Here is a 144,179-nt window from a genome sequence, read left to right as displayed (position 1 = left end):
ACCTTCGCAAGCACCATCAGCGACCACATCCACTTCTCTGTCCCAGCGCAGAGTCCAAATGTCATTACCCCAGGCATTTGAACCCAAGCGCAAATACCCACCCACCCACAGGCCATAGCACTAAATGCACACCTTTCCAAATTACTGGCCCTGGAAATGTTGCTATTAGGCTTGTGGAGACTGAGGCCTTCCGCAGTCTGATGTCGGCGGCCGTTCCTCGTTACGCAGTCCCCAGCAGCCACTATTTTTAAAGGTGTGCCGTACCAGCCTTACACTAACATGTGTCCCTTAACATCACACGTGCCCTGACCAACGCAGTTACTGGGAAGTTACACTTAACCTCGGACACATGGACAAGTGCTTTCGGCCAGGGACGCTACATTTCCCTGATGGCACACTGGGTGAATGATGTGGAGGCCGGGAGCGACTCGTACCCTGGGATGGCACAGGCGCTATCGATGCCAAGGATTGCGGGCCCCAATTCCATCAGGGTTTCCGCCAGCACCTGCGTTAGTGGCTCCAACCCCCACTTCTCCTCCTCCGCCTTCTCCTCCACTTCCACCTCCGAATTATCTGCATGCAGCACCAGTCAGTCATCAGTCGGTAGCTGGAAGCAGTGTAGCACTGCAGTGGAGAAGCGGCAACAGGCCGTGCTGAAGCTGATCTGCCTAGGTGACATTCAGCACACCGCCGCAGAGCTGTGGCAGGGGATAAGAGACCAGACTGAGTTGTGGCTCTCGCCATTCAACCTAGAACCAGGCATGGTTGTGTCTGATAATGGCCGTAACTTGGTGGTGGCTTTGGAGCTCGGCAAGCTCACACATCCCATGCCTAGCCCTTGTCTTCAACTTAGTGGTTCAGCGGTTTCTCAAAACCTACCCCAATTTGCCTGAACTACTGGTGAAGGTGCGCCGCATGTGTGCCCATTTCCACAAGTCATTGACAGCTTCTGCCGGTCTGTCAACGCTGCAGCAGCGCTTACAATTTCCAGTTCACCGACTGTTTTGCGATGTGAGCACGTGCTGGAATTCGACGTTCCACATGTTGGCCAGGCTTTGTGAGCAGCAGAGGGCAGTAGTGGAATACCTGCTTCAATATGGTCGTCTTCTTTCCAGTCAGCTTCTGCTCTTCACAAACGAAAAGTGGACATGGATGTCTGACCTCTGTGAGGTTTTAAGAAACTTTGAGGAATCAACACAGATGGTGAGCGGCGATAACTCTATTATCAGCGTCACCCTCCCACTTCTGTGTCTTCTCAAACGCTCGCTGGTCACAATTAAGGACGACGCTTTGCATGTGGAAGAGGTGGAAATGGGGGAAGACATTACACAGGTTGATGATAGCCAGACCACCGTCAGTTCATCTTCTCAGCGCGAATTGGAGACTGAAGAGAAGGAAGAGCAGGAGACGGTTGCCTCAGCTACAGAGGGTAGTACCCATGGAAGTTTAATTTCATTTCTGCGTGGGTGGGCAGAAGAAGAGGATGAGGAGATTGGGAGTGATCCTCCTGATGACGACAGCGAAGTCTCGCCTGTTGGGACTCTTGCACACATGGCTGACTTCATGTTAGGCTGCCTTTCCCGCGACCCGCGCGTTATACGCATTTTTAACAACATGGATTACTGGTTGTTCACCCTTTTCGACCCCCGCTACAAAGAGAACTTCCGATCTCTCATTCCTCTGGTGAAGAGGACAAGCAAAATGCAAAACGTGCCATCGGCCCCAGGTTAACTAGAGTCACCAAAGCGGCAGCAGCCACCGCCCATAATGTTTTAGATGGTCAGATCCGTAGGCCCTTGCTCCTAATGTTTTTGAGGGTCACCAGCAGGCCATCAATCATAATTTTTAAAGGGTGTGTATGATGCCCTCCTTTTTGTGTAACTAAGGGTGTATCGTAGTGCCTCTTCCTTGTAATTTTTGGCAGCACTTGCACTTTATATACAAGTAAATATTAAAAAAAGAATGTTTTCTATCAATTTTTCCTCTAAAATCGTTTTTTTTCCCTTGGTTTTGTGCGTATTATTGTCATTATGTAAAAGTAGCGTACTTTTCGGACAACATAGTTCCCAGCAGCGACCAGCGAGTCCAAAATGCATCCATACATCCTCCCCATGCTGTTATAGAACCATTTCAGTGGTGTTACCAACAATTTCTGTCATTTTCTTATGAACCAGGCACCCTCCCCTCTTCAGAGCAGGTGGTGCCTGGTTTAATGCTCGGGTTCTCCCATTGACTTCCATTATACTCGGGTGCTCGGTTGAGCACCCGAATATCACGATGTGTTCGGCCCGAGCACCCTAACACTTGAACACCCGAGCACTACGGTGCTCGATCAACACTAGCTACAGTGTGAGGGATTTTGGATTCTTACTAAGTTTTTTCCATGATCCTAGCTAGGAAATCCAGCTAGGTATTCTGCAATACTAGGAATTTAACAAGTCATAAATAGACTGATCGGGCATTTTGCAGTCTGGGAAAGCTGGGTAACCACCTCTGAGCGGTGCTGATGGAGGGATATTGGTTATATGAAATGCACACAAAGCCGCCCTGACATGCTGTATCCAGGCCAACACAATCTGTGAGCACCAATGGAGCTGCCCAGTGTTATCACCCAGCTTTTCCAGGACCCAGAAATGCAAGCTGGTCTAACTACAGGTGAAACTCAAAAAATTAGAATATTGTGCAAAGTTCATTTATTTCAGTAATGCAACTTAATAGGTAATAGGCAAACTAACATGAGACTCATTACATGTAAAGCGAGATATTTCAAGCCTTTATCTGTTATAATTTGGATGATTATGGCTTACAGCTTATGAAACCCCAAAGTCACAATCTCAGGTCCCCTTTGCTCAGGGGGTATGGATTAATTAGCTGACTAGAGTCTGACACTTTGAGCCTAGAATATTCAACCTTTTCACAAAATTCTAATTTTAAGCTGCATTAATGCAATTCCTTTTAATTTGCATTACTGAAATAAATGGACTTTTGCACAATGTTCTAATTTTTTGAGTTTCACCTGTATCTGAAGGCATTTATCACTATATAACTAGGCAACTTTGGAATTCAGCAGTCTGGGAAAGCTGGGTAAAAGACTCTGCAGAGTTGTAATGAGGCTACAAGTGAAAAATTAGATTTGGCTGCTTTGCTGAATTTAACAAAGAAATTTAATTCATCACGAACTGGTAAATATCTTGATATCCCCTGCACCACTGGAGGATGCATCTAATTTATGACGAGGAGCACTAAACAGAAATCGACGACAGCTCAGAGCTGCCGTAAATTTTTGACTTTATTTGCACCAGAAAACTGGCATAAATGAAAAACCGGAGTAAATGAATTTTTCGAGAAGCCGGTCACTCCACTTTCCTGCTCTCGCCATGCCCCCTTTAGGGAAAGACAGCAAAACAAAATCCGAGAGATGCAACAATTTTTCAAAAAGCCACAGTTAAAAAGTGCCAAACACATTGTTTGTGACTTTTTGAAGCCACTTTTCAGGCACAAGGAAGATGATAAATCTCCTTTCAGTCATTTATTAGCATACAGATTGCAATCAAATAAAAGATCTATGGGGGAGATTTATCATACTGGTGTAAAGGAAAAATTGTCTTAGTTGCCAATAGCAACAAATCAGATTCCACCTTTCATTTTCCAGAGCTCCTCTAATTGAATTTGAGTTGTTCAATGGGCAACTAAGACAATTTAAATTTACACCAGTTTGATAAATCTCCCACTGTTTGCTTGGAGTATGATTACAAACATGTTGGAACTTTTTTCCATTAGCAGTAGTAGCAGCAGTAGTAGGAGTGGTGATCAATGCTAGCATTCTACAAAGGTTACTATAATTCTGGGTTGTGGATCCGGGGAGAAATTTTAATTTCCTAATTAGACTGGAATTTTCCCCTAATATGTGGAATATTGGCTTTTTCTGGATCAACTTTGTAGGATTACAAGGTGAACTGGATGGACGGATGTCTTTTTCAACCTTACAAGCTATATATGATACACACTGGTCTTATCATTTATTCATTTATTATTTTACTCACTTGTATAGCGCTGATATATTCCATAGTACTTTACAGACAGCATTATTACTTAGTATTACAGATCCACTACAGATCAAGGTAGGCCAGTAGTATATAATGGTAAAAGTCCAGCTCACCTGCATCTGCAGTTTAGGAGGTGCACGGAAGGGATGAGACCCCAATTAGACAAACTTGAAGTAAAGGAAAATCCAGCACCTCGTATCTTTGCTTGACGGTGTTTATTCCACAATCCAAAATGTAAGCGGTAACAGAACCTTCAAAGTACAAGCCCCAATGCGGTCTACATGTTTCGAACCGGATGGTTCTTAATCATGACCTCCACAATAAATTTCCAACACAGTGTATATATAGAAGTGAACTTCACAAATCCCTCCCCTATTAAACTAGCAGGGCGGTGCTGGTCATCCCAGGTGTTCTAATTAAAAGTGTTCACAGAAATTTAACCCCTTAAGGACCGGGCTCATTTTCACCTTAAGGACCAGGCCATTTTTTGGAAATCTGACCAGTGTCACTTTAAGTGCTAATAACTTTAAAACGCTTTGACTTATCAAGGCCATTCTGAGATTATTTTTTCGTCACATATTGTACTTCATGACACTGGTAAAATGAAGTCAAAAAAATTATTTTTTTTGCACAAAAAAATACCTAATTTACCAAAAATTTGGAAAAATTTGCAAATTTCAAAGTTTCAGTTTCTCTACTTCTGTAATACATAGTAATACCCCAAAAAATTGTGATGACTTTACATTCCCCATATGTCTACTTCATGCTTGAATTGTTTTGGGAATGATATTTTATTTTTTGGGGATGTTATAAGGCTTAGAAGTTTAGAAGCAAATCTTGAAATTTTTCCGAAATTTACAAAAACTCAATTTTTAGGGACCAGTTCAGGTTTGAAGTCACTTTGCGAGGCTTACATAATAGAAACCACCCAAAAATGACCCCATCTAAGAAACTACACCCCTCAAGGTATTCAAAACTGATTTTGAATACATTGTTAACCCTTTAGGTGTTGCACAAGAGTTATTGGCAAATGGGGAGGAAATTTGAGAATTTGATTTTTTTGTCTAATTTTTCATTTTAACCCATTTTTTCCACTAACAAAGCAAGGGTTAACAGCCAAACAAGACTGTATCTTTATTGCCCTGACTCTGCTGTTTACAGAAATACCCAATATGTGGCCGTAAACTACTGTACGGCCTCACAGCGGGGCGTAGAGTGAAAGGTGCGCCGTTTGGTTTTTGGAAGGCTGATTTTTATGGACTGGTTTATTTACACCATGTCCCATTTGAAGCCCCCCTGATGCACCCCTAGAGGAGAAACTCCCTAAAAGTGACCCCATCTAAGAAACTACACCCCTCAAGGTATTCAAAACTGATTTTACATACGTCGTTAACCCTTTAGGTGTTGCACAAGAGTTATTGGCAAATGGAGATTAAATTTGAGAATTTCATTTTTTTGCCTAATTTTCAATTTTAACCCATTTTTTTCACTAACAAAGCAAGGGTTAACAGCCAAACAAAACTGTATCTTTATTGCCCTGACTCTGCTGTTCACAGAAACACCCCATATGTGGCTGTAAACTACTGTACGGCCACACAGCGGGGCGTAGAGTGAAAGGTGCGCCGACTGTTTTTTTGACACCATGTCCCATTTGAAGCCCCCCTGATGCACCCCTAGAGTAGAAACTCCATAAAAGTGACCCCATCTAAGAAACTACACCCCTCAAGGTATTCAAAACTGATTTTACAAACTTTGTTAACCCTTTAGGTGTTGCACAAGATTTAATGGAAAATAGAGACACAATTTCAAAATTTCACATTTTTGGCAGATTTTCCATTTTAATATTTTTTTTCCAGTTACAAAGCAAGGGTTAACAGCCAAACAAAACTCATTATTTATGGCCCTGATTCTGTAGTTTACAGAAACACCCCATATGTGGTCGTAAACCGCTGTACGGGCACACGGCAGGGCGCAGAAGGAAAGGAATGCCATACGGTTTTTGGAAGGCAGGTTTTGCTGGACTGTTTTTTTGACACCATGTCCCATTTGAAGCCCCCCTGATGCACCCCTAGAGTAGAAACTCCAGAAAAGTGACCCCATTTTAGAAACTACGGGATAGGGTGGCAGTATTGTTGGTACTAGTTTAGGGTACATATGATTTTTGGTTGCTCTATATTACACTTTTTGTGCGGCAAGGTAACAAGAATTAGCTTTTTTGGCACCGTTTTTTTTTTTTGTTATTTACAACATTCATCTGACAGGTTAGATCATGTGGTAATTTCATAGAGCAGGTTGTCACGGACGCGGCGATACCTAATATGTATTACATTTTTTTAATTTATGTAAGTTTTACCCAATGATTTCATTTTTAAAACAAAAAAAAGTTTTAGTGTCTCCATAGTCTAAGAGTCATAGTTTTTTCAGTTTTTGGGCGATTATCTTAAGTAGGGTCTCATTTTTTGCGGGAGGAGATGACGGTTTGATTGGCACTATTTTGGGGTGCATATGACTTTTTGATCGCTTGCTATTACACTTTTTGTGACGTAAGATGACAAAAAATTGCTTTTTTTACACAGTTTTTTTTTTTTTTTTTTTACGGTGGTCACCTGAGGGGTTAGGTCATGTGATACTTTTATAGAGTCGGTCGATACGGACGCGGCAATACCTAATATGTATACTTTTTTTTTATTTATGTAAGTTTTACACAATGATTTCATTTTTGAAACAAAAAAAATTATGTTTTAGTGTCTCCATAGTCTAAGAGCCATAGTTTTTTCAGTTTTTGGGTGATTATCTTAAGTAGGGTCTCATTTTTTGCGGGATGAGATGACGATTTGATTGTTACAATTTTGGCGTACATGCGACTTTTTTGATCACTTTTATTACCTTTTTTTGGGAAGTAAGGTGAGCAAAATTTCAATTTCATCATAGTTTTTTATTTTTTATTTTTATGGCGTTCACCGTTCGGGTAAAGTAACATGACCGTTTTATAGATCAGGTCGTTACGGACGCGGCGATACCAAACATGTGTAGGGAATGTTATTTTTTTAATTTTTAATCAGTGATAAATGTGTTTTTTGATTTTTACATTTTTTTCACTTTTTTTCACTTTTTTTTTTACCCAGACCCACTTGGTTCTTGAAGATCCAGTGGGTCTGATGTCTGTATAATACAGTACAGTACAATATATATTGTTCTGTACTGTATTTTACTTACACTGAACAGATCTATGCTTTCAGCACAGATCTGTTCAGCACTATGGACAGCAGGACACCTGAGAGGCGTCCTGTTGCCATGGGAACCTTCCCCGTCTGCTCAGAACTGCGCAGACGGGGAAGGGTAAGGATGGGATCTGGCGGGGGGCTGTCTGGGAGCTCTCTCCCTCTCCATCGGGGGGCTGCAAAGGCACAGCAGCCCCCCGATCGGAGAGGGAGGGAGCTCCCTCTTACTGTTAACTTTTTCCATACAGCGGTCCGTACGGACCGCTGTATGGAAAGGGTTAAACGGCTGACATCGCATCACCGATGTCAGCCGTTTATACCAGGGTGCCAGCAATGTGCTGGCACCCTGGTATACCCACTCTACACCAACGATTATTCAATGGGAGGCGGGCGGGGGATCGCGATCCCGCCTGCCGCACCGCCCGCCTCCCGCACCGCCCCCACCGCCCGCAACACCCCCCCTGCACCTCCCACCGGGCTAAAATCATTCAGAGGTGCAGGGGGGGTGATAAAAATATATTTTCGGCACACTAAAGTTTCTGATCGCCGCGGTCAGGGACCGCAGCGATCAGAAACTGCAGAAAGCGCAACAAACCGCAGGTCTGAATTGACCTGCGGTTTGTTGCGATCGCGGACATGGGGGGGTCACGGGACCCCCCCGCGCATTTAGCCGAGGTGCCTGCTCAATGATTTGAGCAGGCACCTTGTTCCGATCACAGCTGGCCAGGCGGCAGTGATCGGAACAACACATGACGTACCGGTACGTCATGTGTCCTTAAGGACTCGGGAAACATGCCGTACCGATACGTCATGTGTCCTTAAGGGGTTAAGTGCACAAAAACACATTTAAAGTTAAAATCCGGAGTAAGCCATTATAAACAGACATTCCATAGTATATGGTCCAGCAAATAGGGAGGAAAAATACAGACAAAGACAGGTCAGGGATATGAGAAAATAATACTGATAAATAAGTGAATATAACTCAGTATAAATGCACTGAGGGATCCCAGCATAGAAAAACCGCTTTGTCTGAATACTCCTCTATATCTGCTGGCTAAAATAGATCACAGTTCAAGTAGGCTAAATTTTCTTCAAAGTTGCAACATGGTATGATTTAATGCTATTAGTAAATATACATAAGTTCTTTTCTCTGATTTAATCCTGCAGGGGATCTGGAATTCAGTTTGAGAATCCAGAAAGCTTCTCTCTGATATACAAGCCTTTTGAAGTCTCCACCTCTTGTGGGCAAAAACACTCTCTCAATGGCATAAGCTGTAAATGAAGATAAACTTCTATTATGGGCCATGATAAAGTGTTTTGCCGCACTTGAGATGTTGACATATGCAGGATTTAATATATAGTTGATATGTTCAAGCAACCTTACTTTGAATTTCCTGGTTGAACAAACAACATATATTAACCGGCATTCCTCACATTCAATAATATAAATAATTCCTGATGTGTTGCAATTAATGTAAGTTTTAATATGATATTTATTAGTTCCATCTGAATCTTGGAATTGTTTTTTTGGAGTAACATAATTGCATGCTCTACATGGTGAGCTACCACATCGTGAGAAGCCTGTATACCGCAACCAGCATGTCCGTGATTTTCTCGCTGGGTTTGAACTAAAAAATGATGGAGACAAAACGGTAGCCAAAGACGCAGGTCTCTTGGATACCACCCTGTGTCCTCCTCCTAATATTTTATATAATTGTGGGTCTTCATACAGAATTGGGATACATTTAGATACCACTTTTTCTATTTTGGAAAATTGATTGCTGTAGGTTAGTACAAGTGTTGGGATATTAATAGGTTTATACTCATGGTCTAATTTAATTCTTTTTCCCCTAACCTGTCTATTCACAGTATTTTTTTCAATATTTTCATTTCTAATGGATTTTTTATAGTTTGAGGGGTTACCAAACAAAAGATCTAGCCTCACTTTATTTTTGGCTATATGAATTGCCCTTTCAGTCATCCACAGTGGATATCCTCTGTCGTGCAGTCTGTTTGCAATTGTTTGTGTTTCTTCATGGAAATCAGTGTCCCTGCTACAGTTGCGCCTGGCTCTAATCATCTCACCCACTGGGATGGCTTTTATCGTGTGGAGCGGATGGTGGCTGTCAGCTCGAAGTACCGTATTTCCTGCTATGGGTTTACGGTAGGTTCGGGTACATATTGTCTGGCCTGGAATACCAGTCAATCTTAAATCCAGGAAATTAATTGTGCAGCCATCCTGTGCTCCAACGAACCGCAAGCCATAGAGATTATTGTTTAGATATTGCAAGAAAGAGGGTATGGCAGATATATCAGCAGACCAAATGAACAGCATATCATCAATATATCTGCCATACCACTCTATATGCTGCCCAAAGGGATTGTCAGTGTCATATATATAGCGTTCCTAGTAATGTGGAACCACTGTGCCAAGTAACTGGTTTGATGTTGGGCCAAACCCTAAGGCCCCCTGCACACGAACATGTGCGCCCCGTGGTCGTGCTGCGGCTCACAAAATGCGGGCCGCAATGCACGAACACAGTCCGTGGGACAGCCACAGCAGATCGCTGACCCATTCACTTTAATGAGTCCGCGATGCGGCCTTTCCGCAAAAAGATAGGACATGTTCTATCTTTTTGTGGAACGGAAGTACGGGACGAAACCCCACGGAAGCACTCCGTAGTGCTTCCGTAGGGTTCCGATCCGTACTTCCGTTCCGTACCATTCCGCATCTCCGGATTTGCGGACCCATTAAAGTGAATGGGTCCGCATCTGTGATGCGGAATGCCCACGGAACAGCACCTGTGTATTGCGGATCCGCAATACTGCAACGGGAAGCACACGTTTGTGTGCAGGGGGCCTCAGGGTGTTATTTTGGTGCCTCCCCGGTGTTCACCCTTTAACCCCTATACAGGGATGTGGACTTCGTTGTGGGTTAGTGACCAGAGCGCTACCTCCTGGGATGGTCCCGGTGTACTTGGCAGCCAACCCTAGGACTCAGGAACAGAGGCAGGGTCAGGAAATACACAAAACCAAAGACATTGCCTGAACAGGAGCTAAGGCTAAAACATGGGTCTCTGAAACACCATAACATGAATACTGGAGCAAGAGTAGAAACAACAGACTAGATAAAAAAAACATGAACAGAACTAAACTGAGACCCAACAAGCAGGGTAATACAGACAGATCACGGCAGGAACTCAGGAAGAGTAAGGTCAGACATGAGAACGGACACAGATCAGACATAAGGACTGGACAGGCAAACAGAACAACAGACTGAGATACAGCAGCTGTTGCTAACCCAACATAAAACATATAGCTGAACTCATTAGCCCAAAACACCCACAGGTGCATACAAACAGGAGGAAGCATTAACTTCTGCCCCACAGAACAGAGAGGAGAGACATAAAGTACACAATGGTCATGTTCACACCACAAAGTATCCGTAGCCATTACACACAACCAGACAACCAGCCTACATGGCATACAATGGGACACATGAACAGATATTGTAACAATTAGTGTCCTTAGTGGAGCTCACAATCTAAGTTCCCTCTCAGTATGTCTTTGGATTGTCAGCGGAAATCCATGCAAACACGAGGAGAACATAAAAACTTCATGTAGATAGTGTCTTTGGTTTGAGTTGGACCTAGGACCCCAGCTCTGCAAGGCACCAGTGCTAACTACTGAGCCACCATGAACATAAAAAGAATTGCATTATACAATTTTATACAATTTGATAGTCAGCTTGATAGTCAATATTTATTCTATCTTAAACGTTCCATTTAGGCCTCATGCACACGACCGTATTTTTTTGCGGTCCGCAAAACGGGGTTCCGTTTTCCCGTGATCCGTGACCGTTTTTTCGTCCGTGGGTCTTCCTTGATTTTTGGAGGATCCACGGACATGAAAAAAAAGTCGTTTTGGTGTCCGCCTGGCCGTGCGGAGCCAAACGGATCCGTCCTGAATTACAATGCAAGTCAATGGGGACGGATCCGTTTGACGTTGACACAATATGGTGCAATTTCAAACGGATCCGTCCCCATTGACTTTCAATGTAAAGTCTGGAGTCCCTTTTATACCATCAGATCGGAGTTTTCTCCAATCCGATGGTATATTTTAACTTGAAGCGTCCCCATCACCATGGGAACGCCTCTATGTTAGAATATACTGTCGGATATGAGTTAGATCGTGAAACCTCATTTCCGACAGTATATTCTAACACAGAGGCGTTCCCATGGTGATGGGGACGCTTCTAGTTAGAATATACTACAAACTGTGTACATGACTGCCCCCTGCTGCCTAGCAGCATCCGATCTCTTACAGGGGGCCGTGATCAGCACAATTAACCCCTCAGGTGCCGCACCTGAAGGGGTTAATTGTACTATCATATCCCCCTGTAAGAGATCAGGGCTGCCAGGCAGCAGGGGGCAGACCCCCCCCCCCTCCCCAGTTTGAATATCATTGGTGGCCAGTGCGGCCCCCCCCTCCCTTCCTCCCTCTATTGTAATAATTCGTTGGTGGCACAGTGTGCGCCCCCCCCCCTTCCTCCCTCTATTGTAATAATTCGTTGGTGGCACAGTGTGCGCCCCCCCCCTTCCTCCCTCTATTGTAATAAATCGTTGGTGGCACAGTGTGCGCCCCCCATTGTCCCCCCCTCCCTCTATAGCATTAACAACATTGGTGGCCAGTGTGCGGCCTCCCATCTCCCCCCCCCTTCCCCCCCGATCATTGGTGGCAGCGGGTTACTAGCAATAGTACAATAGTAAAAGATTCATACTTACCTGGGAGCTGCGATGTTCGTGTCCGGCCGGGAGCTCCTCCTACTAGTAAGTGACAGTTCATTTAGCAATGCGCCGCACAGACCCTGTCACTTACCAGTAGGTGGAGCTCCCGGCCGGACACGAACATCGCAGCAGCAGCCAGCAGCAGGTAAGTATGAATCTTCTACTATTGTACTATTGCTAAGTAACCATGGCAACCAGGACTGTAGTAGCGTCCCGGTTGCCATGGTTACCGATCGGAGCCCCAGCGATTAAACTGGGACTCCGATCGGAACTCCGCTGCCACCAATGATGGTGGGGGGGGAGATGGGAGGCCGCACACTGGCCACCAATGTTGTTAATGCTATAGAGGGAGGGGGGGCCGATGGGGGGCGCACACTGTGCCACCAACGAATTATTACAATAGAGGGAGGGAGGGGGGGGGGCGCACACTGTGCCACCAACAAATTATTACAATAGAGGGAGGGGGGGGGCCGCACTGGCCACCAATGATATTCAAACTGGGGAGGGGGGGAGGGTCTGCCCCCTGCTGCCTGGCAGCCCTGATCTCTTACAGGGGGCCGTGATCAACACAATTAACCCCTTCAGGTGCCGCACCTGAAGGGGTTAATTGTGCTGATCACGGCCCCCTGTAAGAGATCGGGTGCTGCCAGGCAGCAGGGGGCAGTCTTGTACACAGTTTGTAGTGTATTCTAACTTAGAAGCGTCCCCATCACCATGGGAACGCTTCTGTGTTAGAATATACTGTCGGTTCTGAGTTTTCACGAAGTGAAAACTCAGCTTTGAAAAAGCTTTTATGCAGACGGATCTTCGGAACCGTCTGTATAAAAACTAACCTACGGCCACGGATCACGGACACGGATGCCAATCTTGTGTGCATCCGTGTTCTTTCACGGACCCATTGACTTGAATGGGTCCGTGAACCGTTGGCCGTGAAAAAAAATAGGACAGGTCGTATTTTTTTCACGGCCAGGAAACACGGCTCACGGATGCGGCTGCCAAACGGTGCATTCTCCGTTTTTTCCACGGACCCATTGAAAGTCAATGGGTCCGCGAAAAAAAAACGGAAAACGGCACAACGGCCACGGATGCACACAACGGTCGTGTGCATGAGGCCTTACTCCTCTTTCCACCTAGTTTTCCTTCAGAGCAATATACAGTGGTATAAAAATAATAGATCATTTCAAACAGATTGAATCTACTGTGTGGAAAACAACATCTAAACCAATTATGTCAAAACCTAAGAGACATTATTTGTGACTATTAATAATTTTTTCCCTGGGGTAATTCTATTTCGATAATCACGTTAAGCCGTGATTGTAGCGGTAGAATATAAATTTGCAGCATAAGTGCTAGTACAATTCATTGAAGACTTTTTCATGAAGAGCCACAAGCCTTCTATTATTATAATGGTAAGTCATTGAAACATTAAAAGTAAAACGTGAATATTACAAATTAGATTTAAGAAACTATTATATTACATTATATTATATTTTCTGATAAGGAAATGTGATTCACAAACTATTGCTTTTCTGAATTGGATTTTTCTGTTGTTTTAGCTATTTACTTGAAAGTAAAATTATGCATATAAGGTTCACTTTTGCTTTATTATATGTTTAATTCAATATTGTTACAATATTTGTTTGTCATAAGAAATTCACGGACAGCCCATACGCAAATTCTAAATTTTCTATTCACATACAGTGCATTGCTAAATCAATTTTGATAAAAGTCCCCTCTTTATGTTAAACACTTTTGGGCCATGATTTGGTATAGAGCTAGGCAATCCCAAATGAGATCATTTTATTAGATGAAATTCATATAAAATGAATATGAGGTCATTTTTTGCAATTCATTTTTTTAGATCATTCAATTTGTAGCTAAAAAAAATCCATGTTAACATTGTTGGTTCTTGGCTGGATTCTAACTAAATTTGTCTTATCACCCAGAAAAACAGAGGGGGAGAGTTATCAAAACTAGTGTAAAGGGAAACTGGTTTAGCTGCCCATAGCAACCATCCAGATTCCACCATGAGCTCTAAAAAATGTAAGGTGGAATCTAATTGGTTGCTATGGGCGTCTCAGACAGTTTTTTCTTTATACCAGTTTGATAAATGTCCCCCAAAATTTTTAAAATGTAGCTGTCATTTCATCTTCACCCTGTTGGCCTACACTGTAGAACACAATATTGTACCCTTTAACTCTTACCAGACCGCGACCATACACATATGGCGAAAGTCCGGTCTTTAAATATGGCACCCACCCCTCACGAGCTCTGCGAGCACCCTAATTGTCGGGTTTCTGTTGTTTTACATAGCAGAGGCCCATTGGTAATGTCTGTGATCAGCGTTAATCGTGACATTTAACCCTTTAAATGCCATGGTCAAATGTGACTACGGCATCTGGAAGTGCTAAATCTGAGAGCCGCACACTTCCCAGCCAAGTCCGCCTTCCCCAATATCAACCTGTATTAGTAATAGTCCAAAATCTGTACAAGGATTATTGGTCGATTACTAGTATATTCCAATGTAGACCTTTAGGTGAAAGCACTGCATTGGAATATACTGAATTCAGTATTCTGTAGAGCATAGATATGCATTACAGAATACGAGATGCAATCCAGTGATTGCATGTTATAGCCACCTAGGGTGACTTAAAAGAAGAAAACAAAAATTAAAAATTTTTAAATATAAAAATTCCATCCACCCCCTTTCCCTAGAATAAAAAAACAATAATACATAACAATTAACAAAAAACTTTAAACATCATGGGAATCTCTATGTCTAAAAATGGCAGTACTATTAAAAAATAAAAATATTTATCCCGTACAGAGAACAGCATAATGGAAAAAAAAAAAATCTAAATGGCATTTTTTTGTCACTTCACCTCCCAAAAAATGGTAGTAAAAAGTTGTAAACACTCAAAAATGGTATTAATAAAAACTACAGATCCAACTACAAAATTGAGCCCTCACAAAGCTCTATAAACATAACTGTTAAAAAGTTATGGGGGTCAGAATATGGTGATGAAAAGGAAAAAATAATTTAATATGTTTTCAGTATAAAACCCCCTCCCCCAAAATAAAAAAATTGAATAAAAATATATGACTGCGTTATTGCTATAATTATGCTGACCTGGAGAATGAAGGTAACAAAACCAATACAAGAATTGCATTTTTTTCCAGCTTTCTACTCAAGTATACAAGTATGCCTTAGTAAATGGTGACATTAAAAAGCACAACTTGCCCCACAAAAAACAAGCCTTTATTGCTATGTGTATGGGAAAATAAAAAAGTTAGCAATCCAGGAAGCCAGAGAGTGAAAAATGAAAAATCACAGGGTCCTGAAGGGGTTAATAAAAAATTGGGAAAGTGTTGTGTTTTTTAAAATGGTGTGTGTATGTTTTATGTGTGTATAGGGACTTAGGTGTGACATCTAAAATAGAGATGAGCGAATTTTTCAAAAATGCGATTCGGCCTGTTCGCCAAAATTAAAAAAAAAATAGTTTCGATCCGAATTTATTTTCGGCGAATCGTGTTAAAAAATTGCTATTTCCTGGCTGCAGAGAGCCTGTATAGTGGTGTAGAACACTGTGCCCTGCAGTAACACGCATAGGGAGTCTGCTGTGGTAGTAAAACAATACTGTGAGTCCGTATGACATGCAGATGACCGGCGTCGCTCTTAGAATCACTGCACACTTCACTTATTTGGGCAGTCACGGGGCAAACACTGACCAAATAACTCAAGTATGAACTCAGCCTTACAGGTCGATGTTAGCGCCAAGAAGAAGCGCACTCCTTTCACACCCTTGTCAGCTGATTCCACATAGCTTTTAATGAAATTTATTGCCAAAGTGAACTGCGTATATTTTTTGCACAGAAATAGGCCAGTCACCGATTTTAGCGCAAATAACACCAAATGTGAACAGCCTCTATTTTTCTCGGATTGTAGCGAAATATGGCAATAAACGCTTTTAGCGCACATTACAGCAAATATGAACTTTGTCTATTTTTCTCTTTTTTTCTAGAAATATGTCAACAAATGCTTTTAGCGCAAATAACACTAAATGTGAACGGCGTCTATCTTGTACTTAAATATGACAATAAATGTTTTTAGTGCAAATAACACCGAATGTGAACAGCGTCTATTTTTCTCGTATTGTACTTTAATAGGGCACTAAACGCTTTCAACATATACACAGTGCCTTGCAAAAGTATTCACCCTCCTTGACTTTTTTCGTATTTTGTTGCATTGCAGCCTTAAGTTCAATGTTTTGTTAATATAATTTTATGTGATGGATCAGAATACAATAGTCTAAGTTGGTGAAGTGAAATGAGAAAAATATATAAATAAGACTATTGTTTAGAAATAGAAAGCAGAAAATTGGCATGTGCGTATGTATTTACCCCCTTTGTAAGGGCACCCATAAAAAGCTCTGGTGCAACCAATTACCTTCAGAAGTCACATAATTAGTGACATGATGTCCACCTGTGTGCAATCTAAGTGTCACATGATCTGTCATTACATATACAACACCTTTTTTGAAAGGTCTCAGGCTGCAACACCTAAGCAAGAGGCATCACTAACCAAACACTGCCATGAAGACCAAGGAACTCTCCAAACAAGTAAGAGACAATGTTGTTGAGAAGTATAAGTCAGGGTTAGGTTATAAAAAAATATCCAAATCTTTGATGATCCCCAGAAGCACCATCAAATCTAACATAACCAAATGGAAAGAACATGGCACAACAGCAAACCTGCCAAGAGACGGCCGCCCACAATAACTCACGGACCGGGCAAGGAGGGCATTAATCAGAGAGGCAGCACAGAGACCTAAGGTAACCCTGGAGGAGCTGCAGAGTTCCACAGCAGAGACTGGAGTATCTGTACATAGGACGACAATAAGCCGTACGCTCTATAGAGTTGGGCTTTATGGCAGAGTGGCCAGAAGAAAGCCATTACTTTCAGCTAAAAACAAATAGGCACGTTGTGAGTTTGCAAACAGGAGACTCCCAAAATGTATGGAGGAAGGTGCTCTCGTCTGATGAGACTAAAATGTAACTTTTCGGCCATCAACGAAAAAACGCTATGTGTGGCGCAAACCCAACACATCACATCACCCAAAGAACACCATCCCGACAGGTGGTGGCAGCATCATGCTGGGGGACTGGGAAACTGGTCAGAGTTAAGGGAAAGATGGATGGGGCTAAATACAGGGATATTCTTAAGCTGTACCACTCTGTGCGTGATCTGAGGCTAGGACGGAGGCTCACCTTCCAGCAGGACAATGACCCCAAACACACGGCTAAAGCAACACTTGACTGGTTTAAGGTGAAACATGTAAATGTGTTGGAATGGCCGAGTCACAGCCCAGGTCTCAATCCAATAGAAAATCTGTGGTCAGACTTAGATTGCTGTTCACAAGCGCAAACCATCCAACTCCCTAGCATCTGCAGACGTCTCTCCCTGCCTGTGAAATGATTCCTCACTATCCTTTCCCTGCAATAGTAAATCTGCTTTTCCCATTTTCTTTTCTTCAACATAGCAGTAGCATAAACGTCTGTCCCTGAACAAAGTATGATTGTGAATGGCAGAATCTAAGATGGCTGCCGTATTTATAGGCTGTGACATCACCGGGCTGGCTGGCTGCTGATTGGCTGCATGCATGGCATTATGGTTCATCCCGCTTTCCCAGAGTTCCTTGCCCCATATCCTCACACGTGTAGCCGCCATTTTAGCCACCATTGTAGACAGCCGCCATGTTAGAGAAAAATTTCCATTCGTTACCACGAAGAGCGAGGAAATTCGCATTTGTTCAGAATCAAATGTTTCAGTTAAATTCAAAACAAATTAGACTTTGCCAGGTTTGATTCGCTCATCTCTAGTCATAATAAAGCTTCAATTCCTGTGTGAGTGACATTGAAGGGAAAAGTTAGAATTACAAAGAAGATTGTGTAGACTAGGGACAGGCAGGGAAAGCTGTCTGCCAGGCAGTGAGATGTGAAGAGCTGAGGCTGGGTGTGCGTCCTAACTCAACTGAAGCTGTTGCAAACCTAAAAAGCAGCCACCTGCATGGACATTTCTTTCAAACCCTTTTTTTTTTGGGGGGGGGGGGGGGAGAGTGGAATAAATGCAAAACTGTACAACACGTATTTTACCATCCTGACGATAGATGTAACATTTGAAATCTCAGTGAAAACACCTGAAATACTAGTCAGATCTCCATGTTAGGGCATCTCCACATAGTGAATATTTTTTTTTAGGGTTTAAGCTTTGAAAACCAGCATATACGCGCGTTACCAAAGTAGAGGACAAAAATATATGTTAGCGATAACCACAATTTGGCCACCTGGTTCTATCTCCGCAGGCCAAAATTTGTGTTGTTTCATCTCCACGCATTTCAATTTTTTTTTTTTTTTCGTTGAAGCTTTGAAAGCCAGCATATATGCGTCTTACAATGTGCAGGGTATTAAAGAATAACACTATTAACCACTAAGGAAGGGGCAGGAATTCGCCCCGAAACACGTTTGGTACAAAGAAACAGTGAGGAACTAATTACATTACGCGAAAGTAATAACAACCGCACTTCTTTCTAACATGGGAGCTACAAGAAAACCTATCAGGAATCCCGGATTGAGTGACGCACCGCCCCACCATAGTCACGTGGGATGCCACGTGATAAAGCGAGTGACCACGTGGCACGCCGCGTAGGTCCTTCAGGGCAAAGTAAAGCATAAATCGTCGTGGAGCGCTAAGGTATCCAATTTCTCTCTATCTGTTTTATGCAGACGACAATCAATATGAAGTGTTTTAAAACAGCTACAGCCCTGCATATATGCAACTAAATATTGAATTGCCTACTAGCAATTAAACCCTATAACATAGGCATAAGAAAGTTGTATACAACAGAACCAGCAGAGCATGAGTAACTGTTTCCTCCTTATAAAGTGAGAAGTATTATGACTGGAACTTTTATCTATTGATATACAATGATTATCTTGGTATCGACATAGCTGGCAAACGTTCAGCCTATGTGATACTCACCTATATCTTTACATTCCTTATTACTTTTATTTATCCTCTGGACTCCATTTTAGTGCACCTGCACTTAATCAATGTTTATGTGTACCGCAACCAACGGTTCTCATATATTTAATTTGTTTTTACAACACCTTTTATGTATTTAGCTTGCACGCAGCACTTTGATGTACTCAGTTTGCATTTTATAATCCTTCTATTCAGCTTATACCAAGTATCTTTGTGTACTCAGCTTGCACTCAGCACTTCCATATACCCAGCTTGCACGCAACACTTTCATGTACACAGCCTGCGTATAGCACTTTGAACCAAGTAATCAACTTGCACGCAGCACTTCCATGTACTCAGCTTGCATATAGCACTTTGAACCAAGCTTACATTCAGCCTGCATCTAATCATATACACTCACCTAAAGAATTATTAGGAATACCATACTAATACGGTGTTGGACTCCCTTTTGCCTTCAGAACTGCATTAATTCTACGTGGCATTGATTCAACAAGGTGCTGATAGCATTCTTTTGAAATGTTGGCCCATATTGATAGGATAGCATCTTGCAGTTGATGGAGATTTGAGGGATGCACATCCAGGGCACGAAGCTCCCGTTCCACCACATCCCAAAGATGCTCTATTGGGTTGAGATCTGGTGACTGTGGGGGCCATTTTAGTACAGTGAACTCATTGTCATGTTCAAGAAACCAATTTGAAATTATTCGAGCTTTGTGACATGGTGCATTATCCTGCTGGAAGTAGCCATCAGAGGATGGATCCATGTTCTCATTCTGTTTACGCCAAATTCGGACTCTACCATTTGAATTTCTCAACAGAAATCGAGACTCATCAGACCAGGCAACATTTTTCCAGTCTTCAACAGTCCAATTTTGGTGAGCTCGTGCAAATTGTAGCCTCTTTTTCCTATTTGTAGTGGAGATGAGTGGTACCCGGTGGGGTCTTCTGCTGTTGTAGCCCATCCGCCTCAAGGTTGTGCGTGTTGTGGCTTCGCAAATGCTTTGCTGCATACCTCGGTTGTAACGAGTGGTTATTTCAGTCAACGTTGCTCTTCTATCAGCTTGAATCAGTTGGCCCATTCTCCTCTGACCTCTAGCATCCACAAGGCATTTTTGCCCACAGGACTGCCGCATACTGGATGTTTTTCCCTTTTCACACCATTCTTTGTAAACCCTAGAAATGGTTGTGCGTGAAAATCCTAGTAACTGAGCAGATTGTGAAATACTGAGACCGGCCTGTCTGGCACCAACAACCATGCCACGCTCAAAATTGCTTAAATCACCTTTCTTTCCCATTCTGACATTCAGTTTGGAGTTCAGTAGATTGTCTTGACCAGGACTACCCCCCTAAATGCATTGAAGCAACTGCCATGTGATTGGTTGACTAGATAATTGCATTAATGAGAAATAGAACAGGTGTTCCTAATAATTCTTTAGGTGAGTGTATATACTCACTCCACACTATATAGGATTTATACCTACTCAGTCCACAAACCATCTACATAAACACTTGATCTATTGCCTTAGCAATACTGATCGATAACTGACCAAATGCTAACCTTGTGAAGGCGGAGGCTAAAAGGACAGGATCCGTTTTTTGGGGGTTGTTCTTGTGACAGAAAAAGGGAACAATAAACAGTGACATCAACACAAACTTACTGCTGACACCCTCTCCACTCTGTCATGGGGCCACTACTTGTATCAGCATGTACAGAACAGGTTCTGAAGAAATTTATATGGATTCAGCTGACGGTGTAAAAGGAGTGTGCTCCTTCACTCTTTAGTAGAATCTTGGGCCACTGCGTGGTTCTTTATGCCTGACGCTAATATTGACCTGTAAGGCTAAGTTCACATTTGAGTTATTTGGTCAGTTTTGGCCTCTATAACGGACCAAATAAGTGAAGTGTGAACTGATTCTAAGAGTCACACCAGTCAACTGCCTATCATACTGACGCACAGTAACTGTTTCACTACCACAGCAGACTACCTATGCATGTTTCTGCAATGCACAGTGTTGTACACTGATATACAGACTCTCTGCAGCTGGGAAATAGCTTACCTTCAACGTGTTTCGTCACAAATACATTCGCATCAAATCAAACTTTTGGGGAAAATTAGGTGAAGTGTCCGAATCGAATTTTTGAAAACCCCACTGATCTCTAATACATGACTACAACTCAGTATACTGATGAGAACTAATTACCAGCATTTATTGTGAGCTGTAAAATGATGAAAATTAACACCAAAGTAATCTAGCCTAGAACCACCAGCCTCAAAAAAATCACAGACAAATCAATTTTTTTTCACAGACACAGGAAAAAAGTAACCTATTTTTATGGACTGTCCAACAATTTCTGGACGATTGGCAACCATGGCCCAGTCACAGAGTGGCATAAATAGCAACAGCATGAGGAGTCAACATAGTAGCCCAGTCACAGAGTGGGGACGGTGGCAACATCATGAGAAGTCAACATAATGGCCCAGTCATAGGTCCGTATACGGAACCATTCATTTCAATGGTTCCGCAAAAAAAATGGAATGTACTCCGTATGCATTCCGTTTCCGTATTTCCGTTTTTCCGTTCCGTTTTAACATAGAACATGTCCTATTATTGCCCGCAAATCACGGTCCGTGGCTCCATTCAAGTCAATGGGTCCGCAAAAAAAACGGAACACATACGGAAATACATCCGTATGTCTTCCATTTCCGTTCCGTTTTTTGCTGAACCATCTATTGAAAATGTTATGCCCAGCCCAATTTTATCTATGTAATTACTGTATACTGTATATGCCATACGAAAAAACGGAACAGAAAAACGGAACAGAAACGGAAACACAACGGAAACAAAAACGGAACAACGGATCTGTGAAAAACAGACCGCAAAACACTGAAAAAGCCATACGGTCGTGTGCAATAGGCCTTAATGTAAGATTACTTACAGTCACCAGGAGTTCTTCCTCTTCGTCGCTGAACTTCGTTCCAACCATCGCATCCTTCTAATTGCTAGTCAGTGCAAACCAGTTGCTGTAGGCCACGCCTTCCTAGCGCATGTGCTTTTGCGATTAATACTTTGCCGAAATTTCACCGATAAAAAAAAGAATGCTTGTCGATTGAAAATTCTCTTAATACTTCTGGTATGTCAGTGTCCATGTTGTGGGACTATGTGTGCGCATCTACTAAGTATTTTGTGGCTGCAAATATGACCTGGAGGTTTTTCATGTTCGCCTGCCATTAAAATGAATGGGACCCGCCGCGAACCTGCGGTTCGCGAACATTTGAGCGAATTCTAGCGATCGCGTTTGCGAACCGTCCCATCAGATGTTCGTCCATCACTACTCGTTACCACTACTTTTGTTAGCTGGAGGATGCAAATTTAAATCCTATCAAAGGTGAATGTGTATTACAGTAGCTCCTACCGATCCAGAACAAACGGCATCATACATAATGGCACAAAAACAAATCACACAACAGATATAAAAACAAACATAGATAATAAAAGTTATGAGAAAGGTTGTCCATTTCTCACAATCATAATTTCTTTTGTTGCACTCAAGCTCCGCTCCTTCTGTGGCCAGCTCTTTCCAAGCTGCTTTGCCACTGCCTGGCCCTGTTAATCAAAGCATCCAGGAGGGGTTGGTCACAGAAAGGAGGGAAGCTTAGGTACAACAAGAACAATGGAAATACCCTTTCTCATTGTGCCAAAGGCCTAAGAAAAAGTATCATAACTTGGGAACTGAGACTTGGATCAACAAAAGGAGTATTTTAATCAGGTGAACCACAACTATGTGTCTAATTAAACAGTTGAATAGAGACTAGTGTTGATCAAGCATGCTTGGCTGAACACCTGTTCAGCTCGAGCATCTCGATGCTCGGCACATGGCGATGCTCGAGCGCCATGCTCGAGTCTCCTCCCCGCACGTTTCTTGGCTGCTAAGCAGCCAATAAACATGCAGGTAAGTACTACCCTCACTGTAATGCCAGTAGCCATGTTGGCTACTGGCATTACAGTGATTGGCTGGCCGGAACGCATCATCGGGTGCTATATAGCACCTGATAACTAACGCATGTTCGGCTCATACGTAGTCAGGACGAGCTGTGCTGAGGCGGTCAATCCTTTCCGTGTCCGGGCCGGATGAGGTTTCTCGTGTTGAGTCAAATTAAGCCGCAGGCTCCACTCCTGGTGGTGCCCGTTCATCAATTCCTTTAAGTTTCAGCTTTGCAACCATACTCCCCCCGGAACCAAAAGACTTTAGTTTCCCGGAAGCTGCTCAGCAGGTCATGGGAATAACGCCGCCGGATCGCCGGCATTGTTTATAGTCGGAACTACGACGGTGTCTGATCGTCTTCGAACCTCCGACTTTCGTTCTTGATTAATGAAAACATTCTTGGCAAATGCTTTCGATGTGGTTCGTCTTGCACCGGTCCAAGAATTTCACCTCTAAGGCACAATACAGATGCACCCGGCTGTCCCTCTTAATCATGTCCCCAGTTGCGAAAACCAACAAAATTTTTGGCAGCACTTACACTTTATATACATGTAAATATACAGGAAAGGATGTTTCCTAACAATTTTTCCTCTAAAATCGATTTTATCTTTGGTTTTGTGCGTATTATTGTCAGTCTGTAAAAGTGGCGTACTACTCGGACAATATCATTCCCAGCAGCGACCTGAGAGTCCAAGATGCCTGCAGACATCCTCCCCATGCTGTTCCCGAACCATTTCGGTGGCGTTTCCATCAATTTCTGAACTTTTCCTATGAACCAGGCACCCTCCCCTCTTCAAAGCAGGGGGTGCCTGGTTTAATGCTCGGGTTCTCCCATTGACTTCCATTATGCTCGGGTGCTCGGTAGAGCACCCAAGCATCCCGATGTGTTCGGCCCGAGCACCCGAGCACTTTGGTGCTCGATCAACACTTACAGAGACGTCACTGTTGACAGTCCTTTTAAGGCTGAGGCTACACATATACTTTTTGTAGCACCTTTAGGGTCAGGCTACACAGAGATATTTTAAAAAAATGATATTTAATTATTGAGCTTCAACTATGGTCCAAAGCTGAAAATTTAGTGGCATACAATCTTTTGCACTGCAGCTTTCACTCAATAGCTAATATCAATAACTAGGGCTACAAAAAGTCTAGGTGCAGCCTCAGCCTTAAGCACATTGACTACTAAATGTTCAGTTTTAAAGTACCTCCATATTGTTAATGACTCCTTCATTAACCATGCTCTGCTTAATCCAAGGTTATCATTACGGATGAGCAAAACCATGGGTTCGGCCAAACTTCAGTTCAAAGTTCGGTTTGGGTACCCAAACTTGACCCCAAACCCCATTAAACTTGACCTGAACTTTATGGCTGTTAAATGGCTGTAAAATAGTCGTCGAAAGGGCAAGAGGGCTGCAAAAGGAAGCAAAATGGGGGTAAGAGCAGTACAATTGCCCTGCAAACAAATTTTGATAGGGAAATGACTTAAAATAACATAGAACTCATAAAAATAAAAAATAATGATCTCGAACCAGGAGGCGGAGGTCCAAGTGGAGTAGGAGGTTAAGGTGGTGGTGTTGGTGGAAGAGGTGGAGGACAAAGCAAACACAGTTTTTTTTTTTTGTTTTGTTTGATTTGTCTGTTAATGTGTGTTACCTATAGCCATTTTTGGGGGTGTGGTCGGTATATTTCTCTACTCTGCCAATATAACAAACAATAATCTTGAACCAGGAGGTGGAGGTCCGAGTGGAGGAGGAGGTGGACATGGTGGTGAAGATAGAAGAGGTGGAGGAGGCAGAGCACGTAGCCAACAGGTTTTTTTATTATAATTTTTTATTTTAAAAAAAATTCATATTTTTTTTTATTGGTTTGCATAGGCCTCAAAACATTGGGAAATGGCAAACCGAATGCACGAAGTGCTCTGGAGTATAACAATGGGTAGGTGTTGCCAGTGTACTTGCATACTCTGTATCACGGTCGGCGTGACTATCACATACGTGACACAGAGGGAGGGAACAAGGAAGGCCCTGCCCAAGTGAGAGGGAAGGTGGTGACCCCTGACTCACCTTGCGGCTGGCACCTAGCTGCCCTGACGTCCCTAGACGGGTTCCTCACCCGTACGCCGATCACGTGCCTAAAGCCCTGGCTTTCCCTAAGCTGAGCCCTAGATAGTGAACAGGGCGGTGGGAACACTAGTCCGCACCACTAGCTCTAAAGGAAAACACCAAGGGGAGGACAGACAATACAAACTCAACATATAATCCCAGGTGGGCGACAACAGGAGACAACAAGAAGCCCAACAGGGATCCGGAGGGTAGCACTCTGGAACGACAACCAGGATTCACAACTCCAGTGGGTCAGTATAGATGTCCAGGCAGGAAGCTCTATAACTGGCAACTAGAGAAGTGTGAGTGGAGAATATAAGGAGGTTGGGAGTGGCAGACAAGAAACAGCTGAGGAGGAGAAGCTACGGATCCCTGAGTGAGACAAAAAGGATAGCAAGGCAAACACAGAAAACATTCACTAAGAAACAACGTGATCTTTAGATATAGAGCGCGCAGCCACCCGCTGCGACTTCCTGACCCCGGGTATAACGGAGTCAGACGTGGCTCTTGATACCCTCGTGACAGTATCCCCCCTTTCACGAGGGGCCTCCGGACACTCAGGACCAGGTCTCTCCGGATGAGAGGCATGGAAAGCCTAAATTAACCTGTTGGCGTTTACCTCTGACGCTGGAACCCACATTCTTTCCTCGGGACCGTAACCCCTCCAATGCACCAGATACTGAAGAGAGCGGCGGACCCGACGAGAATCCACAATTCTGGCTATTTGAAACTCCAGATTACCATCCACAATAACAGGAGGAGGTGGCAGCGGTGATGGTTCTAGAGGTGGAACATACTTCTTGAGTAACGATTTATGGAAGACGTTATGGATCTTAAAAGTCTGAGGTAGCTCCAGGCGAAAAGCCACAGGGTTAATGACGGCTACTATTTTATAAGGACCAATGAACCTAGGGCCCAGTTTCCAAGAGGGAACCTTCAACTTAATATTCCTAGTAGACAACCACACATAGTCATTCACTCCTAGGTCCGGACCTGGCGACCGTTTCTTATCGGCCATGCATTTATATTTACCACTCATCTTTTTCAAGTTAACTTGCACCTTCTGCCATACCGATGAAAGAGATGAAGAAAACCTTTCCTCTTCGGGAACCCCAGAAGACCCCCCCTCTTTGAAAGTACAAAATTGGGGATGAAAACCGTATGCACCAAGGAATGGTGACTTGCCAGTGGACTCCTGCTAATGATTATTTATGGCAAACTCAGCTAACGGTAAATATGATGACCACAACTCTTGGTTTTCAGACACAAAACACCTTAAATATGTTTCTAGGTTTTGGTTGGTACGCTCAGTCTGTCCATTCGACTGAGGATGGAAAGCTGAGGAAAAGGACAAGTGTACCCCCAAACGGGAACAAAAAGCTTTCCAAAACTTAGAAATAAACTGGGTTCCCCGATCCGAAACCACATCGGAAGGGACCCCGTGAAGCTTCACGATTTCACTGATAAACACCTGAGCAAGAGTTTTAGCATTAGGAAGTGCGGGTAGCGCAATAAAGTGTACCATTTTGCTAAACCTGTCTACTACTACCAAGATAACTGTTTTACCCGCAGACAACGGTAAGTCAGTGATGAAATCCATTGACAGATGTGTCCATGGCCTATTGGGGATAAAAAGTGGCAATAAAGACCCTGCTGGACGTGTATGAGAGACTTTCGCGCGTGCACAAGTAGAGCAAGTAGACACGAAATCCATTACATCCTGACGCAACCTTGGCCACCAAAAACGACGAGATAATAGCTCCAAGGTTGCTTTACTACCCGGGTGCCCAGCAAGTGCCGAATTATGATGTTCTTTTAATAATTCAAGACGCAGGTTTAACGGTACAAACAATTTCTCTGAGGGGCAAGAGGCCGGGGCGTCCCCTTGGGCCTCTAACACCTTTCCCTCTAGAACAGAGTGTACAGCAGAGACAACCACTCCTCTTTGTAAAATAGGTACCGGATCACTAACATTACCCCCTCCAGGGAAACTACGAGATAACGCGTCTGCCTTGGTATTTTTTGCCCCAGGACGATAGGTGATTACAAAGTTAAATCTGGTAAAGAATAGCGACCACCTAGCTTGTCTAGGGGTGAGACGCTTAGCCGATTCTAGGTACAGAAGATTTTTGTGATCCGTAATCACCGTGACGGGGTGGATTGCTCCCTCTAAGAAGTGACGCCACTCTTCAAGCGCCAGTTTAATCGTCAACAGTTCCCTATTTCCAATATCATAGTTCTTCTCTGCAGAAGATAATTTTTTGGAAAAAAAAGCGCAAGGGCGCCATTTGCCAGGAGACGGACCCTGAGACAATACAGCCCCCACTCCCACCTCTGACGCATCTACCTCAACAATAAAAGGCTGGGAGACATCAGGTTGAATTAGAACAGGTGCCGAGGTAAACCTCTCTTTTAGAGAGGAAAATGCATTTTTAGCGGCGTCAGACCATTTGGAAAAATCAGTCCCCTTCCTAGTCATGTCGGTAAGGGGTTTAACGATCACTGAATAATTTTTAATGAACTTTCTATAGAAATTTGCGAAACCCAAAAACCGTTGTAGGGCTTTAAGGTTCTCGGGAAGATCCCAATCTAAAATTGCCTGGACCTTCCCAGGATCCATACGGAAACCTGAAGCAGATAATAGATATCCCAGGAACTGTATTTCCTGAACGGCGAAGACACATTTTTCAATTTTCGCATATAATTTATTCATCCGTAGGACCTGCAGTACTTGCCTGACATGCACCTCATGTGTTTTCAGATCAGCCGAAAAAATTAAGATATCATCTAGGTATATGACTACAAACCTGCCGATGAGATGACTAAAAATATCATTAACGAAATGTTGGAAGACAGCGGGGGCATTGGTCAGACCGAAAGGCATAACTAGATTTTCATAATGCCCCTCAGGGGTGTTAAAAGCTGTCTTCCACTCATCCCCTTCCCTGATACGAATCAGATTGTAGGCCCCCCTAAGATCAAGTTTGGAGAACCACCTAGCACCCGCAATCTGATTAAAAAGGTCAGGAATGAGAGGAAGAGGGTATGGGTCTCGGATGGTTATCTGGTTTAGCTCACGGAAATCTAGGCAAGGACGCAGGCCCCCATCTTTCTTTTTAACAAAGAAAAACCCTGCAGCCACGGGTGAAGAAGAGGGTCTGATGTGTCCCTTAGCCAGACTCTCGGAGATATAATCTTTCATGGCTTGTCTCTCGGGACCCGAAAGATTATACAACCTGGACTTGGGTAATTTTGCACCGGGAATCAGGTTAACCGGGCAATCATAAGGACGATGAGGGGGTAGCTTCTGACAACCCTTTTCAGAAAAAACGTCCTCAAAGTCCGAAATAAATGTAGGTAGGGAAGCTATGGAGGCGATTAAGCAATTGTTATTTAAGCAATTCTCTCTGCAATGCTCACTCCACTCCAATATCTCCCTGGCCTGCCAATCCACCACTGGATTGTGCGCTACCAACCAGGGAAGACCCAATACCACAGGAGAGGGAAGGCCCTCCAGAACGTAACATGAAAGACACTCATTATGGTGGTCCCCTACCCGAAGGTGTAAATTATGAACAATGTGGGTGAGGTTTCTCTGAGACAGAGGAGCAGAATCTATAGCGAATACGGGAATAGGTCTCTGCAGCGTACAGAGAGACAAACCCATAGTGCGGGCAAAATGGGCATCTATCAAATTTACCCCTGCTCCACTGTCTAGAAAAAAAGAAATAGACTCCGTCTTAACACCAAAAACAATAACCGCTGGTAACACAAATTGAGATGTTCGTATGGAGGAAACGTATACCCCCCGGCTGACATCCTCCGCACAGCCTGGGGTTAGTAGTTTTCCGACGGTCTTTTGTTTTTGAGAAAGGAGGGACAGACATTAATGAAATGACCCTTCCCCCCACAGAAAAAACAAGCCCCCCCCCTACGGCGAACCTCAGGAGGACGGACCTGACGAGAAGTTCCGCCTAGCTGCATAGGCTCATCTAAGTCAGTACAGACTAACTGTTGCTTGGGAGAGGTAACCAATTGCTCAGGAATTTTCGATCTCTCCCTAAGACGTCTATCTATTCTGATAGAGAGGGACATAACAGCATCAAGGGAAAGGGGGGTCTCATACAGCGCCAGTGCATCCTTAACCCTTTCAGATAACCCAGAGCAGAACTGACTCCTGAGAGCCGGGTCGTTCCACTGAGTATCCGTAGCCCACCTACGGAACTCTGAGCAATATTCCTCTGCTGACCGATCTCCCTGTAGGAGTCTCCGTAACTTCGACTCAGCCAGGGCGACTCGGTCAGGGTCATCATATATGAGACCCAAAGCCCCAAAAAATCCCTCCACTGACCGGAGAGCCTGGGAACCAGGGGGTAACGAGAACGCCCAGGATTGCGGGTCCCCCTGAAGCAGGGAAATGACAATCCCTACCCGCTGTTCTTCATTACCTGAGGAGTAAGGGCGCAACTTAAAGTATAATTTGCAGGCCTCACGGAACGTCGCAAATTTGTCCCTTCCCCCAGAAAATCTGTCAGGAAGAACAACCTTGGGTTCTGTAACAACCTGGTTACCCATAGCAACCGCTGGGGGTGCGGTCTGCTGCATTTGCTGCTGTTGTTGGAGGACAGACGCCTTCAATCCTGCCACCTCCAAAGACAGGCCTTGAAGCTGTTTTGCCAAGGCAGCAATAGGATCCATATTGGATTCTAAGTAGAGAAAAAAAAAAAAAATATATATATTATTATTATTTTTTTTCTTTCTCAAAAAGTAAGGGCCAGTTATAATATCACAGTCGGCGTGACTATCACATACGTGACACAGAGGGAGGGAACAAGGAAGGCCCTGCCCAAGTGAGAGGGAAGGTGGTGACCCCTGACTCACCTTGCGGCTGGCACCTAGCTGCCCTGACGTCCCTAGATGGGTTCCTCACCCGTACGCCGATCACATGCCTAAAGCCCTGGCTTTCCCTAAGCTGAGCCCTAGATAGTGAACAGGGCGGTGGGAACACTAGTCCGCACCACTAGCTCTAAAGGAAAACACCAAGGGGAGGACAGACAATACAAACTCAACATATAATCCCAGGTGGGCGACAACAGGAGACAACAAGAAGCCCAACAGGGATCCGGAGGGTAGCACTCTGGAACGACAACCAGGATTCACAACTCCAGTGGGTCAGTATAGATGTCCAGGCAGGAAGCTCTATAACTGGCAACTAGAGAAGTGTGAGGGGAGAATATAAGGAGGTTGGGAGTGGCAGACAAGAAACAGCTGAGGAGGAGAAGCTACGGATCCCTGAGTGAGACAAAAAGGATAGCAAGGCAAACACAGAAAACAATCACTAAGAAACAACGTGATCTTTAGATATAGAGCGCGCAGCCACCCGCTGCGACTTTCTGACCCCGGGTATAACGGAGTCAGACGTGGCTCTTGATACCCTCGTGACACTCTGTGAATATAAGAAATAGTAATCTTGAGCCAGGAGTTGGAGGTCCGAGTGAAGAAGGAAGTGGACTTGGTGGTGTAGGTAGAAGAGGAGGTAGTCAACACATTTTAGTTTTTTTTATTTTGTTCTTAATTTTTTAGTTTATTTCTTTCATTTTTATTTTTTGGTTTACGGAGGTCACAAAACATTGGGAAATGGCAAACAGAATGCACAAACTGCACTGGAGTATATCAATGCCTGGGTGCGGCCGGAATACCTCTTTACTCTGCCAATATAAGACATAATAATCTTGAACGAGGAGGAAGAGGTCCGAGTGGAGGAGGAGGAGGTGAATGTGGCACTATAGGGGAAGGACGCGGAGGAGGTAGCCAACAGTTTTTTTTTTTGTTTTTTTTTTTAATATTTTTTTTTTTCTTGGTTTGCAAAGGACCCAAAACATTGGGAAAGCACAAACTGTGCTGGAGTATAACAATTGCCTGGTGCAGCTGGTTTACTTCTCTACTCTGCCCAAGTTACAGACAAGTCCTGTGGGATCCATGCCTGGTTCATTTTAATGAGTGTGAGCTTATCCATGTTGGCAGTGGACAGGTGGATGCGCCGGTCCGTGATCACACCCCCTGTCATGCTAAAAAACCGTTTGGACAATACACCTCCAAGGCTTAAAGGGTGAGCTCAGGCCATGTGTCCAAGAGACCCAGAAGTTAAATGGGGAAGACTCATCAGTCAGTACGTGCAGAAGTGTGCACACATACTTTTCCACCATGTTGCTGAAATGCTGCCTCCTGCTAAGATGGTCCATATCAATGGTAGTGCTAGATGTTGTAGCTTGCTGACGAAGTTTTTTCACATTTCGGTCATGCCAACCCTCCCTTCTGAGGTGGTGGCGGTGCCTCAGTTGCATTGGCGACTTTCTCCTTCTCCCCCTCCGCCTCGTGCTTGCCTCTGTCCTCGTACCTAAACCTGATATGCCCCTAGAAACCCTATCAAAACACAGAAAAAACACATAACCAATACCCTAGATTCCAACGCATTTGCCCCATTAATTCACAGGTTCATCAGGGGATATACACTTAGGGCAGTAAAAATACACAAGACAAAAATGATAATAAACTGATACTGGAGACTGCAAAAATGTCAATAAATACCATCAGGGGAGACATATTGTGGCCAAATATACATAGATAACTCAGGCACCATGATACCTACATATGCAAAAGTCATGTATCCTTAACTGATAGACAGATATAACATGATTAGGTCCAATAGGAGCACTCGCGTGCACCACAGGCCATGGATATAGGGGTCTCCATAAAGCAAGATAGCAGCCAACACACAGAGTGGACGTGTGAGCTTAAATACCTGTTTGGAGAGGGGCATAAGGCGGCGTTTCACCAGGGGGCGGGGAACGAACCACCCAATCCCTCTGGAGATAACAGACCATGTGATAAAGGGCCATTATTATGAAAGGTCTATTATATATATTAATAATATATATATAAGAGAAAAATCGCCACCCTAAAAAAGGGAATAAAGCACCAATTACGGGAATGCCAAACAGGCCACGGTCTCGCGATCCAGAGATATTCCGATCATGTGACCGGAACAGCCAGAAACGAATGTTGTCCTTCTAGCAGGGATCCAGCAGGGTGGCCACTGAGTAATCAGCACTGGTAACAATGAGGGCAACTCGGCGGTCGTTGTGCAGGCACTGCAGCATATACTTGCTCATGTGTTAGGCTGCCCAGAGGCAATGACAATTTTTCCTCAGTGGGAGGTGTATTGTCTGTGTCCTCTGTATGTAGCCACGCTCCATTGATGCCCCTTAGCTTATTTGGGTGCCACTCCTCCTCCTCATCATCATCTTCCTCCAAAACTGTGCCCTGGCTGGACAGTTGTGTACCTGGCCGCTGTTGGCATATGAACCCACCCTTCGAGCCTTGTGTGGATGACTGTCCTGATAACCTGGGAATGATCCCTTTTCCTCCTCCTCTTCCTCCTGTGCCACATCCTCATCTATCATTGTCTGAAGCGTTTTCAAGGAGGCATGGAAGTGGGATAGTAACGCTGAGGATGGCATCATCGCCGCTGGCCATGTTAGTGGAGAGCTCAAAACAGCCGCATGGAGGCCCACTTTCTGGTGGTGAACTGGTGCTGTTTCACAGAGTGACTCACCCCTGCGCGCTGTAGCTGAAAGTCCACTATCGCCTGCTGCTGCTCGCACAGTCTCTCCAGCATGAGCAAGGTGGAGTTTCACCTTGTGGGTACGTCACATATGAGGCGGTGATCGGGAAAGCAAAAGTTACACTGCAGTGCAGTGAGCAGCAGCAGGGTGAGAACGCCGAAAGAGCACTGATGGCCCTCACTTTCTGCAGCAGCTCTGACATCTCGGGGTAATTCTGCAAATCTGCTACAAAATTTTGCCGGTTATCGCACACCACAGGTCGGGCTTGAGGCTCAGCAGCAGCAATTACTTATCAGTCTGTTCTTCCATGCCTGTCCACAGCTCCCCCAAACAGATGAGTTTCACAACAGCCTTCTGTCAGGAGGCAGTAGAGGAGGAACAGGAGGAGGAAGTGGAGTAGGAGGAGGAGGCAACAGGAGACACCAACAAACAACGCACAATCCTCATTGGCGGTAGGACATGTGCCAAACAGCTTTCCACCTGAGGCCCAGCCGCCACTACATTTACCCAGTGGGAAGTTAGGGAGATATAATGTCCCTGCCTATGCTTACTGGTCCACCTATTGGTGGTTATGTGGACCTCGCCACTGATGGCGTTGTGCAGCGCACACCTAATTTTGTCCACTATTTGTTCGTGCAGGGCAGGGAAGGCCCGCCTGGAAAAGTAGTGGCAGCTCCTCTTTCTCTCCAGTGTTTGGGGGATGGACAGCTGAACGCTTCCATGGGACATTGTTGAGATGCTCGTTGACACTGGTGGTGGTGGTGTTGCTGTCACATCCTATCTTTGTGGGGTGCCAGGAGGCCCTGTCACTCCAGAGGGGGAGGAGGAGGCCGAAATTGCAGCAGAAGAAATAGCAGGAGGAACTTTAGATATTTCATGTTTTTTCAAATGTCTATTCCACTGCAGCTCGTGCTTTGCAGTTAGATGCCTGGTCATGCAGGTAGTGCTCAGGTTTTGAACATTCATACCTCACTTTAGGCTCTGACTGCACAGCGTTCAAACAACCCGTGTCTTGTCGTCAGCAAATTGCCTAAAGAACTGCCACGCCAGGGAATTCCTTTGATGTGTCTTTGGTGTGCTCTGTCCCTCAGAATGGTGGGCAGTAGCAGGCATAATGGCTAGGGCCCGGCCGCTCTGCTTTTGCACCCTGTTCTCTCTGTTTTCCGCTGTGTGACTAGCGCTGCATGACCACCACCTCTTCCTCCGAACTGCACACGTCATTTGGATGACCTGGATTCTATATGAGGTCTAGGACCTCATCATCCTCCACATCATCTTCCACCCACTCCTCACATCTTCCCTGCTTGCCAGTCTGCTCAGTGCAGAAACCCGCAGTGCAGAGACATGCTGCGGTGGTTCTCCCATGGCCTGAGGCTAAAACTGAAATTGCCCCCTCCTCTAATGCCAAGTTCTTAACCTAACCCCTTCCCCTCAGCCCATGGCCCTTCGTCTGCCCCTCTTTTGTCCGTACCTGGCCTCATTGGTGGTGCACCCGTGCACATCCTCAAACATAAGTGGTTGGGCATCAGTGAACTCAAACTTATACACTTCTGGGGCAGGGCTTGGTGGATGGGAGCCAGCAGAAACCATGCCAGCAGAGTCATCAAAAAGCATAAGCAACTGCTGCATGACTTGGGGCTCAGACTCCTTGGCTGATGTGCAAGGGGTTGAGCTGGAAGTCCATGGGCCGCCGGTAACAACTCTGCGCTTTCAGCAGGGGACTGGGTGGGAGACAATGTGAAGAAACTGGAGGCACTGTCAGCTATTCAATCTACTACCCCCTCTACTTGTTCTGGCCTCACCATTCCTAGAGCGGTATTTGGGGCTACAAAATGACACAGAATGTCCTGTTGACGGCATGCATCAGAGGAAGGTGTTTCATTTGGGTGCGTAGCTGGCACAGAGCTCCACCAACACCAGCAACACCAAGATTGATAGACAGAAGAGCAATTGTGTTTCTGTGTCACGGATGCAAATGAGTTGTATCTTAACCAAAAAAATGGTTATAGGTCACCGACTGAATTTTACAGCCCGATTAAGTATTGTATTTCTAAGTCACTGGTGCAAAGAAGGTGAAGTGCACCGATCAAAAATGCCTACAGGTCACCCACAGACTGAACAGCCACATTAAAACCCTAACACTGTCCCTCACTGCAGCAGCTTCCTTCCCTTACACTAGTTAGAGCAGAATGGCAGAGCAACACGTGATCTGGCATTTATACATGCAGGGTCACGTGCCGCGCCGGCCAATCACAGCCATGCCAATACTAGACATGACTGTGATGGCTTCCAAGTTCCCACAGCTTAAAAGCTTTTTGATTGGCTGTGCTGCAGCCTTTCAACAAGCTTTATTTAAAATCCGAACACAGACTTGCGCGCTAATGTCCGTACACCGTAATGTTCAGTATGAACCCGAAGATTCCAGTCCGGGTTCGCTCATCCCTAGTCAGCAGTAAATTTTCAAACTATATTTGACTACATTAAATGTTAAATTTGACTATTTTGCCTGCTAGTTTTTCTACAGAGCAAGGTCAATAGGTCTGTTTAGTTGGCATTTCCTTTTATCTACAGTGGTATAAAATCTATAATTAAATTTTACACTTTTTGTTTATGGAATGTAAAAGAAAAACTTTCACACCTGCGCTTTCCTTTTCCGCTATTGATATCCATCATAGGAGCTCATTACCAGAGAAAACGCTTCAGTTTTGTCCCCATTCATTGTCAATGGGGACACAACTGAACTGAACAGAACGGAGTCACCAGAATGCATTCTGCTCCATTTCATTGCATTTCTATGACGCACATAAAAGCGCAGCAAGTAGCGATTTTGAGTGCGTCCTGGGATGCGGAGCAAGACGAATCCGTCATGACTCACAATGTAAGTCAATGGTGACAGATCTGTTTTCTCGGACACAAAAGTAAACTGATCCGTCACCCATTGATTTGAAATGGTTTTAGAGATGGCTATTTTAGAGTTAATACAACGGAATCCGTTTGGAACGGATGCAGCCGGCTTTATTATCATGACAGAAGTGTCTTTTGCTGATCCATGACAGATCCAGCAAAAACGCAGATGTGAAAGTTGCCTGAGTAAATCATTATATCAAAACCTAAGAAACATTAATTACGAACATTAGAGTTTTCCTCTGGGGTAGATTTTCATGGATAATGATCAGGCTGCGGTGTTTAGTATGATATAAATTTGCTGCACAGCTCTTACACAATCCAATGAAGATTTCTACATTAGAAGCCACCGCCTTGCGTTACTCCAAAGGTAATTCAGCAAAAATATTACAATAAGAAAAGGGGATATTATAAATTAAATGTAAAGACTAAGGTCACCTTCAGGGCAATTTTGTTATGATTGCATTTTACTAATTTTGGGCTAAAAAACATATATAGTTTTTCAACTGATTTGCCATTTCTGAGATACAAGGGTTAAAAATCTGTCTGTTTGCCAGCTATGACTTTCTGTTTTCTTTGAATTAGCTGACGGCTCATGTGTAGCTCTTATCTCTGATCTGCTGACCTCATAAACACTTATTTTACCCGTAGAATACCAGCGTCGTACATGTACGGCGCTGATATCCATGTTTGAAATCCCAGCGCCGTAAGACAGTCGCCCAAAAATAAAAAATACTATGGCTTTCAGAATATGGAGTCATATTTGGTATTGTCGCGTCCGTAACAACCTGCTCCATAAAAATACCACATGATCTAACCTGTCAAATGAACACTGTAAATAACAAAAAATAAAAACGGTGCCAAAACAGCTATTTTTTATTACCTTGCCTCACAAAAAGTGTAATATAGAGCAACCAAAAATCATATGTATCCTAAAAATAGTAGCAATAAAACTGCCACCCTATCCTGTAGTTTCCAAAATGGGGTCTTTTTTTGGAGTTTCTACTCTAGGGGTGCATCAGGGGGTGTTCAAATGTGACATGGCAACTTAAAATTATCCCAGTGAAATCTGCCATCCAAAAACCACGACCACCTATGGGGTGTTTCTTTAAACTACAGAACCAGGGCAATAAATATTGAGTTTTGTTTGGCTGTTAACCCTTGCTTTGTTACTAAAAAAAATTGATCAAAATGGAAAATCTGTAGATCAGTAAGTGGCTGCACCTATTTGGAAGACTATGGTTCGGTGCTCTCCCCGCCACTCACCCCAGTGTCGCTAGGCAAAAATGGCAATAAATTACAGATGTGGGGGGCACTCTGATATCTCTGGCTATATATATTAATCGCAATATGTTTAAGTAGTTTAATATAACAATAAAAATGGATCTTGGTGCAATATAAATGTATTTGCTAGAATGCTGAATAAAAAGCGTCATGCGCATATCGTCAAAAGGTACAATTGTAGTTGTTATAAAAATTACTATAACAAATGCTGTAAAAATGTATTTATTAAGCCTATTTCTTTGAATGGAAACCTTAAAATAGAAAACAAACAAAAAGATAATAAAAAATAGAAAACAAACAAAAAGATAATATAATATAAGAAATATCAGAAAAAATAAAATAAAAAATGTATTATTAATATGTAAAAAGAGTAAATTCCTAAAATATTCCCTACAGAGGGATGTTTCCATCTGTTAATGTTTGCAAGATAATGGTCTTTTAACTTTTATTCAGTAGGTGGCCCTGTTGCTTTAGAATAAAAAGCTATCAAACGATTGGGATAAAGTAACATCTAATTGCAGGTATTGGTTTTTCTTCCTTAATTATCTGGAAAATATTGCTCTAGTTGATAATCCTGTTGTGAAATAGAGGGGTAAATATTCAGCTGATCGCTGCTTGAGTGATAGAGAGGTGCTATTTGTTAAGTGGGACTAGGTGTATATATCACATATATCAATCAGTATGTCTGATATTCCCACATCAACAGATGCACCAGACAAAAATGAATCTGCCAGCATATGCAGCTATTATTGTCCTGTCCTCCAGATGATTACAGAGGTGCCGTGCTGTTAGTTTTCTTTGATGTGTTCCGTTAAAACAAACTGGATGTTTGATCCTTTGCTGGATTGTTGCGATCGCTTGAAAATATAAAGTATATATTGTACTGCAGGGAATACCAAATGCATTTTGAAGCGCTATGCTTCTTCCTCAGTGGCCTGCAGTATAGGAATATGGTACAGCTTTTAAAGGGAAATTGCATCACTTTAGGGGAGGCATTCACAAAAAATCCAGAGTAAGGGCTTGTTCACACCTTTCGTGGCCCAGCCACATGGGGATCGCAGACCCATTCACTTGAATGGGTCCGCGATCCCTCCGTTGCGCAAAAAGATAGAGCGTGCTCTATCTTTTTGCGGTGCAGAGGCACGGAATGGAACCCCGGAAAGCACTCCATAGTGCTTCCGTAGTGTTCTGTTCCTTGCTTCCGTTCCAAACCGTTCCGCATCTCCGGATTTGCGGATTATCCATGATGCGGAATGACAACGGAATGGTGCCCGTGTATTGCGGATCCGCAAATGTGGTCCGCAATATGGGAACGGGACACCAACGGTTGTGTGAACAAGCCCTAATAATGAAAACATGGAATGGATTGTCTTGCTCTCCTGGGATATAATAGTTTAAGGGCTTGTTCACACGACCATTGGTGTCCCGTTCCCGTATTGCGGACCGCATTTGTGGATCCGCAATACACGGGCACCGTTGTGTTGTCATTCCGCATCACGGATGCGGACCCATTCATTTCAATGGGTCCGCAAATCCGGAGATGCGGAGCGGTGCGGAACGGAAGCACGGAACGGAACACCACGGAAGCACTACGGAGTGTGGTTAGATATCTGGTTATATTTTTACTGGCTGATTTATTTCATAGTATGATATATAAATAAAACTCTATGTTTATAGTGTAGCCGGTGAAGTGCGCTTTCAGTGCGATAGTGATGCGATATTAGTGGGAAAATATTTTGTATTAACTACTACAAATTCTTATAGTAGTGGTATATAGAGATGTCCCGAACTATTCGCCGGCGAACAGTTCCCGGCGAAAATAGCTTGTTTGCGTTCGCCGCGGCGGGAGAATATAGTGCTATATTCGTTATATTAGTTAATTCTAGCAATACAACCAGTAGGAACTTAGCTCTAAGTTGAATTCGCAATGCGATTAATGCAGGTTATATTAATCGTATTGCGAATTCAACTTACCACACTCTGCGTCAACTACGTAATTTTCCATGGGAGTTTTGCCATGGATCCCCCTCCGGCATGCCACAGTCCAGGTGTTAGTCCCCTTGAAACAACTTTTCCATCACTATTGTGGCCAGAAAGAGTCCCTGTGGGTTTTAAAATTCGCCTGTCTATTGAAGTCTATGGCGGTTCGCCCGTTCGCAAACATTTGCGTAAATTCGCGTTCGCCGTTCGCGAACGGAAAATGTTATGTTCGCGACATCTCTAGTGGTATATTTAATAATGTGAAGTGATCTTAGTGCGGTTTGCAAACTCAGTTTTGAATACCTTGAGGGGTATATTTTCCAAAATGGGGTCACTTTTTTGGAGTTTCTACTCTAGAGGTGCATCAGGGGGGCTTCAAATGGGACATAGTGTCTAAAAACCAATCCAACAAAATCTGCCTTCCAAAAACCATATGGCGTTCCTTTTCTTCTGCACCCTGTCGTGTGGCCATACAGCAGTCTACGACCACATATGGTGTGTTTCTGTAAACTACAGAATCAGGGTAATAAATCTTGAGTTTTGTTTGGCTGTTAACCCTTGCTTTGTTAGCGGAAAAAGTTTTATTAAAATGGAAAATTGGCCAAAAAAGTGAAATTCAGAAATTTCATCTACATTTTCCTTTAATTCTTGTGGAACACCTAAACGGTTAACAAAGTTTGTAAAATCAGTTTTGAATACCTTGAGGGGTGTAGTTTCCAAAATAGGGTCTTTTTTTGGAGTTTCTTCTCTAGGGGTGCATCACGGGGTCTTCAAATGTGACATGGCAACTTAAAATTATCCCAGTAAAATCTGCCCTCAAAAAACCATATGGTGCTCCTTTTCTTCTGCACCCTGCCGTGTGCCTGTACAGCAATTTACGACCACATATTGGGTGTTTCTGTAAACTACAGAATCAGGGAAATAAATATTAAATTTGTTTGGCTGTTAACCCTTGCTTTGCTACTGGAAAAAATGGATTAAAATGGAAAATCTGCCAAAAAAGGAAATTCTGAAATCTCATCTACCTTTTCCTTCAATTCTTGTAAAACACCTAAAGGGTTAAGAAAGTTTGTAAAATACCTTGAGGGGTGTATTCTAAAATGGGGCCATTTATGAGCGGTTTCTATTATGTAAGCCTCACAAAGTGACTTCAGACCAGAACTGGTCCTTAAAAAGTGGGTTTTTGAAATTTTCTGAAACATTTCAATATTTGCTTCTAAACTTCTAACGTTCCAAAAAAAGAAAATGTCATTTACAAAATGATCCAAGCATGAAGTAGACATATGAGAAAATGTAAAGTAACAACTATTTTAGGATGTATCACTAACTGTTTTTTTAAGCAGAGAAATAGAAATTTTTAAAATTGTGAATTTTTCCAAATTTTTGGTAAATTTGGTATTTGTTTTATAAATAAAAATGAAATATTTTGACTCAAATTTACCACTGTCATGAAGTACAATGTGTCACTAGAAAACATAATTGCTTGGATAAGTAAAAGCGTTCCAAAGTTATTACCACATAAAGGGACATTAGTAGAGTTGAGCGAACACCTGGATGTTCGGGTTCGAGAAGTTCGGCCGAACTTCCCGGAAATGTTCGGGTTCGGGATCCGAACCCGACCCGAACTTCGTCCCGAACCCGAACCCCATTGAAGTCAATGGGGACCCGAACTTTTCGGCACTAAAAAGGCTGTAAAACAGCCAAGGAAAGGGCTAGAGGGCTGCAAAAGGCAGCAAAATGTAGTTAAATCCCCTGCAAACAAATGTGGATAGGGAAATGAATCTAAAATAAAAATAAAATAAATACAAATTAACCAATATCAATTGGAGAGAGGTCCCATAGCAGAGAATCAGGCTTTATGTCAGCAGAGAATCAGTCTTCATGTCATAGCAGAGAATCAGGCTTCACGTCAGCCAAAACTGAAACAGTCCATTGTCATATATTTAGGCCCCGGCACCCAGACAGAGGAGAGAGGTCCCATAACAGAGATTCAGGCTTCATGTCAGCAGAGAATCAGTCTTCATGTCATAGCAGAGAATCAGGCTTCACGTCACCCAACACTGGAACAGGCCATTGTCATATATTTAGGCCCCGGCACCCAGACAGAGGAGAGGTCCATTCAACTTTGGGTTGCCCCGCAATATAATGGTAAAATGAAAATAAAAATAGGATTGAATGAGGAAGTGCCCTGGAGTACAATAATATATGGTTATGGGGAGGTAGTTAATGTCTAATCTGCACAAGGGATGGAGAGGTCCTGTGGGATCCATGCCTGGTTCATTTTTATGAACATCAGCTTGTCCACATTGGCTGTAGACAGATGGCTGCGTTTGTCTGTAATGACGCCCCCCTGCCGTGCTGAATACACGTTCAGACAAAACGCTGGCCGCCGGGCAGGCCAGCACCTCCAAGGCATGAAAGGCTAGCTCTGGCCACGCGGACAATTTGGAGACCCAGAAGTTGAATGGGGCTGAACCATCAGTCAGTACGTGGAGGGGTGTGCACACGTACTGTTCCACCATGTTAGTGAAATGTTGCCTCCTGCTAACACGTTCCGTATCAGGTGGTGGTGCAGTTAGCTGTGGCGTGGTGACAAAACTTTTCCACATCTCTGCCATGCTAACCCTGCCCTCAGAGGAGCTGGCTGTGACACAGCTGCGTTGGCGACCTCTTGCTCCTCCTCTGCCTTCGCCTTGGGCTTCCACTTGTTCCCCTGTGACATTTGGGAATGCTCTCAGTAGCGCGTCTACCAACGTGCGCTTGTAGTCGCGCATCTTCCTATCACGCTCCAGTGCAGGAAGTAAGGTGGGCACATTGTCTTTGTACCAGGGATCCAGCAGGGTGGCAACCCAGTAGTCCGCACACGTTAAAATGTGGGCAACTCTGCTGTCGTTGCGCAGGCACTGCAGCATGTAGTCGCTCATGTGTGCCAGGCTGCCCAGAGGTAAGGAAAAGCTGTCCTCTGTGGGAGGCGTATCGTCATCGTCCTGCGTTTCCCCCCAGCCACGCACCAGTGATGGGCCCGAGCTGCGTTGGGTGCCACCCCGCTGTGAACATGCTTCATCCTCATCCTCCTCCACCTCCTCCTCATCCTCGTCCTCCTCGTCCTCCAGTAGTGGGCCCTGTCTGGCCACATTTGTACCTGGCCTCTGCTGTTGCAAAAAACCTCCCTCTGAGTCACTTCTAAGAGACTGGCCTGAAAGTGCTAAAAATGACCCCTCTTCCTCCTCCTCCTGGGCCACCTCCTCTTCCATCATCGCCCTAAGTGTTTTCTCAAGGAGACATAGAAGTGGTATTGTAACGCTGATAACGGCGTCATCGCCACTGGCCATGTTGGTGGAGTACTCGAAACAGCGCAACAGGGCACACAGGTCTCACATGGAGGCCCAGTCATTGGTGGTGAAGTGGTGCTGTTCCGCAGTGCGACTGACCCGTGCGTGCCGCAGCTGAAACTCCACTATGGCCTGCTGCTGCTCGCACAGTCTGTCCAGCATGTGCAAGGTGGAGTTCCACCTGGTGGGCACGTCGCATATGAGGCGGTGAGCGGGAAGGCCGAAGTTACGCTGTAGCGCAGACAGGCGAGCAGCGGCAGGATGTGAATGCCAGAAGCGCGCACAGACGGCCCGCACTTTATGCAGCAGCTCTGACATGTCGGGGGAGTTGTGAATGAACTTCTGCACCACCCAATTCAGCACATGCGCCAGGCAAGGGATGTGCGTCAAACCGGCTAGTCCCAGAGCTGCAACGAGATTTTTCGCACACCACCAGGCCGGGCTTGAGGCTCACCGGCAGCAACCACTCGTCGGTCTGTTGTTCTATACCCCGCCACAACGCCTGTGCGTGTGGGGCCTGTCCCCTAAACATATGAGTTTCAGAATGGCCTGCTGACGTTTACCCCGGGCTGTGCTGAAGTTGGTCGTGAAGGTGTGTGGCTGACTGGATGAGCAGGTGGAAGAAGAGGAGGAGGAAGCCGAGTAGCAGGAGGAGGCAACAGGAGGCAAAGAATGTTGCCCTGCGATCCTTGGCGGCGGAAGGACATGCGCCAAACAGCTCTCCGCCTGGGGCCCAGCCGCCACTACATTTACCCAGTGTGCAGTTAGGGAGATATAGCGTCCCTGGCCGTGCTTACTGGTCCACGTATCTGTGGTTAGGTGGACCTTGCCACAGATGGCGTTGCACAGTGCACACTTGATTTTATCGGATACTTGGTTGTGCAGGGAAGGCACGGCTCTCTTGGAGAAGTAGTGGCGGCTGGGAACACCATACTGTGGGACAGCAAGCGACATGAGCTGTTTGAAGCTGTTTGTGTCCACCAGCCTGAATGACAGCATTTCATAGGCCAGTAGTTTAGAAATGCTGGCATTCAGGGCCAGGGATCGAGGGTGGCTAGGTGGGAATTTACTCTTTCTCTCAAATGTTTGTGAGATGGAGAGCTGAACGCTGCCGTGTGACATGGTTGAGATGCTTGGTGACGGAGGTGGTAGTGTTGGTGGTACATCCTCTGTTTGCTGGGCGGCAGGTGCCAACGTTCCTCCAGAGGCGGAGGAAGAGGCCGAGGCGGCGGCAGCAGCAGAAGAGGTAGCAGGGGGAGCCTGAGTGAGTTCCTTGTTTTTAAGGTGTTTACTCCACTGCAGTTCATGCTTTGCATGCAGGTGCCTGGTCATGCAGGTTGTGCTAAGGTTCAGAACGTTAATGCCTCGCTTCAGGCTCTGATGGCACAGCGTGCAAACCACTCGGGTCTTGTCGTCAGCACATTGTTTGAAGAAGTGCCATGCCAGGGAACTCCTTGAAGCTGCCTTTGGGGTGCTCGGTCCCAGATGGCGGTGGCCAGTAGCAGACGGACTCTCTTGGCGGCGGGTGTTCTGCTTTTGCCCACTGCTCCCTCTTTTGCTACGCTGTTGGCTCGGTCTCACCACTGCCTCTTCCTCTGAATTCTGAAAGTCAGTGGCACGACCTTCATTCCATGTGGGGTCTAGGACCTCATCGTCCCCTGCATCGTCTTCCACCCAGTCTTCCTCCCTGACCTCCTGTTCAGTCTGCACACTGCAGAAAGACGCAGCAGTTGGCACCTGTGTTTCGTCATCATCAGAGACGTGCTGAGGTGGTATTCCCATGTCCTCATCAGGAAACATAAGTGCTTGTGCGTTAGTGCATTCTATCTCTTCCACCCCTGGGGAAGGGCTAGGTGGATGCCCTTGGGAAACCCTGCCAGCAGAGTCTTCAAACAGCATAAGAGACTGCTGCATAACTTGAGGCTCAGACAGTTTCCCTGATATGCATGGGGGTGATGTCACAGACTGATGGGCTTGGTTTTCAGGCGCCATCTGTGCGCTTTCTGCAGAAGACTGGGTGGGAGATAATGTGAACGTGCTGGATCCACTGTCGGCCACCCAATTGACTAATGCCTGTACCTGCTCAGGCCTTACCATCCTTAGAACGGCATTGGGCCCCACCAAATATCGCTGTAAATTCTGCTGGCTACTGGGACCTGAGGTAGTTGGTTCATTAGGACGTGTGGCTGTGGCAGAAGGGCCACGTCTTCTCCCAGCACCAGAGGGTCCACTAACACCACCACGACCATGTCCGCGTCCGCGTCCCTTACTAAATGTTTTCCTCATTGTTACCGTTCACCACAATACGAAAAAAATTATTTGGCCCAATGTATTGAATTCAAATTCAGGCCTTTTTTTTTACAGGCACCTAACACTATCTGGCTATCTATTTAGGTACCGTATTACACTAATACAGGCACAGCAGTAACGACAGATTCAGCTGAATATAAATTGTAGGCCTAGTATTTAGGCCTTGGATGACAGATATCCCTTTTATGGACAGAATTAGACTTGGAAATGCACGGTAGCTTGTGAAGTTATTGAGAATGACCGTATCCGCACCTTCAATCCAATATACCCTTTTATGGATAGATTTAAAGTTGGCCTGATACAGCAGAAACCACTGATTTAGGGAATTGCTAAGTTGGGAATTGTATTTCAACCCAGAACAAAAACTGTGCTTTGGCGGACACTAAATGAATTGACCACCCTCAGCAATAAACACAGATTTAGCTGAATATAAATTTTAGTCCTATTATTTAGGCGCTGGGTGACAGGTATACGTTTACGGACAGAATTAAACTTGGAAATGCACGGTAGCGTGTGAAGTTATTGAGGATGACACTATCCGCACCTTAAATCTAATATACCCTTTTATGGATCGATTTAAACTTGGCCTGATACAGCAGAAAATAATTATTTAGGGAATTGCTAAGTTGGGAATTGTATTCAACCCAGAACAAAAACTGTGCTTCGGCGGACAGCAGACAGTATTACAATTGGCTAGCCACAGCTGAAACACCAGATTTAGGGTACTGCTATTTTGGCAATTGTATTTTACCCCTCAATAAAATAGCAAGCACAGCCAAGCCCCTGATGTAGGATATAGCAAAAAAATAACCACACTATTGATGGTTAAATGGACTTGGTGGCAGCTTGTGCTGGCGCACCACAAGACACAAAATGGCCGCCGATCACCCAAGGAAAAAGTGACATAAAAACGCTCTGGGCAGCCTAAAAACAGTGAGCAATTAAATAGCAGCAGTTCAATGATCCACAGCTGTAGATCGATCACTGAATTAAGTGTTTTTGCTGAGTTAATCCCTGCCTAATCTCGCCCTAACAGCAGCTGCAACCTCTCCCTACACTGATCAGAGCAGAGAGACGTGCGGCGCTACGTGACTCAAGCTTAAATAGAGGCTGGGTCACATGCTGCACTGGCCAATCACAGCCATGCCAATAGTAGGCATGGCTGTGATGGCCTCTTGGGGCAAGTAGTATGACGCTTGTTGATTGGCTGCTTTGCAGCCTTTCAAAAAGCGCCAAGAAAGCGCCGAACACCGAACCCGGACTTTTACGAAAATGTTCGGGTTCGGGTCCGTGTCACGGACACCCCAAAATTCGGTACGAACCCGAACTATACATTTCGGGTTCGCTCATCCCTAGACATAAGTCAGATTTTCAAAAATCAGCCTGGGATTTAAGGTGCAAAGTGACCCAGTCCTGAAAGGGTTAAGCCGTGTTCTTATGGTTTTGATAAGGATTGAGCTATAATGAGTGATTATAAGGTTTATGGGGTTAGGAGATCAGAGCTCTTCAGGAGCCATCAGCTGTCTGGATTCAAAGGAAACAGAAAGTCACAGCTTGAAAACAGACTGATTTTTAACCCTTGTAGCTCAGAAATGGATGGACATTTTAATAAAGACGAATTAGAAAAATTATTATGGCCCAAAATTACTGAAATGCAATCATGAAAAATTGGTACTGAAGGTGTACTTAGCCTTTAAGGAAATATTTTATTTCACACATGAGGTCATTTACAGTGTTGAGCGAATCAAAGCCAAATCAAATTGACTTCGAAGAATTTCAGGAAAAATGTGATTAATTGCAGAGCCGAATTTACTTGTGCTTCTATTTTTTCTGAAATGGCAGTAAAAGAAAAAAAAAATTCATCCATTTGCTCTTGGAGAGGCCATCGCAGCCATCTTGATTTGAAGAAACAGTGCAACATCTCACCACGTCACTTCTGATGACGTCACCGCACCCGGCCAACATGATGATATTATGACGTCATCACGTCACTAAGCGAGATTTCACTCTGTTTCTTCAATCACAATGGCCTCTCCACAAGCAAATGGATAAGGTGAGTATGTTTTTTTTAAAACCAAGATTAACCCCTGAAAGGCCTCCATTTTAACATTAGATACTACGAAAATGTAATCCCTGGTTTGTAGGCAGTGAAGTACTGGTTTACTGAATTAGATTGAATCTGTTGTTTTAGACGCTTACCTGAATGCAAAATCATAAATTTGAGGTTATCAGATGCATTAGTCTATTTCTAAGTCATAGTAAGCATACATTTTTGTATTGCATTGTATTTGCATTTTTGTATTGTTTTTTTATATACAGATGCAGCCGAGTTAAACTTGATGGTTAACACGTTAAGCAAAAAATGGCACAATAAGGTTAACTAACTCTTTCAATGTCAATGACATTTGTCAAAAGATGGCTCAAGATAACATGGGGACATGTCTACATCTATACATGATAAAAAAGATGATAGAAATTATCAACCTTATGTTAAACACTAGAGATAACCGAATTGAATCCTATGAAGTGGAATTTGATCCGAATTTCAGGATAAATTTGATTTGCCTCAAAGCTGAAATTCCTTGTGCTTCATGTCAATGAATTTATTTAACCTAAGATAGTATAAAAAACTATAAAAATCAAACTTACCTCCTCCATTTGCTTTTGACGGGCCATTAATCTTGATCTTCAAGCAAGATGGCGGCAGCCGGCCCTTCGCGAGCAAATGGAGGTGGTAAGTTTGATGAAATTTTTTTTTATTCTTCATTTTACACTCAGATGCCGCGATCATGTATGAATGCGGCATGTGAGGGGTACAATGACGGCGGCGGTGCTATCGCTGCTCCCTGTTTTGCACCCGCTACTTACAAAAAAATGCACTTCGTGACTAAGTAATTCGTCACTAAGCAAATTTTTGGGTGAAATTTGGTGACTCACCCGAATCGAATTTTCAAGAAATTCGCTCATCTCTATTAAACACCCTTAGGTCATGATTGTGGTACATGTATTAGGCTAGGTATACCCAAATTACATAAGTTTATTATATAGTACGCATTCTTTAGTTTATTTGCAGTTATTTTTAAACTATTATTCACCTTTTAGATAAAAAAAAATTGTCATTTTTATACTTGTAATATGTACTTGGGTTCATATTAAATTATTGTGTCCTATAGTATAAAAAAAATTTGGACATTTTTCAAACTGCTATGCCAGTTTAGTAAAAATGTGATGCCCATGTGCTACATTTATGATGCACATTTTGCAACATGTGGACAAATTTTGCAACATTTCGTGAAGCTCACCACTTTTCGAAGTGAATTCAAAAGTAGGTCAGGATCTCAGATTAGAACACCTTTAAGTCTCATTTATAATGTACAACTTTTTAATAAGTCAAATCCAAATATATTAATACTGTACATCATTTCATAAATTTGACACAACCTCACAACACAGACTAAAAACTAACTCCAAAACTGCCGCAAATGATAACTTGCCTCCTTGTGTAACATTATTTATTTTAATTTAAATATAAATCATAATTTTGATGTCACCATAGTAAACTATTTTTATGTATCACAAATGATTTTATTGAGGTAAAAAGGTAAGCACTGGATTTTTAAATATGTAGCAAAAATCACACCATTTAAAGGTAATTATTAATGCACTTTGCTAATTCAGTCCTGGATAATTAAATACATCATGAAAAGTCAAACATGGTGAAGTAACTGCCAATACAACTTAAAGGGGTTAGCCACTTTCTTACTTTCTTGCTTCTCTGGATCAATGTGTTAATGAGATGACCCTGTGACACTTCCTAACATAGTCTTTGTCGATATTTTGTAACATTTTCTGTATTTCATAATGTATTCTCCATTGTTGGCCAAGTCTTTTTGTGCTGTACACAAAGAAGTCATGTCCATAAAATGGCTGCTGTTGGAGGGTCATGTGACCAGGAAAATCACTCAAACCCCTCCATTTAAATATACTACACCTGTACTAAATTCTCAACTTTTCAAGTGCAGATGTCAGATGTGGTGTATTTGAGTGGAGAAGGCTGAATGATGTGTCTAGAGTTATTTTTGCCTGGTCACATGACCCTCCATTAGCAGCCATCTTATGGACAGGTCTTCTGTGTGGACAGCACAGACGATTTGACCAACAAGGGGACATGATTTATGAAATAACGGAACAAAAAAAATCAAAAAGGCTATATTAGTGTCATATAGTCATCTCAGCTAGACATTGGTCAAAAGTATCCAGAAATTGGCCAGCCCCTTTAACTTTTAATAAGTACAGTATATAAAATTTATAAACCATCAAAAACAATAGAACACAAAATTGGTAGCTAGTGATGAGCAAATGTCACCACCAGTTCTGTGAGAAGGTCTGTTAGACGTTCTTCTCTACCTCTTGCATGATGTTCTTTGTTTTGGTTTCACTTTGTCATCTCCTTTCCTTCTCCCAGCTGTCACCTATTTACACTAATTGTCTCCCTTTATATTCCCGTTACCCATTCCTTCCCGTCTCTGTCCATGGACTTCATTACGGACCTGTCTCGTTCCTCGGGGAAGACTGTGATTCTGGTAGTAGTGGACCGTTTTAGCAAAATGGCGCTTTTCATTCCCTTTACTGGGTTACCCAATGCTAAGACGCTGGCGCAAGCGTTTGTTGATCACATTGTTAAATTGCATGGCATTCCTTCAGACATCATTTCTGATAGGGGCACCCAATTTGTTTCCAGATTCTGGAAGGCCTTCTGATCTCGCTTGGGGGTTCGGTTGTCGTTCTCTTCTGCTTTTCACCCGCAGTCGAATGGTCAGACCGAACGCGTCAATCAGAATCTGGAGACATATCTGCGCTGTTTTGTGGCGGAGAATCAGGAGGATTGGTGTTCTTTTTTGTCCCTTGCTGAGTTTGCTTTAAATAACCGTCGCCAGGAGTCCTCTGATAAGTCACCATTTTTTGGTGCATATGGGGACATTCTCTGGAGGGGGGTCTTCTGGTTTACCTGATAAGGAGAGATTTTCCTCGTCTTTGTCATTTATTTGGCAAAAGATTCAGGGTAATCTGAAGAGGATGAGTGAGAGATATAAGCGTGTGGCGGATAAGAGACGTGTGCCTGGTCCAGACCTAAATGTGGGTGATCTGGTGTGGTTGTCTACAAAAAATATCAAACTGAAGTTGGGTCCTAAGTTTATTTGGCCTTACAAGATCTTGTCTGTCATCAATCCCGTTGCCTTCCATCTTGATCTTCCTCAGACTTGGAAGATCCATAATGTTTTTCACAGGTCCCTATTAAAACCTTGTGTCCAACCCACTGTACCCTCCTCTTTGCCTCCTCCTCCGATTGTTGTTGATGGTAATCTTGAATTTCAGGTCTCTAGGATTGTGTATTCTCGCATTATCCGCGGTTCTCTCCAGTACCTCGTTCATTGGGAGGGTTATGGTCCTGAGGAGAGGATGTGGGTCCCAGTGGCGGACATTAAAGCCACTCGTCTCATCAGGGCTTTTCATAGGTCTCATCCTGAGAAGGTGGGCTCTAAATGTCCAGAATCCACCTGTAGAGGGAGGGGTACTGTCACCACCAGTTCTGTGAAAAGGTCTGTTAGATGTTCTTCTCTACCTCTTGCATGACGTTCTTTGTTTTGGTTTCACTTTGTCATCTCCTTCCCTACTCCCAGCTGTCACCTATTTACACTAATTGTTTCCCTTTATATTCCCTCCCATACTGCCTCACTTTGCGGTTTACACTTCTTCCTGGATGAGTTGTTTACTGCTGGAGGCTGCTACTGCTGATTCCTCAGATAAGTCTTTTTCCTTTATTTGTGTTTCCTTGCTGGCTTGATTCTAGGTGACCCTGACTCCGTCCGTATTAAGTACAGAGAGCCGGTGGTCGTGTCCCCTCACTATTATAGGGTTTTCAGGTGTCACACAGTCTAGGTACGTGGGCATGCAATCGTCTACCATAAAGACCTTTGCATGGGCATAGCAGTCAGGGAGAGCTCTAGGGGTTTTATAGGGCTCACCCATATGCTCCTTAGTTTGGGATCAAGCCAGTCGGATGTTTATTTATAAGTTCCAGCTATCTGCAACACCATCCGTGACAGCAAAGTTTTGAAAAATTCTATAGATTTGCCTAACTTCGACAAGAAATTTGATTGGTACAAACTAAATTGTCATGATAAATCAGGTATACCCCGGCCTGTCATATTAATTCCACTTGGTGACCCAATCGTAGTTTGAAGGCTTGGAATTAAAACTTCAGTGAGAGGGTATCGTCATGTGCATTACGTTCTAATTCACCAACATTCATAGTTAATCCCTTCTCTAGGTACTGTGCCGTCAGTATTACAGGTGTATTTGATCGCTGTCTACTAGACTTGAGCGAATCGACCTCCAGATCAAAAGCGTAGGGACATATTTATAAAGAGCAGCATTTTAGACCTTCGCTCCGCATTCTGCACTAGAAATACATTTAATTTAGTAGGAGGCGCAGCAGGTGTAGTAGATAAACGAGTCTATATATTAGACCACCTGTTGAAAATAAGTGTGACGCACAGAAAGTCTATATATAACAGAACAGATTAAGAATGAATGGCACAGCAATGGAACAAAATGCACGGGGTGATTACACAGAGCCTGCACTGTCTCTGCAGTCTTCCTATGTCCTCCTTACAGTGTCTTCAAACTCTCCCTACGATCTCACTACACTGTCCATGCAATGTCCTTGCAGGCTCCCTATGCTCTTCCTACATTGTGTAAAAACTATCCTTAATTCCCTATGATCTCCCTACACTGTCCCTATCCAATATTCTACAGTTAAAAGCTTTGTGAAACACTTTCCTTAGCCAGTGGGACTAAAGGCTAAAGGCTCATGGGCCTTGTTGCAAGAGTTAAGCTTGGGCCCCCTTTCCTCAGTGTTTTTTTCGGACAGGGGTCAAGGAAGCATATAGCCTTCCTGAGGCAAAAATTGAAACGCCTACACCCCCGCCATGCCAAATTCTTGACCTAACTCCTTCCCTCCAGCCAGAGGTGTAACTTGACCAGCATGAACTTTCTATAATACCAGTGTCTTCTTATGAGGCACACGAGCCTTTGGCTCTTCTCCGGCTCCTAGGCCTTGTAATGACTGCTACCTCTGCACCCCTAATGCTATGCCCCTGTCCCTAGTGCTTGCCATGTCTCTCCCGATGCTCAGTTCACAGTGAAATGGTGGTGACTGCGCGGGATGAGGTCTTTAAAGGACTGTGACCTCACAGGGGATGGCTATCTGCAGACTGGCTTACCCATATTACTGGTGATCTCGCGTTCCTTGGCTTCTTACTTTCAATTTGTAACATATGCAGCAGCAATTTTAGGGAAATAATAATTTTTCTTCTTGAAGAGCGAGGAAATTATGTGTCAAATCAAGTTTTTCCTGAAATGAAGATCGAATTCAGCTTCGTTAAGTTCAATTCACTCAACACTATTGGTATCCTCAAAAGAGTGTTACCTCATGACACCATACAATATGCAACAAACAGTTTTAAAGTGTTGTCATATTAAAAATGCACAACGGCATCCAGGTGGTAGGGGAAAAAAAACTTTTTTTAGTTCTTACCACCTCTGGAGATGCTGTAGGATGTACATTTTGACTTGTGTTGTATTTTTTCGCTGGTCTATCAATTTTATGTACTTATTAAAAGTAAAAAAAATGTTATTGGCAGTTCCTCACCCATCTATGATTTGTAACAGTGAATGCTGGAGATTTTGACACCGTTCTGGTATCAATTTTACTGTGAATTGGATTTGTTCTACTTGAAAAGTCAAGATATTTTTTGAAAGATCCAAGCTAAAAAACAAAATATAAATATAATGGCTTTACATTTAAAATATTCTTGAGAATATTAATTCTAACCCTCATATAATTTACTAACAGTCGTCTGTATTAATTACCTTTTTCTTAACTTCCTAAAAACCCTAAATACAGAATATATTTGCATTTCAGTAGATTAGAGTTAACTTCCAATGTACTATATTCCATTGAGTTTGAATTTTCAATCTTCATTAATAATTTTTTTACCTACTAATAGTAAATAGTAAGAACAGTAAGAAGCAAACTTACTAAAAATATGTGAATATATTTTCAAGAGAATTCAAAACGGCGTTAGTACAGTATGTTTCTAAAAAGTAAGAGTAAGAAAAAAACTATAAAACATGAGGTCACAAAAAACAAGTATAGATGTGTCTGGAGTGAGTTACCTAGGGTTCAAGGATTGCCAATAAATGACTGGATCAGCAGACTTGACCTCTGGGTTACAAGGGATGACTGATTATGATTAGTCTCCAAAATGAGGTTTTACATGCTCACATTTCTCTCTTCCTCTAATTTTATTGACATTTGGTATATTATGCGCTGAAATCTATAATAAACAATTAATGTGGATATTTTGCTAAGAAACCAATGACAAAGAATGAGACGTCCATTAAATATTTTTATTTTTTGCCATTTTCTGGGGAGACAAAATATAAACCGCTTATTACCACTTTCTTCTTCTTGATATATTTGGTCGGAGTCCTTATCAATACTTCCATTATCTCAGTCATATCTATGGCAGTTCAGTTACATGAACCAATGTATCTCTTTATCTCTAAATTGTCCATTGTAGACATATTATATACATCAGTCACGGTTCCAAAATTACTTCACATGTTATTGTCCGGAAATCACTTTGTCTCCTTCTCACAATGTTATACTCAGTTCTTCTGTTATGTAACAGTGGGGGGCGCAGAGGATATTCTTCTCTTCATTATGGCTTATGACCGATATGTCGCTATCTGCCTCCCCTTACATTATCATCGCATCCTGAGTCGGAGAAATTGTATCCTGATAACTTTTGGGATTTGGGCAGCCGCCTTTTTTAATTCTCTAATATTTGTAATCTCAGCTTTATACATGTCCTCCTGTCACTCCAACCTCATCCACCAGTTCTTCTGTGATATTAAGTCACTAACAAAGAATCCTTGTACTGGCACAGAAATTGTATTTGCAATAGCCGGCATGGAAATTGTGTTATTTGTCTTTCTTCCACTGATGTGCACTTTTATTTCTTACTATAAAATATTCTTTACCATATTTAAGATAAAGTCAAGTGAAAGCAGAAGTAAGGCCTTCTCCACCTGCTCATCCCACATCACTGTCATCTCTATTTACTATGGAGCAGGCGTAATAGGGTATCTGATACCATCTTATTCTGATGTTCTAGATTTAACCTTCAATGTAGTCTATACAACTATCATCCCCATAATGAATCCTATCATATACAGTCTACAGAACTCCAATATTAAAACTGCATTTCTGAGGGTCATAAAGAGAATGCACTTTTTTAAAGAGTAATTTTGATTCAGATTGGTGAATGCTAGAGTAGTAAAAGACATTTTCAAAAATTCATCAGTGTTGACCATAACACATATAGCTATGGGTAATTATATGCATGATGGTGTTTACATACAGCCTGTTTAAAAACATACTGAGGCATCCTATTTGTTACGCTTATTAAAAATTATCTTGGCAGTGAGCAACCTTACGGACAAGGGAGAAGATGTGAAGCCATATAAGGGAACTAGTAGTGACACAAGGGGGAGTAGCAGCAGTGTTATCAGCTGCTGCAGTATAGTACGAGACACTATAAACAGGCAGCAAGCGGCAGTTGCATAATAATAGCCACTGTCAACAATGACAGATCTATTCCGTGTCATCAGCCAGATATGTGTGTGAATCCACATGGATTTTTTGCTTGATTCATTTTAACAAAGGTAATGTTTTAGATACCTCATAGGACATTTTTACCTGCTTGGCTATGAAGACACCACCTGCCATGCTGGAATCTCTCTGAGAAGACACTGAAGGCTGGACAGTTCAATTATAGCAAACTGGGCCAGTTTCAACCACTGCTCCAATCTAAAACCCCAGAAGTCCATGAGGTCAAGGAACAGGGTATGTGCAGGAGAAAAGCTACAACCATTTTGAAAATGTGATAATTTTAAACAATAAAAAAAAAAAAGAGACTGGCTGCTGGCTAGGTGAATGAATATCATACATAGAGCAGAATTAAATTTTATTGGCGGCACAAAACTGCATAACGTTTCAAAAACAAGTCAGTTTTTACAGACATCTGTCCAGAAGTACTCCTACCATAAAGAAAAATTTAAATTGGGTGAAGGTATGGAACTGGGTGAAATTTCAAGAAGGAGACACTGATCTTAATAACCCCGTGCACTGGTGGTTGATCAGCCGAAATTATGAAGAGGCCCCAGCCTCTACATATCCTAAGTGCATTCACCACTGGTCTAAATCTACACCAGCTTTCTTGCTGGCTTACATTTTAACCATTTTCTAAGCCTAAAACTAACATAGAAAATTATAAATGAGATAGGCCTGCAGGTCTAGTCCCCTTCCCCGCCCATGTCATGCTCTTTTCTTTAGACCTAGCATGAGTGGGGAAAAGTTGCAAAATGTGACGCAAATAACCTTTGCCCCACAATATGCACCAAAAATACACCAAAAATAGGTGAGTTTCTGTTAGTAAATGACCCCCAATATTTAAATGCAGCTAGCCAGAAGCACCAATGCCATACAGCAAAATAAAATTTGGGCGACAACGCCACCTGCCTTACTGAATACTCTATTTGACAGTACAGTACAGGCTAGACAAAACAGTAGAATGATAGCAAACTGGGACAATTCAAGCCACTGTTCCAATCTACCTCCCAGAAGTCCATGGGGTCAGGGAACAGGGTGTGCGCTGGAGAAAGGGCAAAGTACAGGTTTGACTGAACCTAATTGTTTAGGTGGTGGATGTCTATTTCCTGATGTGCATCAAGTGTCACGGCCATGGTTGTGACTCCTGTAACCGCATGCAGTTGCCTGCGGTCTTGGTGTTGTTGTCAATCACAGGTGAGGGCTATAGTATGTTGCCTCACCTGTGGTTGCCGCTGGCAACATTGTGTATGTGGCAGCAGAGCAGCCTGAGCGGTGCTAGGCAGCTTGCTGCAATAGGCATGCGGTTGCCCCTGGCAACCTCTCTTTATAGGTGTGCCTTTTATCGGTGTGCACGGGGTGTTATAAGTGTGTGTGTGCACTTCCCCTTTAAGTTGATGTCTTCCCTTCCCTGGTGTTGGAAGGGTTAACTTCCTTCCTAGTGTGTGTGTGCACTGGGTGTGTCTCACTGTGGGTGTGGCTATTTGGCCCTATAAAGCCTCAGTGTATAGCAGTAGTCAGTGGGGGTGCTTCAGCCATGCTTGCTGGAGACATCCTCCTTGTTACTTACCATCTGCCAGTGAGGGCCACCCTGGTGGTCATAAACTTTATGTCTGGTATTAGTTTATGGTTTATCTGTTATTGCAGCATATGGTTTACTGGGTTCCCGTGTGATGTCTGTTGTGTGCTGTGTCCTTTTGTGTTGGTTGTGGATAGCAGCACTTGCACGTGGGTTCCAGGTTGTGTGTCTGTGGCAGGTAAGTGTGGTACTAGTCTCACTTACCTGTCATTGCCATATGTCTGTTTATGTTCCCCTGTCTATGTAGCTTGGCCAGTGAGACTACTGTTCCTCCGTGTCTAGGAGGAACGGGTCGTCTTACCCTGCTCCTAGTCCAGGGCCACCCTGAGGGCGAGCAGGAATATCAGGTTCCGGAGTATGAGCCCTCCTACCTTCAGGGTTGGCTCATACGGATAGGAGACAGGGTCAGATTTAGGGATGTGTAGGAGACCAGCTCCCTAATTCTCTGTCCTGGCCTTGCAGCGACTCTGTCTGCTGATACCGCACGGCTAAGGGTTTTCCCCATCAAGTTAGCTTGACAGTGGGAAAGACAGTTCCATCTTTTAGCAAACTGAACTGGCTGCTATGGTTTCTGCTACTTGTTGTAGCAGGAAGCAGTATAGTGGTGACTTAAATTTTGTCGAAGGCATGGAACTCTACAACATTTAGAAAAAATGACAATTTAAACAAAAATAAATGGACAAATGAGCACCATTTGAAAACGAGTCAATGTAATTATCATACAGAATTTTTTTTTTTTAGTGAAGGTGCAGAAGTGTGCGACATTCGGAAAATGAGGCAAAAAAATTAGACAGCTGGAAAGGATTAGTAATAACATAGAATAGTATCCCATTTGGGCAAAGGCATGGAAGTGAGGGACGTTTACTTAAATTCCTCCACCAGAAACCTGGTGCACAATTAAACATTCCTCCCCTTGAACAAACACACTGCAAACTGGTATTGACAAATTACAATGGTGGGTCGATGTAAATAAAATGTGTTGAATTTAACTGGTATATTAACATAGTACAATGCATTGAATTAAACTGGTAGATTGACCCAGTATAATGCATTGAATTAAACTTGTATATTGATGCAGTACAATGCAGGGGTTGCCCAGGCTTTTAATATTGATGACCTGTTTTCAGGACACCCTACACCCGGCACCCCCTGCTGGTTAGCTGTATGAGGAGACGGCATGCACAGTGTGCATGTGCCGTCTCCCTTCTCTCTTCCTGATGCTGCTATGTCTATGGAAGAGAGAGGGGGGATGGCACGTGAACACTGCGCACACCATCTACTCATACAGCTGATCGGCGGGGGTGCTGGGTGTCGGACCCCTGAGGATAGGTCATCAATATTAAAAGCCCTGACAACCCCTTTAATGAAACTGGTATATTAATACAATAAAATATGCTGAATTAAACTTGTTTGTTGATTCACTACAATACATTGAATTAACCTGGTATATTAACACAATAAAATGTGTTGAATTAAACTTTCATATTACAGTGATTACAGTGCATTAAATGAACAGCTCCAACTTCCCTTCCTATAAAGCACATGCACCTACAGAACAATTCCCTTCTCCTATGCTCTACCTCTATACTTATGCAAACCTGACTTATACCTATTAATTCAATCTACCTAGCTAAATATATCCCTAAAATATCTCTACAAACCCCTAAGATTAGGGATGAGCAAACCCGTGGATGTTCGCGCTCGAGGGGTTCGGCCAAACTTTGTTTCAAAGTTCGGTTCGGATCCCGAACTTGACCCAAACTTGACCCCAAACACTAAACCCCATTGAAGTCAAAGAGGACCCGAACTTTGGCGCTGAAAAATGGCTATAAATAAGTCATAGAAAGGGCTATATGTCTGCAAATGGAACCACAATGGAGGTAAGAGCAGTGCCATTGATCTGCAAACAAATGTGGATAGGGAAATGACTTAATATAACATAAATACATGCATAAATACATAAGAATAAATAGAATCATCTTGAATCAGGACTTAGATGTCCAAGTGGAGTAGAAAGTTGAGGAGGCTGTAGACGTGGCGGTGTAGGTGGAAGAGGAGGAAGCCAACACTGTTTTTGTGGGGGGGGGTTCTTTAATTTTTTATTTAATTTTTTATTTGTCTGTTAATTCTTTGTGTGACCTACAGCCGTTCTATAGGGTGCAGCCGGTATACTTCTCTAGTCTGCCAATATAACAAATAATAATGTTGAGCGAGGAGGTAGAGGTCCCAATGCAGAAGGAGGTGGACGTGGCGGTGTAGGTGGCAGAGGCGGAGAAGGAGGGGGAGGAAGCTAACACTGTTTCTGTTTTTTGTTTTTTTACATGTATCTGTCAATTCTGTGTGTGACTTTTAGGCATTTTTTGGGGTGCTGCCGGTATACTTCTCTACTCTGCTAAAATAACAAATAATAATCTTAAGCCAGGAGGTGGAGTTCTAAGTGGAGGAGGAGGTGGGTGTGGCGGTGCAAGTGGACGAGGTGGAGGAAGGGGATGTGGTGGTGTAAGTGGAAGAGGTGGAGGAGGTAGCCAACAATTTTTTTTCTTAATTTTTATATTTTTTTTGTTTGTGGAGGCCCCAAAACATTGGGAAATAGTAAACATAATGCACAAAGTGCGCTGGAGTATAACAATGGCTGGATGCGGCCAGTATACTTATTTACTGTGTCAATTTAAGACAAACAGTAATAATCTTGAGCCAGGAGGTGGAGGTCCGAGTGGAGGAGGAGGCTGACATAGTGGTGTAAGCGAAAGAGGCGGACGATGAGGATGCGGCAGACGTGGTGGAGGAGTTAGTCAACAAATTTATTCTTTTTATTTTGTGATGGTCCCAAAACATTGGGAAATAGCAAAGAGTACGCACAAAGTGCGCTAGAGTATGACAATGGCTGGCTGAGGCTGGTACACCTCTCTAATCTGCCCAAGGTATGGACAAGTCCTGTGGGATCCATGCCTGGTTCATTTTAATGACAAGAAAAGGATGAGATGTGCTCACCCTAAGCGGTGGGTGCTCATAGAGGACATGTGTCAATCCGTTCCAAAGAGAAATCCACGGCACACCAAAGATCCTTATTGGATAATGCTTTCAATACATAACGTTTAGTTTTACATCATTATGTGCCATCCAGAGGAAGTATCAATATAACAGGCCATAAAAGAAGGGATCTGTGGCCTCAGTAGATCATGTAAACTCTGGAAGCTTCCAGAATTTACATGATCTACTGAGGCCACAGATCCCTTGGGACAATGACTTTGTGGAGTCATACATTGAGTTAGTGACCCTGAACTGAGGGCAGATTATACATTTCGGACATAATCTCTCAAGATTAGAAAGAGATGCATTAAGACAACTGATGGAGAATAAACAAATAACTATTAAACAAGCTGACTAGTGGGGTGCAGTTGTGATAATGGATACATCGAAGTACAAAATGGAGGTTTGGAGACAGTTAATAATAATAAGGAAGTATATACAAAACCAACGAAGGACCCCAAGTTTGAGATTCAAAAGATGATAGGAAAAAAGGTTAATCATGCCTATTAAAGGGGGATTATTGATGAACATTTGAATAAATTTCTCATTGTGGAGAAACCAGTTACAGCTGTATTATATATACTCCCAAAAATTCATAAGCATTTGAGATATTTTCCTGGCAGACCAATTGTATCTGGGAGGGGATCTATTTTTAGTCCAATAGCTGTCTTTTTGGTTAAAGTGCTTCATAGAAACATAGAATGTGTCGGCAGATAAGAACCATTTGGCCCATCTAGTCTGCCCAATATACTGAATACTATGAATAGCCCCTGGCCCTATCTTATATGAAGGATAGCCTTATGCCTATCCCATGCATGCTTAAACTCCTTCACTGTATTTGCAGCTACCACTTCTGCAGGAAGGCTATTCCATGCATCGGATAAAAAAATCGGATAGATGGTCGAATAAATAGCAGAGAAGTGTCTTTAGAATATTTTATATATAATTTTCGGATATTATATGAATATAATGTTGAAAATTCGCTAAGTATACTTGTCTTCTTATTCTTATGGGTAATCCAACATATTCCAGTGTTAAATTAGTTGCAGAGTGTTCATAATATATTATAATTGCTCTAATTTCAGTCAATCAATTTTCCATACATTTCCTTGATTTATACCATGGAAGATCTAATATTCACAATAGAGCACTGCAGTTATATAGTTCATCAATGGGTGATTTTCGAATTAATAGTTTAGTATAGATAATCTTGTTATAAAATTTGATTATGCTTGCTGTGGAGGCGTCCCTCTCACAGTTAACCACCTCAGCCCCCAGTGCTTAAACACCCTTAATGACCAGGCCACTTTTTACACTTCTGACCTACACTACTTTCACCGTTTATTGCTCGGTCATGCAACTTACCACCCAAATGAATTTTACCTCCTTTTCTTCTCACTAATAGAGCTTTCATTTGGTGGTATTTCTTTGCTGCTGACATTTTTACTTTTTTTGTTATTAATCGAACTTTAACGATTTTTTTGCAAAAAAATGACATTTTTCACTTTCAGTTGTAAAATTTTGCAAAAAAAAACGACATCCATATATAAATTTTGCTCTAAATTTATTGTTATACATGTCTTTGTTAAAAAAAAAATGTTTGGGTAAACAAAAATGGTTTGGGTAAAAGTTATAGCGTTTACAATCTATGGTACAAAAATGTGAATTTCCGCTTTTTGAAGCAGCTCTGACTTTCTGAGCACCTGTCATGTTTCCTGAGGTTCTACAATGCCCAGACAGTACAAACACCCCACAAATGACCCCATTTCGGAAAGTAGACACCCTAAGGTATTCGCTGATGGGCATAGTGAGTTCATAGAACTTTTTATTTTTTGTCACAAGTTAGCGGAAAATGATGATTTTTTTTATTTATTTTTTTCTAACAAAGTCTCATATTCCACTAACTTGTGACAAAAAATAAAAAGTTCTATGAACTCACTATGCCCATCAGTGAATACCTTGGGGTGTCTTCTTTCCAAAATGGGGTCACTTGTGGGGTAGTTATACTGCCCTGGCATTCTAGGGGCCCAAATGTGTGGTAAGGAGTTTGAAATCAAATTCTGTAAAAAATGGCCAGTGAAATCCGAAAGGTGCTCTTTGGAATGTGGGCCCCTTTGCCCACCTAGGCTGCAAAAAAGTGTCACACATCTGGTATCTCCGTATTCAGGAGAAGTTGGGGAATGTGTTTTGGGGTGTCATTTTACATATACCCATGCTGGGTGAGATAAATATCTTGGTCAAATGCCAACTTTGTATAAAAAAATGGGAAACGTTGTCTTTTGCCAAGATATTTAATTCACCCAACATGGCTATATGTAAAATGACACCCCAAAACACATTCCCCAACTTCTCCTGAATACGGGGATACCAGATGTGTAACACTTTTTTGCAGCCTAGGTGGGCAAAGGGGCCCATATTCCAAAGAGCACCTTTCGGATTTCACCAGCCATTTTTTACAGAATTTGATTTCAAACTCCTTACCACACATTTGGGCCCCTAGAATGCCAGGGCAGTATAAATACCCCACAAGTGACCCCATTTTGGAAAGAAGACACCCAAGGTATTCGCTGATGGGCATAGTGAGTTCATGGAAGTTTTTATTTTTTCTCACAAGTTAGTGGAATATGAGACTTTGTAAGAAAAAAAAAAAAAAAATCATCATTTTCCACTAACTTGTGACAAAAAATAAAAAATTCTAGGAACTCGCCATGCCCCTCACGGAATACCTTGGGGTGTCTTCTTTCCAAAATGGGGTCACTTGTGGGGTAGTTATACTGCCCTGGCATTTTCCAGGGGCCCTAATGTGTGGTAAGTAGGTAAATGACCTGTGAAATCCGAAAGGTGCTCTTTGGAATGTGGGCCCCTTTGCCCACCTAGGCTGCAAAAAAGTGTCACACATGTGGTATCTCCGTATTCAGGAGAAGTTGGGGAATGTGTTTTGGGGTGTCATTTTACATATACCCAGGCTGGGTGAGATAAATATCTTGGTCAAATGCCAACTTTGTATAAAAAAATGGGAAAAGTTGTCTTTTGCCAAGATATTTCTCTCACCCAGCATGAGTATATGTAAAAAGACACCCCAAAACACATTGCCCAACTTCTCCTGAATACGGAGATACCACATTTGTGACACTTTTTTGCAGCCTAGGTGGGCAAAGGGGCCCACATTCACAAGGGCACCTTTCGGATTTCACCGGTCATTTTTTACAGAATTTGATTTCAAACTCCTTACCACACATTTGGGCCCCTAGAATGCCAGGGCAGTATAACTACCCCACAAGTGACCCCATTTTGGAAAGAAGACACCCCAAGGTATTCGCTGATGGGCATAGTGAGTTCATGGAAGTTTTTATTTTTTGTCACAAGTTAGTGGAATATGAGATTTTGTAAGAAAAAAAAAAATAAAAATCATCATTTTCCACTAACTTGTGACAAAAAATAAAAAATTCTAGGAACTCGCCATGCCACTCACGGAATACCTTGGGGTGTCTTCTTTCCAAAATGGGGTCACTTGTGGGGTAGTTATACTGCCCTGGCATTTTCCAGGGGCCCTAATGTGTGGTAAGTAGGTAAATGACCTGTGAAATCCGAAAGGTGCTCTTTGGAATGTGGGCCCCTTTGCCCACCTAGGCTGCAAAAAAGTGCCACACATGTGGTATCGCCGTACTCGGAAGAAGTTGGGGAATGTGTTTTGGGGTGTCATTTTACATATACCCATGCTGGGTGAGATAAATATCTTGGTCAAATGCCAACTTTGTATAAAAAAATGGGAAAAGTTGTCTTTTGCCAATATATTTCTCTCACCCAGCATGGGTATATGTAAAATGACACCCCAAAACACATTGCCCAACTTCTCCTGAATACGGCGATACCACATGTGTGACACTTTTTTGCAGCCTAGATGCGCAAAGGGGCCCACATTCCTTTTATGAGGGCATTTTTAGACATTTGGATCCCAGACTTCTTCTCACGCTTTAGGGCCCCTAAAATGCCAGGGCAGTATAAATACCCCACATGTGACCCCATTTTGGAAAGAAGACACCCCAAGGTATTCAATGAGGGGCATGGCGAGTTCATAGAAATTTTTTTTTTTTGGCACAAGTTAGCGGAAATAGATTTTATTTATTTTTTTCTCACAAAGTCTCCCTTTCCGCTAACTTGGGACAAAAATTTCAATCTTTCATGGACTCAATATGCCCCTCACGGAATACCTTGGGGTGTCTTCTTTCCAAAATGGGGTCACATGTGGGGTATTTATACTGCCCTGGCATTCTAGGGGCCCTAAAGCGTGAGAAGAAGTCTGGAATATAAATGTCTAAACATTTTTACGCTTTTGGATTCCGTGAGGGGTATGGTGAGTTCATGTGAGATTTTATTTTTTGACACAAGTTAGTGGAATATGAGACTTTGTAAGAAAAAAAAAAAAAATTCCGCTAACTTGGGCCAAAAAAATGTCTGAATGGAGCCTTACAGGGGGGGTGATCAATGACAGGGGGGTGATTAATGACAGGGGGGTGATCAGGGAGTCTATATGGGGTGATCACCACAGTCATTGATCACTCCCCTGTAAGGCTCCATTCAGACGTCCGTATGATTTTTACGGATCCGATCAGTCTATCAGTGGATCCGTAAAAATCATGCGGACATCTGAATGGAGCTTTACAGGGGGGTGATCAATGACAGGGGGGTGATCAATGACAGGGGGGTGATCAGGGAGTCTATATGGGTTGATCACCACAGTCATTGATCACTCCCCTGTAAGGCTCCATTCAGACGTCCGTATGATTTTTACGGATCCGATCAGTCTATCAGTGGATCCGTAAAAATCATGCGGACATCTGAATGGAGCTTTACAGGGCGGTGATCAATGACAGGGGGGTAATCAATGACAGGGGGGTGATCAGGGAGTCTATATGGGGTGATCACCACAGTCATTGATCACTCCCCTGTAAGGCTCCATTCAGACGTCCGTATGATTTTTACGGATCCGATCAGTCTATCAGTGGATCCGTAAAAATCATGCGGACATCTGAATGGAGCTTTACAGGGGGGTGATCAATGACAGGGGGGTAATCAATGACAGGGGGGTGATCAGGGAGTCTATATGGGTTGATCACCACAGTCATTGATCACTCCCCTGTAAGGCTCCATTCAGACGTCCGTATGATTTTTACGGATCCGATCAGTCTATCAGTGGATCCGTAAAAATCATGCGGACATCTGAATGGAGCTTTACAGGGGGGTGATCAATGACAGGGGGGTAATCAATGACAGGGGGGTGATCAGGGAGTCTATATGGGGTGATCAGGGGTGATCAAGGGTGAATAAGGGGTTAATAAGTGACGGGGGGGGGGGTGTAGTGTAGTGGTGCTTTGTGCAACATATTACTGATCTACCTGTGTCCTCTGGTGGTCGATCCAAACAAAGGGGACCACCAGAGGACCAGGTAGCAGGTATATTAGACGCTGTTATCAAAACAGCGTCTAATATACCTGTTAGGGGTTAAAAAAATCACATCTCCAGCCTGCCAGCGAACGATCGCCGCTGGCAGGCTGGAGATCCACTCGCTTACCTTCCGATCCTGTGAACGCGCGCGCCTGTGTGCGCGCGTTCACAGGAAATCTCGCGTCTCGCGAGATGACGCATAGATGCGTGACTGTGCGCAGGGCTGCCACCTCCGGAACGCGAATCTGCGTTAGGCGGTACAGAGGTGGTTAAAGAGGACCTTTCACCAGAGGAAAGCCTCTAAACTAACTATACATAAGTGTAGAGCGGCGCCCAGGGATCCCCCTGCACTTACTGTTATCCCTGGGCGCCGCTCCGTTCCGCCGGTATAGCCTCCGGTATGTGAGCAGTTAGGCTCCACCCACTTGATCCTGCCGGCGTCTTCTTCTCCTATGCTGTAGCGTTGGCCAATCACAGCGCTCAGCTCATAGCCAGGCTGAACGGAGCGGCGCCCGGGGATAACAGTAAGTGCAGGGGGATCCCTGGGCGCCGCTCTACACTTATGTATAGTTAGTTTAGAGCAGGGATCAGCAACCTCCGGCACTCCAGCTGCTGTGAAACTACAATTTCCAGCATGCTCCATTCATTTCTATGAGAGTTCTGAGAAGAGCAGAGCAAGTATGCATGCTGGGAGTTGTAGTTTCACAACACCTGGAGTGCCGGAGGTTGCCTACCCCTGGTTTAGAGGCTCTCCTCTGGTGAAAGGTCCTCTTTAAGCTTACTCACCTAGGTCTAGAGCGCTTGTCTATGTGATGTGTTGATTTCGTTCAGCTGTCAGCATCTCATGGCATTGAATAGAAAAAAGATGAAGTTGTTGGAAATCTTGTATGATCCTTACTTTTTAGATTCTTTGATCCTTAATCCTGCAGGATGATTTGGTCTGTAGTTTGGTTCCTTTAATCCGCCATTTAATTGCGGATTAAAGGAACCAAACTACAGACCAAATCATCCTGCAGGATTAGGGATCAAAGAATCAAAAAAGTAAGGATCATACAAGATTTCCAACAACTTCATCTTTTTTCCATTCAATGCCATGAGATGCTGACAGCTGAACGAAATCAACACATCACATAGACAAGCGCTCTAGACCTAGGTGAGTAAGCTTAACTGTGAGAGGGACGCCACCACAGCAAGCATAATCGAATTTTATAACAAGATTATCTATACTAAACTATTAATTCGAAAATCACCCATTGATTAACTATATAACTGCAGTGCTCTATTGTGAATATCAGATCTTCCATGGTATAAATCAAGGAAATGTATGGAAAATTGATTGACTGAAATTAGAGCAATTATAATATATTATGAACACTCTGCAACTAATTTAACACTGGAATATGTTGGATTACCCATAAGAATAAGAAGACAAGTATACTTAGCGAATTTTCAACATTATATTCATATAATATCCGAAAATTATATATGAAATATTCTAAAGACACTTCTCTGCTATTTATTCGACCATCTATCCGATTTTTTTATCTGACTATTTAATCGATCTTTTTTATTGGAATATTTAATTGATTTTTTACAAATTGACTCTACCACATTTATCCATTATATTATATATCAACATATGGTTATTAACTTTCTATACTGTGTGCACAATTAAGGTATATTGTTATCCATTCTCTTTTTTAAGATTTTTATTCATTTTAATATTTTAAATAATAATAAATGTGTTATTCATGTGTGAAATACAGATGGTGAGTGCCTGCTGATTATTTTATATTTACTTACTTGTTAAGAGATTGGGTGAATCACTTGCAGCAGAGCACCATTACCGCGGTGTCAAACAGAGTGAGCAACTATAATTCACAATTTAAGTATTCCATGCATCCACTACTCTCTCAGTAAAGTAATACTTCCTGATATTACTTTTAAACCTTTGCCCCTCTAATTTAATACTATGTCCTCTTTTAGCAGTTTTTCTTCTTTTAAATATTCTCTCCTCTTTTACCTTGTTGATTCCCTTTATGTATTTAGCAGTTTCTATCATATCCCCTCTGTCTCGTCTTTCTTCCAAGCTATACATGTTAAGGTCCTTTAACCTTTCCAGGTAAGTTTTATCCTGCAATCCATATACTAGTTTAGTAGCTCTTCTCTGAACTCCCTCCAACGTATCAATATCCTTCTGGAGATATGGTCTCCAGTACTGAGCACAATACTCTAAATGAGGTCTCACTAGTGCTCTGTAGAGCGGCATGAGTACCTCCCTCTTTCTACTGGTAATGCCTCTCCCTATACACCCAAGCATTCTGCTAGCATTTCCTGCTGCTCTATGACATTGCCTGCCTACCTTTAAGTCTTCTGAAATAATGACCCCTAAATCCCTTTCCTCAGATACTGAGGTTAGGACTGTATCACTGATTTTATATTTTGCTGAATATAGGTACTTTTAAATGGGAAAAATTATGAATATTCTAAAAAACAAATATATAGCACTATATTGAATATATTTGTTTTTTCGAATATTCGAACAAGAATATATAGCAATATAGCAAATATTCGAAAAAAAAACTAATATAGAGCAATTTAGGTAATATAGTGCTATAATCTTTGTCTTCTTTGTCTAAAAATTGAATTTTTTTTCGAATATTCGCTATATTGCTATATATTCTAGTTTTAGAATATTAAGAATATTCGAAAAAACTAATATATTCGATATAGTGCTATGACTCATTGGCCCACAAGCAAGAAGCAGGGAGGAATCATGCTTTTGTTCAGGAATTGAAAAATTTGCGATAAAAATTCACATTACGAAAATTCGCATATTACGCAATCATTACCTTGTCGATTTTTCGAGTAAAAAAATATCGTAGAATATAATGAATAATCGAATTCACGGATATTCGACGAATATTCTACAAAATATTCGCGAAATATTGCGAATTCGAATATGACCCCTGCCGCTCATCACTACTGCCTAATCCATTCAACAATATGGGAGTCCACGCACAAAGACTGCAATTTATTGATAAGCCTTCTATGTGGGATAGTATCAAAAGCCTTACTAAAGTCTAGATAAGCGATGTCTACTGCACCTCCGCCATCTATTATTTTAGTCACCCAATCAAAAAAATCTATAAGATTAGGTTATTTTCACACTTGCGTTCAGGGTTCCGCTTGTGAGCTCCGTTTGAAGGCTCTCACAAGCGGCCCCGAACTGATCCGTACAGCCCCAATGCATTCTGAGTGGATGTGAAACCGCTCAGAATGCATCAGTTTGGCACCGTTTGGCCTCCGTTCCGCTCAGCAGGCGGACACCCGAACGCAGCTTGCAGCGTTTTTGTGTCCGCCTGGCCGTGCAGAGCCAAACGGATCCGTCCAGACTTACAATGCAAGTCAATGGCGACGGATCCGTTTGACGTTGACACAATATGGTGCAATTTCAAATGGATCCGTCCCCCATTGACTTTCAATGTAAAGTCAGGAGTCCCCTATTAATATACCATCAGATCGGAGTTTTCTCCAATCCGATGGTATATTTTAACTTGAAGCGTCCCCATCATCATGGGAACGCCTCTATGTTAGAATATATAAATCACTGAAGAAAATGCACCAAAAGGATATGCCACTGACTATACTAGCTGGTCATACAAGCAGATATTAAAAGCTGAGACTTTCGCCAATATATTCCTGTCAGGAAAATATCGGAGCCCCTCATGCACCACGTCACGGTCACTCACCATGGCAAGGGGTTCCTACCACTACGCTAACTGTGGTGTGAACACGGTCTGAAGGTGATGTAATCCAGCTCACAACCAAACTTCCACACAAATCGCCTTCTGTGATTTTATGTTAGAATATACCATCGGATTTGAGTTAGATCGTGAAACTCAGATCTGACAGTATATTCTAACACAGAGGCGTTCCCATGGTGATGGGGACGCTTCAAGTTATAATATACTGAGAACTGTGTACATGACTGCCCCTTGCTGCCTGGCAGGTGCTGCAAGGCAGCAGGGGGGAGACCCCCCCTGTATTTAACTCATTGGTGGCCAGTGCGGCCCCCCCTCCCTCCCCAGTATTAAATGTGACCAGTGCAGCCCCCCTCCCTCTATATTCATTGGTGGCCAGTGCGGCCCCCCTCCCTCCCCAGTATTAAATGTGACCAGTGCGGCCCTTCTCCCTCTATATTCATTGGTGGCCAGTGCAGATTCCCAGTATTAAATGTGACCAGTGCGGCCTCCCCTCTCCCCCCCCTAATTAAAATCACCCCCCCCCCCATCATTGGTGGCAGCGGAGAGTACCGATCGGAGTCCCAGTTTAATCGCTGGGGCTCCGATCGGTAACCATGGCAACCAGGACGCTACTGCAGTCCTTGTTGCCATGGTTACTTAGCAATTTTTAGAAGCATTATACTTACCTGCGAGCTGCGATGTCTTTGACCGGCCAGGCGCTCCTCCTACTGGTAAGTGACAGGTCTGTGCTATAAGCAATGCGCCGCACAGACCTTTCACTTACCAGTAGGAGGAGCTCCCGGCCAGTCACAGACATCGCAGGTAAGTATAATGCTTCTATTTATTAATAAGTAACCATAGGTGCACCTGTGAGGCCTGGGACATATCAGCCAGTCTTGAGTGGGACTCGCAGACTCCTCCCTCCTCCCATTGTAAGCATGGTTACATGCTGGAGGTAACTGGTGAGTTGTTTGTGAGTCGGCCTCATGCTCCTGTAATTTGCCTACTGGCTCCTGGTATTGCCCATACGGCTCAGGTAGGAGAGTGTTAGGTCCTGGGCTACTTGAGAAACCTTGGCGTGGTGCCCGGGCTTCGACATGTTCTACACCGTAGGACATGTTGACTAATCTCTCAATTTTAAAATCAGTTTGAGGGTTTAGTTAGACTGCAGAGTGCACCTGTCTTTGCTATTAATTTGTTATATTGTTATATTGATTATAACATCCACACAATTGCTACCTTGTGTAGGATGTCTATTGTGGTACTTGTGGTTCGCCGCGGGCATCCTCCACCGTATGCATTTTTGCTGGGGATCGCCATTAGCAACGGGCCACAAGTACAGGATTTGCTCCCCTATATATATGCACGACTGCATTTGGGTTTGAGCACCTCCTGCTAATACCACGCTATTCTTTTTAGTTTGTATATATAGATTCCTGGAGGTGTATAAACTCCAAATTAAATGTGCCTGTTTTCCATCTACAGGCTACATTTAGGTGCACCTGTGAGGACTGGGACATATCAGCCAGTCTTGAGTGGGACTCGCAGACTCCTCCCTCCTCCCATTGCAAGCATGGTTACATGCTGGAGGTAACTGGTGAGTTGTTTGTGAGTCGGCCTCATGCTCCTGTAATTTGCCCACTGGCTCCTGGTATTGCCCATATGGCTCAGGTAGGAGAGTGTTAGGTCCTGGGCTACTTGAGAAACCTTGGCGTGGTGCCCGGGCTTAGACATGTTCTACACCGTAGGACATGTTGACTAATCTCTCAATTTTAAAATCAGTTTGAGGGTGTAGTTAGACTGCAGAGTGCACCTGTCTTTGCTATTAATTTGTTATATTGTTATATTGATTATAACATCCACACAATTGCTACCTTGTGTAGGATGTCTATTGTGGTACTTGTGGTTCGCCGCGGGCATCCTCCACCGTATGCATTTTTGCTGGGGATCGCCATTAGCAACGGGCCACAAGTGCAGGATTTGCTCCCCTATATATATGCACGACTGCATTTGGGTTTGAGCACCTCCTGCTAATACCACGCTATTCTTTTTAGTTTGTATATATAGATTCCTGGAGGTGTATAAACTCCAAATTAAATGTGCCTGTTTTCCATCTACAGGCTACATTTAGGTGCACCTGTGAGGCCTGGGACATATCATCCAGTCTTGAGTGGGACTCGCAGACTCCTCCCTCCTCCCATTGCAAGCATGGTTACATGCTGGAGGTAACTGGTGAGTTGTTTGTGAGTCGGCCTCATGCTCCTGTAATTTGGCCACTGGCTCCTGGTATTGCCCATACGGCTCAGGTAGGAGAGTGTTAGGTCCCGGGCTACTTGAGAAACCTTGGCGTGGTGCCCGGGCTTAGACATGTTCTACACCGTAGGACATGTTGACTAATCTCTCAATTTTAAAATCAGTTTGAGGGTTTAGTTAGACTGCAGAGTGCACCTGTCTTTGCTATTAATTTGTTATATTGTTAAGTAACCATGGCAGCCAAGACTGCAATAGCGTCTTGGCTGCCATGGTAACCGATCGGAGCCCCAGCGATTAAACTGGGACTCCGATCGGAACTCTCCGCTGCCACCAATGATGGGGGGGTGATTTTAATTAGGGGGGGAAGAGGGGAGGCCGCACTGGTCACATTTAATACTGGGAATCCGCACTGGCCACCAATGAATATAGAGGGAGGGGGGCCGCACTGGTCACATTTAATACTGGGGAGGGAGGGGGGCCTCACTGGCCACCAATGAATATAGAGGGAGAGGGGCCGCACTGGTCACATTTAATACTGGGGAGGGAGGGAGGGGGGCCGCACTGGCCACCAATGAATATAGAGGGAGGGGGGCTGCACTGGTCACATTTAATACTGGGGAGGGAGGGAGGGGGGGGCCGCACTGGCCACCAATGAATATAGAGGGAGGGGGGGCCGCACTGGTCACATTTAATACAGGGGAGGGAGGGGGTCTGCCCCCTCCTGCCTGGCAGCACCTGATCTCTTACAGGGGGCTATGATTCTCACAATAATTGTGCGGATCACAGCCCCCTGTAAGAGATCGGGTGTTGCCAGGCAGCAGGGGGCAGTCATGTACACAGTTCTTTTAGTATATTCTAACTTGAAGCGTCCCCATCACCATGGGAACGGCTCTGTGTTAGAATATACTGTCGGATCTGAGTTTTCACGAAGTGAAAAATCAGATCTGTAAAAACCAGTTATGCAGACGGATCCGTTCTGAACGGATGCAAGCGTTTGCATTATAGGAGCGGATCCGTCTGTGCAGACACCAGACGGATCCGCTCCAAACGCAAGTGTGAAAGTAGCCTAAAGCCTCTTTCACACGGGCGTTGCGGGAAAATGTGCGGGTGCATTGCAGGAACACCCGCGATTTTTCCGCAAGAGTGCAAAACATTGTAATGCGTTTTGCACTCGCGTGAGAAAAATCGCACATGTTTGGTACCCAAACCCGAACTTCTTCACAGAAGTTCGGGCTTGGGATCGGTGTTCTGTAGATTGTATTATTTTCCCTTATAACATGGTTATAAGGGAAAATAATAGCATTCTGAATACAGAATGCATAGTAAAACAGCGCTGGAGGGGTTAAAAAAAATAAAAAATAATTTAACTCACCTTAATCCACTTGATCGCATAGCCCGGCATCTGCTTATGTCCCCTTTACTGAATAGGACCTGTGGTGAGCATTAATTATAGTTCAAGGACCTGTGATGACGTCACTCCGGTCATCACATGGTACGTCACATGATCTTTTACCATGGTGACTCACTCATGTGATGACCGGAGTGACGTCATCACAGGTCCTTGAACTATAATTAATGCTCACCACAGGTCCTATTCAGTAAAGGGGACATAAGCAGATGCCGGGCTACCCGATTAAGTGGATTAAGGTGAGTTAAATGATTTTTATTTATTTTTTAACCCCTCCAGCGCTGTTTTACTATGCATTCTGTATTCAGAATGCTATTATTTTCCCTTATAACCATGTTATAAGGGAAAATAATAATGATCGGGTCTCCATCCCGATCGTCTCCTAGCAACCATGCGTGAAAATCGCACCGCATCCGCACTTGCTTGTGGATGCTTGCGATTTTCACGCAACCCCATTCATTTCTATGGGGCCTGCGTTACGTGAAAAACGCACAAAGAGGAGCATGCTGCGATTTTCACGCAACGCACAAGTGATGCGTGAAAATCACTGCTCGTGTGCACAGCCCCATAGAAATGAATGGGTCGGTATTCAGTGCGGGTGCAATGCGTTCAACTCCCGCATCTGCGCGGAATACTCGCTCGTGTGAAAGGGGCCTAAGTTTGACATGATCTCCCTGAAGTAAACCCATGATGCTTTTCATCTTTCAATCCATGGGATTTTAGATGTTCCACAATCCTCTCCTTATTTATGGTTTCCATAAATTTCCCCACTATTGATGTCAGGCTCACTGGCCTATTGTTGCCCGATTCCTCCCTACTACCTTTCTTGTGAATGGGCACAACATTTGCTAATTTCCAATCTTCTGGGACGACTCCTGTTGCCAGTAATTGGTTAAATAAATATGTTAATGTTTTTGCTAGTTCACCGCTAAGCTCTTTTAATAGCTTTGGGTGTATCCCATCAGGCCCCTGTGACTTATTTGTATTAATTTTAGACAGCTGACTTAGAACCTCTGCCTCTGTAAAGACACATGCATCCAAAGATTCATTAGTCTTCCTTCCTAACTGAGGTCCTTTTCCTTCATTTTTCTTTGTAAAAACTGAACAGAAGTATTCATTGAGGCAGTCAGCTAGTTCTTTATCTTCTTCCATATACCTTCTTTTGTTTTTAAATTTGGTAATTCCTTGTTTTAGTTTCCTTTTTTCATTTATGTATCTGAAGAATGTCTTATCGCCTTTCGCTCTTATAACTTGTTTGGCCTCTCTCTGCCTAATCTTATAAATTTGCCTGTCATCCTCGTTTTTTTATTTTTATTACTAAATACTATATTTTTGTTTTTAATGATTTTGGCTACTTCTGCTGAGTACCACAGTGGTCTCTTCCTTTTTTTTTTGCTTTTACTGACAAGCCTAATGCAATTATCTGTTGCCTTCAATAGGGCCACTTTTAAGTAGTCCCATTTCTCTTCGACTTCATTGAAACTGTTCCAATCTGATAGGGACTCGTATACCACTAATCTAGTTTTAGAAAAGTCAGTTTTTCTAAAATCTAAAACTTTTGTTTTTGTGTGGTGTGACTCAGTCACTGTACTTATAGTAAACCACACTGACTGGTGATCACTAGATCCCAAGCTTTCCCCTACAGTAATATCAGATACCAAATTCCCATTTGTGAATACTAAATCTAAAATGGCCTCCTTCTGGGTTGGCTCCTCAACTACTTGCTGTAGAGATAATCCCAGTAGGGAATTTAGAATATCTGTACTCCTGGCAGAACTATCTATTTTGGTTTTCCAGTTTACATCAGGAAGATTAAAGTCTCACATAATGATAACTTCCCCTTTCAATGTCATTTTAGCTATTTCCTCAACTAGTAGATCATCTAATTCTTCGGCTTGGCTAGGTGGTCTATATATCACACCTACACGAGTTACCTTGTGATTATCAAGCTGCAAGGTAACCCAAACTGACTCTAAATTGGTCTTGCTAACTTGTATTAAATTCGATTTTATGCTATCTTTCACATACAGGGCCTCCCCTCCTACTTTCTTGCCTTCTCTGTCTTTCCTATATAGAGAGAACCCTGATATTGTTATATCCCAGCCATTACTCCCATTGAACCATGTCTCAGTAACAGCCACTAAATCTATATTCTCAAATGCCATTATAGACTCAATTTCATTGATCTTATTCCCTAAACTGCAAGAAATTGTAGACAAGACTCTGAGCTTGCCATTTCTTAACCTATGTGCTACTGGCATCTTTTGGCATTGTTCCGGGGGACAGTCGGACTGCTGGATTATCACTCTTTTGCCCCCCTTTCCTTTTATAAATGCTCCTTAGCAAATACTTTGAACTGTTCACTGAGAACATTCGTTCCCTTGAACGAAAGATGCAAACCATCTTTCTTGTACAGTTCTAATCCATTCCAACGAGAGCTAATATGAGACACAAAGCCAAACCCTTGGTTCAGACACCATTCACCAAGCCATACATTGAATTCCTTAATGCGCATCTCTCTGCCATGCTGAAGGTTATGGACAGGCAAAAGTCACAACAGTCAATTTAATTGCTGGATGTATTAGTATATGTAGAAGAAGGAGTGATCAAGACAGATATTTTTGTAAAGCCAACTGATAGAAATAACATGTTATATTATTGGAGTAACCACCCAAAACATATGATAGACTCTTTAGCTTGGAGTCAGCTCCTGAGGGTTAGACGTATTGTAGCAGATGAAGAAAAATTGCAAATCAGAGTTGAGGAGATGAGTGCCAGTTTTTTTCAGCAAGGATATCCGGATGGCCTCCTGCGTAGACTTGGCACACAAGTATTGTCAAGTAAGAAGGAAAGTCGAGAAAAAGAAATAGAAGAAAGATAAAGGGATACGTATACCTTTTGTTTCCACATTTGGTGCATTGAGCCCCAAGTTAGCGCAAATTTCGAGACAGGATTGGGCTGTGTTGGAAAAGGGTTGTCTGGGGGTCAAGAATTTTAAAGAGAGTCAAGAATTTTAAAGAGAATTTTAAAGAGAAGATATTGGGCCTCTAAGGAAGGATGGACAGACATTCTTTATGACACCTATAAAGGAAATTTTCCATGTTTGGGATGCTGCAACTGTGGAAACATGTTGAAAGGTGACACATTTGCCCATCCGTATAATGGGGAGATCTAAAAAATAAAGAAAGATATACGATCAGGAAGGAGATGATGGAGCTACGAATTCCGAAACATTTTAAAGAAAAGGGACATTCTATTAACCAGTTGAGATTTAGGATCATGGACTCTGTGTCTCCACTTCGGAGAGGTGGAGACAGAGAAGGTCTCTTGCGGAAAAAAGAGTTGAGATGGATACACACTTTGGAAACATTACAGCCGAGGGGGTTGAATATAGAGTTTAATGTAAGTCACCTTGTCTTAACCTATGAGTTCTTGTCTTAACCTATATATGGTATATTTAGTTTTAGGGGGAAGGGGTTCTATAGATAGTAATAGAAAAATTTTAACCACTAAAGGTGATATAATGTGAACATTCACTAATTGTCTGTTTCTTTTCTTCTTTTTTTTTGTTCCTAATTACAGTGAGTTGCGGATTGGCGATGCTGGACGCATGTCTCCATAGCGAGGAAAAGTGGGATAGGGACATGATGTAATGGAGACCCCTTCAATCTCTTAGGGATGTGCTAAAACAGCACACAAATTCAGAGCCATGCTATGGACATGATTCAGTGGTGCTGTGGTATGTCATAGTGTGTGGGCATTTGACAGCTATAAAGAGAAGAATATACATTGTGGTGGACGCATAGAGTAAGAACGGAGGCTAATGTATCCTGTTGTTCCTGTCAATAAAGTTGCGTGAGGAAAGACACGACGTGACATGCGCAGTCTGATGAGTAAAACGTAAGACACGTACGACAAGGACATGCGCAGTAGATTGCTGAATACGCTGAGAAGACATGCGGCGGCGGCCATACTACAGCTCACGCGTATGTGGATGACGTTGGGGAGAAGATGTAAGAATGGGCTCCGTGTATGGGGAGGAAAAAATGCTAATTTATATAAACACAGATGATTGGTTTTAATATGTTGTAACTTATATATAAGTAATTTGTTGGTGGAAAATTGGCACAACCCTTTATGTAGGAGGTATATAAGTTCACACTGTGTGATATTTATAATGGCTTGAGAAAGGCTTGTGTTCAGCCGAAACGTTGCCTGTTTGCTGTGTTGATCGGGAATAAAAACTTGCACAAGACAAGACGCTGGTCATAATCTCGTTTTGTCTCTTGATGAAGGTCGTCATTCGACCGAAACATTAGGGTTTCTTTTATGGCCTGTTATATTGATACTTCCTCTTGATGGAACAAAATGATGTAAAACTAAACATTATGTATTAAAAGCTTTATCTGATAAGGATCTTTGGTGTGCCGTGGATTTCTATTTGGTTCATTTTAATGAACGTGAGCTTGTCCTCGTTGCCTTTGGACAGGCGGGTGCTCCTGTCTGTGATGACCTCCCCTGCCGTGCTAAACACAAGATCAGACAATACACTGGCTGCAGGGCAGGCCAGCACCTCCAAGGCGTAAAGGGCAAGCTCAGGCCATTGCCCAATTTGGAGACCCAGAAGTTAAATGGGGCAGACCCATAAGTCAGTACCTGCAGACGTGTGCACATGTACTTTTCCACCATGTTGCTGAAATGCTGCCTCCTGCTTAGACGGTCCGTATCAGATGGTGGTGCTAGATGTTGTATCGTGCTGACAAAATTTTTCAACATTTCAGCCATGTTAACCCTCCCTTCTGAGGTGGTGCCTTACCCCAGCTGTGTCGGCGACTTCCTCGTGCTTCCACTAGTGCATTTATCAGCGTGCGCTTGAACTTGTGCATCTTCTGTTTATGCTCCAGTGATCCAGCAGGGTGGCCAACCAGTAAAAAACACTGGTAAGAATGAGGGCAACTCGGCGGTCGTTATGCTGGCACTGTATCATGTAGTTGCTCATATGTGCCAGGCTGCCCAGAGGCAATGACAAGCTGTTCTCGTGGGAGGTGTATTGCATATGTCCCTCTAGCCACTCTGCAGTGATGCCCGTGAGCTGATTTGGGTGCCATCCTACTGTGAATGCGGATCCTCCTCCTCATCATCATCATCATCCTCCTCATCCTCTAAAACTGTTCCCTAGCTGAACAGTTGTGTACCAGGCCACTGTTGGTGCAGGAACCCACCCTCCAAGCCACCAGTGGACGACTGGCCTGATAACCATCGGAATTATCCCTTTTCCTCCTCCTCTTCCTCCTTTGCAACATCCTCATTCATCAGCGCCCTAAGTGTTTTTACAAGGAGACATAGAAGTGGGAAAGTAACGCTGAGGACGGCGTCATAGGCGCTGGCCATGTTGGTAGAGTACTCAAAACAGTGCAACACGCATGGAGACACACTCGCTGGTGGTGAAGTGGTGCTGTTCCGCAGAGCGACTCACCCGTGCGTGCTACAGTTGAAACTCCACTATCGCCTGCTGCTGCTCGCACAGTCTCTCCAGCATGTGCAAGGTGGAGTTCCACTTTGTGGGTACGTTGCATATGAAGCGGTGAGCGGGAAGGCAGAAGTTACGCTGCAGCGCATACAGGCGAGCAGCGGTAGGGTGAGAACGCCGAAAGCGGCATTGACGGCCCGCACTTTCTGCAGCAGCTCTGACATATCAGGGTAATTTTTCAGGAACCTCTGCACCACCAAATTCTGAGCATGCACCAGGCAAGGGATGTGTGTCAAACTGTCTAGGCCCGGGACCCTAAATGAAAAATCTAACTATGCTACAGTGTGGAGGATTTTGGAAACGTTTTTTTCTATGATCCTTGCTAGGAAATCTAGCTAGGTATTCTACAATACTAGAAAATGCAAGCTGGTCTACCTATAAGAAGGCATTTATCACTATATAACTAGGCAAATTCAGCCGTCTGGGAAAGCTGGGTAACATACTCTGCAGAGTTGTAATGAGGCTACAAGTGAAAAATTAGATTTGGCTGCTTTGCTAAATTTAACAAAGAAATTAAATTCATCACAAATATCTTGATATCCCCTGCACCACTGGAGGATCTAATTTATGACGAGAAGCACTAAACAGAGATCGACAACAGCTCAGAGGTGACGCAAATTTCTGGCTTTATTTGCGCCAAAAAACTGGCATAAATGAAAAACTGGCGTAAATGAAGATCAATTTGCCGGGGAGCTGGTCACTCTACTTTCATGCTCTCGCCATGCCCCCTTTAGGGAAACACAGCGAAACAAAATCAGAGAGATGCAACAATTTTTCAAAAAGCCACAGTTAAAAAGTGGCAAATACATTGTTTGTGACTTTTTGAAGCCACTTTTTAGGCACAAGAGAGATGATAAATCTCCCCTTAGTCATTCATTAGCATACAGATTGCAATCAAATAAAAGATCTATGGGGGAGTTTTATCAAACTGGTGTAAAGGAAAAATTGTCTTAGTTGCCAATAGCAACAAATCTGATTCCGCCTTTCATTTTCTAGAGCTCCTCTAATTGAATTTGATTAGTTCAATGGGCAACTAAGACAATTTTAATTTACACCAGTTTGATAAATCTCCCACTATTTGCTTGGAGTATGATTACAAACATGTTGGAACGTTTTTCTGTTAGCGGTAGTAGCAGCAGTAGTAGGAGTGGTGATCAATGCTAGCATTCTACAAAGGTTACTATAAATCTCAGTTGTGGATCCGGGGAGAAATGTTGATTTCCTAATTAGAGTCAGGACTGGAATTTTCCCCTAGTATGAAGAATATTGGCTTTTTCTGGATCAACTTTGTAGGATTACATGGTGAACTGGATGAATATCTTTTTTCAACCTTACAAGCTATATATGATACATACTGGTCTTATAATTTATTAATTTATTATTTTACTCACTTGTATAGCGCTGATATATCCCATAGTACTTTACAGACAGCATTATTACTTAGTGTTACAGATGCACTGACTACACATCAAGGTGGGAAAGTAGTAATGTGGAACTACTGTGCCAAAAAACTGGTTTGATGTTGGGCCAAACCCTCAGGGTGTTATTTTGGTGCCACCCTGGTGTTCACCCTTTAACCCCTATACAGGGATGTGGACTTCGTTGTGGTTTAGCGACCAGAGCGCTACCTCCTGGGATGGTCCCGGTGTACTTGGCAGCCAACCCTAGGACTCAGGAACAGAGGCAGGATCAGGAAATACACAAAACCAAAGACACTGTCTGAACAGGCGCTAAGGCTAAAAGACGGGTCTCTGGACAACCACAACATGAATACTGGAGCAAGAGCAGAAACAACAGACTCGGAAAAAACTAAACTGAGACCAAACAAGCAGGGTAACACAGACAGACCACGGCAGGAACTTAGGAAGAGTAAGGTCAGACATGAGAACGGACACAGATCAGACATAAGGACTGGACAGGCAAACAGAACATAAGACAGAGATACAGCAGCTGTTGCTAACCCAACATAAAACATATAGCTGAGCTCATTAGCCCCAAACACCCACAGGTGCATACAAACAGAAGGAGGCATTAACTTCTGCCCTACAGAACAGAGAGGAGAGACATAAAGTACACAATGCTCATGTTCACACTACAAATTATCCGTAGCCATTACACACAACAAGACAACCAGCCTACATGGCATACAATGGGACACATGAACAGATATTGTAACAATTAGTGTCCTTAGTGGAGCTCACAATCTAAGTTCCCTATCAGTATGTCTTTGGATTGTCAGCGGAAACCCATGCAAACATGAGGAGAACATACAAACTTTATGTAGATAGTGTCTTTGGTTTGAGTTGAACCTAGGACCCCAGCTCTGCAAGGCACCAGTGCTAACTACTGAGCCACCATGAACATAAAAATAATTGCATTATACAATTTGATACATTTTGATAGTCAACTTGATAGTCAATATTTAGTCTATATTAAATGTTCCATTTACTCCTCTTTCCACCTAGTTTTCCTTCGGAGCAATGTCTATGGCTAGTTAGCATTTCATCTATAGTGGTATAAAAATAATAGATAATTTAAAACAGATTAAATCCACTATGTGGAAAACAAAGTCTAAAACAATTATGTCAAAACCTAAGAGACATTATTTGTGACTAATAATAATTTTTTCCCTGGGGTAATTCTATATCGATAATTTTTAAGCCGTGATTGTGGCGGTAGAATATAAATTTGCAGCATAGTGCTAGTACAATTCATTGAAGACTTTTTCATGAAGAGCCACAAGCCTTCTATTATTATAATGGTAAGTCATTGAAACATTAAAAGTAAAACATTTAGTGAATATTACAAATTAGATTTAAGAAACTATTATATTACATTATATTATATTTTCTGATAAGGAAATGTGATTCACAAACTATTGCTTTGCTGAATTGGATTAAATCTGTTGTTTTAGCAATATACTTGAAAGCAAAATGATGCATATAAGGTTCACTTTTGCTTTATTATATGTTTAATTCAAAATTGTTACAATATTTGTATGGCAAAAAACATTAAAAAAATCACAGACAGCTGATTGCTATGGGCATCTCAGACAGTTTTTCTTTATACCAGTTTGATAAATGTCCCCAAAAATTCTTAAAATGTAGCTTCCATTTCATCTTCACCCTGTTGGCCTACACTGTAGAACACAATGTTGTACCTTTCAACCCTTACCAGACCTCGGCCATACACATATGGAGAAAGTCCGGTCTTTAAAGATGTCACCCTCTGTGGGCACCGTAACTGTCGGTTTTCTGTTGTTTTACATAGCAGAGGCCCATTGGTAATGTCTGTGATCAGCGCTAATGCTGATCATGGACATTTAACCCCTTAAATGCTATGGTCAAATGTAACCACGGCATCTGGAAGTGCTAAAACCGAGAGCCACACACTTCCCAGCCAAGGCCACCTTCCCCAATCTCAACCTGCATTAGTAATAGTCCTAAATTTGTACAAGGATTATTGGCTGATTACTAGTATATTCCAATGTAGACCTTTAGGTGGAAGCACTGTATTGGAATATACTGAATTCAGTATTCATTGAAAAAAAAATTATATAAAAATTCTAATCACCCCTTTTCCCTAGCATAAAAAAACAATAATAATACATAACAATTAACAAAAAAATATAAACATCATGGACATCTCTGCATCCAAAAATGCCAGTACTATTAGAAAATAAAAATATTTATCCCTTACGGAGAACAACATAATGGGGAAAAACATTTTAATAAAAAGTGATTAAAAAAGTTGTAAACACTATAAAATGGTATTAATAAAAACTACAGATCATACTGCAAAAATAAGCCCTCACAAAGCTCTATAAACATAACTGTGAAAAAGTTATGGGGGTCAGAATATGGTGATGAAAAGGAAATATTTTTTCCCCCAAAATGTTTATTTTCTTTTCAGTATAAACCCCACCACCCACCATCCCCGCCCCTCCAAAAAAAAAAATATAATATGACTGTGTTATTGGTGTAATTATACTGACTTGGAGAATGAAGGTAACATGTCAGTTTTACTACATAGGGAATGCTATAAAAACAAAACACTTAAAACTTGGCAGAATTGCATTTTTTCCAGCTTTCTACTCAAGTGTATTTATTAGTAAATGGTGACATTAAAAAACACAACTTGCCCCACAAAAAGCAAGCCCTTGTGGCTGTGTATGGAAAAATAAAAAAGTTTGGGCTCCAGGAAGCCAGAGAGTGAAAAATGATATATCAAAAATGGAAAATCACAGGATCCTTAAGGGGTTAATAAAAAATGGGGAAAGTATTGTGTTTTTTATAATGGTGTGTGTATGTTTTATGTGAGTATAGGGACTTAGGTGTGACATCTAGACTTTCAAGATGAATTTTTTTCCCCCTGCTATAACTGTTTCTTCATATTTGATATTCCAAACATAAGTGGGCATGGACAAGTAAAAAAATAAATTTTGAAATTTGAAGACTGAATACAATGGGAATTGTCATTCTAAAGACCAGCTCTCATTTTTCTAATGAGGATTCACCAGCATGAATATAGTAATGCCCAGGTTTTCCCATTGGTCATACATGTCCAAGATAATATTAAACATGTATCTTAATTTTTTGTCTGCTAAATGCAGTGAAACATTAAAAAGGAGTAAATTATGCAGAAAAATACAGATATTGTTGCAGCCAGAGGTCTGTGGAGCACAGGATTCGCTGTCAGGACAACCTCAGCAACAACTCATGGGCACCTCACAATTTGTGAAGCAGTAGTATAGACTATAGTGGTCATCGATAGTGCTTATTGCTTGTTGCCATAGTCTTGTTGCAATTTATGTTTATCTACCTCTGAAAGTTTCATCCAAATTTGTATTACAACTTTGGGTTTCCTTTCATTTTGTTTTTGTTCCGTTTTTTGCATACTTCTAAATATGGGTACTATTATCTTTCTAAACATATTAGTGTGTCAGCTTCAAACACAATTAGTTTTGATCTGTGTTTATGTGCTTATAAGTCAGTGTTCCCAAACTAGTGGCATAAGAGGGGAGAGCTCCTATGAGCGATCACCACTGGCAGCAGATAAACTGTAGGGTCACATCGGTACAGTAAGCTCTATCACATGTTTAGGGAAGGGCTAGGGTAATTAACCAGAAGCTGAGGCAGGGAGATAAGAGGTAAGCTGAGAAACCTCTACATCATACAGTTATCAGATATCTTCAGCATTAGAGGTGGCCTTGCGGTTCACCCAGCGGTTGTTTCGCGGCGAACTTTGCGATTCGCCAAACATGCGATCATATGGCGATATTCGCACATGCCATATTTTTTTTGCATAGCGCCGAACTTTGACCTATGACACATCCATCAGGTGAGACAGGACAGCCAATTGAGACGTTTCAGCACATGGACACATCCCCTACCCTATAAATAAACCCGATCTGGCAGCCATTTTACATTCTGTTTTTTTGCCAGTGTAGGGAGAGGTTGCTATGTGGAGCAGGGACAGACTGTTAGGGACACCAAACGCTAGCTAATAGGGCCACAAAATTCCTTTTAAGGACTGGTATAGGTGTGCTATCGATAGGTGTGATACACAGAGGAGTGCAATATACTTATAATATGCTTTCTAACATAGAAAGTATATTATAGTGCATTTGTATTGTGTAGCATTGTGTGCGGTTCTGCTGCGATACCGCAGCTAGATAGAGGGACAAACGCTATTGGAATAACTAATTGCAACTGGTGTGATATACCTGTTGCCCCAAAAAAACTGATTAAGGGGTGCGATATACCTGCTTCCACAAAATACTGATTAAGGGGTTTGTTATACCTGCTTCCACAAAATACTAATTGAAGGGTGTGATACACCGGCTTCCACAAAATATTGATAGAGGCCTGCGATACACTGCCATGATCGTATTGTTGTTAGACTGTGACGTGGTTGCCGTGCAGACTGGTTGCCTGTGGCAACATGTTGTTGTCAGTTTGCACGTGGATTTCCCCTTTAAGGTGGGGATTTTGGTGTGTTATGGGTGTGGCCACGAGCTTGACTTTACCTGTGGCTTCCTGGCTGGGGGCAGTTGTACTACAGCCTTATTTGATGTTGGAGCTCTGCTCCTTTCCTTGATGAACTTGCCCAGTCCTTGAGGGCCACCTTGTTGGACATAAATTGTCTTCCTTTTGTATGTTCCTTATACCCTACCTCTCTTGTTGTATGTTAGGTGTGGGTTTATGTTCAGGGTGTGTTGTACGTCTTTATTGTTGCTACATGTCTGGGCTGTTGTTGGAGTTTGTCCCTGCATGTATGTAAGACGTTTTCCCTGTGTGTTGTGTCCTCCGGAAAGGGGATTGGTTTCCTGGAGGGGTGAACCACTAGCCAGTATGCAGCGCTGCCTGGGGCTGCCATGCACCTTGCGGCATGGGGTTCCTGGCGGAGTCTGATGTGCTGGATACCTGTGTGAGTTGTTGGTACGGCGTCCTGTTTGGTGTTAGGGCTCCTGTACATATGCACAGGTTCCAGTCGTGGAGACTTCGGCCCAGACGCGTTTCGGGAACTCTCCTTCCCTTCATCAGTGAGCCACTAATCGCACACCTGTAAAGAGGCACCTCCGCATCTACAAGCATGGCCATGCTGTAAAATCGGGATGAAGGACTGTTGATAAGATCTGAACTAAGATCGACAAATCCAAAATAGCTCTACCTTCCTATTATATTAAAGCAAAGTTGAAATCCCGCCAGAATTCCCACGTGATCTCGGGTAAGTTGGCTGGAGTAGGAAGTAGCGAGATGCTGGCAGAGTCCCGCGCCGCTCGATCCTCGCTGAAGTAAGACGCCAACAGCAAGGAAGGTAAGAAGATTCAATCCACGAATATAACAGCCAATATTTGGCACGGGACTGAAATTATTGCAATAGCCATTAGACTGCATCAGTGCACAATAGTTGTGAAGTGACAGTATTATCGGAGATTTTTAATACAGCAGGATTTGTACGACAAATTTTACCAATCTATCTGCGTGTCTGGACTTCAACTGGAACTGAACAACGGAAGAGCACTTTACCATAATGCAGTGAGCCAGGCACCGTAACGTGTATTATACAAATAAGGAACTACTCCTATTAACGTATTTAATCCCTGTGAATTTCCACATCTTATGAAGTGTATTTCTATTGTATTTAATTGCATTTTATTGTATATTGTTCTTACCATTTTGCACACGTGTCCATTATAAATTTTATGATTTAATTAAATTTTATAAGTCAAAATGCAGTGTGCTCGCCCATAACTTTTAGCTTTTATACCTATACCCAATACTGGAGGGTGGGTGTCCCTCCAATCTGGGCTAGCAGCACCTACTCCACAATCTCGCCCAAAGTGAGCCACCGCTGTGAAGTCTATATGTGCATTTGTGACCGTCAAATACAAGCTTTAAATACTGCAGTTATATTCAGGGTTTAAAAAAAAATTTTTTTTTGCAAGTTACAGTAATACATCTTGGGTCCTTTGCTGAATTTGTGACAGTCAAATACAAACTTTAAATACTGCAGTTATATTCTGGGTTTAAAAAAAACACAAATTTTTTGCAAGACCCTACATCTGGGGCCATTGCTGCATTTGTCACAGTGAAATACAAGCTTTAAATACCGCAAGTATATTCTGGGTTTAAAAAAACACCCATTTTGTGCAAAATAATAAATTTGCGGCTTTTGTTGCATTTGTGACAGTCAAATGCAAACTTTAAATACTGCAGTTATATTCTGGGTTTAAAAAAACACCCATTTTTTGCAAGACCCTACATCTGGGGCCTTTGCTGCATTTGTCACAGTGAAATACAAGCTTTAAATACTGCAAGTATATTCTGGGTTTGAAAAAACACCCATTTTGTGCAAGATAATACATTTGCGGCCTTTGTTGCATTTGTGACAGTCAAATACAAACTTTAAATACTGCAGTTATATTCTGGGTTTAAAAAAACACCCATTTTCTGCAAGACCCTACATCTGGGGCTTTTGCTGCATTTGTCACAGTCAAATACTAGCGTTAGATACTGCTGTCATATTCTGGTTTTAAAAAAACACCCATTTTGGGCAAGACTCTACATTTGCGGCCTTTGCTACATTTGTCTCAGTAAAATACAACCAGTTAACACTGCAGTTACATTAATGGTTGACAAATTAACGTTTTTGGGGACCATGAAATAATTGTATAAAATTCGCCTGTCACACTGTTGTGTGACCTAAAGAAATGTTTCCTCTTTATGACACCGGCACTGCCTTACTCTCTGAAATTAATTGTTCACTATTGGCGGTTACATTGTCGCCTGACATAAACCATCTGTTAGATTGGTGGGTGAACGCAAAGAATGAGGAGAGCGTCAAATAAGGGACGTGGCTCCGGTCATGGTGCTGCTGGTGGAGCTCCTGTTGCAGGGAGAGGACGTGGTCAATCTGTGCCAGCTACACGCACAAGTGAAACACCTTCCTCAGGTGCGAGTAGGCGACAGAACCTTCAGCGTTATTTGGTAGGGCCGAATGCGGCTCTACGAATAGTGAGGCCAGAACAAGTACAGGCGATAGTAGATTGGGTGGCTGACAGTGCCTCCAGTTCCTTCGTATTGTCTCCCACCCAGTCTCCTGCTGAAAGATCAGAGTTGGCACCTGCTGGTATGATCTCAGATTTCTTCCAATTTATTATCCAGCCTAAATGCTAGGGAAAAGTAAAAGCCAGATGAAGATGGTTCTGCAACATATCTAGAGACTCGGCTTTTAGTAGCCAGTCGTCTAGATAAGGAATAATTTATAAACCCCCTAGCCTCAAGGCTGCCCCTATAGCGACCAGAACCTTTGTGAAGGTGTGGGGGGCAGAAGAGATTCCAAAGGGCAGGACAGCAAACTGAAAATGTCTGACAGTGCCCCTGAGAGAGACAGCAATCCGTAGGTATCTTGTAGGTATCTTCTGTGTTCCGGATTAACGAGTACATAAAGATATGCATCCTTGAGGTCTATGGTGACCATGAGATCCCCTGGTTGCAGAACCTGTATGACCGAGTGAATGGTCTCCATTCTGAACCGCTTTTGGGTTATAAAACAGTTCAGGTAACGGAGATCTATTATCATTCGCCAGCTCCCGTCCGGCTCGGGTACAAGAAACACGGGGGAATACACTCCGGATCCTTTCTCTGCAGAGGGCACTTCCTCTAGCGCTTCCTTTTGTAGGTAAAGAAGGATGAACTGTTCTAAGCATGCCTGTTTTACAGGAGAGAGGAGTGAGGTCCTCACGAACATTGAAGGAGGTGGAGCTAAAAAGCTTATTCTGTATCCCTCTCTTATAACTTGAAGAACCCACTGGTCCGAAATACTGTGTTCCCAATTTTTTAGGAAATGGCGGAGACGTCCGCCTACAGGAGTGAACAAGCCGGGGGGAATAAGAGGGTCTACAATAAGACCTGCCAGGAGATTAGAGATGGCGTCAAAGGCTCAACTTCTTCCTAGGGTCCTGGGTGCGAGGATTTCCTCTGCTGCGAGAGCTTTGTCCTCTGCAGGATCTATGGTAGGATTGGGATCTGGATCCCCTAAATTGCCTACCTCTTCCCCTAGAGCAGCGATCCCCAACCGCCGGGCCGCGGCCCAGGACCGGGCCGTGGAAGATTGTTAGCCGGGCCGCGGCGATCAGGGCAGTCTTTAACTCTGTACTAATGAAGCGCTTCCATTATGGAAGCGCTTCATTAGTACAGAAGGACCAGTGAGCGGTGAAGGATCTGTACTCACCGCTTCCTGGTCCTCGGCTCGGCTATCGGCTGTGCATGTCTGCGCAAAGCGTGAGGTCACTCTGTGACCTCACACTGTGCGCCGCTATACACAGCCGACAGCAGAATGAAGAGGATCGCGGTGGTGACCAGGAGCAGGAGAGGTAAGTGTTTTTTTTATTTTATTTGCACTGATGGCTGACCTGGGGGACATGGGGCTGACATGGAGGGCTTATGGGCTGGCTGACATGGGGGGCTTATGGGCTGGCTGACATGGGGGGCTTATGGGCTGGCTGACATGAGGAGCTAATGGGGGGGGCTTATGGCTGACATGGGGGGCTTATGGCTGACATGAAGGGCTAATGGGAGCTTATGGCTGACATGAAGGGCTAATGGGGGGCTTATGGCTGACATGAAGGGCTAATGGGGGCTTATGGCTGACATGAAGGGCTAATGAGGGCTTATGGCTGACATGAGGGGCTAATGGGGGGGGGCTTATGACTGACATGAAGGGCTAATGGGGGGCTTATGGCTGACATGAAGGGCTAATGGGGGGGCTTATGGCTGACATGAAGGGCTAATGGGGGCTTATGGCTGACATGAGGGGCTAATGGGGGCTTATGGTTGACATGAGGAGCTAATGGGGGCTTATGGCTGACATGAGGGGCTAATGGGGGTTTATGGCTGACATGAAGGGCTAATGGGGGGCTTATGGCTGACATGAAGGGCTAATAGGGGCTTATGGCTGACATGAGGGGCTAATGGGGGGCTTATGGCTGACATGGGGGGCTTATGGCTGACATGGGGGGCTTATGGCTGACATGGGGGGCTTATGGCTGACATGAGGGGCTAATGGGGGGCTTATGGCTGACATGAGGGGCTAATGGGGGGGCTTATGGCTGACATTGGGGGGGGGGGTTTATGGCTGACATTGGGGGCTGATAGATGGCTAAAGGTTTGGTGGTTGATCTGAGCCATTGGGGGTCTAATCTGAGGTCTCATTAACATTGGGGGCCTGATTGCTGGTCTGACCTGAGGTGTAATGAAAAATATTTTTTTCTTATTGTTCTCCTCTAAAACCTAGGTGCATCTTACAGGGCGAAAAATACGGTACAGTGCAGCAGAGACCAGTGCAGCAGAGACCAGTGCAGCAGAGACCATAGTCAGTTTATATAGTCATTATATAGTGTTATATATTTTAATATGCACGTTTGTGTTTTGTTATGCGCGTGAATCAGTCAGCCCCGCCCACCCCCTAAGCCCCGCCCCCAGAACGCCGCCCCCTTTCCCCCCCCAACCGGTCCCTGGGAAAATTGTCTTCCATGAAACCGGTCCTTGGTGCAAAAAAGGTTGGGGACCACTGCCCTAGAGGATTGCTGATGGAGACACATTCCATATTTTTTTTTTAAATCAGAGAGTCCCTCCATAATTCTATCTAGCTCAGACCCAAATAGTCTCCCTGGTTTGCAAGGGAGACCACAGAGATTGTACTCAGAGGCATTGTCTGTCTTCCAGGGTCTGAACCAGATGGGCCTCCTACTGGCCACAGAAAGAGCCATCGACTTTGAAGCCAACTTAAGCTGTTGAGATGCTGCCTCACTCAAGAAATCCGCTCCCAAAAGAGCAGACCTGAACTGATATCAGTTCTAGCCACGCCATAGTCTACATCTGTTTGAATTTCCAGGAGCTTCTTCCTGAGAAAATTAGCAACCTCCGAGGACGCAACCGCAACTGAAGCTGAGGCGGATGCAGCAGAATAGCTTCTTCTTAACGTGCATTCAACTCTTCTATCCAGTGGATCCTGGAGATTAGAACCATCCTCAGAGGGAACCACAGTGCATCTTGACAGCTTGGATATGGCTAAATCCACCTTGGGAGGAGGACCCCATTGGTCCAGTTTACTTTGGACTAGGGGATGTAATGTTTTAAACCTTTTAGATATTACCGATTCCTTTTCTGGATGTTTCCATTCAGTTGTCATCAAACTACTGAGCGACTCTTCCACTTTGAAGGCCCTTGGCCCCCTAGAGGTGGCTGTAGAAGCTTCCCCTTGATCAATATCCTAGTCCCTTGACCTGATGGATCTCAATAGTCGCTGAACTTTTTCCACAGGGAATATCTGTGTGGTAGTGTCCTCATCTTCCTCACTATCTAAAGCTGAAGAATGGGCTTCATCAACAATCATCAGGTCTTCTCCAAAAAAAAAGATCTCCCAGGAGAACTATGTTTAGGCCTTTTCTGGGCTAATGCATCAGTTATGGACTTGCCCACGAACTCCTTCACCCAGGTTTTCATGTCCAGAGAATGGGGCTCAGGATCTGGAGGGGGGCAAAAACTCTGACATTTGCTATATATATAGTCGTCAGGCAGCAAAGCGCTACAGCCCCAACACGTCAGGTGGCTGCGTTTGGAAGAGGACTTCTGACCCGAAGAGGGCATTTGAAAACAATATATATAATTTAAAGAAAATAGTGGATAGCAGCAGCAGCAGAGGCGGCTGGAGAATTAGCAGGAAGCGTCAGCTAGGAGTGTTTCTTAGAAGCGTCAGCACAGTAATGTGCGTGAGCACAACTGTGTCGGCACTATGGCATCATCAACTCTGAGAACAAGGAGTGAACGGAGAGACAGCTGAAGAAGAATGACCTTCTTAACCACCTCAGCCCCCCTAGCTTAAACACAAATGACCAGGCCACTTTTTACACTTCTGCACTACACTATTTTGACCGTTTATTGCTCGGTCATGCAACTTACCACCCAAATGAATTTTACCTCCTTTTCTTCTCACTAATAGAGCTTTCATTTGGTGGTATTTCATTGCTGCTGACATTTTTACTTTTTTTTGTTATTAATCGAAATTTAACGATTTTTTTGCAAGAAAATGACATTTTTCACTTTCAGTTGTAAAATTTTGCAAAAAAAATGACATCCATATATAGATTTTTCTCTAAATTTATTGTTCTACATGTCTTTGATAAAAAAAAATGTTTGGGTAAAAAAAGAAAATGGTTTGGGTAAAAGTTATAGCGTTTACAAACTATGGTACAAAAATGTGAATTTCCGCTTTTTGAAGCAGCTCTGACTTTCTGAGCACCTGTCATGTTTCCTGAGGTTCTACAATGGCCAGACAGTACAAACACCCCACAAATGACCCCATTTTGGAAAGTAGACACCATAAGGTATTCGCTGATGGGCATAGTGAGTTCATAGAACTTTTTATTTTTTGTCACAAGTTAGCGGAAAATGATGATTTTTTTTTTTTTCTTACAAAGTCTCATATTCCACTAACTTGTGACAAAAAATAAAAACTTCCATGAACTCACAATGCCCATCACGAAATACCTTGGGGTGTCTTCTTTCCAAAATGGGGTCACTTGTGGGGTAGTCATACTGCCCTGGCATTTTAGGGGACCAAATGCGTGCGAAGTAGTTTGAAATCAAAATCTGTAAAAAATGGCCGGTGAAATCCGAAAGGTGCTCTTTGGAATGTGGGCCCCTTTGCCCACCTAGGCTGCAAAAAAGTGTCACACATCTGGTATTGCCGTACTCAGGAGAAGTTGGGCAATGTGTTTAGGGGTGTCATTTTACATATACCCATGATGGGTGAGAGAAATATCTTGGCAAAAGACAACTTTTCCCATTTTTTTATACAAAGTTGACATTTGACCAAGATATTTTTCTCACTCAGCATGGGTATATGTAAAATGACACCCCAAAACACATTTCCCAACTTCTCCTGAGTACGGCGATACCAGATGTGTGACACTTTTTTGCAGCCTAGATGCGCAAAGGGGCCCACATTCCTTTTATGAGGGCATTTTTAGACATTTGGATCCCAGACTTCTTCTCACGCTTTAGGGCCCCTAAAATGCCAGGGCAGTATAAATACTCCACATGTGACCCCATTTTGGAAAGAAGACACCCCAAGGTATTCAATGAGGGGCATGGCGAGTTCATAGAATTTTTTTATTTTTTTGGCACAAGTTAGCGGAAATTGATATTTTTTTTTTTCTCACAAAATCTTCCTTTCCGCTAACTTGGGACAAAAATTTAAATCTTTCCTGGACTCAATATGCCCCTCACGGAATACCTTGGGGTGTCTTCTTTCCGAAATGGGGTCACATGTGGGGTATTTATACTGCCCTGGCATTCTAGGGGCCCTAAAGCGTGAGAAGAAGTCTGGAATATAAATTTTTTTACGCATTTGGATTCCGTGAGGGGTATGGTGAGTTTATGTGAGATTTTATTTTTTGACACAAGTTAGTGGAATATGAGACTTTGTAAGAAAAAAAAATAATCATTTCCGCTAACTTGGGCCAAAAAAATGTCTGAATGGAGCCTTACAGGGGGGTGATCAATGACAGGGGGGTGATCAATGACAGGGGGGTGACCAGGGAGTCTATATGGGGTGATCACCCCCCTATAAGGCTCCATTCAGATGTCCGTATGTGTTTTGCGGATCCGATCCATGTATCCGTGGATCCGTAAAAAAAATACGGACATCTGAATGCAGCCTTACAGGGGGGTGATCAATGACAGGGGGGTGATCAATGACAGGGGGGTGACCAGGGAGTCTATATGGGGTGATCACCCCTCTGTCATTGATCACCCCCCTATAAGGCTCCATTCAGATGTCCGTATGTGTTTTGCGGATCCGATCCATGTATCCCTGGATCCGTAAAAAACATACGGACATCTGAATGCAGCCTTACAGGGGGGTGATCAATGACAGGGGGGTGATCAATGACAGGGGGGTGACCAGGGAGTCTATATGGGGTGATCACCCCCCTGTCATTGATCACCCCCCTATAAGGCTCCATTCAGATGTTTGTATGTGTTTTGCGGATCCGATCCATGTATCCCTGGATCCGTAAAAAACATACGGACATCTGAATGCAGCCTTACAGGGGGGTGATCAATGACAGGGGGGTGATCAGGGAGTCTATATGGGGTGATCACCCCCCCTGTCATTGATCACCCCCCTATAAGGCTCCATTCAGATGTCCGTATGTGTTTTGCGGATCCGATCCATGTATCCGTGGATCCGTAAAAAACATACGGACGTCTGAATGGAGCCTTACAGGGGAGTGATCAATGACATGGGGGTGATCAATGACAGGGGGGTGATCAGGGAGTCTATATGGGGTGATCACCCCCCTGTCATTGATCACCCCCTATAAGGCTCCATTCAGATGTCCGTATGTGTTTTGCGGATCCGATCCATGTATCCGTGGATCCGTAAAAAACATATGGACATCTGAATGCAGTCTTACAGGGGGGTGATCAATGACAGGGGGGTGATCAATGACAGGGGGGTGATCAGGGAGTCTATATGGGGGGATCACCCCCCTGTAAGGCTCCATTCAGACGTCCGTATGTGTTTTGCGGATCCGATCCATGTATCCGTGGATCCGTAAAAAACATACGGACGTCTGAATGGAGCCTTACAGGGGAGTGATCAATGACAGGGGGGTGATCAATGACAGGGGGGTGATCAGGGAATCTATATGGGGTGATCACCCCCGTCATTGATCACTCCCCTGTAAGGCTCCATTCAGACGTCCGTTTGTGTTTTGCGGATCCGATCCATGTATCAGTGGATCCGTAAAAATCATACGGACGTCTGAATGGAGCCTTACAAGGGGGTGATCAATGACAGGGGGGTGATCAGGGAGTCTATATGGGGTGATCACCCCCCTGTCATTGATCACCCCCCTATAAGGCTCCATTCAGATGTCCGTATGTGTTTTGCGGATCCGATCTATGTATCCGTGGATCCGTAAAAAACATACGGACATCTGAATGCAGCCTTTCAGGGGGGTGATCAATTACAGGGGGGTGATCAATGACAGGGGGGTGATCAGGGAGTCTATATGGGGTGATCACCCCCCTGTAAGGCTCCATTCAGACGTCCATATGTGTATTGCTGATCAGATCCATGTATCCGTGGATCCGTAAAAAACATACGGACGTCTGGATGGAGCCTTACAGGGGAGTGATCAATGACAGGGGGGTGATCAATGACAGGGGGGTGATCAGGGAGTCTATATGGGGTGATCACCTCCGTCATTGATCACCCCCCTGTAAGGCTCCATTCAGACGTCCGTATGTGTTTTGCGGATCCGATCCATGTATCAGTGGATCCGTAAAAATCATACGGACGTCTGAATGGAGCCTTACAAGGGGGTGATCAATGACAGGGGGGTGATCAATGACAGGGGGGTGATCAGGGAGTCTATATGGGGTGATCACCCCCCTGTCATTGATCACCCCCCTATAAGGCTCCATTCAGATGTCCGTATGTTTTTTGAGGATCCGATCCATGTATCTGTGGATCCGTAAAAAACATACGGACATCTGAATGCAGCCTTACAGGGGGGTGATCAATGACAGGGGGATGATCAATGACAGGGGGGTGATCAGGGAGTCTATATGGGGTGATCACCCCCCTGTAAGGCTCCATTCAGATGTCCGTATGTGTTTTGCGGATCCAATCCATGTATCCGTGGATCCGTAAAAAACATACGGATGTCTGAATGGAGCCTTACAGGGGAGTGATCAATGACAGGGGGGTGATCAATGACAGGGGGGTGATCAGGGAGTCTATATGGGGTGATCACCCCCCTGTCATTGATCACCCCCCTATAAGGCTCCATTCAGATGTCCGTATGTGTTTTGCGGATCCGATCCATGTATCCGTGGATCCGTAAAAAACATACGGACATCTGAATGCAGTCTTACAGGGGGGTGATCAGGGGTGAATAAGGGGTTAATAAGTGACAGGGGGTGGGTGTAGTGTAGTGTAGTGGTGTTTGGTGCTACTTATTACTGAGCTATCTGTGTCCTCTGGTGGTCGATCCAAACAAAAGGGACCACCAGAGGACCAGGTAGCAGGTATATTAGACGCTGTTATCAAAACAGCGTCTAATATACCTGTTAGGGGTTAAAAAAAAATCTCATCTCCAGCCTGCCAGCGAACGATCGCCGCTGGCAGGCTGGAGATCCACTCGCTTACCTTCCGATCCTGTGAACGCACGCGTCTATGTGCGCGCGTTCACAGGAAATCTCGCGTCTCGCGAGAGGACGCGTATATGCGTCCAGGAGGAATGAATCAACCACCTCCAGGACGCGTCGCTGCGTTCGGGGGTCCGGAGGTGGTTAAATAGCATAGGGAAGGAGAATCTTCCGCCTCACTCTGACCTCAGAGAGCCCTACTCTCCAGGGGAGTAAAATAGTGATTAATACTTTATGTTTAAACCAGCACTTCCAGTCCGGCACTGGACCAGTGTGTGTGTTTGGTGAGGTCTTTATGGGGACCTAATTGGTTAATTAGCACTTTATTTTTATTTAATTAATAAAAGTTCTACTTTTCCTGATTGTCCACAGGGGCAGTAATACCCCAGTTGTGCTGCTGTTGGGACGTAAGGGAATTATATATTTCTCTTTTTGCACAGAAATAGGCCAGTCAACGCTTTTCAGTGAAAAATACTGCAAAAGTGAACTATGTCTAAATTTCTCTTTTTGTACTGAAATAGGCCTATCAATGCTATCACCACATATACCTGCATATGTGAACTGCGTCTCTATTTTTCTTTTTGTACTGAAATAGGCTAATTAACGCTTTCACCAGATAAAACTGCAGAAGTGAACTGTGTATATATTTCTCTCTTTGTACTAAAATAGGCCAATCAACGCTATCACCACATACACCTGCAGAAGTAGGCCAGTAAAACCTTTCAGTGAAAATTACTGCAAAATTGAACTGCGTATATAATTCTCTATTTGTACTGAAATAGGCCTATCAACGCTTTCACCAGATATACCTGCATAAGTGAACTGCTTATATATTTCTCTTTTTGCACAGAAATAAGCCAGTAAACGCTGTGGGGTTTTGCTCTGGTAGACAGGCTAGTGGACGCAGTATAGAGGCAATGACAAAGTCTTTAACTTAAACAGTTCAGTGTTTATTCACACATGAGGAAACAAAAAATGACCGTTCACAGTCTTGGTGTTTGTTCACACCATGCAATGTCCATAGAACAAAATCTTCACCTGGTTAGCAGTCTTTCCCCCAGCCGTCCACAGCAGGCTTTAGGTGACTGTTTTCTAGCATGCGGCTTTTAAGCCTTTAGCACGGCACCAATTCACAGATCCCAAAACAGAATCTCCACAGCTTCCCTGTCAGATGGAAGATCATCCACACCCAGCTGAGACTGCTGGCTGGGTTTTATATAGGCCATAAAAGACCCGGCCTGGAGCGTGGGGAGAAGCCACCCACCCAGCACTTTGGCTATTCCCAGTAAGAGCCGGCCCAGATCAGCATTACAGCCATACTAACAACATTGTCAGTCAGCACTAGCTGCCGCTGACACAAAATTTACGGTTCTTACCTCACCAAGGCAAGGAACCTCGGTGACACATACCTTCCATCAATGACGTCCCCTTGCACCTTCTTACAACGCTTTCAGTGCAAATTACTGCAAAAGTGAACTGTGTATATACTTCTCTTTTTGTACTGAAATAGGCCTATCAACGCTATCACCACATATACCTACAGAAGTGAACTGTGTCTATATTTCTCTTTTTGCACTGAAATAGGCCAATTAACGCTTTCACCAGATATAACTGCAGAAGTGAACTGCGTATATATTTCTCTTTTTGCACAGAAATAGGGCGGTAAACGCTTTTAGTGCAAATAAATGAAAAAGTGAACTGCGTATATATTTCTCTTTTTGTAGTGAAATTGCCCAATAAACGCTATCACCACATATAACTGCAGAGTGAAATGCGTATATATATATTTTTTCTGTACTGAAATAGGCTACTAAACGCATTCACCACAAGTAACTGCAACAGTGAAGAGCGTGTATATTTTTCTTTTTGTACTAAAATAGGCCACTAAAGGCTTTTCAACATAGCACATGCACCGCAAGAACAAAAACAAATTGCTGGAATGACCGAGCTGTATAATAGCTATTTGGATCCCCAAATAATCTTGTCCTGCACTTGTAAATTACTTTTCTAACACTGTCCCTAGCGCCTTCTGACGTCTCTCCCTGCACTAAGATGCTGTGAAGTGATTCCTCCCCATCCTTTCTCTGCACTTTTGAATCATTTTTTCAGGTTTTTTTCACAATGAGGTTTTTCCAATTGCTCTTCCGAGTGCCTTCTCACGTCTGTCCCTGCACTCAGAATGCTGGAAAATGTCTGGCCGCCGTATTTATAGGGCTGTGACATCACAGGGCTGGCTGCTGATTGGCTCTCTGGGAGAAGAATCCATTCTAGTAGTAGCCGCCGGTCTTAACTCTGTCTGAGAAGCTCCAGTTTCATTGTCTTTGAACTGCTTAAATGCATCATGTACAAAGTCCTTCATCCATAATAACATGTCTTTATTAGATAAGGGCTGATCCTCTGCAGGAAAGTCATTAGCTCTGCAATTTAGGCAGAAATAAAATTCACTGCCATCTGCAAGACATATGTTTTCGCTTCCCAGCGGACATTCTTGCGGTGGCGCCTCTATCCTCAGAACCGGGAGACATTTCTCTATAATAGAGCAGAGAAGCATTAGTTTAATCTGCTTTATAGTGACCATAACTTAATAGGTGGATTCCCCATCTATATAAGAAAATATTCATAACATATTCCTTTATTATGCCGAAAGTTTAAGAACAGAGAAACCACCACTGAGTAAGGCCTCCTGCACACGACCGTATGGCTTTGGCCTCCTGCATATAACCGTTTTTTTTCCCCGTTTACTGGCCGCGAGTACATTCCTTTTTTTTTGCGGAACCATTGAAATGAATGGTTCTGTATACGGACCGTATACGGAACACAAAAAATGGCCAGTAAACGGGGGAAAAAAACGGCCGTGTGCAGGAGGCCTAAGGATACTAACACAACTGCATGGCGAGTGAGTGAAATTTGAGCAACCATCCACTAAATGGCAGCAAACTCCCTGCAGCCCGGCCAGCCTGAATCTCAATCACTCGTTCTAGCAAGAGAAGATTGCTTCCGCAACACAGCAGTAGCGAACTACCCTATCGCACAACTGTAAATTCACCAATGATATAAAAAATAAACCTATAACCTCCCACCCCGTCCCCCCCAATTGGCTGTCGTCACTACAGCTCTAGTACGCACAGACATAATTACACTAGTAGCTATGTCTGAACAGTCACACGTGCCGCTCTCCATTTCCTTTCCATATCCTCATAGACTTTAATTTGTTGGATCCATTCGCTTAATGAGGGCGGGGAGACAGACCCCCAATAATTGACCAGAATAACTTTTGCCACCATCAAACCCCTCATCCAGATCTGTCTGACCCGAGCCGGAACTTCCATGTCTATAGCATAATATCCCAGTATCCTAGTAGTATTGTACTAGATTTTTAATTATTAATATCATACTTTGTTTGGAGTGCGCCATTATGATATTAATAAGCGCTATAGCGGAGTTATATTACTGCCTCTGGACTTTTATCATATTCTTATACAGTATGCATATAGACATTCATATGCAAATATATCCATGATTTTATTTTAATTTTTTCTGTACGGTCTGGACTTAAAATAAAGGTGAAAGTGTCTACTCTGGAAGCATCCCATTAAAATATCCAATTTGAAAGGGAAGCATTATGGATTAATTGTAAGAAAATGACAGTTAGTTGTTGTAAGGATACAAAGATTCTGCCATTTTTTAAAATATTAATTAAAAACAATGACCCTAGGTGTTTATGAGTGCCCCACTGACCTCCTGCCCATTAACCTTTTCATCCCCTTTCCACTAGCATTGCTCTATTTGATCACGGATGAAGCTGTGATGTAGAAGAGGGAGGTGATTTACAGTACTGTACTGTGTATGGTTCCACTCAGCACTCCTGTTTTTTTTAATTATTCATTAAGTTAAAAATACTGAACATATAATTAATTGGAAAAATAGTAATAGTAATAATTCCTATTCCCTTTGTTCTTTTTAAGACTTCGGTTGTGCGTTATGCCAGCAGCACCATACTGTACAGCAGATGGTGCATAGTATCTACAGATACTACAATATGTAGATACAGTACAGTATGTTCAGCATATTTACTGTATAAGGACGAGGCTGCAGGGGTGTGTGTGGTATCCTGATGTACAGTACTGTAGCGATACTGTCATTTAGGCAAAATGGGGCATAGAGTAGATACTGTAGAAATATATATATATATATATATATCTAGTGTTCCATGTGCTGTAGGGTCAGTAGTGTACAGTATGTTATTTATTTATAGGGCGTCTCAGCCTAGCCTTGTATTTGTGACAAATCCCTTTAAGGCCTCATGCACACGACAGTATTTTTTCACAGTCCGCAAAACGTGGTTCTGTTGTTCCGTGATCCGTTTCCGTTTTTTTTGTCCGTGTGTCCTCCTTGATTTTTGGAGGATCACCAGACATGAAAAGTGAAAAATAAAAATCTAAGTCAAGTTTGCCTTGAAAATGATAGGAAAAAAACGGACACGGATCACGGACGCGGATGACAATCTTGTGTGCCTCCGTGTTTTTTCACGGACCCATTGACTTGAATGCGTCCGCGAACCGCTGTCCGTGAAAAAAATAGAACAGGTCATATTTTTTGGACTGGCTGGAAACACGGATCACGGACGCGGATGACAAACGGTGGATTTTCCGAGTTTTCAACGGACCCATTGAAAGTCAATGGGTCGGCAGAAAATCACGGAAAACAGAACGGAACCCAACAACGGTCGTGTGCATGAGGCCTAAGGGGATTAAAAACGGGCACAAGGACAATCCATAAATAAAAATGGTATAAAGTAATATAATAAATTTTATTTTAAAGCAAAAAAAAAAAATTATAAAAAAAATAAATAGAGCAGGGAGCCCGTTGTAGGGATGAGGGTAGCTGGTATCAGGAATGAAGCCGCTCGGTCAACACTTGAGATACTGCAGGCATGTTCCATGCGCCATCTGGCATTCGAAACCTAAATCACACCCTGAATTTAGTCACTTGTCTATTCACGCGCTACTTGCTTACTAATGAAATTGGCTAGTGCTATGCGCTCACGCGACTCTGGAGGGAGCGCTAGCGATGACACAACTGTACAAGGGCTAAAAATCAGTCTATTTGCCAGCTGTGACTTTGTTTTCTTTGAATCAGCTGACGGCTCATGTGTAGCTCTTATCTCTGATCTCCTGACCTCATAAACACTTATTTAAGCCGTGTTCTTATGGTTTTGATAAGGATTGAGCTATAATGAGTGATTATAAGGTTTATGGGGTCAGGAGATCAGAGCTCTTCAGGAGCCATCAGCTGTCTGGACTCAAAGGAAACAGAAAGTCGCAGCTTGCAAACACTGACTGATTTTTAACCCTTGTAGCTCAGAAATGGATGAACATTTTTAATAAAGTCTAATTGGAAAAATTATTTTTGCCCAAAATTACTGAAATGCAATCATGAAAAGTTCCTACTGAATGTGTACTTAGACTTTAAGGAAATATTTTATTTCACACATGAGGTCATTTATAGTGTTGAGCGAATCAAAGCCAAATCAAATTGACTTCGACAAATTTTAGGAAAAATTTGATTCATTGCAAAGCTGAATTTCCTTGCGCTTCGTGATAACAAATCTATTTTTCCTGAAATGGCAGTAAAAGAAAAAAAGATATATTCATGCATTTGCTCTTGGAGAGGCCATCGCTGCCATCTTGATTAAAGAAATAGTGCAACATCTGACCACGTCTGATGACGTCACCGCACCCGGCCAACATGATGATGTTATGACGTCATCACGTCACCAAGCGAGATTTCATGCTGTTTCTTCAATCAAGATGGCCATGTGATAAAAAAGATGATAGAAATGATCCACCTTATGTTAAACACCCTTGGGTCATGATTGTGGTACAGGTATTAGGCTAGGTATACGCAAATTACATAAGTTTATTATATGGTACGCATTCTTTTATTTATTTGCAGTTATTTTTAAACTATTATTCACCTTTTAGATAAAAAAAATATGTTGTCATGTTTATACTTGTATTCATGTACTTGGGTTTAGTATCTTTCCCATATGCCAATGTTTATGCAAATGGCCTAACATGACAAAACAGTATAGAAAGGTCATTGAATATACTGTTAGGACAATGAGAAAACTGACAATTTGTATGCAGCCCTCCTAAGCAGTGAGAGAAGAGTTAGCTGGCATCCAAATTTTTTTTTACAAATTTTGTCACCATAATCAGAATGGTCCAGGTGCGCAGGTCCCCAAGTTATCCAACTCAGATTAAGCATCTTTGAGGCTTATCAGCTCTCAGTCAGATGAAATATGTGCTTGAATTTTTTTGCCTTCCTCTGGATCAACTTGCAGGATAACAGGCCGAACTGGAGGGGCAAATGTATTTTTTCGGCCTAATGTACTATGTAATATTGCAAGTGCAGATGTTATTTTTGCCTGGTCACATGACCCTCTATTAGCAGCCATCTTACGGAGAGGTCTTCTGTGTGGACAGCACAGAAGATTTGCCCAACAAGGGGACATGATTTATGAAAAAAAGCAAACGGAAAAGAAAATCCACAAAATTCTATATTAGTGTCATATAGTCATCTCAGCTACACATTGGTCAAAAGTAGCCAGAAATTGGCCAGCCCCTTTAACTTTTAATAAGTACAGTATATAAAATTGATAGATCATCAAAAACATTAGATCACAAAATTGGTAGCTAGTGATGAGCGAAGTTTTGATAAGTTCAATCTATTCGCCTAACTTCGACAAGAAATTTGATTACTTGCAAACTAAATTGTCATGAATGATGACAAAACAAGTATACCCAGGCCTCTCTGCCTAATCATATTGTTCCCACTTGGTGTCCCAATCTTAGTGTGAAGGCTTGGAATTTAAACTGCAGGGAGAAGGAATCGTCATGTGCATTACGTTCTAATGCATCAACATTCATAGTTAATCTCTTCTCTAGGTACTGTACCGTCAGTATTTCAGGTGTATTTGATTGCTTTCTGCTAGACTTGAGCGAATCGACCTCCGGATCACAACTTAGTGGCATATTTATTAAGAGCAGCGTTTTAGACCTTTGCGCCGCATTCTGCACTAGAAATACATCTAATTTAGCAGGAGGCGCAGCAGGGGTAGTAGATAAACGTATACTCGTATTAAAAACAAAATGTATTCAGATCAAAAACAAGGTATATTATGGACCCCTAGCTAATAATCGTATTAGAAGACAATTAATCTTGTATGTAATATGTATATATGATAAAGTATATAAACTGTCCTAGTAATGATACAACTTCTAAATGTGCTTGAAAGATGCCGGTCAATAAATAAATATATATATCAAAGCTGTGGAATATAAATTAATGCAACAGTATCATTTATATTTAACAGCTTTGATATATATATTTATTTATTGACCTGCATCTTTCAAGCACATTTAGAAGTTGTATAATTACTAGGACAGTTTATATACTTTATCATATATATATATTACATAGAAGAATAATTGTCTTCAAATACAATTATTAGCTAGGGGTCCATAATATACCTTGTTTTTGATCTGAATACATTTTGTTTTTAATGCGAGTATTAGTTAGGGGTTCTATTTATTCATATTATTTGTGTATTTATCAATATTTTAAAATAATATTCCATGTAATTTTATTATCTAATAAATAGCATATCGCATCATCTATGCCAGTTGGTGAGTGCCTGTTTTTACTATATACAACTATCTGTCCATTTCTGATGATAAGGTGAATCATCTAAAAGCAGAGCACCTTGACCACAGACTGGATACGGGTGAGGCACGATATACTTGCTATTTCCTAGTAGATAAACGCGTCTATATATTAGACCACATATTGAAAATGAGTCTGACGCACAGAAAGTTTATAAACAACACAATATAACTCCAAGTCAATCATACTTCTGTGAAATCAAACTGTCCACTTAGGAAGCAACACTGAGTGACAATCAATTTCACATGCTGTTGTGCAAATATGATAGACAACAGGTGGAAATTATAGGCAATTAGCAAGACCCCCCCAATAAAGGAGTGGTTCTGCAGGTGGTTCCCACAGACCACTTCTCAGTTCCTATGCTTCCTGGCTGATGTTTTGGTCACTTTTGAATGCTGGCGGTCCTTTCACTCTAGTGGTAGCATGAGACGGAGTTTACAACCCACACAAGTGGCTCAGGTAGTGCAGCCTATCCAGGATGGCACATCAATGCGAGCTGTGGCAAGAAGGTTTGCTGTGTCTGTCAGCGTAGTGTCCAGAGCATGGAGGCGCTACCAGGAGACAGGCCAGTACATCAGGAGACGTGGAGGAGGCCGTAGGAGGGCAACAACCCAGCAGCAGGACCGCTACCTCCGCCTTTGTGCAAGGAGGAACAGGAGGAGCACGGCCAGAGCCCTGCAAAATGACCTCCAGCAGGCCATAAATGTGCATGTGTCTGCTCAAACGGTCAGAAACAGACTCCATGAGGGTGATATGAGGGCCCGACGTCCACAGGTGGGGGTTGTGCTTACAGCCCAACACCGTGCGCGACGTTTGGCATTTGCCAGAGAACACCAAGATTGGCAAATTCGCCACTGGCGCCCTGTGCTCTTCACAGATGAAAGCAGGTTCACACTGAGCACATGTGACAGACGTGACAGAGTCTGGAGACGCCGTGGAGAACGTTCTTCTGCCTGCAACATCCTCCAGCATGACCGGTTTGGCATTAGGTCAGTAATGGTGTGGGGTGGCATTTCTTTGGAGGGCCGCACAGCCCTCCATGTGCTCGCCAGAGGTAGCCTGACTGCCATTAGGTACCGAGATGAGATCCTCAGACCCCTTGTGAGACCATATGCTGGTGCGGTTGGCCCTGGGTTCCTCCTAATGCAAGACAATGCTAGACCTCATGTGGCTGGAGTGTGTCAGCAGTTCCTGCAAGACGAAGGCATTGATGCTATGAACTGGCCCGCCCGTTCCCCAGACCTGAATCCAATTGAGCACATCTGGGACATCACGTCTCGCTCTATCCACCAACGTCACGTTGCACCACAGACTGTCCAGGAGTTGGCAGATGCTTTAGTCCAGGTCTGGGAGGAGATCCCTCAGGAGACCGTCCGCGACCTCATCAGGAGCATGCACAGGCGTTGTAGGGAGGTCATACAGGCACGTGGAGGCCACACACACTACTGAGCCTCATTTTGACTTGTTTTAAGGACATTACATCAAAGTTGGATCAGCCTGTAGTGTGTTTTTCCACTTTAATTTTGAGGGTGACTGCAAATCCAGACCTCCATGGGTTAAAAAATTTGATTTCCATTTTTTCTTTTTGGTGTGATTTTGTTGTCAGCACATTCAACTATGTAAAGAACAAAGTATTTCAGAAGAATATTTAATTAATTCAGATCTAGGATGTGTTATTTTTGTGTTCCCTTTATTTTTTTGAGCAGTGTATATAACAGAACAGATTAAGAATGAATGGCATAGCAATGGAACAAGATGCACAGGGCGATTACACAGAGCCTGCACTGTCCCTGCAGTCTCCCTATGTCCTCCTTACAGTGTCTGAAAATTCTCCCTGCGATCTCACTACACTGTCCATGCAATGTCCCTGCAGGCTCCCTATGCCTTCCCTACAGTGTGTAAAAACTCTCTCTAATTCCCTATGATCTCCCTACACTTTCCCTATGCTCTATATTACAGTTAAAAGCTTTGTGAAACACTGTCTTTTGCCGGGGGCATAGCTAAAGGCTCATGGGCCCTGTTGCAAAAGTTCAGCTTGGGCCTCCTTTCCTCAGTGCTTTGTGGACAGGGGGCAAGGAAGCACATAGACTTCCTAAGGCAAAAGTTGAAATGCCTTCCTAAGGCTTGCCAAATTCTTGACCTAACTCCTTCTCTCCAACCAGAGTTGTTACTTAACCAGCATAAACGTTCTATAATGCAAGTGTCTTCTTATGAGGCACGAGAGCCTTTGGCCCCTCTCAGGCTCCTGGGCCTGGTAGTGACTGCTACCTCTGCACCCCTAAAGCTATGCCCCTGTCCCTCCCTCACTCAGTTCACAGTGAAATAGTAGTGACTGCGCGGGATGAGGTCTTTATAGGACTGTAACATCACAAGGGATGTCTATCTGCAGATTTGCTTACCCACATTATGGGTGATCTCGCTTAACACACATGCCTAATGAGACATGTTATCTAAACTAAATGCAACTAAATGCGTTAAGCAATTGCTTTTCAATGGCTTTTGTTTCAACGCGTTGATTTAAGAAATTTGAGTTGAGTGTTTGTGTTACCCCTGCTACATCTGTACTTTCAATTTGTAACATATGCAGCAGCCATTTTAGGGAAAAAATTATTCTTTATCAGGAAGAGCGAGGAAATTCAGATATGTGTCAAATCAAATTTTTCCTGAAATTCAGATCGAATTCAACTTCGTTAACTTAAATTCACTCAACACTATTGGAAGCTTCAAAAGACTGTTACCTCATCAGATGGAGTCAGAGATGACACCATACAATACGCAACAAACAATTTTAAAGTGTTGTCATATTAAAAATGCACAACGGTAGCCAGGTGGTAGAAAAAAAAGCTTTTGAGCTCTTACCACCTCTGGAGATGCTGAACGATGTATATTTTGTCTTGTGTTGTATTGTTTCGATGGTCTATCAATTTTATATACATTTATGATTTGTAACAGTGAATGCTGGTGATTTTGACACAGTTCTGGTATCAATACTACTGTGAATTGAATTTGTTCTACGTAAAAAGTCATATAGATGATATATACAGATATTTTTTAAATGATCCAAGCTAAAAAACACAATATGAATATAATGCCTTTACATTTAAAATATTCTTGAGAATATTAATTCTAACCCTTTTATAATTTACTAACAGTCATGTGTATATATTACCTTTTTCATAACTTTACTAATAGTAAATAGTAAGACCAGTAAAAAGCAAACTTACCAAAAATATGTTAACATATTTTCAAGAGAATTCAAAACGGCGTTAGTACAGTATGTTTCTATAAGTAAGAGTAAGAAACAAAAGCTATAAAACCTGAGGTCACAAAAACCAAGTATAGGTGAGTCTGGAGTGAGTTACCTAGGGTTCAAGGATTGCCAATAAATGACTGGATCAGCAGACTTGACCTCTGGGTTACAAGGGATGACAGGTTAGTCTCCAAAATGAGGTTTTACATGCTCACATTTCTCTCTTCCTCAAATTTTATTGACATTTGGTATATTATGCGCTGAAATCTGTAATAAACTATTAATTTGGATATTTTGCTAAGAAATCAATGACGAAGAATGAGACGTCCATTGAATATTTTTATTTTTTGCCATTTTCTGGGAGACAAAATATAAACCGCTCATTACCACTCTCTTCTTCTTGATATATTTGGTCGGAGTCCTTATCAATTCTTCTATTATCACAGTCATATGTCTGACAGTTCAGTTACATTCACCAATGTATCTCTTTATCTGTAATTTGTCCATTGTAGACATATTTTATACATCGGTCACGGTTCCTAAATTACTGCACATGTTATTGTCTGGAAATCACTTTGTCTCCTTCTCACAATGTTATATTCAGTTGTACTGTTATCTAACAGTGGCGGTCACAGAGGAAATTCTTCTCTTCATTATGGCTTATGATCGATATGTTGCTATCTGCCTCCCCTTACATTATCATCGGATTCTGAGTCGGAGAAATTGTATCCTGATAACTATTGGCGTTTGGGCAGCTGCCTTTTTTAATTCTCTAATATTTGTAATCTCAGCTTTATACATGTCCTCCTGTCACTCCAACCTCATCCACCAGTTCTTCTGTGATGCAAAGTCACTAACAAAGACCACTTGTACTGGCACAGAAATAGTATTTGCAATAACCGGCATCGATATTGTGTTATTTGCCTTTCTTCCATTGATGTGCACTTTTATTTCTTACTTTAAAATTTTCTTAACCATATTTAAGATAAAGTCAAGTGAAAGCAGAAGTAAGGCCTTCTCCACCTGCTCATCCCACATCACTGTCATCTCTATTTACTATGGAACAGGCTTAACAGGGTATCTGATACCATCTTACTATGATGTTCTAGATTTAACCTTCAATGTTGTCTATACAACTATCATCCCCATAATGAATCCTATCATATACAGTCTACAGAACTCCAATATTAAAACTGCCTTGCTGAGGGTCATAAAGGGAATGCACTTTTTAAAGAGTAATTTTTATTCAGATTGGTGAATGCTAGAGTAGTAAAAGACATTTTCAAGAATTCAAGATTGCAACATTCCTACTGTAGATTTTGGCATCTGTTGCACCAAAAAGAGGCACCATTTGAATTAATTTGGCTCATATAGATTTAGAGAAAGTTTTTGTGCCTAGTCCTAAAAAGGAAGTGACTTATCAGAAATTGGTGGGAAGAGGGAATTTATGGTTAAAGTGACATGGCCTAAGATGTACAATTGTGCACCAAAATTACAACATAATTCTGACATAAAATTCTGTCTCAAAGTATGCCAGTAGCTGGAATACAGTTAGTCAAAAGTGTCTGCATTAAATTGATCATCCATCCTGAGCCTTAAAATTGGTATATTGCACTCTGAGGTCTCATATTCTTTCTCTATCGTCTCTTTTCTACGGTTTTTGCTCTTTCTGTCTCTCCCCTATCATTTAAGCTCTTTCACACAATAATGACGATAGTAAATAATGTCAGAGTGACCATGACACATGTAGCTATGGGTAAATATATGGCTGATGGTGTTCACATACAGCCTGTTTAAAAACATAATGAGTCATCCTATTTGCTACTCTTATTTAAAATTAAATATACCCACACAGTAGCATCAGGAAAAGCAGTGGCTTGTTCTGAACAAGCCCCCCAAAATTATCTTGGCAGTGAGCAACCTCACGGACAAGGCAGAAGATGTGCAGCCATATAAGGGTACTATTACTGACACAAGGGGGAGGTAGCAACAGTGTTATCAGTGACTGCAGTATAGTACGAGACACTATAAACATGCGGACAGCGGCAGTTGCATCATTAGACTAGCAATAAATAACCACTGTCAGCAATGGCAGATCTATTCAGTGTCATCAGCCAGATATTGGTGGAAACCCACATGGATTTATGATTCATTTTAACAAAGGAAATGTTTTAGATACCTCACAGGACAATTTTGCCCGCTTGGCTATGAAGACACCACCTGCCATGCTGAAATCTCTCTCTGAGAAGACACTGGAGGCTGGACAGTTCAATTATAGCAAACTGGGCCAGTTTCAAGCACTGCTCCAATCTAAATACCCAGAAGTCCATGAGGTCAAGGAACAGGGTATGTGCAGGAGAAAAGCCACAACCATTTTGAAAATGAGATAATTTTAAACAGTTAAAAAAAAACAGCTTCATACATAGAGCAGAATTACATTTTGATGGCGGCACGAAACTGCATAACGTTTCGAAAACGAGTCAGTTTTTACAGACATCTGTCCAGAAGTACTACTACCATAAAGAAGAATCAAAATTGGGTGAAGGTATGTAACTGGGTGACATTTCAAGAAGGAGACAATGGGGGTCATTTATTAAGGCCAGCATTTTAGACACTGGTCTTAATAACCCTGTGCACTGGCGGTTGATCAGCCGAAATGATGAAGAGGCCCTAGCCTCTACATAACTTAAGTGCATCTACCACTGTTCTAAATCTGCACCAGCTTACTTGCTGGTTTGCATTTTAACCATTTTCTAGCCTAAAACAGGCGTAGAAAATGATAAATGAGATAGGCCTGCAGGTCTAGTCCCCTTCCCCATCCATGTCATGCTCTTTTTTTTAGACCTGGCATGAGCGGGGAAAAGTTGCAAAATGTGACACAAATAACCTTTGCCCCAAAATAAACACCAAAAATACACCAAAAATAGCTGAGTTTCTGTTAGCAAATGACTCGCAATATTTAAATGCAGCTAGCCAGAAGCACCAATGCCATACAGCAGAATAAAATTTAGGTGACCGCCACCTGCCTTACTGAATACTCTATTTGACAGTACAGTACAGGCTAGACAAAACAGTAGATTGTAGAATGATAGCAAACTGGGACAATTCCAGCCACTGTTCCAATCTACCTCCCAGAAGTCCATGGGATGAGGGAACAGGGAATCCGCAGGAGAAAGGGCACAGTATAGGTATGACTGAACCTAATTGTTTAGGTGGTGCATGTCTATTTGCTGATGTGCATCAAGTGGCTATGGTTTCTGCTACTTGTTGTAGCAGGAAGAAGTATATTGGTGTCTTAAATTTTGTCGAAGGCAAAACGACAATTTAAACAAAAATAAATGGACAAATGAGCACCATTTGAAAATGAGTCAATGTAATTGTCATGCAGAATTAAATTTCAGTGAAGGTGTAGAAGTGTGCGACATTCGGAAAATGAGACAATTTTTACAGACAGCTGGAAAGGAGTAATAATGACATAGAATGGTATCGCATTTGGGCAAAGGCATGGAAGTGAGGGATGTTTACCATAATTCTTCCACCAGAAACCTGGTGCACAATTAAAGATTTCTCCCCTTGAAAGAACACACTGCACACTGGTATTGACAAATTACAATGGTGGGTCGATGTAATAAAATCTGCTGAATTTAACTGGCATATTAACGTAGTACAATGCATTGAATTAAATTGATGCAGTACAGTGTTTTGAATTAAACTGGTATATCAATGCAGTAAAATACATAACGGGTAGATTGACCCAGTACAATGCATTGAATTAAACTCGTATATTGATGAAGTACAATGCACTTAAAGGAGTTGTCCAGGCTTTTAATATTGATGACCTGTTTTCAGGACATCCTACACCCGGCACCCCCTGCTGGTCAGCTGTATGAGGAGACGGCACGCACAGTGTGCACGTGCCATCTCCCTTCTCTCTTCCTGATGCTGCTATGTCTATGGAAGAGAGAGGGGAGATGGCACGTGAACACTGCGCACACCATCTACTCATACAGCTGATCGGCGGGGGTATCGGACCCCTGAGAATAGGTCATCAATATTAAAAGCCCTGACAACCCCTTAAATTAAACTGGTATATTAATACAATAAAATATGCTGAATTAAAGTAGTTTGTTGATTCACTACAATACATTGAATTAACCTGGTATATTAAGACAATAAAATGTGTTGAATTAAACTTTTATATTACAGTGATTACAGGGCATTTACTATAAAGCAAATGCAGATACAGGACAATTCCCTTCTATGCTCTATCTCTATACTGATAGAAACCTGACTTTTACCTATTAATTCAATCTACCTAACTAAATATATCCCTAAAATATCTCTGCAAAACCCTAAGATTAGGGATGAGCGAATCCACGGATGTTCGGGTTCGAGGGGTTCGGCCAAACTTTGTTTCAAAGATCGGTTTGGATCCAGAACTTGACCTAAACTTGACCCCGAACACTACACCCCATTGAAGTCAATGGGGACCCAAACTTTGGGGCTGAAAAATGGCTATAAATAAGTCATAGAAAGGGCTATAGGTCTGCAAATGAAACCACAATGGAGGTAAGAGCAGTACCATTGCTCTGCAAACAAATGTGGATAGGGAAATGACTTAATATAACAAATATATGCATAAATACAAAAAAAAAATAGAATCATCTTGAATCAGGAGGTCCAAGTGGAGTAGGAAGTTGAGGAGGCTGTAGACGTGGCGGTGTAGGTGGAAGAGGAGGTAGCCAACACTGTTTTTGTGGTGGGAATTTCTTAATTTTTTATTTGTCTGGTAATTCTGTGTGTGACCTACAGCAATTCTATGGGGTGCGGCCGGTATACTTCTCTAGTCTGCCAATATAACAAATAATAATAATCTTGAGTCAGGAGATGGAGGTCCCAATGCAGGAGGAGGTGGACGTGGCTGTGTAGGTGGCAGAAGCGGAGAAGGTGGGGGAGAAAGCTAACACTGTTTCTGTTTTGTTTTTTTACATGTGTATGTCAATTCTGTGTGTGACTTTTAGCCATTTTTTGGGGTGCTGCCGGTATACTTCTCTACTCTGCCAATATAACAAATAATAATCTTAAACCAGGAGGTGGAGGTCCGAGTGGAGGAGGAGGTGGACGTATCGGTGCAAGTGGAAGAGTTGGAGGAAGCGGACGTGGTGGTGTAAGTGGAAGAGGCGGAAAAAGTGTAGGAGCTAGCCAACAATTTTTTTTCTTTCTTTCTTTCTTTCTTTTGGTTTGTGGAGGCCCCAAAACATTGGGAAATAGTAAACAGAGTGCACAAAGTGCGCTGGAGTATACTTCTTTACTATGCTAATTTAAGACAAATAGTAATAATCTTGAGCCAGGAGGTGGAGGTCCGAGTGGAGGAGGAGGCTGACATAGTGGTGTAAGCGAAAGAGGTGGACATGGCTGATGTGGTGGAGATATTCAAGAAATATTTTTGTTATTCATTTCGTGGAGATCCCAAAACATTGGGAAATAGCATAGAGTACGCACAAAGTGCGCTAAATTATAACATCGGCTGGCTGCGGCCGGTACACCTCTCTAATCTGCCCAAGGTATGGACAAGTCCTGTGGGATCCATGCCTTGTTCATTTTAATGACAAGAAAATGATGAGATATGCTCACCCTAAGTGGTGGCTGCTCGTAGAGGACATGCCAGGGGCGTAACTATAGGGTAAGCAGGGGAAGCGGCTACTTTAGGGCCCTGACCCAGAAGGAGCCCATCCAGGTGGAGGAGGACTAAAAGATTTTGTCAGGGCCACCTCAACAGTATTACACAATAAAATTATATACAGTGACAGTAGAGACAGTGTAAGAAACGGATGGAGCAGCTGCTGGGCCTGGTCTGAGAGTGCGATCTTTACTAGCCACAGGAATGGTGGCAGCATGAAAGGAAGGGGTTGCGAAAAAATTACTGGGGGAGAGGGGCCCCATTCAAAAATTTGCTGTGGGGCCCAGTCATTTCTAGCTACGCCACTGGGACATGCGTCAATCCGTTCCAAAGAGAAATCCACGGCACACCACATATCCTTATCGGATAATGCTTTCAATACATAACGTTTAGTTTTACATCATTTTTTTCCATCCAGAGGAAGTATCGATATAACAGGTCATAAAATAAGGTATCTGTGGTCTCAGTAGATCATGTAAACTCTGGAAGTTTCCAGAGTTTACATGATCTACTGAGGCCACAGATCCCTCGGGACAATCACTTTGTGGAGTCATACATTGAGTTGGTGACCCGCAGGGTGACTGAACTGAGGGCAGATTATAAATCTTTGACCGGTTTCGGACATAATCTTTCAAGATTAGAAAGAGATGCATTAAGACAACTGATGGAGAATAAACAAATAACTATTAAACAAACTGACAAGGGGGGTGCAGTTGTGATAATGGATACATCGAAGTACAAAATGGAGGTTTGGAGACAGTTAAATACAAAACCAATGAAGGACCCCAAGTTTGAGATTCAAAAGATGATAGAAAAAAAGGTTAATGACGCCTATGAAAGGGGGATTATTGATGAAGATTTGAATAAATTTCTCATTGTGGAGAAACCATTTACACATGTATTATATATACTCCCAAAAATACATAAGGATTTGAGAGATTCTCCTGGCAGACCAATTGTATCTGGGAGGGGATCTATTTTTAGTCCAATAGCTGTCTTTTTGGAGTGCTTCAATGCTTTTCCACAGCTGCGCCCTCCTATGTCAGGGACACTTCAGATTTCCTATTGAAAATGAAAAATGTGGTTTTCTTGAGTGGTTACTATTTGGTGATATTTGATGTAGCATCATTATACATATATACACTGCCCGTCCAAAAAAAAAAGTCTCCACCAAAAATATTTCGATGGACCGCCTTTAACTTCGATTACGGCATGCATTTGCTGTGGCATTGTTTCGATAAGCTTCTGCAATGTCACAAGATTTATTTCCATCCAGTGTTACATTAATTTTTCACCAAGATCTTGCATTGATGATGGTAGAGTCTGACTGCTGCACAAAGCCTTCTCTAGCACATCCCAAAGATTCTCAATGGGGTTAAGAAAAAATCCATTGATGGAATAACCTGGTCATTCAGTATGTTCAGGTAGTCGGCTGACCTCATTCTTGGAGCACATACTGAACCTAGACCTGACCAACTGCAGCAACCCCAGATCATAGAACTGCCCCCACAGGCTTGTACAGTAGGCACTAGGAATGATGGGTGCATCACTTCATCTGCCTTTCTTCTTACCCTGATGTGCCCATCACTCTGGAACAGGGTAAATCTTGACTTATCAGACCACATGACCTTCTTCTATTGATTCAGAGTCCAATCTTTATGCTCCCTAGCAAATTGAAGCCTTTTTTTCTCGTTTGCCTCACTGATTAGTGGTTTTCTTACGGCTACACAGCTCTTCAGTCCTAATCCCTTGGGTTCCCTTTGCATTGTGCATGTGGAAATGCTCTTACTTTCACTATTAAACATAGCCCTGAGTTTTACTGTTTTTCTTCTATTTGATTTCACCAAACGTTTAAGTGATCGCCGATCACGATCATTCAGGATTTTTTTCCCGCCACATTTCTTCCTCAAATGTGATGGGTCCCCACTATCCTTCCAGTTTTTAATAATGCGTTGGACAGTTCTTAACCCAATTTTAGTAGTTTCTGCAATCTCCTTAGATGTTTTCTCTGCTTGATGCATGCCAATCATTTGACCCTTCTTAAACAGACTAACATCTTTTCCACGACCATGAGATGTGTCTTTCGACATGGTTGTTTAAGAAATGAGAAGCAACTCATTGCACCAGTTGAGGTTAAATAACTTGTTGCCAGCTGAAAGATAATCGCCCATGCAGTAATTATCCAATAGGAGGCTTAGTTAAATCCAGGTGGCAACTTTTTTTTTGGACAGGCAGTGTATAAGACACAATGAATGTTTGGATGCCATCGATATGGCGCTGGCCGAGTCGGGATGTGCTCCACCCTGTGCACGGCTGATCCTCGGACTGTTTGAGGTTGTCCTTGAGAGGAATTATTTCCTATTTGGGGGTGACCTCTATTGGCAGAGGAGGGGCACAGCGATGGGGTCGACCGTGGCCCCGACTTATGCCAATATCTTTATGGGGCGGTTTGAGGATCGGTATGTGTACAGGTCTAACTTTGGCAGGCACATCCAGAGTTGGTGGCGCTACATCGACTATATCTTTATGATATGGAAAGGGGATGAGCATAGTCTGATCGAGTTCTATGATTATTTAAATCATTGGGTGGAGGGTCTGTCCTTCACTATGACTAAGTCACAACAGTCAATTCAATTTCTGGATGTATTAGTATATGTAGAAAAAGGAGTGATCAAGACTGATATTTTTGTGAAGCCAACTGATCGAAATAACATGTTATATTATTGGAGTAACCACCCAAAACATATGATAGACTCTTTACCTTGGAGTCAACTCCTGAGGGTTAGACGTATTGTAGCAGATGAAGAAATATTGCAAATCAGAGTTGAGGAGATGTGTGCCAGGTTTTTCCAGCAAGGATATCCGGATGGCCTCCTGCTTAGACTTGGCACACAATTATTGTCAAGTAAGAAGGAAAGTAGAGAAAAAGAAAAGAAAAAGAAGAAAGATAAAGGGATGCGTATACCTTTTTGTTTCCACATTTGGTGGATTGAGCCCCAAGTTAGCGCAAATTTCGAGACAGGATTGGGCTGTGTTGGAAAAGGGTTGTCTGGGGGTCAAGGATTTTAAAGAGAAGCCCTTGATGTCCTATGGAAGGAACAGAAATTTGAAAGATAGACTATTAAATCAGATATTGGGCCTCTAAGGAAGGATGGACAGACATTCCTTATGACACCTAAAAAGGAAATTTTTCATGTTTGGGATGCTGCAACTGTGGAAACATGTTGAAAGGTGGCATCCGTAAAATGGGGAGATCTATAAAATAAAGAAAGATATACTTGCAGATCAGACTATGTGGTGTATATGATACAATGTCCTTGTAGTTTGGTCTATGTAGGAGAGACAACTATGGAGGCTAGAGAGAGAATTAATAAACACAAAAGCACGATCAGGAAGGAGATGATGGAGCTGCAAATTCTGAAACATTTTAAAGAAAAGGGACATTCTATTAACCAGTTGAGATTAAGGATCATCGACTCTGTGCCTCCACTTCGGAGAGGTGGAGACAGAGAAGGTCTCTTGCGGAAAAAAGAGTTGAGATGGATACACACTTTGGAAACATTATAGCCGAGGGGGTTGAATATAGAGTTTAATGTAAGTCACATTTAGGGCCCTATGAGTTCTTGTCTTAACCTTGGTATATGTAGTTTTATGGGGGGGGGGTTCTTTAGATATAGTAATAGAAAAATTTTAACCACTATAGGTGATATAATGTGAACATTCACTAATTGTCTGTTTCTTTTCTTTTCTTCTTTTTTCTCTTTTGTTCCTAATTACAGTGAGTTGCGGATTGGTGATGCTGGACACATCTCTCCATAGTGAGGAAAAGTGGGATAGGGACAAGATGTAATGGAGACCCCTTAGATCAGGGCCGGTGCAAGGATTTTTGCCGTCCTAGGCAAAGATCCATTTTGCCACCCCCTCATGTCACTCACTCACTGACAGACACACATACACCTACCCACTGAAACACACACACACACAGAAACTCACTGACAGACGCTCACTCACTGACAGACAAACACACACATATACTCACTGACAAACATACACATATACTCACTGATAAACACACAGACACTTACTGACCGACAGACATACACACTCACTGACATACACTCACTCACTGACATACACACAGACACTCAATGACAGACACACATACATTTACTGACAGAAAGACAGACATACATACACACACTCACTCACTGACATAAATACACAGGCAGACACTCACTCACTCAAACACTTAAACACTCACCTCCCTGGGGTCCAGTGTGGTGCAGCTCCTCAGTCCTCCAGCACGCCGTTTAGTATGCCGGGGCCGGAATGACGTCATATTCCGGCATCACAGAGGGCGCACGAGGGAGGAGTGGGGAGCTGCTAGAACAACCTCCCTTGCCGCCCGCCTCCTCTCCTCCGGTAATTTACTGGCAGAGCAGGCACCTGCCATCAGGGTAAGCAGATGCCTGCTCTGCCATATTTAAGGAGGACCTCCACCTCCTGTCCCCCCTGTAACGTCGCTGGGGGCGGCTCAAGAGCCGCTCGCCCAGGGCTGCAGCCCCAGTCAGGGGGAGCCCACCAGGGCGCCCCCAGCAGGCCGGCGCCCTAGTCGAACGCCTAGTTCGCCTATATGGTTGCACCAGCCCTGCCTTAGATCCCTTAGGGATGTGCTAAAACAGCACACGAATTGAGAGCCATGTTATGGACATGATTCACTGGTGCTGTGGTACTGTATGTTATAGGGTGTCAGCATTTGACACCTATAAAGAGAAGACTATACATTGTGGTGGACACATAGAGTAAGAATGGAGGCTAATGTATCCTGTTGTTCCTGTCAATAAAGTTGCTTGAGGTAAGAGACAACGTGACATGCGCAGTCTGATGAGTAAAACATAAGACACGTACGACAAGGACATGCGCGGTAGATTGCTGAATGCGCTGAGGAGACATCCGGCGGCGGCCATACTGCAGCTCACGCGTATGTGGATGACGTTGGGGAGAAGATGTAAGAATGGGCTCCGTGTATGGGGAGGACAAAATGCTAATTTATATAAACACAGAAGATTATTTTAATATGTTGTAACTTATATATAAGTAATTTATTGGTGGAAAATTGGCACAACCCTTTATGTAGGAGGTATATAAGATCACACTGTGAGATATTTATTATGGCTTGAGAAAGGCTTGTGTTCAGCCGAAACGTTGCCTGTTTGCTGTGTTGATCGGGAATAAAAACTTGCACAAGAGAAGACGCTGGTCATAATCTAGTTTTGTCCCTTGATAAAGGTCGTCATTCGACCGAAACATTGGGATTTCTTTTATGGCCTGTTATATTGATACTTCCTCTGGATAGAACAAAATGATGTAAAACTAAACGTTATGTATTAAAAGCTTTATCCGATAAGGATCTTTGGTGTGCTGTGGATTTCTCTTTGGTTAATTTTAATGAACGTGAGCTTGTCCACGTTGGCTGTGGACAGGCGGATGCTCCTGTCTGTGATGACCTCCCCTACTGTGCTAAACACAAGATCGGACAATACACTTGCCGCAGGGCAGGCCAGCATCTCCAAGGCATAAAGGGCAAGCTCAGGCCATGTGCCCAATTTGGAGACCCAGAAGTTAAATGGGGCAGACCCATCAGTCAGTACCTGCAGACGTGTGCACATGTACTTTTCCACCATGTCGCTAAAATGCTGCCTCCTGCTTAGACGGTCCGTATCAGATGGTGGTGCTAGATGTTGTGTTGTGCTAAAAAAGATTTTCAACATTTCAGCCATGTTAACCCTCCCTTCTGAGGTGGTGCCATACACCAGCTGTGTTGGCGACTTCCTCGTGCTTCCACTGAGCCCCCGCTGTCAGGTGGGAACGCCATCAGTAGCGCATCTAGCAGCGTACGCTTGAACTTGCGCATCTTCCGTTAATGCTCCAGTGATGGAAGTAAGGACGGCATGTTGTCCTTGTAGCGGGGATCCAGCAGGGTGGCCAACCAGTAAAAATCACTGGTAAGAATGAGGGCAACTCGGCGGTCATTGTGCTGGCACTGCATCATGTAGTTGCTCATATGTGCCAGGCTGCCCAGAGGCAATGACAAGTTTTTCTCGGTGGGAGGTGTATTGTATATGTCCTTCTAGCCACTCTTCAGTGATGCCCGTGAGCTGATTTGGGTGCCATCATGCTGTGAACACAGATCCTCCTCCTCATCATCATCATCGTCATCATCCTCCTCATCCTCCAAATCTGTTCCCTGGATGGACAGTTGTGTACCAGGCCACTGTTGGTGCAGGAACCCACCCTCCAAGCCACCAGTGGACGACTGGCCTGATAACCGTCGGAATTATCCCTTTTCCTCCTCCTCTTCCTCCTTTGCAACATCCTCATTCATCAGCGCCCTAAGTGTTTTTCCAAGGAGACACAGAAGTGGGAAAGTAACGCTGAGGAAGGCGTCATAGGCCCTGGCCATGTTGGTAGAGTACTCAAAACAGTGGAACACGCATGGAGACACACTCGCTGGTGGTGAAGTGGTGCTGTTCCTCAGAGCGACTCACCCATGCGTGCTACAGCTGAAACTCCACTATCGCCTGCTGCAGCTCGCACAGTCTCTCCAGCATGTGCAAGGTGGAGTTCCACTTTGTGGGTACGTTGCATATGAAGCGGTGAGCGGGAAGGCAGAAGTTACGCTGCAGCGCAGACAGGCGAGCAGCGGTAGGGGGAGAACGCCGAAAGCGGCACAGATTGCCCGCACTTTCTGCAGCAGCTCTGACATATCAGGGTAATTCTTCAGGAACCTCTGCACCACCAAATTCAGCGCATGCACCAGGCAAGGGATGTGTGTCAAACTGTCTAGGCCCGGGACCCTAAATGAAAAATCTAGTTATGCTACATTGTGAAGGATTTTGGATTCTTACTAAGTTTTTTTCTATGATCCTGGCTAGGAAATCCAGCTTGGTATTCTACAATACTAGAAAATACAAGCTGGTCTATCTATATGAAGCCATTTATCACTATATAACTAGGCAAATTTGGAATTCAGCAGTGTGGGAAAGCTGGGTAACATACTCTGCAGAGTTGTAATAAGGCTACAAGTGAAAAATTTGATTTGGCTGCTTTGCTGAATTTAACAAAGAAATTAAATTCATCACGAACTGGCAAATATCTTGATATCCCCTGCACCACTGGAGGATGCATCTAATTTATGATGAGGAGCACTAAACAGAGATCGATGACAGCTCAGAGCTGATGTAAATTTCTGGCTTTATTTGCGCCAAAAAACTGGCATAAATGAAGATCAATTTGCCGGGGAGCTGATCATCCAACTCTCCTGCTCTCCCCATGCCCCCTTTAGGGAAACACAGCGAAACAAAATACGAGAGATGCAATCATTTTTCAGTTAAATAGTGGCAAACACAATGGGCCAGATTTATCATTACTCTGACCGCTCACTACACTTTCACATATGGCTAAAGTCAGTTTTAGCCAAGTCAGATTTATGATTGGCCCTTTAAGACTGTAATAAATGTGGTTTGACGATAGCAGTTTATCTGTCAGTAAGCAGCTTTACAAAAGTCGCACGTCCTTACGAAAAAGTCACATGTTCTATTAAAAAGTCTCATAAGATAAGCATGGTCCTCACTGGAGTGAAATTGCGCATTTTATTGCGTCTTTTTAAATAGTCCCAATAGTAAATCTGTCTAGAGATTCATTTACATAAGAAAACACGCCCACTTTCAGAAAACTGGCGAGCATAGTGCAGAGCAGAAAAAAGTCGCAAATTTGAGCGCAGTTTTAGCGTTTGCGCATATTTTTTTAGACTTTTTCACTCCATTATTCTGACTTGAGCCAATGATAAATCTGGCCCATTGTTTTTGATATTTTGAAGCCACTTTTCAGGCTCAAGAGAGATGATAAATCTCCCTTTAGTCATTCACTAGCATACAGATTGCAATCAGATAAAAGATCTATGGGGGAGATTTAAAATTGTCTTTGTTGCCCATAGCAATAAATCAGATTCCGACTTTCATTTTCCAGAGCTCCTGTAATTGAATTTGATTAGTTCAATGGGCAACTAAGACAATTTTAATTTACACCAGTTTGATAAATCTCCCACTGTTTGCTTGGAGTATGATTACAAACATGTTGGAACGTTTTTCTGTTAGCAGTAGAAGCAGCATTAGTAGGAGTGGTGATAAATGCTAGCATTCTACAAAGGTTACTATGATTCTGAGTTGTGGATCCGGGGAGAAATGTTGATTTCCTAATTAGAGTCAGGACTGGAATTTTCCCCTAGTATGAAGAATATTGGCTTTTTCTGGATCAACTTTGTAGGATTACATGGTGAACTGGATGAATATCTTTTTTCAACCTTACAAGCTATATATGGTACACACTGGTCCTATAATTTATTCATTTATTATTTTACTCACTTGTATAGCGCTGATATATTCCATAGTACTTTACAGACAGCATTATTACTTAGTGTTACAGATGCACTGACTACAGATCAAGGTGGGAAAGTAGTAATGTGGAACCACTGTGCCAAGTAACTGGTTTGACGTTGGGCCAAACCCTAAGGGTGTTATTTTGGTGCCACCGCGGTGTTCACCCTTTAACCCTTATACAGGGATGTGGACTTCGTTGTGGTTTAGCGACCAGAGCGCTACCGGTGTACTTGGCAGCCAACCCTAGGACTCAGGAACAGAGGCAGGATCAGGAAATGCACAAAACCAAAGACACTGTCTGAACAGGAGCTAAGGCTAAAACACGGGTCTCTGGAACACCACAACATGAATACTGGAGCAAGAGCAGAAACAACAGACTAGATAAAAAAAAAACACGAACAGAACTAAACTGAGACCAAACAAGCAGGGTAACATAGACAGATCACGGCAGGAATTTAGGAAGAGTAAGGTCAGACATGAGAACGGACACAGATCAGACATAAGGACTGGACAGGCAAACAGAACAACAGACAGAGATACAGCAGCTGTTGCTAACCCAACATAAAACATATAGCTGAGCTCATTAGCCCAAAACTCCCACAGGTGCATACAAACAGAAGGAGGCATTAACTTCTGCCCCACAGAACAGAGAGGAGAGACATAAAGTACACAATGGTCATGTTCACACCACAAAGTATCCGTAGCCATTACACACAACAAGACAACCAGCCTACATGGCATACAATGGGACACATGAACAGATATTGTAACAATTAGTGTCCTTAGTGGAGCGCACAATCTAAGTTCCCTCTCAGTATGTCTTTGGATTGTCGGCGGAAACCCATGCAAACATAAGGAGAACATATAAATTTCATGTAAATGGTTGGAGTTGAACCTAGGACCCCAGCTCTGCAAGGGAAAAGTGCTAACTACTGAACCACCATGAACATAATAGAATTGCATTATACAATTTGATACATTTTGATAGTCAGCTTGATAGTCAATATTAAGTCTATATTAAATGTTCCATTTACTCCTCTTTAGAGATGTCCCGAACTATTCGCCGGCGAATAGTTCCCGGCTAACATAGCTTGTTCGCGTTCGCCACGGCTGGCGAACATATGCGATGTTCGGTCCGCCCCCTATTCGTCATCATTGTGTAAACTTTGACCCTGTACCTCACAGTCAGCAGACACATTCCAGCCAATCAGCAGCAGACCCTCCCTCCCAGACCCTCCTACCTCCTGGACAGCATCCATTTTAGATTCATTCGGAAGCTGCATTCTTAGTGAGAGGAGGGACAGTGTAGCTGCTGCTGATTTAATAGTGAAATCGATAGCTAGGCTAGTGTATTCAGTGTCCACTACAGTCCTGAAAGACTCATCTGATCTCTGCTGTAAGGACAGCACCCCAAAAAGCCCTTTTAAGGGCTAGAACATTAGTCTGCTTTTTTTCCCCCTGTGTAATCTAATTGCAGTTGCCTGCCTGCCAGCGTGTGTGTCAGGCTCACAGCGTATACTGTGGCAACTTGCCCAGTGCCACCACTCATATCTGGTGTCAGAGTAGCTTGCATTTAAAAAAAAACAAAAACTTTTTTGACTGTAATATAATAGCAGTCAGTTGCCAACACGTGCGTGTGTTTCAGGCCCTGCAAGTGCATAGTGTCACCAGCACAACTCATATCTGGTGTCACATTCGATTACATTTAAAGAAAAACAACAATTTTGACTGTGAATAAATAGCAGTCAGTTGCACACACGTGTTTGTGTGTTTAAGGCCCAGCTGCAAGTCCATAGTGTCACTTCATCGCCATTCATATCTGGTGTCACATTCGATTACATTCATAGAAAAACAACAATTTCATATCTGGTGTCACAGTAGCTTGCACGCATAGTACAACTTAACTAATCAAAAAAAAATGACAGGCAGAGGCAGGCCACCCCACAGGGGGCGTCGTGGTGCTGTGATTCCCTTTGGCCCTAGAATAATGCCCAGTGTTCAGAGGCCACGTACCCTAAACTCGAAAAGTTCTGAGGACATAGTTGACTGGCTAACACAGGTCACCCAATCTTCTACAGCTTCCGCTCGGAACCTTGACGCACCATCCTCCTCCAGCTCAGCTTCAGGCACCTCTCAAGTTACCACTCGCCCGCCTGCCACCACCACCAACACTAGCACCACAGCCGATTCACTTGATCTGTCAGAGGAGTTATTTACACATCAGTTGGAAGAAATGAGTGATGCGCAACCATTATTGCCAGAGGATGTAGATAACAGGGATATGTCTCAGTCAGGCAGCATTACACACATGGACGTACGGTGTGATGATGATAATGTTGTACCCGCTGCTGCTTCCTTTGCTGAGTTGTCAGATACAAGTGAAGCGGTTGATGATGGCGATGTGTCTGTGGATGTCACGTGGGTGCCCGCTCGAAGAGAAGAAGAACAGAGGGAAAGTTCAGATGGGGAGACAGAGAGGAGGAGGAGACGAGTTGGAAGCAGGGGGAGGTCGTCGCAAGGAGCTAGTGGCACAGTTAGACAGCATGCATCGGCACCCGGGGTCAGCCAGACAGCACGCCTATCAACGCATGCTGTTGTCACCACCAGAAATGCCGTCATTGCAGAGCTCAGCAGTGTGGCATTTTTTTTGTGTGTCTGCCTCTGACAACAGCGATGCCATTTGCAACCTGTGCCAAAAGAAACTGAATCGTGGGAAGTCCATCACCCACCTAGGTACAACTGCTTTGCGAAAGCACATGATCGCACATCACAAACGCCTATGGGATCAACACATGAGTACAAGCAGCACACAAACTCAAAGCCGCCATCCTCCTCCTGGTCCAGCATCTTCAGCCACGTCAACCACTGCTGTCCTCCTTGCCCCTTCTCAACCATCCGCCACTCCGTCTCTCGCCTTAAGCAGTTCCTGCTCATCTGCCCACAGTCAGGTGTCTGTCAAGGACATGTTTGAGTGTAAGAAGCCAATGTCACAAAGTCACCCCCTTGCCTGGCGTCTGACAGCTGGCTTGTCTGAACTCTTAGCCCGCCAGCTTTTACCATACAAGCTGGTGGATTCTGAGGCCTTCAAAAAATTTGTAGCTATTGGGACACCGCAGTGGAAGGTACCCGGCCGAAATTTCTTTGCACAAAAGGCAATCCCCAACCTGTACTCGATTGTGCAAAAGGAAGTAATGGCATGTCTGGCACACAGTGTTGGGGCAAGGGTCCATCTGACCACTGATGTCTGGTCTGCAAAGCACGGTCAGGGCAGGTATATCACCTACACTGCGCATTGGGTAAACCTGCTGATGGCTGCCAAGCATGGAATGCGTGGCTCTGCAGAGGAGTTGATGACACCGCCACGACTTGCAGGCAGGCCTGCTGCCACCTCCTCTACTCCTTCTACTCCATCCTCTTCCATAACCTCCTCGGCTGAGTCCTCTTCTGATGCTGCGTCTTGCTCCACATCAACGGCACCCCCCCAGCTCCCCAAGGGCTATTCCACATCCCGGATACGACAGTGTCACGCCGTCTTGGGGTTGACTTGCCTAAAAGCAGAGAGTCACACCGGACCAGCACTCCTGTCCTCCCTGAACGCACAGGTGGATCAGTGGCTGACTCCGCACCAACTGGAGATCGGCAAAGTGGTGTGTGACAACGGAAGCAATTTGTTGGCGGCATAGAATTTGGGCAAGTTGACACATGTGCCATGCATGGCACATGTGTGTAATCTGATCGTACAACGCTTTGTGCATAAGTACCCAGGCTTACAGGACGTCCTGAAGCAGGCCAGGAAGGTGTGTGGCCATTTCAGGCGTTCCTACACGTCCATGGCGCACTTTTCAGATATCCAGTGTGAAACAACATGCCAGTGAGGCGCTTGATTTGTGACAGCCCGACACGTTGGAATTCAACACTCCTAATGTTCGACCGCCTGCTCCAACAAGAAAAAGCAGTCAACGAGTATTTGTATGACCGGGGTGCTAGGACAGCCTCTGCTGAGCTGGGAATTTTTTTGCCACATTACTGGATGCTCATGCGCAATGCCTGTAGGCTCATGCGTCCTTTTGAGGAGGTGACAAACCTAGTCAGTCGCACCGAAGGCACCATCAGCGACATCATCCCATTTGTTTTCTTCCTGGAGCGTGCCCTGCGAAGAGTGCTGGATCAGGCCGTAGATGAGCGTGAAGAGGAAGAGTTGTGGTCACCATCACCACCAGAAACAGCCTTATCAGCATCGCTTGCTGGACCTGCGGCAATGCTGGAAGAGGAGTGTGAGGAAGAGGAGTCAGAGGAGGAATGTGGCTTTGAGGTGGAGGAGGAAGACCAACCACAACAGGCATCCCAGGGTGCTCGTTGTCACCTATCTGGTACCCGTGGTGTTGTACGTGGCTGGGGGGAAGAACATACCTTCAGTGAGATCACTGAGGACGAGGAACGGGACATGAGTAGCTCGGCATCCAACCTTGTGCAAATGGGGTCTTTCATGCTGTCGTGCCTGTTGAGGGACCCTCGTATAAAAAGGCTGAAGGAGAACGACCTGTACTGGGTGGCCACGCTACTAGACCCCCGGTATAAGCAGAAAGTGCCTGAAATGTTACCGAATTACCGCAAGTCGGAAAGGATGCAGCAGTTCCAAAATAAATTAAAAAGTATGCTTTACACAGCGTATAAGGGTGATGTCACAGCACAACGGGAATCTAACAGGGGAAGAGGTGAAAGTAATCCTCCTCCTACCACGACCACACCGGCAAGGACAGGACGCTTTACAGACGTGTTGTTGATGGAGGACATGCAGAGCTTTTTAAGTCCTACGCATCACCACAGCCCTTCGGGGTCCACCCTCAGAGAACGACCGACAGGTAGCAGACTACCTCACCTTAACTGCAGATATTGACACTCTGAGGAGTGATGAACCCCTTGACTACTGGGTGTGCAGGCTTGTCCTGTGGCCTGAGCTATCCCAATTTGCGATAGAACTTCTGGCCTGCCCCGCTTCAAGTGTCCTGTCAGAAAGGACCTTCAGTGCAGCAGGAGGTATTGTCACTGAGAAGAGAAGTCGCCTAGGTCAAAAAAGTCTAGATTACCTCACCTTTATTAAGATGAATGAGGGATGGATCCCGAAGGGACTGACAGTGGGCAATACATTCGACTAAAAAAGGCCTGATGAGATGAGCTGCCTTGGGCTAAAAATGGTCCACACGCTGCTGTATTTTATCTCTGAATGCCGGATGACTTGCGTGACTTATCCGCCACCAACTAGGGTTCAAGCCGCAATGTTTTAGTGCACTTTCTGCCTGAGAAACATCAATTTTTCTGGCCGCTGCAACAATACCTAATTTTTTTCTGGCCTCTGGTGCTGCACTGTGGCTTCAAAAACCAAACAAAAAAAAGGCACATACAAGTGTCAATTCCCCTTCGTGATCGTTACCTTGTTGTGGTGAAGGGGCTTGCGTATCACAATGAAGTGACCACCTCTATAAGTGTGTTGGCAATGGCAATGTTGGCACACCCCAGATGATAAGGTCGCTTCATTGTGAACAGACCAAGAGCGATCGGCTGGATAATTTTGCATAGAAAAAATATTAATTTTCTTTGTGATCATCTAAGGTGATCATTAAAGCCTACTAGGCCAACAATGGGCCCACACTGCAGAATCATTTTTTTCTGGGTCACTTAACTGTCACTGAACTACCTCAGCACGACCATAGGCTTTGAAAATCTCCATCGCCTGCAATCTCCCAAACGTGCGCACAAGCCCCTCCCCATGTTCTCTATCAATTACTGCAATCCACCTCCACCTATAACACATCTGGACAATCACTATGACGCAACATCACACACATATACAAAATTAACAACTATAGTGAGGAGAACAGAATAGCATTATGTTTTATTGATTGCTATACCATATATTGACCTACGTATTTATATCTATTTATGTATCCATATCTCCCATTCCACACCACCATCAATCGATGGGTTATATGGATTTATTCATATCACTCCTACCTGATATATATATTTATTAATATTTTTATTAATATCATTACATATATATTTTTTGCATTATGTATAGTTCCATTTTTACCATGTCTTCAGTTTTATTATATTTATTTCATGCTTTCATACTATTCCAATTTTATTGTCATAAATGCATTGACTTTTAATTGAATATATATATATATATATCTATTGAGATATACTATTCATCCCAATCTTGTCTATGGAAGTCCAGCACACAATTTACTCAACCCCCAAAAAAAAGAAGAAAAAAATCTCCTGACCACTCCTACAACTACTAATTGGATCCAATTAGATCCATATAAATCTCCAAGAAGAAATGGGCCACTCATTCCCACTGATGAAGGAGCAGCAAGCTCCGAAACGCGTATGGGGTATTGAGCCAAGCCCATTGTAACTAGCTAGCACCAGGATCCTACAACCAAAGGAAAGCTCCGGAGCCTATTTTCCCTCCTGAAAGCTGTAACGTCTCTTCCCGCCACCTATCTCCACGTGGCACGCTGGGATTGAATTGAGCGGGAGATCCCTCACACGTATGTGACGTCACCGGAAGTGACGAATAGAAAAGCAGCAGCAAACCAACGGCCGGATCACACAGTGGGCGCGAAGAACACACGTGGACGCCAACCTGCAGGCAGGAGCCGCTCCCCGATCCACTGACGGCCCCGATCCATGACGGCCACCAGGAGGGTAATGTACCTGCTTTAACAGCAGCAATTGATGACTACATAGTACTATCATCAAATCGGATATGATTGATTCTCAAATAATAAGGAGATATCTATTCTGCACTATTCCACATTACTTCCTATAGGAAGCTTTGATTTTTCAGGAGATTATACCACAGTATATTGCTGGATATCGAAACTTGAGACTGTAATTTCCTCCCACAGGTCTACAAGACATTTCCTATTATTCCCCCTTCCTCAACAGGATTTCTTTCACTAACTGATATTTTATCTATGATCTACCAGGATAAGTGACATTATACATGAGGATATGTTATCAACTCCTTTTACCTAAGACTGAATTTTCCATTTCTAAACAGACATCTATCCAATTTTTAGGATTTTCTTTTCTTAACAGGATTTTGTAGAATCAATTGTTATTCTAATGTGCTTTATTCATACTGCTATTTTAGATATGTAATTTTACCACTTTGATACAACCTCCTATCATATTTTTTTAGGCATATAGCCACCCCTTAATAAATATATTAATTTATCTACCCATACTACACAAATGTTCTGAGTGCCATCCCTTTCCTTCCTTGCACATTATTCTTACTACAAGCGTTGGGTACGCTTGTCTGGATTGAGCACCTAACTCCATCTTTTTGGGTTATAGAGAGCCGCCCTATTCTTATATCACATACAGTCTAGTTTACCCATTGGCAGAGCTCCTATTCTCACAGAGATGGACATTTGGGATTGTATGGAGAAAAAATCTAAAACAATTGAAACATACACATTCGATCTAACAGATGATCCTATTCATATACATCCAACAGACAGATCTAATTCTGAGACATTCAGAGACCTAGAAAAACTCCTACATAAACAGCTTAGACAAGAATGGGAAATCAAATCATTAAACCAATATTTAGCAAAGGGTTTGATACCAAAAGGACTACTACTCACAAAGGATCCAGCAGATGACCTCTATAGTATAGAATTCAAACAAGAATGGGATCAGTTCCTACAAACACAATCATGTATACTAATACAACTGATAATTAAAAGACGCTCCCAGATCCTAGAGGATACTATAGGACAAATTACAAAATTAAAAGGAATAATAGATAAAATGCCGAAGGACGACTCTTTCAATATTTGGCAAGAAAGAATCTGTACTAGCCTGGATAATCTAGAAAGAACAATCATGAATAGAAAAAACAAAAAAATAAAATACGACACACAGCGTAATCATGTCTATAATAGATCAAACAATCATACCAACCATAGAGAAAACATCATCCCCAACATAATAGAAAACCCTGCCGAGAGACAGGGAGACAAACAAATTAGGAAAAACATTCAAGATCATTATAATATCCCAACCAGCAATTATTTTGAATCACTCACTTCACCTCATTTTTTAGACCAAACCCCACCTCATCACAGAACAAAGACACGTCACCACCCCCGTTCCCCACAGAGACACAAGAGACCACAGACCCCGACACACAAATACAACCTAAGACACAGGAACGAAACACACAAAGAAAACCCACCCAGACGACATCGAGAAAGGACACCGAGGGACACTCCCCAATACTCCAGGGAACACCGAGAAGTGACACCAATGAACACCCCCCACCATCAACACTACCACACGAACTATCAGACAATGTTAGATCCACAAAGAGAAAACCCACCCAACATACGAGATTACAGAGGACAAGAAGGAGTAGACACAAGAAGAAGACAGAACAGATATCACAAGACCTAGACGACTCAATGAATATTATCGTTAACCTGAGCAACACAAGCCTTAATGAGACACAAAAGAAACTACTCAGTAAGGGACTGAAATTCTCACCTACAGCAAAAATGGATAAATTTAATGCCTATATAGGAATAGAGAAATTCGTGAGGAAACTCTGCCTGAAAAAATATTTTATAAAAAATCCTATACTCAGAGATAATCCCCGATCCTCAATATATATCCACACGGATCTGAAAACGAAATCGACAAAATATCCCAAACAAGAAATGGGAGACAATATAGCCACATTCCGCAAATGCATAGAGTCCGACACAATATAATATTACCAAAAGGGAGATACATGCAATTAAACAGATTCAATCGACCTTAAATTTAACCATAAGACCAGCAGATAAAGGTGGAGCGATTGTCTTACAGAACACAGAGGACTACATATCAGAATGCAGAAGACAACTAACAGACCAACAAACGTACACGACTCTTAAAAAAGATCCCACCGAAGACTTCTATAGAGAATTAGTGACACTGACACAAATTGGGAGAGAAAAAGGCATTTTGAACGAACAAGAATTCACATTCATCACAAGCCCACAAAATAGAATCCCTATCTTCTACTATCTACCAAAGATTCACAAAAATCCAACCCACCCACCAGGCAGACCAATCATTTCGGGAATTGGATCCCTCACGTCCAACCTCTCCCAATACATAGACAGACTACTACAGCCCACAGTTAAATTAATACCATCATACATAAAGGACACCACAGACATTGTAAAGACAATCGAACAGATAGACTATGATAACCACTGGATATTAGGTACAATGGACGTCAACTCACTGTATACCATTATCAACCATAACCAAGGCACCACTGCCTTGAGAGAACGACTAAACCACTATCAGACTCTCCACACAGACCAAATAGATTTTTTAATAGATGGTGTTATTTTTATTCTCACTCACAACTATTTTATGTTTGACTCAACATTTTATCTACAGCAGCGTGGGACCGCCATGGGTACCAGGTTCGCCCCCAGCTATGCCAATATCTTCATGGCCCAGTGGGAACACGATTACATCAAACCACTGCTGGGGACGAGCCTGGTACTATGGCGGCGATATATTGATGATATTATTTTTATCTGGAGCGACACAAGGGAGAAACTAGACATTTTTTTAGAGAACATCAATGTAAACGATAGAAACATAACACTGACGGCCAACATTAGTCAAACAAAAATAGAATTTCTAGATCTATTAATCGAGACGACTGAAAATAAACTACAATGTAGGACATATCAAAAGCCAGTGATGAAAAACAACTTCATCCTACACTCTAGCTGTCACCTACCTAGTTGGCTACTAAATATTCCAACTAGCCAATTTAGGCGTTTAAAAAGAAACTGTACGCTTGACAGTCAGTTCGAGATAGAAGCGGAAAACTTAAAGAAACAATTCCTAGCAAAAGACTATCCGATAACAGTGATTGATAGATCTTTAGAGAAAGTAAGAACAATGGACAGGACGAAGTTCTTTGACAATAGCACAAATATCACAAGAATGACCAAAAAAGAAGAAACCCCCCGCATCATTTTACCTTACAATGCACATTACAAAAAATTAGAGATGAGTATTCACAAACATTGGCACCATATTTTAAACGATAAAATTATAGGCCAATTTTTACCTGATAAACCACAGATCACATACACTAGAGCCCCCAATCTTGGCTTACGCCTAGCACCAACTGTTAAAATCAATAAGAATACACCTAACCAAAGCTGGCTGACATTACAGGGTTTCTTCCGGTGTGGTAAATGCAACAATTGCAAAGTCACCAACTTCCCTAAAAAGACAACGACAGTCAATTCAACCAACAGTATATACAAACATGAGATCCGCGAACACCTTTCCTGCCACTCTAATAATGTAATATACATTCTACAATGCCCATGTCTCAAACAGTACGTGGGACGCACAAAGAGACTACTTAAAACGAGATTATCCGAACACATATCGAACATCAAAAAAGGGTATGAACTACATTCGGTCTCTAAACATTATAAGGAATATCATAACTGTGATCCGTCAACACTCACTTACGCTGCCATAGAGAGAATCCCACGTCAATGGAGAGGCGGCAACCATATAGCCGCCATGTCCAGGTCTGAATCTAGAAAAATATTCGAATTTAATACAATGATTCCGAGAGGCCTCAATGCAGAAATGGAAATCTTTGGCTTTTTATAATAAGCCAGAATAGTAATACATCACTACGTTGACCTTGGCGGGGTGCCCCCCTTTAGGAACTGGGATCGTAGTCAGGCTGTCTACCAGCATTCCGACCCCTCTTCCTTGGGTGGGCCCCTCCCCATGTTCTCTATCAATTACTGCAATCCACCTCCACCTATAACACATCTGGACAATCACTATGACGCAACATCACACACATATACAAAATTAACAACTATAGTGAGGAGAACAGAATAGCATTATGTTTTATTGATTGCTATACCATATATTGACCTACGTATTTATATCTATTTATGTATCCATATCTCCCATCCCACACCACCATCAATCGATGGGTTATATGGATTTATTCATATCACTCCTACCTGATATATATATTTATTAATATTTTTATTAATATCATTACACATATATTTTTTGCATTATGTATAGTTCCATTTTTACCATGTCTTCAGTTTTATTATATTTATTTCATGCTTTCATACTATTCCAATTTTATTGTCATAAATGCATTGACTTTTAATTGAATATATATATATATATATATATATATATATATCTATTGAGATATACTATTCATCCCAATCTTGTCTATGGAAGTCCAGCACACAATTTACTCAACCCCCCAAAAAAAGAAGAAAAAAATCTCCTGACCACTCCTACAACTACTAATTGGATCCAATTAGATCCATATAAATCTCCAAGAAGAAATGGGCCACTCATTCCCACTGATGAAGGAGCAGCAAGCTCCGAAACGCGTATGGGGTATTGAGCCAAGCCCATTGTAACTAGCTAGCACCAGGATCCTACAACCAAAGGAAAGCTCCGGAGCCTATTTTCCCTTCTGCAAGCTGTAACGTCTCTTCCCGCCACCTATCTCCACGTGGCACGCTGGGATTGAATTGAGCGGGAGATCCCTCACACGTATGTGACGTCACCGGAAGTGACGAAGAGCAGCAGCAAACCAACGGCCGGATCACACAGTGGGCGCGAAGAACACACGTGGACGCCAACCTGCAGGCAGGAGCCGCTCCCCGATCCACTGACGGCCCCGATCCATGACGGCCACCAGGAGGGTAATGTACCTGCTTTAACAGCAGCAATTGATGACTACATAGTACTATCATCAAATCGGATATGATTGATTCTCAAATAATAAGGAGATATCTATTCTGCACTATTCCACATTACTTCCTATAGGAAGCTTTGATTTTTCAGGAGATTATACCACAGTATATTGCTGGATATCGAAACTTGAGACTGTAATTTCCTCCCACAGGTCTACAAGACATTTCCTATTATTCCCCCTTCCTCAACAGGATTTCTTTCACTAACTGATATTTTATCTATGATCTACCAGGATAAGTGACATTATACATGAGGATATGTTATCAACTCCTTTTACCTAAGACTGAATTTTCCATTTCTAAACAGACATCTATCCAATTTTTAGGATTTTCTTTTCTTAACAGGATTTTGTAGAATCAATTGTTATTCTAATGTGCTTTATTCATACTGCTATTTTAGATATGTAATTTTACCACTTTGATACAACCTCCTATCATATTTTTTTAGGCATATAGCCACCCCTTAATAAATATATTAATTTATCTACCCATACTACACAAATGTTCTGAGTGCCATCCCTTTCCTTCCTTGCACATTATTCTTACTACAAGCGTTGGGTACGCTTGTCTGGATTGAGCACCTAACTCCATCTTTTTGGGTTATAGAGAGCCGCCCTATTCTTATATCTAATTTTTTTCTGGCCTCTGGTGCTGCACTGTGGCTTCAAAAACCAAACAAAAAAAAGGCACATACAAGTGTCAATTCCCCTTCGTGATCGTTACCTTGTTGTGGTGAAGGGGCTTGCGTATCACAATGAAGTGACCACCTCTATAAGTGTGTTGGCAATGGCAATGTTGGCACACCCCAGATGATAAGGTCGCTTCATTGTGAACAGACCAAGAGCGATCGGCTGGATAATTTTGCATAGAAAAAATATTAATTTTCTTTGTGATCATCTAAGGTGATCATTAAAGCCTACTAGGCCAACAATGGGCCCACACTGCAGAATCATTTTTTTCTGGGTCACTTAACTGTCACTGAACTACCTCAGCACGACCATAGGCTTTGAAAATCTCCATCGCCTGCAATCTCCCAAACGTGCGCACAAGCACAGTCATCACTACACCAAGATTGACGCATAGAGGTATAAAATTTATGTCATGAGTGTGTCAACTATATTGACAACTCTTTGTGGTTGTCTAAAATCTATTCCATACACATCCCCTGATAGGGGACGTAACAGGGATTAAACTGATAGGAGTGTTGTGTTAAGTAGTACTATTCCTATCTGGTGGCACAGTAGATTGCACGCGCAGTGCCCCAAATTGGACGTAAGAGGACCGACCAAGTATCTTTTTCCATCTCCCGGTTCCTAAAATCGATTCCATATACACGTCCCATAATAGGGGACGTAACAGGGATTAAACTGATAGGAATAGTACTACTTAACACACCTTATAATAACGCAGAGGGAGGCAACGCAGACAGAGGAGTCTGGAGAAGAGGAGTCAGAGGAGGAAGGTGGCTTTGAGGAGGTGGAAGACCAACCACAGCAGGCGTCCCAGGAGGCTTGTTGTCACCTTTCGGGGACCCTTGGTGTTGTATGTGGCTGGGTGGAGGAAGAGACCTTCAATGACGTCAGTGAGGACAAGGAACGGGACATGGCTAGCTTAGTATCCAACCTTGTGCAAATGGGGAGTTTGCGGTTGTGCAAATGGACTGTTTGCGGTGCGTTAAATGGGGAGTTTGGTCTGTCACTGTGAAGCGGGCGTAACCCTTACACTACCTGATCGATACAACATCATACCTGATGTTTTAAACCACGTTATTACAAACAATGGAATTCCAAACAAATTCCAAACAATAAGAATGTTAGGTGATTTATGCCCTTTATGGATTAAAACCAGACTCTGCGTCAACTATGTAATTTTCCATGGGAGTTTTGCCATGGATCCCCCTCCGGCATGCCACAGTCCTGGTGTTAGTCCCCTTGAAATAACTTTTCCATCACTATTGTGGCCAGAAAGAGTCCCTGTCGGTTTTAAAATTCGCCTGCCTATTGAAGTCTATGGCGGTTCGCCCGGTTTGCCCGTTCGCGAACATTTACGAAAATTCGCGTTCGCCGTTCACGAACGGAAAATTTGATGTTCGCGACATCTCTACTCCTCTTTCCACCTAGTTTTACTTCAGAGCAATGTCTATGTCTAGTTAACATTTCATCTATAGTGGTATAAAAATAATAGATAATTTAAAACAGATTAAATCCACTATGTGGAAAACAAAGTCTAAAACAATTATGTCAAAACCTAAGAGACATTATTTGTGACTAATAATAATTTTTTCCCTGGGGTAATTCTATATCGATAATCTTTAAGCCGTGATTGTGGCGGTAGAATATAAATTTGCAGCATAGTGCTAGTACAATTCATTGAAGACTTTTTCATGAAGAGCCACAAGCCTTCTATTATTATAATGGTAAGTCATTGAAACATTAAAAGTAAAACATTTAGTGAATATTACAAATTAGATTTAAGAAACTATTATATTACATTATATTATATTTTCTGATAAGGACATGTGATTCACAAACTATTGCTTTTCTGAATTGGATTAAATCTGTTTCAGCGATTTACTTGAAAGCAAAATTATGCATATAAGATTAACTTTTGCTTTATTATACTGTATGTTTAATTCAATATTCTTACAATATTTGTATGGCAAAAAACATTAAAAAATCAGACAGCTGATTGCTATGGGCATCTCAGACAGTTTTTCTTTATACCAGTTTGATAAATTTTCTCAAAAATTCTTAAAATGTAGCTTCCATTTCATCTTCACCCTGTTGGCCTACACTGTAGAACACAATGTTGTACCCTTCAACCCTTACCAGACCTCGGCCATACACATATGGAGAAAGTCCGGTCTTTAAAGATGTCACCCTCTGTGGGCACCGTAACTGTCGGTTTTCTGTTGTTTTACATAGCAGAGGCCCATTGGTAATGTCTGTGATCAGCGCTAATGCTGATCATTGGCATTTAACCCCTTAAATGCCATGGTCAAATGTAACCACGGCATCTGGAAGTGCTAAAACCGAGAGCCGCACACTTCCCAGCCAAGGCCACCTTCCCCAATCTCAACCTGTATTAGTAATAGTCCTAAATTTGTACAAGGATTATTGACTGATTACTAGTATATTCCAATGTAGACCTTTAGGTGGAAGCACTGCATTGGAATATACTGAATTCAGTATTTATTGAAAAAATTTTAATATAAAAATTACCCCTTTTCCCTAGCATAAAAAACTATAATAATACATAACAATTAACAAAAAAATATAAATATCATGGACATCTCTGCGTCCAAAAATGCCAGTACTATTAGAAAATAAAAATATTTATCCCTTACAGAGAACAGCATAATGGGGAAAAACATTTTAATAAAAAGTGATTAAAAAAGTTGTAAACACTCCAAAATGGTATTAATAAAAACTACAGATCATACTGCAAAAATAAGCCCTCACAAAGCTCTATAAACATAACTGTGAAAAAGTTATGGGGGTCAGAATATGGTGATGAAAAGGAAACATTTTTTTTCCCAAAATGTTTATATTTTTTTCAGTATAAACCCCACCACCCACCCTCCCTGCCAAAAAAATTAAAAATAAATATGACTGTTATTGCTGTAATTAGACTGACGGTGACATGTCAGTTTTACTACATAGTTAGGCCTCTTTCACACTACCGTATGGCTATTTCAGTGTTTTGCGGTCCGTTTTTCACGGATCCGTTGATCCGTTTTTTTGTTTCTGTTGTGTTTCGGTTCCGTTTTTCTGTATGGCATATACAGTTTACAGTGATTACATAGAGAAAATTTAGCTGGGCATAACATTTTCAATAGATGGTTCTGCAAAAAACTGAACGGATACGGAAGACATACGGATGCATTTCCATATGCATTCCGTTTTTTTGGCGGACCAATTGACTTTAATGGAGCCACGGAACGTGATTTGCGGCCAAATATAGGACATGTTCTATCTTTCAACGGAACGTAAAAACGGAAATACGGAAACGGAATGCATAGGGAGTACATTCAGGTTTTTTTGCGGACCCATTGAAATGAATGGTTCCGTATACGGAATGCAAAAAATCACTTTTGTGTTAAAAATAAATTATATTTTGCATTGCTGAAGTCCATAACTTAAAAACTGTAGTTTTGATTCATTTTGACAAAGGTAATGTTTTAGAAAATTCACAGGACAAATTTGCCCGCTTGTCTGTGAAGACACCACCTGCCATGCTGAAATGCCTCTCTGAGATGATACTGGAGGCTGGACAGTTCAATGGATAGCAAACTGGATCAGTTCCAGACCATTGTGCAGCAATCTGAACCAGAAATACGTCAAAAATAGTCACATTTCTGTTAGTAAATAACCCCCAATATTTAAATGCAGCTAGCCAGAAGAACCAATGCCATACAGCAGAATTAAATTTGGGTTTCAATGCCACCTGCCTTACTGAATACTCTATTTGACAGTACAGTACAGGCTAGACAAAACAGTATAATGATAGCAAACTGGGACAGTTCCAGCCACTGTTCCAATCTACCTACCCAGAAGTCCATGGGGTCAGGGAACAGGGTATGCGCTGGAGAAAGGGCACAGTACAGGTCTGACTGAACCTAATTGTTTAGGTGGTGCATGCCTAATTGCTGATGTGCATCAAGTTAGCGTGGCAGTGGGGAAGACTGAACTGGCTGCTGTTGCTTCTCCTACTTATTGTAGCAGGAAGCAGTATAGTGGTGACTTAAATTTTGTTGAGAGGCATAGAACTCTATGACATTTACAAAATAAAACAATTTTTAACAAGAATAAATGGACAAATGGGCGCCATTTGAAAACGGTTTCGAGAAGTAATAATGCCATAAAGAATTCATTTTCAGTGAAGGTGCAGAAGTGTGCGACATTTTCAAAATGAGACAATTTATACAGATAGCTGGACAGGAGTAGTTATGGCATAGAACACTATCAAATTTTGGAAAAGGCATGGAAGTGTGGGGCACTTATCACAATTGCAGAAATGTGGTAAAGTTGAAAGTTTTTTTCAGAACAGTAGCTCAAAGACAGAGGCACAATTAAACATTCCGCCCCTTGTAAGAACACACTGCACACTGGTATTGACACATTACAATGGTGTATTGATGTAATATAATGTGTTGAATTAAACTGGTATATTAACATAGTACAATGCGTTGAATACATTTGTATATTGAAGCAGTACAATTCATTAAATTAAACTGGTATATTAATGCAGAATTTTTTTTTTGAATTAAACTGGTAGATAATAACATATAATAACAGTCTGGTAATAATGGGGGTTGTATTTCACTCCTCTTTCACCTCTCCATGTATTGCCCACTAATTTTTAGCATTAAGACCTGTTTTACACTGCGAGCAGGCGGTTCCAGCAGAGAACAGCCAGCTGGAGCTCTCTGGATCTGGGATTGCTGGAGATTAGGGTTGTAAAGACCCCGGACCCGAACCCAAACTTTTCAGTAAAAGTTCTGGTTCGAGTTCGGTGTTCGGCGAGTTAATGGCGCTTTTTGAAAGGCTGCAGAGCAGCCAATCAACAAGTGTTTAACTCGTGTGCCCTTAGAATCCATCACAGCCATGCCTACTAATGGCATGGCTGTGATTGGCCTGTGCAGCATGTGACCCAGCCTCTATATAAGCTGGAGACACTTAGCGCTGCACGTCACTCTGCTCTTACTAGTGTAGGGATAGGATGCTGCTGCTGGGAGGGAGAGAATAGGAAAGAATCTCTTTTCAGAAGTGCTTGTTAACTCTGCGATCTACAGCGATATTGTTTTGTGGGTGCAGTGCACCATTTTTTTTACCCTGACCTGAGCCCAGTGACACAGAAAAATAACTTTTAGCCGTCTGTTAGTTAGGTGGGCATCGGCGGCCATTTTATGCAAGTTCAGTGCACCAGCACAGCATATGTGCATTTGTGACAGTCAAATACAAGCTTTAAATACTGCAGTTATATTCAGGGTTTAAAAAAACACCAATTTTTTGCAAGATCCTACATCTGGGGCCTTTGCTGCATTTGTCACAGTGAAATACAAGCTTTAAATACTGCAAGTATATTCTGGGTTTAAAAAAACACACATTTTGTGCAAGATAATACATTTGCGGCCTTTGTTGCATTTGTGACAGTCAAATACAAACTTTAAATACTGCAGTTATATTCTGGTTTTAAAAAAACACCCATTTTGAGCAAGACTCTACATTTGCGGCCTTTGCTACATTTGTCACAGTCAAATACAGCCAGTTAATACTGCAGTTACATTGATGGTTGACAAATTAACGTTTTTGGGGACCATGAAGTAATTGTATAAAATTCGCCTGTCACACTGTTGTGTGACCTAAAGAAATGTTTCCTCTTTATAACACCGGCACTGCCTTACTCTCTGAACTTAATTGTTGACTATTGGCGGTTACATTGTCGCCTGACATAAACCATCTGTTAGATTGGTGGGTGAACGCAAAGAATGAGGAGAGCGTCAAATAAGGGACGTGGCTCCGGTCGTGGTGCTGCTGGTGGAGCTCCTGTTGCAGGGAGAGGACGTGGTCAATCTGTGCCAGCTACACGCACAAGTGAAACACCTTCCTCAGGTGCGAGTAGGCGACAGAACCTTCGGCGTTATTTGGTAGGGCCGAATGCGGCTCTACCAATAGTGAGGCCAGAACAAGTACAGGCGATAGTAGATTGGGTGGCTGACAGTGCCTCCAGTTCCTTCGTATTGTCTCCCACCCAGTCTCCTGCTGAAAGATCAGAGTTGGCACCTGCTGGTATGATCTCAGATTTCTTCCAATTTATTATCCAGCCTAAATGCTAGAGAAAAGTAAAAGCCAGATGAAGATGGTTCTGCAACATGTCTAGAGACTCGGCTTTTAGTAGCCAGTCGTCTAGATAAGGAATAATTTATAAACCCCCTAGCCTCAAGGCTGCCACTATAGCGACCAGAACCTTTGTGAAGGTGTGGGGGGCAGAAGAGATTCCAAAGGGCAGGACAGCAAACTGAAAATGTCTGACAGTGCCCCTGAGAGAGACAGCAATCCGTAGGTATCTTGTAGGTATCTTCTGTGTTCTGGATTAACGAGTACATAAAGATATGCATCCTTGAGGTCTATGGTGACTATGAGATCCCCTGGTTGCAGAACCTGTATGACCGAGTGAATGGTCTCCATTATGAACCGCTTTTGGGTTATAAAACGGTTCAGGTAACGGAGATCTATTATCATTCACCAGCTCCCGTCCGGCTTGGGTACAAGAAACACGGGGGAATACACTCCGGATCCTTTCTCTGCAGAGGGCACTTCCTCTAGCGCTTCCTTTTGTAGGTAAAGAAGGATGAACTGTTCTAAGCATGCCTGTTTTACAGGAGAGAGGAGTGAGGTCCTCACGAACATTGAAGGAGGTGGAGCTAAAAAGCTTATTCTGTATCCCTCTCTTATAACTTGAAGAACCCACTGGTCCGAAATACTGTATTCTTAATTTTTTAGGAAATGGCGGAGACGTCCGCCTATAGGAGTGAACAAGACGGGGGGAATAAGAGGGTCTACAATAAGACCTGCCAGGGGATTAGAGATGGCGTCAAAGGCTCGACTTCTTCCTAGGGTCCTGGGTGCGAGGATTTCCTCTGCTGCAAGAGCCTTGTCCTCTGCAGGATCTATGGTAGGATTGGGATCTGGATCCCCTAAATTGCCTACCTCTTCCCCTAGAGGATTGCTGATGGAGACACATTCCTTTTTTTTTTTTTTTTTAGAGAGTCCCTCCATAATCCTATCTAGCTCAGACCCAAATAGTCTCCCTGGTTTGTAAGGGAGACCACAGAGATTGTACTCAGAGGCATTGTCTGCCTTCCAGGGTCTGAACCAGATGGGCCTCCTACTGGCCACAGAAAGAGCCATCGACTTTGAAGCCAACTTAAGCTGTTGAGATGCTGCCTCACTCAAGAAATCCGCTCCCAAAAGAGCAGACCTGAACTGAGAACTGATATCAGTTCTAGCCACGCCATAGTCTACATCTGTTTGAATTTCCAGGAGCTTCTTCCTGAGAAAATTAGCAACCTCCGAGGATGCAACCGCAACTGAAGCGGAGGCGGATGCAGCAGAATAGCTTCTTCTTAACGTGCATTCAACTCTTCTATCCAGTGGATCCTGGAGATTAGAACCATCCTCAGAGGGAACCACAGTGCATCTTGACAGCTTGGATATTGCTAAATCCACCTTAGGAGGAGGACCCCATTGGTCCAGTTTACTTTGGACTAGGGGATGTAATGTTTTAAACCTTTTAGATATTACCGATTCCTTTTCTGGATGTTTCCATTCAGTTGTCATCAAACTACTGAGCGACTCTTCCACTTTGAAGGCCCTAGGCGCCCTAGAGGTGGCTGTAGAAGCTTCCCCTTGATCAAAATCCTAGTCCCTTGACCTGATGGATCTCAATAGTCGCAGAACTTTTTCCACCAGGAATATCTGTGTGGTAGTGTCCTCATCTTCCTCACTATCTGAGAGAGCTCCGGAGGTAAAACCAACATTTTCAAGGATTACTTACCTCGTGGGAGCTTGGCAAAAGTGCAGCAGAGCAGCGCTGGATGATGGACGCCAGCAACTTTTATCTCTCCCTCCCTCCTCCCTGCTAGGCGGCACACGCACAAGACGTACGCATGTGGAACCACCTGAGGGATGCGCCGCCCGGAAAGTTACCTAAGAGCCGCAGACCTTATACAGTTAATGCAGCGCCAGAACTAGCGTCTCCTAAATGATATAACAACAGGACACCAGTCCTGAGAGAAATAGCGGAGGGAAAGCAAGATTTATAAATAAAACAAAATACTTCCCAACATCTCCCCTTCTCCAGAAGGATGTCCTTTCCCAGGAAGTACAGAAAAAGACACAATAGGAGGGACTAAGTTAGGCAGTTTTATAGGAGCTGTATTAAATGGATTACTTGACATCTCCTGTCCTACATTTTCAGGAGGATTAGAAATCCCCGTGGGTGCTGCTGCTGTAGGACGACAAGGAAATCGTTTTTCATTTGATTTGCCAGTTCTGAGATACTGTTGTACCATCGCTAACGCTCCTTTTTTCCGCATTACGTTACTACTGAAGCGGGGGTTCTCATCCTTCGCTATGAACGAAACAACCACTGCAGCTGCAACACATAACAAAGCCAGTAGATGGCAGTGTTAATCTAAAGTTAACATTGGGACTCTGGATCTTGGGAGATTGTGCTATGGTGGGTTCAGGCGGGGAGAGATTTCGATGGGGACATATAATACACTGCTCAAAAAAATAAAGGGAACACTTAAACAACACAATGTAACTCCAAGTCAATCACACTTCTGTGAAATCAAACTGTCCACTTAGGAAGCAACACTGAGTGACAATCAATTTCACATGCTGTTGTGCAAATGGGATAGACAACAGGTGGAAATTATAGGCAATTAGCAAGACACCCCCAATAAAGGAGTGGTTCTGCAGGTGGTGACCACAGATCACGTCTCAGTTCCTATGCTTCCTGGCTGATGTTTTGGTCACTTTTGAATGCTGGCGGTGCTTTCACTCTAGTGGTAGCATGAGACGGAGTCTACAACCCACACAAGTGGCTCAGGTAGTGCAGCTTATCCAGGATGGCACATCAATGCGAGCTGTGGCAAGAAGGTTTGCTGTGTCTGTCAGCGTAGTGTCCAGAGCATGGAGGCGCTACCAGGAGACAGGCCAGTACATCAGAAGACGTGGAGGAGGCCGTAGGAGGGCAACAACCCAGCAGCAGGACCGCTACCTCCGCCTTTGTGGAAGGAGGAACAGGAGGAGCACTGCCAGAACCCTGCAAAATGACCTCCAGCAGGCCACAAATGTGCATGTGTCTGCTCAAACGGTCAGAAACAGACTCCATGAGGGTGATATGAGGGCCCGACGTCCACAGGTGGGGGTTGTGCTTACCGCCCAACGCCGTGCAGGACGTTTGGCATTTGCCAGAGAACACCAAGATTGGGAAATTCGCCACTGGCGCCCTGTGCTCTTCACAGATGAAAGCAGGTTCACACTGAGCACATGTGACAGACGTGACAGAGTCTGGAGACGCCGTGGAGAACGTTCTGCTGCCTGCAACATCCTCCAGCATGACCGGTTTGGCATTGGGTCAGTAATGGTGTGGGGTGGCATTTCTTTGGAGGGCCGCACAGCCCTCCATGTGCTCGCCAGAGGTAGCCTGACTGCCATTAGGTACCGAGATGAGATCCTCAGACCCCTTGTGAGACCATATGCTGGTGCGGTTGGCCCTGGGTTCCTCCTAATGCAAGACAATCCTAGACCTCATGTGGCTGGAGTGTGTCAGCAGTTCCTGCAAGACGAAGGCATTGATGCTATGGACTGGCCCGCCCGTTCCCCAGACCTGAATCCAATTGAGCACTTCTGGGACATCATGTCTCGCTCTATCCACCAACGTCACGTTCCACCACAGACTGTCCAGGAGTTGGCAGATGCGTTAGTCCAGGTCTGGGAGGAGATCCCTCAGGAGACCGTCCGCCACCTCATCAGAAGCATGCACAGGCGTTGTAGGGAGGTCATACAGGCACGTGGAGGCCACACACACTACTGAGCCTCATTCTGACTTGTTTTAAGGACATTACATCAAAGTTGGATCAGCCTGTAGTGTGTTTTTCCACTTTGATTTTGAGTGTGACTCCAAATCCAGACCTCCATGGGTTGAAAAATTTGATTTCCATTTTTTAATTTTTGTGTGATTTTGTTGTCAGCACATTCAACTATGTAAAGAACAAAGTATTTCAGAAGAATATTTAATTAACTCAGATCTAGGATGTGTTATTTTTGTGTTCCCTTTATTTTTTTGAGCAGTGTATATATGTAGCTGGCAATCATGGATCTTGTGTAGTGGTTATCTGCTCACTACAGTACAGTATAGTGTTGTATACAGATATGTGATGGAGCAGTGTACAGTATACAGATATATAATGTAGTGGATACAGAGTGTAATCCAACATTAAGAATAGCAAGAATAGGTGTGAGAATTATTATATGGTAGTAATAAAACGTGCAATTGTATTTTTCTATTTTTTTTTGTTATCTTTTTAATGTTTTTTTTTTAAAATAAGGATACAGGGATTTTTGTGATTTTATGCACAGTATATTATAAAATAAAAAAAAATAGATTCATATTTTATGTACAGAGCCGACCATCGATCCTATATTTAAATATATGCAAAAGAGTAGGCACAGTACTTTCTTACTTAATCTGTTTTGTCCATAGTGATAGTGCCAACATTGCAATAAAAGATGGACACTTTACTTTCAGTGAGTCCGCGATTTTAGCAAAATGAGCCTACAGATTACATTTATAAGACCACATTAGGAATCGTGAAAGCTCCCTGAACATAACCATATTTTTATCTGGAGGGGGTGAAACCTGGTGACAGAATCCCTTTAAGCATCTTTGAGGCTTACCAGCTCACAGTAAGATGAAAGATGTGCTTGAATTTTTTTGCCTTCCTCTGGATCAACTTGCAGGATAACAGGCCGAACTGGAGGGGCAAATGTATTTTTTCGGCCTAATGTTCTATGTTCCTATGTAATATTGCAAGTGCAGATGGCAGATGTGGTGTGTTTGAGTGGAGAAGGCTGAGTGATGTGTCTGGAGTTATTTTTGCCTGGTCACATGACCCTCCATTAGCAGCCATCTGTCACGGCCATGGTCATGGTCGTGACTCCTGTATCCGCATGCTGTTGCCTGCGGTCTGGTTTGGTTGTTCAACCACAGGTGAGGGCCGCTAGTATGTTGCCTCACTTGTGGTTGCCACTGGCAACATGTAGGTATGTGGCAGTCGAGCAGCTGGAGCTGGTTGCTAGGCTGCTCGCTGTCATTTGCATGCGGTTGCACCTGGCAACCTGTCTATTAGGTGTGCCTTGTGTTTGTCTGGTGTGCACAGGGTTTTAGTTATATGTGCACTTCCCCTGTATGTGGCTGTTCTCCCTTCCCTGGTGTGAGAAGGGTTAATTCCCTTCTGTGTGTGTGAACACTGGGTGTGTCTGTGTGGGTGTAGCTACATGGGCTATAAAGCCTCAGTTGAGACCTGATGGTCCCTTATTCCATCTGCCAGTGAGGGCCACCCTTGTGGTCATAAATTGTGATACACCATGTTATGTGATGTTAAGTTGATGTTGCTTTCCTTTCAGGTTTAATGCAGCTATGGATCTGGGTTCCTGTGTGTGTATGTGTGTTTGCTGTGTCCGTTTATGTATTGTCTGGACAGCAGCTTGTGAGCACAGGGATCCAGTCAGCAAGGCTGTGGCAGGTAGGTGGAACTTGTATAGTTTACCTGCCATATCCATAGGTCTGTTTTTGTATTCTGTTCCCTTTCCAGCTTGGCCAGCGAGACTCCTGTTCCTCCGTGTCCAGGAGGAACAGGTCGTCTTACCCTGCTCCTTGTTCCAGGGCAATCCTGAGGGCTAGCAGGGATTATTAGGTTCCGGTGTATGAGCCCTCCCACCATCAAGGTTGGCTCATATGGTTAGGAGTCAGGGTCAGATTAGGGACGCGATAGGAGGTGACCTGCTCCCTAATTCTGTTGTCCTGGCCGAACAGCCACTACATCTTCTGGCATCGCACGGCTGAGGGTTTTCCCCATCCTCAGCCGTGACACCATCTTACGGACAGGTCTTCTGTGGGGACAGCACAGAAGAGTTGCCCAACAAGGGGACATGATTTATGAAATAAAGCAAACGGAAAAGAAAAATCCACAAAATTCTATATTAGTGTCATATAGTCATCTCAGCTACACATTGGTCAAAAGTAGCCAGAAATTGGCCAGCCCCTTTAACTTTTAATAAGTACAGTATATAAAATTGATAGACCATCAAAAACATTAGATCACAAAATTGGTAGCTAGTGATGAGCAAAGTTTTGATAAGTTCAATCTATTCGCCTAACTTCGACAAGAAATTTGATTACTTACAAACTAAATTGTCACGAATGATGATAAAACAGGTATACCCAGGCCTCTCTACCTAATCATATTGTTCCCACTTGGTGTCCCAATCTTAGTGTGAAGGCTTGGAATTTAAACTGCAGGGAGAAGGAATCGTCATGTGCATTACGTTCTAATGCATCAACATTCATAGTTAATCCC

This window comes from Bufo bufo, chromosome 7 (genome assembly GCF_905171765.1).
Source record: "Bufo bufo chromosome 7, aBufBuf1.1, whole genome shotgun sequence".
NCBI classification, from domain to species: domain Eukaryota; kingdom Metazoa; phylum Chordata; class Amphibia; order Anura; family Bufonidae; genus Bufo; species Bufo bufo.
Note: the sequence above shows the minus strand (reverse complement) of the source record.